Source organism: Erpetoichthys calabaricus, chromosome 3, assembly GCF_900747795.2.
Source record: "Erpetoichthys calabaricus chromosome 3, fErpCal1.3, whole genome shotgun sequence".
NCBI classification, from domain to species: Eukaryota; Metazoa; Chordata; class Cladistia; order Polypteriformes; family Polypteridae; genus Erpetoichthys; species Erpetoichthys calabaricus.
Window position 1 is genome coordinate 19,242,650 of NC_041396.2, and position 144,179 is coordinate 19,386,828.

Sequence of the window (144,179 nt, forward strand, 5' to 3'; positions counted from 1 at the left end):
TCAGAGTAGAAATAACCTTTAACCTTTTTTTTTAAAAAATTATTTCCTTTGCAGATGCATGCTGATGAAACGCTTCATTATATCCATCGGACTGCTTTAACAAATATCACTGCCATGTCCCAAACATTATGGTGTCCTGAAAGAAGGGGGTGGGTTCTATGTATAAAAAGAGTTGTAATTTCTACATGGTCAAAAAAGTGCACTTTAATCGTACGTGAATTGTTCGATTACAAAATTAAAACTGAAGCACAGGCACAAATCAAGGAAAAAAATCTATTTTTATCCTGAACATTATGGAGGGCGCTATAAAACCATTGCCCAGAAATTAAATTCTGTACTTCAGTCTCTTTCTCATCCTGTCACATCAAATACATATTATATGAATATATAACCAAAAATAAGCCACATTACCTCATTGTCCTAGTATTTATGCTTCTTACTGTGTATTCTCATCTCAGCTTCTTCACATCTTGTCACCACCTTTTATCAGATGTATGTTAACAAAAAATTACATGACAATTTACATCTTACATTTCTAATCCAAGAGAAAGAAGCAAAGCACAATGTAAGACGTTTAAGACAAAGAAAAGACAGATTGCCATTAACTGAACAAAAGGGTTTTATTTCACAATATAAACTGCAACATTTGTAACAAGCTACCAAAGAAAGGGAAAGGGGGAAAAAGAAAAAAAAAAAAAAAAAAAAAAAAAAAAAAAGGAAAGCCAAAATACAGCGGGATAGGGGTGGGTGGCAGTTTACAGATTTCTTCCTCTCCGCTACACGAAAAAGTCCATCAGAGGGACGGTCCTACAGCCTAACAGGAAGCATCCAACGCTACAGCACCAACACACCGTCCAGAAGAGTTTTCAAAGCCACTGAACTCAGACACAGACCAGTTATTGCTCAGATAAATAAAACTAGAACTACAAAAAAAAAAAAAAAGAAAAAAAAACAAACAAAACAATAAAAGGAACCTATTTTATATTATCCGGCTGCTATTATTAAAGCGGTGGGCTTCCCAGAAAATTAACAAAAAGAAAAAAAAAAAGGAAAAAACCCAAAACAATCTCTCTCTCTGAATTCTTTTTTTTTTTTTTGGTGAAATATACTCCCTTATAAACCTGAGCAGTCAATTCTAACAGATGAACGCAACCATTTTTGACTCTCCAAATAAGAATCTAGGGATTAGGGTGGGGGGGGCGGGTTTACATAAAAGAAGGAAACATCTGCAGCCAGGAGGGGGAAACAAATAAATAAAACAGACCTTTTTCAAAAAATTGTGTTTTTTTTTTTTCCTGCTGTGTCTCCAAACAATAACAATCAATTTATAGAAGAGAAAAAAGGGACACAATTTTTCAAAATACAAAAAAGTGAACAAGGAGTCAAAAAACATTCCCAATGTGATAATAAGGGAAGGTATGGGGCAGGACATAGCACCGTTTAGGGGCAAGGTGGGGAAGAAGGGTGAAGGGGGGGCTTAATTGCACACCCAGCCCTGTGGCTCAAAACTATAAACAAAACCTGTCCCAACGCAGGACAGAAAGAGAGAGAGAGAGAGAGACAGAGACAGACGGACAGAAAGAAAGGAGGGGCTGAGGTGTGGGGGGCCATTACTTCCTGCCTTGGCCTTCCCTTACAGTACAGTTGATGCAAATATAGTCCTCCTTTTCAGCCCGTTCAGCTGACACTCCTACACAGACCTGGTGAAACCACTGGTTGCAGCTCCCATCGCACTGGACCCAGTCTACCTGCAAATGAAAGTAAGCAAAGAAAGCCAGTTAGTGCGCCAGGCAGACCCAAAAAGAAAGAACTTTCATAAATAGAGCAGCAAAAGGCAATGTGAACAACAAGGCAGCAAGAAGTGAACTCAATGACCCAGTAGGCCATTGATAACCTCTTGCAGACAAGGACACTGGGTAAAGGATTCTTTGCACCGCCACACTTAAGCTCTCCTTTGTCATGTTGTGAATCAGATGCACAACATAAAATTGTTTGTTTTTTGGGGTAAATGCAGCTACTAGTGGGGAAAGTGAACACAAAAAAAAAAAAGTTAAAAAATGTTACATATGATCAGGGCAGTTAGTGGCTGAACATCACCTAGTCTGTGCTACATGTAGGGTCTATTACAACTATTCACCCCTTGAAAGTTTTCTCTTTTTATTGTTATAAAACATCACAGAGGATTTAGTTTGGCTTTTTTGACAGCCATCAACAGGAAACGACTCTTTAAGGTCTAAGTGAAGGAAAATCTATGCAAAAGTTGTTTAGATTAACTACAAACAGAAAACACAACACAGCTGATCTCACAAGTATTCAACCCCCTTTAACATGACACCCCTAAATCATTACTGGATTCAGAAGTCATACAAATAGTTCAATGGAGATCACTTGTCTGGCGTTTCAGTTCATGTAGTATAAATAAATTAGGGGAAGGGCCACCTTGTTGGAGGGGCGATATGGTGACCTAACCTACACAACGAAGACAAAAGCACACTCAGAGCAACTCTGTGAAACGGTGATTGAAAAGCACAAGACAGGGGATGGAGACAAGGTAATATCCAAGTCGCTGACTAGCCAGCTAAATCATTCATTAAGAAACGAAGAGTACGGCACAGCTGAAAATCTGCCAGAGCAGGCCGTCCACAAAAATGGATGACGGGAAGGGAGGCGGGCCACCCAAAAGCACTATGAGAACTCTGAAGAGGTGAGATTGGGGAGACAACAACTGCTGCCCGGGTGCTTCACTAGATCCAGCTTTATGGGACAGTGGCAAAGAAAAACACACACACACACACACACACACACACAAAAAAAACATGCACATGACATCTTAGCTAGAGTTTACTAGAACGTACGAGGAAGGTGGTTCTATGGTCTAGTACAGGAGTGGGCAATGTCGGTCCTGGAGAGCCGCAGTGGCTGCAGGTTTTTGTTCCAACCCAGTTTCTTAATGAGAAGTCAATTATTGCTAATGAAGCACTTATTGCTCAAGTGACATTTTGATGCTTTATTTTAGTGGTCTCGCTTGTTAAGGTTCCCCACCCTTAATTGCTTATTTCAATCTTAAACAGCTGCATTCACTGTTTTAATGTTATTTAATGTTAATAAGATGTAAATGACAAAGCAGCCAATAGTTTTCCATGTAGCTTGTTTCCATTTATATCTGTGTGTGTTCATCATACACTATCTGATTTAATAAAACACTTAACAGAAAATGCGACAGACTGAAAATGATCCTTTTTTAGCCTTCAAATTATTTGGATGATATCCTACGATACAAGACCTTACATTGCAGAGCAACAAGCCATAAGATTAAAAGACGGTCCGAGATTGACAAGGATTGGTTTCTAATTACACAACTGGGTTGGAATAAAAACCTGTAGCCACTATGGCTCTTCAGGACTGACATTCCCCACCCCTGGTCTAGTAACACCAAAACTGAGCATTTTGGCCTTCAGACTAAATGCCATGTTTTGCCTAAGTCAAACACAGTATGCTGTCAAAAACACGCTGTTCCAACCATGAAGCATGGAAGTGGCAGTGTCAGGGTGCAGGGATGCTTCCCTGCAGCATGCCCTTCGAGGCTTATGACAGTAAAATGAATACTCCAAAATACAGGGAAATCCTTAACAATAAACATGGTACAGTCAGTAAGCTGCATCTTTTGAAAAAGTTTGTTTTGAAGCGAGACAACAACAAAAGCATAATGCCAAAGCTACACAGAAATGTCTCCAAAACAACATGTTAATGTGCAGGACTAGCTAAGTCAGAGTTCAGGTCTCAATCTTGAACCTGAAAAAGACTGTTCACTCGCAATTAGCATGTAAGGATGAGCAGTTTTATAAAGACATTAGGGAAAAATGTCAGTCCAGATGTGCAAACCTGATAGACCTTAAAACACAGTCTGAAGGCTTTAATGACTGCCATTTGCCAAAAACAGACCTGAAGGGGGTGAATATTTAAGCAATTAATTTTCATATTTTAGATTTGTAATTAATTTTAACCACTTTGCATAGATTTGTTTTCACTTTGACATTAAAGAGTCTTTATGTTAATCAGTGTCAAAAAAGCCAAATTGTATCGTGTGTATGGGGTGAGTGTGTGTGTGTGTGTTTGAATACTTTTATAGACATTGCACATAAAGGTGCCTTAAACCTAACAAGAGATGAAGAGATTAATGCACATCACAACTGCGGTTCAATGCCTTGACCAGTTAAACAGAAGCCTGAATATTTTTATCCAGATCAAAATGTTCCTTCTTGATAGTGAATACCAATTCAGATCTGATTCAGCAGCATTTGATTAGTCTTGGATAACAAGGAATATGCTCTGTTGAGTCATGAGACTGCAGACTGGCAGGAAATAAACAAAAGGCTACAGCAGTCCTCATAATTTTCCTCAGTGTAAACATGGCCTAATTAGTTTGCAAAGAGCTGACATTTAAAGCGAAATGACAGATGCTATTTGCTTGACAAACAGAACATTTATACCTATTATTCAGTTATTGCTGTTTGTGACACCAGAGATTATTCCTGTGAAATGCTGTTTTCCTTTCTTTACTAATGGCTTTGAAAGCAAGAACAGACCACTGGGGACAGAGCTAAATCTGCATTGGCATACTAGAGGACTGCCAATTTTAAGCAGGAATGGCAGGTGGTCAAAATGAACTAATGACACTTATGAGCAATGATCAAGATGTTTTGAGCCTTAACCTGAAATGAGTATCCTAACAGGGCTGACTTTATATGGGGTGAAAAAGGGCAAATACTAAAACATGTAAAGTTCAGGATTTGTGGTTTATAGTGCATGGCTTTTGTTTGATAGCCAAGTCAGCGTGGATACTAGACACTGCAAAGTCAAGTATTGTGTTATCACTGACCATCTAACTCTGGCAAAACAATATGCCTTCAGCAAGGCATTCTAATTTCGCCAGGAGCAGTCCATGTCATATGTTACATTCAAGAGATGGGCTGCAGAATTTCACTGAATAGAAGAAAATGTTGCAGCAAACTGTAATGGAGAAATTAAATGTAATGGTGCTTGAGATAACAAACACTATAGACATTTTTTAAGGAACAGCTGAATCAGTTGTTCATGAACAATTTAACATCAGCAAGGTATGTGCACATTGCATGTCCAGAAATAAAATATTGTACTCAATGTTCCAAAGAGAATCCTTAATGAATAAATTTAGAGTGAAAGAAACTTCAAAAATGTTTTATATACGGTGATGTAAAGTAGATGCATCATTATGATGGAGAGTCCAAACAAATGATATAATTTAAGCATGGTGTTTCTTGAACAGCACTGAAAGTCAGAAAGACCATGTACACATTTTTATGATGCCAAGTGTGTAGTGCTTATTGATTACATGCCTCAAAAGGTCCTTAGAACTTGGTCAATACAATGCTGTGCTACTGACATCTTCTGTTTTGTGACAATGGCTCCAACTCACAATGTACAGCTTTAAAAATGCTGCTCTTCAACACTGCAAATTCAGAGATGCCATAGCCATCCTATTCTGCAAACCTGGCATCATAGAGCTACCATCTGTTCCTCAAACTAAGGGATTACCTTAAAGAAATATGTTAACACAGCTACACATGGAGTGGTTACATATGACAGACAAAATGTTTTATGCAAGAATAAGAAATCTTTAAGAACTTGTATATTATTGTTCACTGATAAAAACAAATGGTTTAGTTTTACTAAACTAGTCAACTATCATACATGCACACATGTTAGAAATTCAGGAATTTCAGTTTACTAGGATGGTATTGAGTCAGACTTTTATATTTGGAATTCTCCAACTAATTCCTGATGTTAAACACAAGAATTTGAAAATTAAACTCCAATTAGCACTGCCCTCTGTAGCGTTCTTGAACAGTAAAATGATTCCAGAATTTGTACAACTGGAGTATGCAAAGCAATCAATAAATGGTGCAGTATGGGTTATCGCATAAGCACATTTTTATAATGTTGCAACATTAGAATGATTATGGCAAATTTGTTGACTCCAATTAATGTACTGAATACCATTGTTTCTTCCGTACCACTACTGCAATGATGATGATTTATGATGCACACCAGGAAACCCCCAGACAACCCATAATACTGCTTCAGGTAATACTACCAACAACAGTACAGTATCATTTTACAGAATATTAATATATCATACAGTGCATGACAGTATTTACAAAAAAAAAGTCCCATTTACTCACCTGCAAAGAAGTTTCTTCTAGCTCGGATGAACCTTGCATCAGGGGTACTTCCTGGATCTCAGACAGCTGGCAGGAGATTTAAAATACGAGCATGTGTCTCAAGGTTTTTCTTGGGTGTCATGTGTTACCCTACTAAATATACACACCCCTCACTTTAACAAAATCAAATAAGAGTGGGGGGGTATGACAGTGGGAGGTGTAATGAGAGGTTTATCCAAGCTGGAAGAAACTTGTGAGTATAGATGAGTAAACCTGCATTTCTGAAATACTTGAGCTCAAGTTTGCATCAAGTTTATAGCATGCTGAATTATTTTTATAAAGTTAAAGTCCATTTGTTGATGCTAGGGGGACAATCCCTCAGAAGAAGGAAAGTGGCATGGTCACAAATGTCTACAAAGAGACCATGCTGTGGCATACTGTGCACTTAACCAAGACATGCACTGTAACCATGAATGTGTTTCTTGCACAGCTCTATGGGAATTTTGGACCATTCTTCTGCCATCTGCTCCAGGTCTCGCACATTTGAAGGGTGCCTTCTTCCAACTGCTTTTCTGAGATCTCTCAAAGTTAGTGTGAGCTGACACTGTTGTATCTTGTGTCGACAGGTCAGCCTGAATTTGTTTATAAGTTGACTGTGGTTCTTTATCCACCAAACAAACAACCCTTCATTGCAATCTTCCACCCTCTCTTCCGTCCATGTCCGGGGAGGTCAGCTACAGTGCCATGGGCTATAAACTTAATGATGCTGCTCACAGTGGACAAGGAGACATCAAGGTCTCTGGAGATGGACTTGTGGCCTTGATATTGTCTATACTTTTCCACATTTTTAATCCTCAAATTCTTGGACAATTTTTGCTCTTCATTCTTTTCTCAATGCATAGTGTGGTACACACAAATACAGAGATCGAGTCACACTTTTTCCACTTAAACTGGCTACATGTGGGATTTCAGTATTGCCAGCAACTGTTACCTGCCAGAGACAGGTTTAAATACAAATTACACATTATTAAAATCCAATTATTTTTGGTACAATTTTGAAAAGGTGCCAATAATTGTATCCAGTCCATTTCTGGAGTTCTGTGTGGAATGAGATCAGATTTGACATTATTTCTTTGCATTTGTAATTGCAAGAACATTCTGGAGAAGTGGTGCATTTTCTGAAAGAAGAAGTGCAATGGTGCCAATAGTTTTAGCCATGACTGTTTTTGGAAAGAGCATACATACTGTCCTGGAGCTTTGAGGTATCAGTGCTACCCAGTATACCACAATGTTAATTCTGGGTGCTAAAAAGTATTTTCTTGTTCTAAGAAATGTTGACAGATGCATATTAGGGTCAATATTCAAAACCAACTGGACTTATCATCATCTTTGATGTTTCTTCTTTGCTGTTACATAAATTACTTCTTTGTCATGCAATGAAAGCTGATGCAAGACTTGCCCTCAGCTAAAAGAAACATTGGTTTACTCAGCTGTAAACAAGATTCATGTTTGATGACGTTTCCATCACATTTTCCCCCATCTACCCACTCCACATAAAGTTTCCAAAATGGTTGGGAACTTGCATGACAGACAATAAATAGTGGATAGACAAAGCCACGAACAAAGGAATATGAAAAACTATGAAGACGCAAGCTGGTGTTCTTTCTCCTGCCAGCTGACTCAGGAAGTGCAACCAATGCAAAGTTCACCATGAGCTGAATAGAAATGAGGAACAGAGCATCACCAACGACAATGTCAAAAGTGGACTGTTTCAACTTCCACTCATTTCAAACAATGATGGTTGTATGATGACAATGAAGAGTAAAATCTGTTTTTAAACCTCTGTGCCCCAAGATGAGGATAATGAAAGACAACAATGAAAGCATATGTAAGGTATATGACAACATGCATGACACATACCTCCTCTCCTTCAGGCTGTTGGCACTCTTCGGCAGGACAGATTGCAATATCCTCCTCAGAGTCATCGGAATACGACAGGTCAGAGAGCATAGTAGGGGAGTCAGTTTGCTGGCGTGGCTCTCCTGCTGGTTTACTGAAATCCCTCAATGTCTCCTTCTGGAGCTTCATCTTCTTCTTCTGTGGCATGAAGGGTTTTTTGAGCCTCTCTTTTTTCTCAATTATGAAACCGTCCTTGTCTAAACGTCTCTTCTGCTTCCGGTCTGCTGAGTTTAGAGGGTCTTTCTTCAGATTACAGGAGCCAAGCTAAAATAGATGAGAGAGAGTAAGGAATGTTAATAGACAAGAAAAGCATACACATCATGATTATGCCATTGTCAACTCATCAATTGAGGAGGATGAATGACAGCCTCAAAACAGAGAGGCCTCTGTATTCACAATGGCAGCGTTTCTAACCAAGTATGCAATCTCAATAGTTTCTTAGGTTTTCCAATGAGCACAGCAAGGGGTTCCTCATTTCCATCCAAGATGAATGAAGACAGGTTTTTTTTAAATGGCACTAGCACTACAAAATGTCATGTGGACTTGACAAACAAGTCATCATTGTCCACATTGTAGGCTTTTTGAAAAGAAAAAAAAATAATTAAAAAAATAAATCTCTATAGAACAAATAGAAACAAGTGTGGCTGGACAATACCATATTTAAGCCCATTTGTTTTAAATGCTTTACTATGTAGCAGGTGGAGACCACTATATGGAAGAAAACGCAGAATATACTATGCAAGTAATTCTACAAACACAAAATTGTATTCCCTCATGTGCCAGCAAGAACTAACAGAAGATATACAGTACATGCAATATCAGGATTGAAAGAAATTAGAGCGTGGCTAGAAAGGTTAAAGGATTCACTTTTTCTGCATTTTATTGTAAGTGGTTTGTACTGTTGTGATTTTGTTCAGTTTTGACATTTTTAATGTTGTATAGATTTACTATAGCCAAGATAGTTGACTGTAGAAGCACAACATGCGATATAGGCTTCACCTAATGAAGGGAAAGAAAAGCAGCACACTTGAATACCTAATTTGACTCAACAGTGCCCAAAGACATCACTGTCTTATTATAAGGTTTGGTGGGATCACGCCTTGCAAAGCTAAACTTTTATAAATATTAATAAAACAACAGGTTCAGAGGGAAGGAATAAAAAATCAGAACAAAACAAGTGCAATCAATGAATCTCACAATACATTATATACAGTAAATAATCTTCTACTGCCACCTGCTGGATTTTACTTCCAGCATATAACACAGTAATGATAAAAGCACTTATACCAGCATGGCCTTCCATGGATCCAACTCGTTTGGAAGACTCAGAGTGAGGTACAATTTCCTGCTAAATATTTTGCTTTGGCCTTAGCCTCATGTCAAAAAAAAAGCCAATACTTCAGTTGTGAATGATGCCTTAGGTGAAAAACATGTTAAAGCGCTGTTTAAGACTGGTGGTCAGCAAACATTTAAGAATGCTCAAATCAGCAAAGTAAATGGAAAGTTAGACAATAGGCACATTTAAATGTGCCTCAATAAACCAGTCGTTCACAGAAACCTGGTTAGAGAAACGGTTGTTGGCCTCTGAGAAACCTGGCTAACAGATTTCTCTGGAGGAAAAAAAAAAAAAAAACCTGTTACAAGTCCAAGTACACACTTAACTGGGCTACTGTTATGGATTTTGTAGTCTGTGCATGTCCACTGCACTCTGTCAGGATCCGTACTTGTTTGCTTTGCACATGCTTTCAGCAGCCAAAGGCAGAAGCATCCACAAAATAAATCTTCAGAGGCAAAATTTGGGCAATTCCATTATTCTTTCTCCTGGCTAATAATCTGTATCAACATTTCATAAATCGCTACATTTATGATGATGAGCTAAACATACAGTGCTCAACTCAGCAACAATCTCGAGAGCAGTGGGGTAATGTGTTAAAAGTAACATGCATTACATAAACCAACTGCTTTTTAAAGTAACAAGTAACATAACACAATACTCATCTTAATGATGTAAAAAAAATACCTGAATTACTATTACCATATATACACTCAAGTATAAAAATCAATCATAAAATCAAACTTAATTTATACACCCGAACGCTTAAATTTTTTTTGTACATCTTCTTGCCTCCTACAATCTCGCATCAGTTCCTCAGGCGCATCGAAGTTTGTTGCAGCAGCGCAGTTACCAATTTCTTTTGCTACTTCAATGACGTTTAATTTAAAACCAGTTTCATATTTTCTTCTGATCGAACACTCCATCGGAGATGAGGGATAGTCTTATGATAAAGGTGTATGAGGGTGCAAGATACAAAAAACACAAATCAGTGCAAACGTTGCTTACAGAATAGTTCGGGTATTACCGTGTGGTCAGGCAGGCAAAATACATAAGAGAAAAAAAAAAGGCAGTGTGCTCCATGGTGACTCTCTCAGGTAGGCGTTAGCATATCATAATCTCATGGACCAATAGCGTGAGTTTTCCGCATTCGACTTATACGACCGACATGATAAAATAGCAGAAAGTATCTGTTAAAATCAACTCCCGACTTATCTGCGAGTATATATGGTAATTCTATCGGCACTGGGTAGAAGGCAAGGAACATTTATCAGGTCCTTTGCAGTGCTCAGTCATACAGCTATGCAAAAGAGAGAGTGCGCAGTGTGGAATTCGGTAACAGAAACCTATAACTAAAGCATCACATTTAAACACATTTATAAAACACAAGACAATTACCATAGGCATCACGCTCATTTTCAGATTCATGGTGGCCGAAGATGCATTTTGACAAAGAAGGAACTCCAGAAGATTACTTGGCCATGTAAACAGATTATTAACAAACCAAATTTCTGACTTAACCGGGTTATTCACTTTAACCCAGTTATGTGTGTATGTATAAGTCCTGACTGAAATAAACTAAGCTTTATAGTCATCTTCTCCAGGCAGAAACTACTTCATTGCATGCAGTACTATTAAATGTTTAGTCTATTAGCTAAAGGTGAGATGAGCCATTTTACCTTGTTGTTACAACCTTTCTTGATAATAAAGAAAACATGTCATAATTTATTCAAACACAAGTTGAAGACTTTGAAAGCACATCTGTGCTACATTACTGAGATCTTTTAAAGGAGAAATCTACACAGCATGCACTGGTACTTCACATACATACAAGGACTCCCTGCAGACCACACAGGAAGAAATTGATATGCACAGCAACTGCTTCTTTAAACAGTTTTTCAATATAATAGCTCTTGGTTTTTACACTACAAATTAGATATTCATACCATTTTTTTCACTATAAAGCATATTTCCTCCAATGTGCCTCTGAAAAAATTTTGAAAGTCAGTCAGTAGTATGTCTGCTCAGCCTTGTGATGTTATGACTGCCTATGCAACAGTTCTTGTGCCTTATATATCTTATATAGGGCCACTATTGTCACATGTGCAGAGTGACACTCTTACTTGCATGTGCTGATCAACTTGCATGTGCTGATCAACATGCAGCAGCTCACCACTCTCCACTGCCATGATTAGTATGTATGACTACCTGTGATCTCCCGTACAATGGAACCTTTGCACTGACATGGACTCCAGGCATATGGAGTCATAACCAAACAGATCAGCAGGTTAGAGAACTGAGACAGAAGACAAAAATTTTGTGAAAACAGCACTTTTGTTCTATTACAATAGTGCAGGCAAAAATAACAGATCAATGTCATGGAATTGTTAAAACATAGTGCACTGCAATGAATAAAAAAAAAAAAAACACAAATGCACACAACTTGGTACAGTATTTATATAGAGGCTCCAAAACAAAACAGTAAAGAAAAAAAAATACAACGCAATGACCTCCTTTCTCCTTCAATAAATCCAGTTCAGGAAGATGCATAGAAAGATTGTATCAAAAAATGAAAGTAAGGGTACACCATCACAGGTCTGCGTGGGTACCAGCCGACGTACGCATATGCAAATAATTCCTGCTCTCAGGTAAGCATTCCTGAACTTCTCTCTGACCTTCAACTAACATATAGTTCCATACTCAACCAGCATTTGTGCTCTCTATGTGCTGTTAACTATGTGAACTAAGTGGACATGCGTTCTCTTGCTGCAATGGAATAATGCCAGGGTGTTGCCCCTTTAATACACTGGGTGTGCACGGCTCAGTAAGCCTCTCAAACCAGCGTGAATCTAAGAGTAAATCTCCACCCAAAGAGTGACCTCATACAGCTGCCCAGTGGTTTCTTCCTGGAGCACCTCTTACACAGCTCAATATGCTACCATAGGCAAGTGCCAAAACTACAGGTAAACAACCCCACCACAAATTTGGTGTGGCATGTCAAGAGTGGGATATTTTGGTGGTTTAATTTACTTTTCTTTTTTTGACTATAAAAAAAAAAACCCTTAGCACGCTGGTTTAGCGGTACCAATACACATTTGCACTTGCCTTAATGAGTTGATTGCCGTTTAGCAGAGTGACGAATACACAGCAGCACCAGGGGTTGGCTGCATGGATAAAAGGAGATGAGCAGGTAAGAAAAGAGAAAAAGAAATTGAGAGAAAGGAAACTGAGAAGCGATATACTTGCCAATGTAAAACACAGATTTTTAAGGAGCCAGGTTTCTCCTTAACGGGGTTATTCTCCTTAACCCGGTTATGCATGTGCATGTAAACGCCCTGAATGTCAAATTTGTAGTCTGGCCATTCACATCCAGCCAGAAGGGAGGCAAAGTGAGAGGTGACGGACGCACTTATCAAAAGAATACAAACTCAAAAAAATTGAACAGTAATTACTAATTACAGTATCTATATAGCGAGGCCTACAATATATTTATAATTCAAAGATTATACAAATAAATAATTCTATATAAAATCTGAAAGATGGAACAGGAACAAGAACTTGGGGCTACAGCTAAAAGTGTATCAATGTTCAAGTCCCTCACACTAATTAGATTTGACAAACAGTTGTATGTAGACTCAAAATCTTAAAATGCTACGAGAGACTTGACTATTTAAACATACCCAACTACCTGATAATGACTTTTGCCAATTGCTACTGAAACCATCATTTGAGAATAAATATGAATTGAAACAGAAACAAATGGAGCAAAATACTAAAAACTAACACAAATCTGGAGTCAATGAGATTACTTGATTCTTCACTCCATGTCTCCAGACAACATTCTTTGAAACTGGAGTTAGTTGTTTGAACATCACTGTTCCTTAGCCATACTTGAATGAAGAAAAAAAAAAATGAAGTGCTCATTTACAAGTTCCAGAACCCTTCACAAAAATAAACTCCTCAAGTGCTACTCCATGCTCCAATCGCGTAGTTTAAATTAACAGCCATCAAAAATCTCAACCATTAGGATGCCAGCTTCCTTGCTCATCAATGAGGTTCCAAAACATTTTGATATCCATTACTATACCATCTTGATGGCCAAGGCATTTAAACTCAAAAATCCCAGATAGTCAAAAGAAGTTTATATTATTTTATGCCTTCTTGTAAAAGTCCAAAATAAAAAGACAATTACAAATACTGCATGCAATCATATAGGCTACCTTGTTTTCTGTGATACCTAATGATCATTACAGAAAGCAAGAAGCAACACAACAGTTGTTGAACTGGATAAAGGACATATTAATACAACCTTAAAGACACACAATATCTAAAAATCATTATAGAGAAAAAAAATACTACTAAAAAGAATACACATTTTTTACTAATATGATAAGCAAGGATGTATAAACCCTATGTATTCTCAACAAAGAAATACGAGAAAATACTTCTTTACATTAAACTCAAGATGTAAAATAATGCTGCATTACTTCTTTTACCTCATTTCTTGGTGGGCTTCTTCCCTGAGAGTTGGGCGACCTGCTCCCTGGCCGATCACAATTGTGCAGTGCCTCTGAGGTATGTTCACTCAAGCATGGAGATGTTAGCCCTGTTTGCAAGATTTGATACAACTCATGGATTTCAGGCAAAGACACCTGCAGCAGAAGTGCCTCCACCATGAGCTCTTCCAAATCAGAGCTTAAGCCTGCAGCAAGAAAACACATGCATGATAAACATAATACCAGGTATTAAGAAATGCTGCGATATTCCACAGAAAAACAGAATTTAAGATTTGTTTTAGTAGATTTGACATTTTGAAAAGTGTATTTATCACTATTAAATATTATACATTTTAAAAATGATTTGCAGCCTTCTGAGCCGAAGAAAGAAGCTGTTAAAAACAATACAATCAATAATAAATCAGAATAAAAGATGAGAATAGAATCTTAAAAAAATATGAGTAACAAATATACTATATAAGAAGAAATCTGAAAAAAAGATTTTATTACACACCTGAAATCTAGAAGTCCCTTTCAATAAAAAATTAATTATGTAATTATTATTATTCAAATTCCAACAAGTATCCATTCCAATTTTAAGATGCTACATTTTGAGATTAAGGTTCATTTTTTCGTTTACTTCATTGTAGTAATATGATGGCTGGGCTGCAGTGAGTAATTGAAGGCCTTAGATTTTTAAGTTTTATTACCGATTACCCAATGACATAAAAGTCCAACAGGACCATAAACAAAAAAAAAAAAAAAAGTACACCACATTGTAATTTATTACTGTTTTTCCCACAGAAAGCTTTACTGAAAGCCAAAAGATTTTTATTTATGTACTATATTCATATAAACATTTTTTTTTTCCTCAAAAATTCCATTATGGAATACAATTAATGAAACTACTACAATTAAAACTGCTTACCTTGAAGAGAAATTGATTTTTGTTCAATGCAATAAGCTGCCGGTAGTTCATTGGTTTTGACACTCTCCTGTGTTAACGACCCAGTAAGATTGGCCTAATGAGAAAACAGATAGCACGGAGGCATGATGCATTGCTTTGTTTTTAAGCACAATAGCTAATAAAATAAGGTCAGCTTTATTATTAAGAATAATAGAATAAGAATGCCTTTATTGTCACTGTATTTGGATACAACAAAATTGGAAAATTAAGATAATTCCAACATGTAAAAAAAAAAAAAAAAAAAACCCAAACCAAATATTTCTTAGATTCAAGTACATCAGATGCATTTATTTACTACAGTACTAAACTTGCAATGGTTAGGTACGCTCACCACGCAAACAAAAGCAATTACACTGCCTTCAGACATTGATACTGAAGAGTATCACTAGCTGATCAAAGGGAAGTACGCAACTTGTCCGAGGACAAATGCACCCTTTTGAGAAAATTTTCACTTAAAAAATTACAAATGAATACACTTTGATTACGTTAACCTAGAGTTAGATTTTTTGCCACATGGATACAGGTCAAAAAAAATAATTCAAAAGTGTACACTTTCCACTAGATTATTTGGATTTGCTAACATGATGTACTGTATTATAGACCCAAATTTTGGCTACTCTGACTGAAAAAACATAATGGGGCTTGCACCAGCAGCTAGTCACCAAAGGACAAACACAGCCAAAAGGTTAAAACTAGATTTGAACCAAACATATGGGAACTTGTGAATCTAAAAAATTATTATTATTTTTAACCAAAAAATGTAATCGAGCATTTCTGTCGGTAACAGATTTAGCTGTGGTTTCCTCAAGTGCCGACTGCTCTTTTGAATCTATAACCATTACTTGCATTGTACACGTTGGCTGTAATTATCACCGTTAAATCCATACAGCTAGAACGTACATGTTTGTGTTGATGCTGTGAGGGTGTTTAAACTGTATAATTTGTGTAAAAATAACCAGAATGAGAAAAATTATTTTGTTAGTATAATATAAGTATATACACTGCTGATTCTGGAATAGTGCAATAACTATTATTCACTTTACATGTTACATTTGACCTTTTTTGGATTTTAATGATGTATCTGCAGTGCTGCTTTGCAAGACAAGAACACAAATTATTGTTTAATTAGATCTTAATCACAAAGAGAAAACTGATCAATAAAAGAACAATACCAATTCATTTAATATAGGATTTCTTTATTGGTAGAATCCAGCATAAGCATGAGACTCAACAATTGGACCATTAATTGAATGAACAAAGCTAGAATTGTCAATGTTTTACTAAATGTATTTGTTTACAAGCTACCCTTCTAGCATATGCTGAAACACAATGTTGTGTTCCATTTAATGTAAATCTGCTGAACTGATCTGATCTATTAAAGAGTCCACAAATCATTTTTTGAAAATAATTAACACTGTCCAAAGGCAGTAAATTGAAAAATCAAACATCGGCCCTATGGTGTATGGTCATTTGAGGAGGTCCTCTATCACAACTTTTGCTATGAAAAGGGCCTAACCAGTACCATTCTAAACACACAATATCTGTCAGCTGGAGTAAAGGAAATCTATTTAAAACAAACCAGTAACATTTGAACAGATGAATTAGCATGAAAGGGTTAAAATGAGTGTGAAGTATATAAAAGAATCTTTAAAAAGGGATGGGCAGCAAGGATTCACAAAGGTAAGAAATTAACCTTTCAAATTTAAAGTGGATATAATGGACTGATGTACTGCTAATTCTTAGGGTGTTTTTACACCTATTTCATTTGGACCAGTTTTTTTTTTCCAAACTCTGGTGCAATTTTCCTGAAAGTTTGGTTTGTTTAGGTAAATAGCAATATGGCACTCTCACTCTGGTGTGGACCAAAGCAACTGAACCAAGACCCTTTGAAAATGGTGGTCCTGGTGCAGTACCAAGCAAGCCTTGGAGCAGTTTGCATGCGGTTTTAATGTGATCCAGCATGAGACCACTTCAACTACATGAAATACTGTATATTACGTGTGACATATTGTGTACTATGGCAGTGAGGCCAAGCGTCTGCTGTCGGTAATTGGGGAATCTCTTTCACAACATAATGAGTTGAGGATTAACATGAAGTATTAAAAACAAGATTAAAAAAACAGAGGTACATATATAACACAATTTATATAAAACTCATAAAATTACTTCATCAATCAGAGCTGCATCTAATTTAGTCTCAGAACCTACAGTAGTTGAGCACTTTATTTTTTTTAAATAAAAATGATTGGTGTAAATGTACTTGTAACTGGGTCGATCAGAACATATACAGAGTTAGCAAAAAACAAGCAGTAGTGCCATCTAAGACCACAAATGAACATCCTAACCTTACACCATGAAAACATCAAGCATGCAAAGGAGGCATCCTCTCAAGCAGCACACTAACATTGAGATATCAATCAAGCATTTCAAAATAAATATTTATATAACTAATATGTAATAGAGTAAAGACAGTAGATGTCATTTGAAAGGAAAAAGAAACAAAATTGAGGTTACATTAGTATTGTGGCTACTCGAGAGTAAACACACAACATCATACATTTAAAGGAAAATGATGGGATTACTCTACTGTCATAAAAAAGAAGCATGTGCCATCAGTAGAGCTTATCTTCTGTTGCACACTCAGCTATTTGAAACATGTTCTTCAGCATGTAAACTTAGCAGCACATAACTTTCAAGTAGTCTTTTGTTAATTATAGGAAATACAGTGATTTGAAAATACCCACCATGATATTTTCTACCAGGGGCAAAAAAAAAAGTCTGCCCAATGAAAGAATTCCACCACATGCCCACAGTATATTTAGTGACATGTTTAGTTCAGTTCAAAGTTTACAGCGTGAAACACAACCAAACTAATTGGAAATTGAAAGTACAAAAACATCCAGATTCAGAACAAAGCAAATTGGGACTATGAGTGTGAAAACACCTTTAATAAACGTAAAGTACTACAAATTTTAAAATATAAAACACGGAACACATCAGGTATCCAGGAGTGGTTTGAAAAGAAAAAGGGCTGGTTTTATTAATGTTATTAATTTCTTTATACCTTGGTTCTTAGATGAATATTTGTGCGAGTCCCCAAGTACAATACATATAATAATTTCACTGCATCAGCTCATTACTCAGTTTATGTTAAATAATTAAATTTTTATTCTACATATAGTTAAAGTAAAAAAGTATGTGAACCCCTAGGAATTATCTATATTTATGTCTAATTCCCATATAAAACATGGTTGTATCTTCATGTCAGTCACAATAATGAACACACACAGTTTCCTATAACTAAAGATACAGATTTTCAGAGAATTTTTGACCATATTGAATAAGTCATTCAAACTGTGAAACTGAAGGTTGGAAAAAGTAAGTGAACCCTAAGCTAATGACTTTTTGAAAGCTCCTTGCAGACAGAATTTCGCACACCTGGAGTCCATTTAATGAAACAAGTTCAGAGGTGTGGCCTAGAATTACTTTGATTGATCACAAACACTATAAAGTTTTTTGACAAGGAGCATATCCAGATGGGACTCATGCCTCGCACAAAAGAGCTGTCTGAAGAGCTACAATTGAGAATTGTTAATCTACATAAGGCTGGAAAGGGTTACAAAGTCACCTCAAAGATTTTAGATATTCATCAGTCTACTATTTGGCAAGTTGTCTATAAATGGAGACAATTTGGTATTGTGGCTACTCTGCCTAGAAGTGGGCAACCTACCAAGATGACCCCAAGAGCACAACGCAAAGTCAGCAATGAGGTAAAGAACCCTAGAGTGACAGCAAAGGACTTAAAGAAGTCATTAGAACTGGCTAACATCTCTGTTCATGAGTTAACTATACGTAAAACATTGAACAAGAAAGGAGTCCATGGCAGGACACCAAGAAGGAAGCCACTGCTATCAAAAAAGAACATTGCTGAACACCTGAAGTTTGAGAAAGAGCACTTGGACACTCCACAACGGTACTGGGAAAATGTTTTGCGGAGTGATGAAACCAAAAATTTAACTATTTGGGAGGAACAAGCAGAACTTCATTTGGCGCAAAAAGGGCACTGCATATCAACATCAAAACATCATCCCTACAGTAAAGTATGGTGGAGGGAACATCATGATTTGGGCCTGCTTTGCTACATCAGGGCCTGGGCAGCTAGCCATCATTGAGGAGAAAATGAATTCACAAGTTTATCAACAAATTCTCCTGAACAATGTGAGGGAGTCTGTCCATCAACTTAAGCTCAGAAGAGGCTGGGTGATGCAACAGGACAATGACCCCAAACATCGCAGCAAATCCACAACAAAATTGTTTCAGAAGAACAAAGTCCACCTTTTGGAGTGGCCCAGTCAAAGCCCAGATCCCAATCCTATTGAGATGCTGTGGAATGACTTGAAGAGAGCCATACACAGAAGACAACCAAAGAATAGGGAAGAGTTAAGGCAGTTCTGCAGGGAAGAATGGGCTCCAATTCCCTCCACACGATGTGCAGGTCTGATCTGCAGTTACAGGAAGCACCTGGCTGAGGTCATTGCTGCCAAAGGAGGGTCAACCAGTTATTAAATCCCAAGGTTCACTTACTTTTTCCACTACCACTGTGAATGTTGCATGCGTTTGTAAAATAAAATAAAGACATGAAAGAGTAGAATTTTTTGTGTGTCATTGTGTACATCAGTACCTGTGACTTGGATGAAGATCAAATCACTTTTTATGACCAATTCATGCAGTAAACCAGATCATTCCAAAGGGTTCACATACTTTTTTACTTTGACTGTAACTTGAATTGGGAGGTGGTGTCAAAATGCAAGAATGAAGGGAATAGGCAAGCATTTCATGAATGGGTTAATTTGAATGTATTAGTCACTTGTTATTTACAAGTTAGAGGGGGAGACACAGTTTTCTTGTTTACATATACTGCTTTATCTATTGACAGTGTACAAGAAGAGGTGCATGACAAGTTTCTTCCACTTTTTATTCACCTGTGTAGTGAAATGTATTTAAAGTAACTTCTTGTTTAAATTATTTCCCTTTGTAAACGGGACAAGCTGGCACAAAATCGTAAAAAAATATTGCATTCTCCAATTTGTTCCAAAATGGTGGCAAGAAGGACCGACACAGAAGTCAAATGTAGTTGCTCTGAATTTAACCGTACTTGTGTGAGCAGGTCTGCTCTCATCAACAAACGTGAAAGATTTAGTCTTCCTGTAAGCAATTTCCTGAATTGATGGAAACTTCAGAGAAAGGTTTAAGCAGCAGACTTACCTTTCCATTATTTTCTGATGGAGTCAATGCACCTTGATGATTGCTTGGGGAGGACCCAGCTCTCTCATGTAAGGAAGGTAAATTACGAGAGGAAAACACCTGCTGGAACCTGTGTTGCCAGCTCACAGTTCTTTCAATCATATATCGTAGAGCATCACCTTCTGGGAGCCGCACTCTGATGCGCTGCAGGGAAGCTAAGAGAGGCAGAATCTTCTCTAGGGGAGGCTTTTCAGAATGATGGCACAGTGGGCACAGCCAGGCCTGGGAGCTCTGCTGGACAGCAGAGTTAGGAACAGGAACACAGCCACTGTGAAACAAATCTCTGCACAGTTCACACTGAAACATGCTACCAGAGGGTGGCTTCTGACACAAGCAAACTTTAATGGATGCATTATCTGTGAATGGGAGCAACTTGGCTTCGTTAAAAGCTCGAAGGGCATTGAGGATTTCCAGTTCCTTTAATCGGACCTCACCCAGAGTCGCCATCTGTGAAAAAGTGAAGAGAGGGCCAGTTTTTAATAAGCAGAATTTCACCAACCTGGAATTACTAGGCACTACACAGTTATCAAAAATAACCATTTTCAGAACCTAGTAATTCAAGAAAATTATCTCAAGAGGTTATCAGCACTCACAGCAGAGGCTGAATCCTTGCTTTCTGATAAAGCTCTCTCCACATCTCCAACACTCTCCAACTTGGTAACTTTCTTTTTACCACATGGCGGAGCATCTTTTGCCTTTTTTGGTTTCCTCTTCAGTCCCACCACTCCAAATTCACATCGAGGACACAACACCTAAGAAAAACAGAAGAAAAATTCCTCTAGCAAAAATTAACAGTACTTCTGAAATATCATGATGCACATACTCTACACTTTTATCAGTCTTACTGTGCAAAATGTTGAGCGAGCTTAGAATCTGAAAGCGAGATCTGAAAAATTATCAGGACTGAGATTCGCCCATCTTGTGTTTTCAAAATTAGTTTACCATACTCAAGTGTAACCCTTTCCATCTGAGGATTACTCCAGGTAGTCCAAGACATAAGCATTCATGCCGTTTCTCAAAGCTGGGACTGCATATCTCAAGCAATTTGCACAAAAATTATATTTGGATCTTTATTACACAGTATGTGTGTAATGTATGCATTTTCAAATATAATTAAGTGGGTTTTGAAGAAAAAAAAAAAAAAAATTATGGGCATTTTTTTTTAACCCCAATATCAATGGGACTCACTAATGCAGCATCCAGTGAAGGGAGAGCAGAGAACCTATTATTAGTTGTCTAATCCATCAAGTCATTATTCAATGACTATACAGTTTGAATCTTTACAAACATTGTGTGTATATTGCAAAATTAACTAATATATCTCTACTGCAGTATTACAAAAAAGAAACAAGTGCACGTAAATGGAAATGGGGCAAGTTATATACGGTAATAAACGAACTGAAAGAATGTGTGCATCATCTATACAGTAAGATCTAATCAAAATAAACACTGGGAAAAAAACAAAAGATCTTATTTATCAGTTGGAATGTTGATAAAAATTAAAACTTTTATTAAATATTTGTTAGATAAACTAGGTACTCTAACATGTTAGCATGCACTCAAATCTATGGCAAGTTAGTGTTTGTGCTTATTGTTGAATAGCGAACACTCACCCACAAATACACATACATATATAACGCATTCCTGAAAAAATGACCAACCAATTTACCTCTAACAGTGTGAAGGGAGAGTTTTTTCCTAGGAATGTTTTAGATGCACACTCCTTCCAAGCCTGGACCTCAGAGACAAGAGACTCCAGTCTTGCCAGTGGAACAAGCTGAACTGGGATCAACCGGCCCCTTGTTACAAGATCGGCCAGAGTGTCCAAAACAGCCACTCGGCCACCAAGCTGTCAAATAAAGGTAAAATGTATTTTTTATATTACCACAAAGTTGACACTGTGATGACAAATAACTATTAAAATAAAAACAGTCCATTGTAAATGCTTGTGATGAAGAGTTCAAGCTCAATTCAGAAATGTTACGTCATCAGCTAGGCACTACTGTAAACAGTACATATAAATGGAAAAAGAGGTCAACAATAAATCCATTTAAAGTAAAACAATAGAAACAACAGTGTTCCAGAATGAATAAATGTTTAAGATGTTTAGAAGTCAACAGTTACTTTAAAATCTTGAGATTTATTTTCACTCAAAGGAAGATATTAACTAACATTATATGAAAAAATGCTCTGAATATAAACAGTAAGGCCTCCTAAGATTATTAGAGCAATTCTAGAAAGTCTTGATATTAAAGAAGCTGTAGTTTTCTTATTAGCTTTTTTCCAGTCCCACTGCAACAAAACGTTTACTGAAAATTTTACAAGATATCTGTATGGCATTTATACCTTCTAACCAGTCTGCATTTCCTTTGTCCATTTAATAAGTACCATGTCTCATACATGTATTAGTTGTGTTAACTAGCAACTCTAAACTGAACTGAAAGAGTGTAGGTATGTTCATGTCTGAGTAACAATGGACTGGTGTTCTACAAACAAATAATCCCATGCACCTGATGATAAAATAAGTCCTGGATCCCAGGAATTTGTGAAATTGAAAATACAAGTTCAGAAACGCATGATAAGCCAAGATAAGGATAGCACAGTTATTCCAATTATTATTTTATTATTTTTAATTATAAAGGATAGCATGCCTTAGCTCGATGCAACTTTTGGTTTCTCTTTGTGAAGTGCTGTTTTGGGGGGGGAGGGGGTTGGGGGGGGGGGGGGAGAGGGGGGGAATGGGTCCATGTAGCTTCCCTTAAATCTTACAAGATAAGCAAGCAATTTTCTTCTCTACAGGTGCTGGCCCTTCATTCAACACTAGATTTCAAAGACGACAGGTAAGTATGATTGGAGCTTTTACATTTTGTTTGGTAAAATCATGGAAAGTGAGAGCATTGATGCAGTGTTTGAGAAACATTTGCTGAACGAAGACTTGTATAACTTTTGAATCAGCTGTACTAGACTTCAATCAATGGTGTTAAGAATGTTAGACATCTAAAAGAACGCTTCTAAACTTCTCACTAGCACAGTGGTTTTCAAATTAGGCCAAAAAACATGACAAAACAGAATGCTATCCATATTACTAACCGAGAATGCTAAACCGGATGATGGACGCAGGCACATCCGGCAATGGGCCGTAGCTGCAAAAAGACGTACTGCGCAGGCGCACAAAGAGTCCGCGAGAGTCGGCTGAGGAGCCGAGAAAAGCGGACAAAAGAGGGCGAGAGAGGCGGACAAGACCACAGAAAAAAGGAGTGAGCACAGGAAAAATGGAGAAATGAGGAAACGCAGGCAAAGCACGAAACTAGACCCAAAAAAAAAAAAAGAGGCTCACGCACAACAGCAAGGCACCCCCCCCCCCCCCCCCCCTCAGGCACCGGACGGGACACACACCAAGCGGGGGATTCAACAAGCCCATGGAACACAAAAAAAAGAACACAAAACCACCCCACAGACCCTACAAGCAAGGGACGGGACACACACAGAGGGGGATTCAAACAAGACACAGGAACACAAAAAGAAAGAAGACGCTCGCGCAACAACAATCCTCACCCCCCCAAACCCCCCCCCCCACACACACACATCCATAAGAAGTGACACCCAAAGCCACATATTCTAAAGTGAACATCAACACCTTCACACTAGACAGCATAGGTGTATCTCCTTACAATAAAGCACTATTAACCGTTCAACTGCAGAAAAGGAAACATATTAACAGTGACTACGATCCTCCTTATTACTTATCCATATTTCGCATGCTGAGAAAGAAACAAGTCATGAATACACGGTCACGGGTACAAAACGAAAAGGAAAGGATAACAGGAACAAACACACGAACACGAAAGAAACAACAAAATAGACGGCTATGCAGCATAGGTGGATCTCATTACAATAAGGCACTATTAACCGTTCAACCGCAGAAAAGGCTCCAAATTAACAGTGAGTGCAATACTCCTTATTACTTATCCATATTTCTAAAAGAAAAAATGTCTCGACTCCAAAAACGCAAAGCTCAACTAAAGCTTCTAACTAACGATGTACCTAAAAGTAAAAACTTTATGAACTGCATTAGATCCTACAATAGTTCATTTAATATGCACAAATCTACATCCTAGATCCACATGACGCAAACTATCAATCAAAGTGCTGCATCGCAACAGGCACGGATTCAAAACGAAACACCTCCCGTCTCAGACATACGTTAATGGCAGCGAAAGGTTACAACGGGCTTCTCACACAGCACAGGCAAATCGATTACAGCTCCAAAACAACACGTCCCAAATACTACACATGCAACAACGCGCCTCTCAAACTACACAAGTAAAACATACACCAGAAAGATTCATTCGGATTAATGAATGTCATTTGCAATCATTGTCATTCAGTTCACTTCCCTGAAGAAACAACTGGTAATACAAGTTATACATTTACACGTTGTTGTCAAAAGGGTCAAATTAGACTGCCTTCTTTACATTCATATACTGAATATCTACAGAAGCTTATAACTGACGATGTACCTGAAAGTGAAATCTTTATCAACTACATTAGATCCTACAAATCAAAATCCACTACGAACATGAACAGTAGCACTGCACGTGACATCCGTCTTGAAAAAATGTTTATTGATGAATGTTCAATGGCATGAACAAACGTTTATGAATAATAATATTCGATTTGGAGGAAAGGTACTTTTATGAGGAGGAGATTTTAGACAGTGCTTAGCTATTCTTCCAGATGCCATGCACTCAGCTATTGTTCATGTGCACCTTAAAATACGCAGACAATTGGCATTGCTTTCAAAAGATACAGTTAGTAAAAAAGATACGATGTCCAGAACCAGATCATAACAATTGTTTATTACAACTGAGAGATGGTACACTCACCAATACAGATGGACTTCAGCCACATATTATTACAATTCCTCAAGCCTTTATCTGCGACGACTTAGTTACAGAGAGATTTGGAACAGCAATCTCATTAGACCAAATGCCCCTTTTAACACAACGCACTATATTATGTCCAAAAAATATTAATGTGGAAAACATAAATACCCAAGTCATTCCATTACTTCCTGGAAAGACACAACTCTTTCTAAGCTCTGACAAACTTGACTCTGATCACAACAATAACCATCTTAAATGACCTTACAAGTTCTGAGCTTTGTCATTCCCAACACCAGGGGTTGGCGAGCGAAGCGAGCAGGGGGCGGAGCCCCCTAGTTACAGTATAAACAATTCTGCACATTCTCTAATGAAACACTGTCATTAAGAACTCAACCAAAGCATGCTACTGGGGTTCTTTGATATCTATGGAAACTAGGTGTTTATAATGACTCACTGTAACTACTCTCTTATCTTTGCAATAATAATAATACATTTTATTTATATAGCGCCTTTCCCATGCGCAAGGCACTTCGCAGAGTTTAAGATAGAATGGCAGGGTATACAGTATATAGCATTGTACAAACCAGATAAATAAATGAAGATTAAAACAGTGAATTCAGAGAAAAAGCCTAACAAACAACATAATTGGTGGTCTAGCACACACCATAGGTTACTTGACATAGAGGTAAACTGAGAGAAGGGTAATAAAGTCAAGTAGAGCTAAAAGCCTTCCTGAACAGATGAGTTTTGAGTTGTTTTTTTTAAAAGAGTTCATGGAGTCAGCTGACCTGATTAATTTCGGCATGTCATTCCAGAGTCTGGGCGCTATACAGCTGAAGGCCCTGCTGTCACCCATGGAGTGTAGATTAGTGTGGGGCACAACAAGATTGTCAGAATCAGAGGACCTTAGTGGGCAGACAGGCACAAAGTGATGGAGAAGGTCACTGAAGTAGTTTGGCGCAAGGTCATTTAAGGCTTTGTAGGTTATTAGTAGGATTTTATATTCGATTCTGTAAGACACAGGAAGTCAGTGAAGGCGGAGCAGGATGGGTGTGATGTGCTCGCTGCTGCTGGTTCGAGTAAGGACTCTTGCAGCCGAATTTTGAACAAGCTGGAGCTGTGATATAAGATTAGAAGGGGCACCTACCAATAGGGAATTACAATAATCAATGCGGGATGTGATAAAAGCATGGCCAAGTTTCTCAACATTAGAAAAGGAGAGGAAGGAGCGAACACAGGATATGTTATGGAGGTGAAAGTAAAAAAGTTTTTTAATGTGGTTTATGTGGGCGGAATAAGAAAGGGAGGAATCAAAAATGACACCAAGATTCTTTGCAGTAGAGGCAGGTCTGATGAGATCACTACCAAGATGGAGTGGGAAAGAGCTCATTTTATTAAGTTGCACTTTAGTCCCAATTTGCAGGAGGTCAGTTTTGTTGCAATTTAATTTTAAAGACTTCTGCTCCATCCAGGTTTTAATTTCACTGAGGCAGGTTGTGAGCCGAGAAAGCTCTGATGAAGTTCCACTTTTAATATTTAAATAAAGTTGGGTATCGTCTGCATAAAAAGGATAACCCAGTCCAAAGCTACGAATGATATGGCCAAGGGGAAGCATATAAATACAGGAGAGAAGAGGGCCGAGGACAGAGCCCTGAGGAGCTCCTTGCGTGACTGGCGCCGAGCTGGATCTGCTGTTGCCAAGGCTAACAAACTCTTGCCTGCAGATAGGACTTGAACCACTGGAGAGCAGTGCCAGAGATACCCAGCATGTTCTTCATTCTGGACAGTAGAATGTCATGTCTGACCCGAGTGCCAAATGCTGCACTGAGGTCTAATATGCTTGTTTGTCCAGAGTCTGCTGCCATAAGCAAATCATTGGTTACCCGTAGAAGAGCAGTTTTCACAGCTGAGCTGTGCCCTGAAACCAGACTGAAAGGGTTCCATCAAATTATCAGAAGTTAGTTAGTGAGTTGGGAAGCTACAACAAGCTCAAGAGCTTTTGACAGAAAAGGTAAGTGGGAAATAGGCCAAAAATTGTTAAGATTGTCAGCATCAAGACCAGACTTTAACATTGGGGTTACAGAAGCGATTTTAAAAGTGATTGGCACAGAGCCAGTGTCAAGGGATGAGTTTATCATTGCTGTAACAGTCGGGATTATGGCATGAAGGCAGGATTTAAGTAGTGTGCTGGGGAAGGGGTCCAGTACACAAGTAGTCGGTCTCATCTTACAAAGCAGGTTAACAACAAACGCAGATGTGACCGATGAGAACTTGGAGAAGGAGCTGGATGGAGTGGGTAAACAGGAAGAGAGATAAACAGATGACGTATTTATGTTAGTTGAATTATTTAGATCTTAATTTTTGTTACGGAAAAAGTGGAGGAATTCCTCACAGACTTCAGTAGAAGAAAGTCTTTATCAAAGACTTTTCTTCTTTTTTGTAACTGTTTGAGCAGGGTTGTTATATTTCTTCTTCTGTAAAAAGCTAAAATTTCTCCTTTGGACAAATAAAGTACTCTCAATCTAACATCCTCAAATAAATTTAAAATGAGTAAACTCTACATATAGCATATTCTGTATAAGGACTGTTTATTTTGTAAATAAACACTTGCTACAAAGATGTGTAGTCTTGATTGTTTTAAAGATTGATGCCACCCAAGTATTATCTAAAATTCAGCTGGTTTTGCACAGTTGTCGAAACCTGGTGTATACTCTTATATTACATTGTTTTACTTTTATATGTGTTGAAAATCAAAGTGCTGAAATCCTCTGTTGATCCTCTGCTTTTGCAATTGTGGTCACAGTGCTGTGGGTACTATTTGTGCAACTGTTACACAGGACTACAAGGGTACGAGAAAGAGAATAACCGAGGGTGAAATGGGTTAGGCGACCTCTGCTCTCGGCAAATCCTCCCCAGGGTGTACACTAGGCAAAGTCTGCCTGTTGATTCAAAGCATGAAAGATGTCCTGAAATAATGATCAGAGTTAAATTATTTATAAAAGTTCACACTTAGGTTCTAAACCCTTTGTAAAAGCCCCTGAAAGTTTGGGACTGAAGACAAGATATTCAAAGCTATCATTCATAGTTCTATCCCTAAGATCCAACAGAAAGTTGAAGCACACCAAATTCCTAATTTCACACAACCCATCAAATGATTGTTTTGATTCTATGTTCATACTGAGAAAGGTTACATTTGCCAATTGATCAGCTTCACAAATTTTCCATTCAGTAGGTTTGGTTTTCAAGGCAACAACATGCATCCAAAGGGAATGAAGCTCTTTTGTGAAATTCAACATGGGATTTAATGTACCAAACACTACAGTTAAACCAGATTAAGTCTTGCAGGTGTACCTGCACAATCATTACCCCCAATAAGTATTTTACTTGTATAAAAAGGGACAACTGCTAGGTATCAGTTGTCAGACTAACAGACAATGGCGCCTCCTGCTGAGAAGCTGCAAAAATTAGATCACCCGCTGCAATCCAAGTATGCTTCAGTATCTTGACAAGCCATGCCCAGGATATAAATCAAGTACTTTGGTTTAGAGAATGGTTTGAAGAACAGCAATGTGTCAAATGAGAACTTTTTCATTTACAGACAGAAAAGCTGCTTTATCTTCGATGTCCATTTATTTAAAGACAAGGAGAGACCAACTGGTCTACATGGCAACTCGCCTGTAATGCCTCAACCTCCTGGAGCCACTGCTTGGCCTTCTGAACAGATTCTTTCAGCAGCAAACAGTTAGGTAAGAATGCAGGAATGTTGTCCACCTCTTCAACAGCTGCAGCCAGAGTTTCAACAGAGTGATGTGTTCTAGGATAAAAAAAAGGGAGGGAACTTCATTTGTAAATGTACACAAAAAATGTAGCAATGACCATATTGCAAAAAACACACCAAGATCAGCAACAACAATTTATTTCTTCTATAGCACAAAAATCACACAAGGGATGCCTCAATGGGCTTTAACAAGCCATGTTTGACAGCAATAACCTGTAATGCAGCATATTAGTACCCAATTTAATGAGCTTAAATATTGTACAGTATTCAACATTTTTTTTACCACTCTAACAGTTCATTTATTAACTTTTAGTTTTATGAATAGATTGTAAGCAGACTCTTTCACACTTAAATAATTTTACTATTTTAATGCTAAGTACATAACTGTGATGTGATGCATTACATCAAGCTTAATTTTGTCCTCAACAAAAATATATTTTGCAAAACAATTTTCTTTAGGGACATTCGCAGGTAAACATACTTGTGTGTATTTTGCAGAAAAACTGACCATGTTTGTAGTTACAGCACACACTTACATAAGGGCAGGGGTAAGATTGCTTACATCTGGACATAAAGAAATGAGAGATGTAACCATGAGACATCAAGCAAGAGAATGAATGAACAAGGTGTGGCTTTCTTTCAACTGCCTCTATAACGATGCCAATGAACATTAAAAAGACAGAAAAATGACCAGAAATCCATGAAAGTGATTTCGCTGTATCTTTTTAAATTACCTGTAAATTGAAACTGCCAACATTCCCTCTGCATACTCGTACGTCATCGTCAAAACATGATAAATAAAAAAAAGAAAGTTTTGAAGGGTAGATCAGTATGCACAAGTAGTGCCACTGAGGGCATGAAGTGGTTTAAAGGGGCTATATAAGTTCAAAGTAATTAAATAATACCGCTATTGTAAGCAGAACAACAATACTGACCAACAAGATTTTCAGAATTTAAATTAATGAGAGTCTGAACAGTGTTCCCACCATGCAATTGAATCAATGATGTCCTAAAATATTGTGCACATAAAACCGCAGAGGATTTTCAGTTGGATTCACCTAATTGACTATACAAATTGCCTAAAAGAAAACAAAACTCGTATGATATTAGTTTTTGACATATGTCACAAATGATAGAAATGCATGGCTAAAATGGTAGCGGTCAAAAGGTAAAACATATGTCTTATTCTGCCAATGCACATCAAAGTGGAAAGTAAACCAAACAAAGTCTTTCAGGCAAGCCGGTTCTGTAGCAGTCCAAGAAATCTCTCTGTTCTAACTGGCTCATCAAGGACAGGGTCACAGGTGCGAAAAGAAAGCTAACCCTAATCAGGATGCCAGTACATCATAGAGCATAACCACACTCCTTTAGAAGAAGCCAATTCAGATCTTCTGATTATTAAAATAGGCACATCAAAGAGCAATAAACACAAAATAGCACAAATGATAGACAAATGGTTTTGTATTCCAAGTACTGAATCTTCAAGGACTAGTCTGGATCCACCTACCTTTACTAGTATTAAACAGTTTTGAATAAATCAAAATTTAAAAAATAGGCAGATGAAGGGGGGAAAAAAAACCCCACAAATTTTTAATAAGAAATATTAACAGTCACTTCTCTGATATATGGAGTTCAAAATCTACGGAAGAAAAACCTGCCTTTAGCAAGAGGATAAAGGCAGTAGGGGTTGGAGTTAGAAATCACAATGCTAGCTTGGCATAATCAAAATCAGAAGTGTAACCATTCACTGGAAGCAAACACATCTCACTTTAGACATATATTCTCAGCAAACAGAAGGGCACAAAGAATGGGTGCTTGCAGACTAAACATGTTTAAAATGCTTTCAGAGGCTTGCATCACTTTATCCACATAATCTCTCAGGAAGTGGCTTTCTTTTTATTCTAAGCGCTGCCGCTGCACATTTCTAAACCACGTTCTACTGTATATTAATCCCCTGCCTTGTCTGTCCCTCCAGCAGTATGAGATTCTCATTGTCAGTAAATAAAAAAGGGAATGTTTCATTTATATTTTCAAGCATGACAAGTATAGTGGCACTATGGTCACAGTGTGAAAAATGAGGAAATGTGAACATAAAGTGTCTTGTCCTTTTTTCAGACTTGGCCCTTAATTAGGCCATATACTTATTTTCCTTTATGTCTTTGTTCTCCTTACTAATGTTCACTTTACTTCACCTACCCACCAGACAGGCATGTCCAAACAAAATGGCTTATTCAGGAACATGCAGGAATGCTATCATTATCTCTCGTTTAAAATGATCTGAAAGGTGCATCTGTAAACTGACAGATGTACAAAATATCAAAATGGTTTAAAGGTTAAGAGTCCTGTTTTCTGCATAGGATATTTAATGTATTTAAGGTCAATAACTACAATGGTCAATGTTTCATTGACTAGAAGGCTCAGAAAGAGTATCTGGAAAGAGCAAGTGGGGAGGTATGGCTTACTGCAAGACATTTTTGATGCATCTGTATAAATAAACCCTTTCAAATATTTTGGCCTACCAATTTCGTTCAGGCAAGTCCTTGATTCAGTGCCCAAAAGGGGGAGGTTTAATGTGTGTAGCAATGTGCTTTGGTGTAAAAGTAAACCTAACCTCTAGTATCTGGGTGTGTCAGCTGAAAGTTTTTAGAAATGTTCAGTAAAAAGCAGATTTGTATAACAGTCAGAAATTGAACAGGGAAGGTACACAAAAAGTGGTATAAGGTAATAGGAACAGAAATGACTCAAAAAACATATTATATACTGTATATATGACAATGTCCCAGAGGGAAATGTCCATTGCTAAACCTAAATTATATACACTTAATTAGGAAATTATTAGGAACACTACACTTATAATGGGTAGGGCCTCCTTTTGCGCTCAAAACAGCCCAAGTTCTCGGTGACAGGGATTCCACGCGATGTTGAAAACATTCCATTGAGATTCAGATCCATCACACAATTTCTGCAGATTTGTCAGCTGCACATGATTGCTGTGAATCTCCCGTCCTACAATATCTCCAAAGTGTTCTACTGGATTCTGATCTGCTGACAGGGAAAGCTACTGAAGAACACTGAACTCAGTGTCATGTTCATGACCAATAGAATTTTCTAGCAGAATTCTTTCAGCTAAATGGTGAATCATATACTCAAGAACATCAGAGGAAATTAAGGGGCAGTGCATTTAAGACTGAAACCAGGAAGCACTTCTTTTCACAAAGAATTCTGGGAATCTAGAACAAACGACCGAGACATGGAATTGAAGCAGAAACCTTGACCACCTTTAAGAAGAACGTGAGTGAGATATTGGGACACCTATTAGCTAAACAAAGGAGCTGGATTGACTGAATGGTCATGCTTGTCACATTCATGTTTTTATGAAACCATATGACTTTTGAATGTGACACGATGCATTTATATCATTCTGGAAGTAGCCATTACAAGATGGGTAAATTGCGGCTATGAAGGGATTCACATGGTTAGCAACAATACTCAAATAGGCTGTGACATTGAAGCAATGATTGACTGGTAGTAACAGTCCCAAAATGTGCCAAGGAAACATCCCACACCATTACACCACCATCACCAGCCTGGATTTTTGACACAAGGCAGGTTGGATACATGGATTCATGCTGCTGCCACCAAATTCTAACCCCATCATCTCTGTGCATAAACATAAGCAGAGATTCATCATACCAACTCCAGATGTCCACCTTTGGTGAATCTGTGCCTCAGCCTTCTGTTCTTGGCAGGCAGGATTGAACACAACATAGTCTTCTGCTGTTGTAGCCCATCCACTTCAAGGTTCAATGTGTTGTGCATTCTGAGGTGCTTTTCTGCTCACCACAGTTATACAGAGCGGTTACCAGAGTTACTGTAGCCTTACTGTCAGCCTGAACCAGTCAGACCACTCTCCTCTGATCTTTCTCATCAACAAGGTGTCTAAGCCCATTCAGCACCAGCAATCATACCAACACCAAAATCACTAAGATGACATCATTCCCAGTTCTGGTGTTTAATGAGAACATTAAAGTGAAGCTCCTGACTTGTATCTGCATGATTTGATGCATTGCACCGCTACCACATGATTGGCTAATTAGATAATTGCATGATAAAGCAGGTATATGGTGTTCCAAATAATTTTATCAGTAAATGTATATATTCATAAACAAATAATGTTATCAGTAAATGTATATATTTATAAACACTTCATATACAAAGTGTGTGTGTGGCAAAAACAAAACTGCAACAAAAAAGGCATGATCCAATTTACATGAGGGAAAAAAATGTCACAGAAGATCATACTGGCCAAGATGACAACAATTAGGTTTGCATGTCCTCTCTGCTTAAGATGACCCACTAGGGCGCTATGTATCAGGCTTGCCTGGCCAGAATTGCAACAGTGCCCTCAGGGCACACACCAAAACCCACAAAAAAAAAAAAAACATTTTATCAGTTGAACACATGCTTATCACTATAAATCAAGATGTGACAATGTGAGAGGATGCAAATAGCAGTGGCTGCAAAGTGGTTTATTCCCACTTCAAAAATGACTGCAGAAGAGTAAAGGAAAAGACTGGCATACTAAGTGACAGATCATCACAGGCTTTAGTTTTATTACCATCTACAAAGATACGGCACCTTCCAGGATTGCTGGGATGACACCTTAAAATATGAAACTCCACCTACTGTGCTCTTCACTCCTCATCTAACCACCACTGGCTGTGTTTGGACTAAAGTCTGATCAAGCTATCAAGACTATGTTGCCATCCCCAAAGATGAATTCCATGATGAATAGTCACCTCTGCTGCTTATTATTAGCCGTTTGATCAGGAAGCAATTGGCCAATGAGTTTCTGTCACTACAGGTATAGTTCATGTGTTCGGAGCCAAATTGGTTACTCAAGACTTGTAGTATGCGAACTACAGTTGACCTAACTGTGCAGTTTAAAGTAAACACAACTGAAATGGGATTTAGGCACAGGGATGTTTTTAAGGCAATAATCTTCTGTCTTTCTTTTTAAAGATCAGTAATTTTCTTTGTACTTTTTAGTAACGTTTCTTGAGCTGTTTAAAATCGCAGCCTATACAAACTAGACATCTTAATTAAAAGGTGCTAGGATAATACACTACTGGATTGAACAAAAAGCTCACCAAAAATATTTTACTTCCATTTACATCATCTGAGAAAGGAGAGATGCAGGTGGCACACCAAGCTGATGCAACTCAATGACACACACACACAAGCAAAATCTTCTTTTCAAAAATAAACAGCACTGTGTCTGAACCCCAGCATGGTTGCTATTCGTGCAAGGTTTGTACGCTTTTCAGATATGGGTGGGTTTTTCTCTGATGAATTTATTTTTCATTATACATCCCAAATATGTGCAATTCTAAAAATGGACTGATTAAGTAAATGTGAATGTGTACCTAAGTGCTCTCCACGCAGTGCTTATTTCTGCTTTTTAACTTCAAGGCATAGGCTCCTGCTCTCTGAAATTGAGTTGGAATAAGTAGTTTCAAATATGGATGCATGAATACCGTAGTTTTATTCCAGTTGCATCAGGAGTGGAAAACGCAGTGTGCCAGGCATAAGCTTGTCTTTGCAAATACCCATCTATGGGATTTGGCTTTTCAAACAATCTTCCCTGGAACATGCTTCAGGACTCTGAACTGTTATCTCAATAAAACAAAACATGAAAAGTATGCATATATTGTCAAAATCCAGTAGCCCTATTATCTTCATGTCTATTCTTGTATAATGGTAAATCTGCAAATTTCCATACCAATTCTTACAGTTGTTTCTTGGAAGATATTCTTGCAAATGGGAGCAGTAAGAAGCTTACCTAATATCAATTAACAAAAAATTCTGTTGTACGGATTTAAGAATGTCACATCTGCTAACTGAAAATCATTATTTAGGTGTCGATGTGAGTGGCAGCCTAACCAGTAGTTCCGTCTACAATACGTTTTTCTTTCTTTACTTATAGTGTATAGTTTCTTCACGAATGTTTGTCTACTATGTGTGCAGTGCTTTTGTTTAAGTTTCTTAAATTACCCTTGGGAGCAATTAAATTTTTTTTTTTTTTAATTGTTTTCAGTTGTGATGGATAGCATACATGGGCTGGCATACGGTCTGAGATGGAACAGGGACTCCTACCCTGCCAGGAGGACAGAACAATGGATGGACTGAGGGACGCAACAGCACCTGAATATTTACTCTCCCGATACGGCAGATGGCCACGTCCCTGGGCTTCAAATCTTATTTTGGATACCCACAGGGCCTGCTGAAAACTGTAGCACAGGTACGTAGCCCTGTTGGATTTCGAAGGTGCCACAGGGATGGACAACCCACTCTATTGGACTTCCAAAGGACCTGAAGGTGCTTCAGATGGACCATGTCCTAGTGCCGGAAGCATTACCTGGTATGAGATTAAAGGATTCACTCTGCCTCGCCCAGACGAGTTAGAGTTGGGTGTAAACAGTACAAAGCTCACCTGGGAGGAGGAGAAGCAAGAGGAGAAATTATTCAAAAAAACAAGAATTTGATGCATAAATTTGAAATTATTTTGGATTTTCTCTGTCTACAGTCAAGCGAGTATATGTAAGCTTCTCACCACAAATGTATTTGATATGGGCACAGTATGTTTAAAGAGACATTTCTTTTCCAAAGTTTACTCCTGTAAAAAGAATAAAGTGATTTCTGAACAAAGTCTGAACAAGCACTACACCTACTATGAAATAATATTTTAAGATAGATTGCAGGAAGGAGTCTTGGAATCAGTGCAAGGCCTCCAATGCAGTTCCTTGATCATACAATCTCAACAAAGTTAATGTTAAGTTAGCGAAATTGCTAAGAAATGATACCGTTAGGCCAGAGATTATTTTCTTATGGAAATTTTTTTTTGTTTTAAAAGTCTATCAACTCTGTATCCAGATATTACTAAGACTTTGAATATTTCCAACAGTTTGAAATTAGTTGGCAAACATAGCTTGCCTGTGGTGGATTAACAAGAAGGAAGCCACTGCTGAATAAAATTAGACTAAAGGGGGCTAGTAGCAGTACTGCTGCCATGTAACAAACAATAAATGTTTGTAGGACATGTGGGTAAACAGGCTTGTGAAAACAAGGTAAAGACAGCTGATAAGAAGTGGACTTTGATCGCAGTGAAACCCCACTGTGGTCTGTCAAAGATACACGTCTGTGGATAAGGTCTGAATTCAGAATAAGATATGAATTCTGCAAGACAATAAATTTGCAAAAATGTAGAAGTAGCAAAAGAAAAGTTCAAAAATGTCTCAAACTCCTAGACAAGAGTTATGTTTTCATTATATTGCACCACAACTTGCAAATGGCTGGTTTAATACAAGTGTTAGGTTTGTAAAATTTCAGAACTGCTCAGCTGCACATAGCAAGCCAGTAAGGTGACTTTTATCTGGTAGGGCACACTGCATATCCAAGACTTGGCTTATTGAGCAACTACTATGAAACACCCAAGGTTACCAGAATGCAGTCTTACAGAATTGGTCACTGGGCCCATCTTAGTGTGTACCACGTGCAGGAATTTAAATATCTGAAAGTGTCAAAAACAAAAAACTTTTCAGCCTTAATTTATTAAGTATGTAACTCTTATTAGATAAAACTAAAGACATTTCTGTATCCACCTAAAAACAAGGTATTTTTGTGTGTGCATGTGTGTGTGCCTCTTAATTTTTAATTTATGAACAACATTGGCAGCTTAGTTGCAAAGTGGTACCAGTGTGGCTTTGCAGTAAGGAGACCAGGGTTCACTTCCTGAGTCCTCTCTGTTTAGAGTTTGCATGTTGTCCTTGAGTCTGCGTGGGTTTCCTCTTGGTGCTCCAGTTTCCTCTAACTGTCCAAACACATGCAGGTTAAATGAATTGTGAACACTAAAACACTAAATTGGCCTTTGTTTGTGTGTCCATTGATGGACTGGCACACTGTCCAGGGTTTGTTCCTACCTTGAACAATATGCAAGCTGGGTTAGGCTCCACCACTCCCTTTGACCCTGATCTGGATTAAGCAGGTTAGAAAAACGACATTACACCCAACTGACGGGTCAACAACAAATGAGGGGCATTTTATTGTCTTTGGGGGATTTCAGCACAGGGTTTATAAATAATATTATCCTGGACTACCCAATGTATCTTGCCATGTACAAATGCTAATTTTATTTATTAAAATTTTTTTTTGAATGAACAGAAAATACTTCTTAAACGCAATACAAAAAAATTCAGGTGTGAGCATAACTAAGCTTTGTGCTCCAGGAACCAAGTTCCCAAACTATTCTACATTTCAGTAATTATTAAACACACTGATGCTGATCTTTCTGATCATAAAATAGGTCATTATTTATAGCAATTGATGAGAAGAACTGATAATTGCAGAATTATGGTATTTGAGGGTTCTTCAAACGTGCCTCTTTCTCTTGCACGAATTGGCTCAAGAACTAATCAGCACATTGTCATCTCATAACAGGTTTAAGTTTCGAGTTTGGTATTTTTCCGTCCGGCCATTTTAGCTCTACACCGTCCTCAAGAAACTGTGACACACAAACACACCCATCATTTACATATCAATGTTTTCGGTATCAGGGGACCCTAAAAACATCGAGATCCATCAAAAACCAGATATAGATATTTTTGACGAATCTAAAGCTTTCGCTAATCCCCCATAGATGATAGGTTATGGTGGGGGAGAGTGCAAAGCAAAAATTAAAACATTATGACATTGCTACTGGAACAAGTAAATATCAAAATAATTCAGATTTTAAATTTGTAAGACTGCACTGGAAGCTCATCAAACAGTCACTAAATTTGACATACCCAGAGATTTTCAGTTGTGTAAAACTGACACAGCCTGGCGATGACATAAGCAACTACAGTCGGCAAGCCTACCATATCCAATGACTTGAAGTCGCGTAATGTGATACCAGCTTGAGTTAAACCATGTGGGGTATTTAAATAACAGGCAGAATTACCTGCAATCCCACACTGAATGTCACCCTCTGGAAATGCTTCTTGATGAGTAACTGCAACTATGACAGCTTCTCTCTATTTCTTTCTCTTGCACAGCTGTGTTATCACGCTGTTTATCTTCATGCTTGCTGCTCCTGAATTTTTTTTTTTAGGTAATCTGTCATGTATCACCCAGTAATTATTTGGGTACTGCAAGTTGGGAGCTACTGTTATAGACATTTATCCAAAGTGAACCCAAGTTATTATTACCATAATAGGAGCTCCTACCAAGTAATGACGCAAGAACAACAGGATTCCTCCATCAAGACTTTACTTTTTTATTTAACAACTTTTTCAATATTTAATTGTTTCTGTTGAGGTCTAAGATGTGTAGAAAGTTGTGACTTTCATTGAACACAAAAATAAAATGGGAAAAAAATATACATGAGTAAGGATTTTCACATGGTGTTTGCATATGGGGAGAAACAAAACAGGAGAATGTGATGAGCATTTGCATTCAACATATATGATTAACAAAAGTATTCCTTACATAAGAGCAGGGAGTTCTTGACCATCACATATACAAGAAAGCTATGGCTGGCATATTTAAGTGAACAAAAGAATGATGCATCCAATTAGAGAAACTATTTAAAAAGAGAGAAATAAAAAAGTAACTCATCCAAAGATACGAAAACTATGTTAACAGTGAAGCTATTGTAAGAAGCCAGCCAGAAAACAGAATAGCTCTTTCAATCCTAATAATAAGACAAAGTTGTGCCAAACCAAAAACACAGCATACCACAAAGAATGAATACAGTATGGACACTTTGTACAGATACTTTAAGAAGAACTTGATAGTAGATAAGAGTATGTCTAAATAAGTTAATGAGAGAAAGCATTTGAAGACAGTTCACACATGAAAGATAAAAGCAGCATACAATGTAATGGAACAAATTTTGGTTAGAAAGGGATGCAATGGCAAATGATAAGGAAATTAACTGGAAGAGTAACTATGAACATTTTTTTTTTGTTAACTAAATCCATCTTCAGGCTAAAGCTGCTTACCTTGATTTCAGGAGGCTTTTAGCCTTGTCTTCCCAAAGTTCAGAGATGGTCAAAAGCTCTTGAAGGCGGGCCATTGCCTTTTCAACAGATGGGTGTGCACTCAAGCCTACTCCAAGGTCTATAAGTCGTCTCATGTCATCAAGAGTCAGGACAGAAGGCTCAGCAGAGGCCTGATGCACCTCCTCTAGCCATCGACCCTGCTCAAGCCTCTCTCGCAACACAGGTAGCTGAGGCAGGTCAACATCAAAGTCCACACTCACTTCCAACAGTTCCTGGACTTCTGACACACAGGGTACTTCCTCCAACAGTATTTTTTTACTGCGCTGCTGGAAATCTTCAATACGGCTTAACAGGTCCTGTAAAAGTTCCCATGGACACAAAGTAAATACAGAGATCACCTAAATTAAGTTTACAAAAGTGGACACTGGCAATAAAAGCCCATTGAGTCACTGATGCAATACTAATACAATAGATAAATGCAGAATCATTTTCACTTTTAACAATACAAGACACATATAGTAAAGAAAAAATCTTAAAAATTTTACCTTTAACAAAGATGCTTGACTAATGCTGCAGGGCAGAGTATAGAGCTGCTTAATGAAGGCACGGAGTTCTTCCACTGTAAGCTGATTTGGGGATTTTCCTCCACCAGCACGGTACCTGAAAGAAAGCCATGGCTGAAGCACATCTTTACACCAAGGCCTTTTGCACAGTAGTGTTGAAACACATATTAGTGTAACTAAAACACGTAAATTACATGGTTGCAAGATCAATTTCTACTACAGGCAACACTTTAAGACCCGGTTCCAGTTACTATATGTAAAGAAAGTACACTAGACACCTGTGCTTTGAAAGCTGCTTTGGGAAAAGTTGTCAGATTACTTCTTCAATTATACGTTAAAATTCACTTTCAATGTATGATTAGGCAAAGTGAACATGGTAGAAAAATTCTGTTTAACACAAGCTGTACTTATTTCTGATCTGTGTACAATTCAGATGTGCAAACAGATGCAGATGATGATGGCAGGTAGCTGGTGGTTGTTGGAGCGTATTGTGTGCCAGAATAGTTTGGCATTATTAATTAGCTGCATATAGAAACGACTGAATAAATACTTCACTTTCATTCTGAAAGCACCTACATAACAGTTGTGGCAGACGGCCGGGACCCATGCCCGGCCAGGACGCCCCTTCAACACTGGATCCAGGGGAGCAGCCATGTGATGCACACAACGTCACCCGGAACACTTGGTGGCAGCCCCCCTGGGCTGCATCGGGGCCTGTTTTATGGAACACCGGAGCTCATCCTGGTTGGGCTCCGTGGCCAGCGCCAGGGAGAGCTGCAAGGCTTCCTGAGCCCGTGTGGGCGGCAATGCAGTCACACCCGGAAGTGCAGTCTAGTTTAGGTTAATTACCACCTGAAGCACTTCCGGGTGGGCTATAAAGGGAGCCTGCAGCCACTACTCAGGGCTGCCTGAGTCGAGAGGAGGACGACAAAGCTGCCTTGGAGGAGTGGAGGAGAAAAAAAGAGTGTTTTGTGGTGTGGTTTTTCTTTATCTTTGGTGTTTTGGGGACTGTGTTGTGCCTGTGGGACACGGGGAAGACGTGCCCCACAGGTGAAGAAAATAAATCTTTTGTCTCCATTGTCAGTCTGTGTTGGGTTGACACCTATATAGGGCCTTTTGCCACACAGTTTACAAAGAAAAATTATACTATTCATATATTAATCAAAAAATATGGTATATTATTAATCTTAACATTGAAAAATTCACCCCTCTCTTTCCAGGTTACAGGGAACAAGAAAACTCCATAGAAGTGGCATTCCATTTGGGAATTTAGTCGTCATAACAATTGGTTGGCAAAGCCTCTTGCAAAAGTGAAATAAAATGATTGAAGTGATTATGGAAAACAGAGAGGTTTGTAAACAAAGAAAATACAAAGGAATACTGTCATTAAACACCAGCCAGGTGATTTCTACATGCAACTTGTTAGAAAACTCTGGGAGAATCCAAATAGCCAGATGGACTACGAGATCTTACATTATTGAAGGAAAAAAAGACATATCCCTAGTGATCTTTGTGTGTTCAAATTTTAGCTTCAGGCTAAAGTTTGTCACTCCTACTTTAAAATGAACTCTGTAGTTTTCAAGTTTGTAATTTTATGATTTTTTTTTACACAGGTTGATACAATCATATGTGGTTGTGAGTGTGAAAACTATATATAACATGAAAATAAAACAAATTTGTATGAGTAAAAACAAGAACAACTGATGAATTAAAACCAATACTGAGCAGCAAGGGCAATAAATACAAAACAGTTCTGGGTATATATGAACATATAAATATTTATGTACCCATGGCAGAATTTATACAATGTTAGCCATTCTTTTATTCGGAATAGTAGTCAGGTGAAGCTATTTATCATCACAGAATTGTGTGTTCTTTAGTAATCATAATAACTGCAATCACATAAATGTTTGACCTGATAATATACACTATGAAGATGACTATGAAGGATTAGTAACCACACCTGTGCCTTTTCTGATTATAATTACCACCTGTTTATAAACGGTCAATGACTTTCTTAGCTTTTGAGAAACTCTTGTGTATTTCATCCAGGGTTGCACTGACTACACTAGTTATTGAAGCATGAGGAAACCAAAAGAACTGTCAAGGAGTCTGTGAGAAAAAATGTTCAGCTTAATAAATCAGGAAAAGGATATAAAGAGACATCCAAAGATTTCACAATGCCAATCACTAGTATTCAAACTCTGATCAACAAATGGAAAATTAGGGGTTCTGCTATATCAGGCCACAGGTGCCATAACAATTGCTCAAAATGCAATGAAAACCCCACAAGCAACTTCAATTGAAATGCACACACCTCTGAAACAAAGTTGTGTGGCTATTTCAGCAGGCATAATAAGGAAATACTTGAACAAAAACGGGCTGCATAGGAGAGTTTCCAGAAAAAAAAGCTATTGCTGAGCCAACACCACAAAACGGCCCACTTACAGTAAACAAAACAAGCACCAAGAGAAGATCCGAAACTTCTGCTTCAAAACAAATTATTTGGAGAGGAGTCAACAAGACCTATGAAGAGAGCAACATGGTGGAGGATCTTTGCTTATTTAGGGGTGTAGGAGCTACACTGGCATCGGGATCTAAGTCAAAATTGATGGCAAGGTGAATGAAACATGTTATAAGAAAATATTGGAAGAAAATTTGCATTCACCAGCTAAGAAGCTATGCACAGGGTGCACTTGGACTTTCCAATGTGACGATGACCAGAATATAAAGCAGAGTTGCCCCTTCAGTGGTCTACAGCAGAAAAATAATGAAGGTTATATTAGTCTCCTGACCTAAACATCAATGAGCCACTTTTTATGGAGATGTTAAAAAATGCAGCTCATGCAAGAAAACTAAAGAATTTACAGGACATGGAGGCTTTCTGCCAACACGGCCTCATTCACAACTATCACAAAAGACTGCAAGCCACCATTGATGTTAAAAAAGACCAATATACAATATTAAAGGTATGCAAACTTTTGAACAGGACCATCTTATTATTTCCTTTATTGCTATGGTTTGTAAATCTCATTAAAAATGGGTTTTGTCTGATCACTTATATTTGGCATACATCTAACAAATTCTGCCAGGGAAATGTAAACTTAGGAGCACACCTGCATATTTAATTTATATACACCACTCCAGATGAAGGGAATACTTAATCATCACAGTAAAATACCAAGTCAATTAAGGTTCAGGGATATCAATCTGTCCAGTAAGGAAGCACAAGCAATTATGAAACAACTTCATTTCCTTTGGTGCGAATGAATGTGACAACAGATGAACAGGAGAGGCAACAGCAAGACAACCCCTAAAAAGGGAATGGGGGCCACAGACAATTGCTCTTTCCTTATCAGTTGGTTCAGTTGGTCCAGCTCCTCCTGGATGATATACATGCTTACATGCCATTGCAAGAAGGTTTGCTGTGTCTCCCAATACAGTTTCAAGTAGTCTCATGGAAGAGATACCAGGACATAGGCTATTAAATAATAGAGGAGAGCTGGATAGGGCTGTAGAAGGGCATCAACCCAACAGCAGAACTGGTATCTGCTCCTTTGTGCAAGAGAGAACAGGAGAATAACTGCCAGAGCCCTACAACATGACCTCCGGCTAGCTACTGGTGTGCATGTTTCTGACCACACTGTCAGAAAATACTCTATGAGGGTAGCATGAGGGTCCAACATCCTTAACAGGGATCTGTACTCACAGTCTTATCACTTGACTGGCATTCACCAGAGAATACCACAATTGGCAGCTCTGCCATTAGTGCCCCACTCTCTTCACAAATGAGAGCTCACACTGAGCACATGTGGCAGACATGAGAGTCTGGAGATGCTTAGGTGAAAGTTATGCAGCCTGCAACATCATCCAGCATGATCAGTTTAGCAGTGGGTCAGTGGAGGTATACCTTGGCGGATCACACACACTTCCTGGTTTAAAGGTATGGTACTCCGACTGGTATGATAATGCCTCTGAGTCACTGTCAGACCCAAAACTGGTGCAGTGAACCCTGGGATCCTCCTGGTGCAGGACTCGCGTGGCCGGAGTGTGTAGGCAGTTCCTGCATGACAAAAGCATTAATGCTGGCCCATACACTCCATGCTGAAATTCACGCAAGTTAGATCACCCTGCAATTTCAATATTTGAGTTTGATTTTCAGTGTGATGTTGAATCCAGTCCTAAATGGGTTGGTGACTTTGGTTTCCATTCTCCATTGCGAGGAGGACCAAAGATCAAACATGCAACCACTTGATTATGAGCCAGCAGTTCTTACCTCTGCACCAGCCAAGCAGACAGGTCTATTTCATATCGGTTGATATTTGGGCTTCGGTTTTTACACACTGGCAGCAACAATTTAAATTGAATTTTTTTTTTCTTCATGTTATATTCTTGAATAAAAGCACACTTGGTTTTGTTATACCTTTTGAGAAACTGTTTATTTGATATTTGGACTTCAGTCTTCAAACATTATACACTTCACGTCAACATTTTGTCATTATCACTATAACATAAAAAAAGCTTCCGTTTTAGTTGTGTTCAACATTTCTTGCCTCGTATTTTCTGCCATCCTAGATTTAGACAGATCATTGTAGACATGGAATACACATGAAATTTATGAATTATTATTTACCTTATACAATTTAAGAAACCTAACACCCAGATAAAGAGACTTCAGCTCCAAGAATTTTATGTCTGACTTTAGCTGCTTTGATGGGCATTTGTCCCTTCTGCCAGTGCTGATTAACACATTTGCAAAACAAAAGTGCTGATGAGGAGGTGCGAGGGAATTTAGGGTGGTCGGGTATTACGAATATTTGTGCAGGCTTCAGGGATTATAGTGTTAAGAGTGAATGGGACAGTATCAGATACAAAATGACACTTTTACACCAAAGAAGTATTTAGAAAAACTTTTGGAAAAACTACTCTGTAGATCAAGCTGTAGAACAGTGAGACAGAGATAAAAAAAAAGGCTACGTTGTGAAGGGGTCTGGCTGTAAGTTGTACTAATGAAGATAACAAGCTAACCATTCAGTAATATGAAGATATGGAAGATCGTGGAAGCGCAAAGACAGATCTGTAAAATACTGCAGCTTGGTAGAGAGCGTCTGGAATAACCGGATGCCATAATTAGTGCAAGTAAAAACAAACAATTGAATATCAGCTTTTGCTTTTAAATAAGTCTTTTTAAAATGAATTTGAATTACATTTGAATAACAACGCTCAATCTGATATATTTATTTTACCCAAGTCAAGGGGGAAAATAATAACCTCCTTTAATTCTGTGATTTTATTAATCAGGGTCTAAATTGTATATGTGTTGTCATCACAAACTTCTATAAACGGAGAAATCCAACCTCAAGTGAAAAATAAGACAGATTTCAATGTGTTCTTTTTCTCCCAATACACGCAAGGACACATACATACATATATTTACATTTATTCAGTTATTAGATGTTTTAATTCTAAGCGATTTATGAATCAGGTCAACATAAGCAAATATAAAATATATCACCACGCACTATTCAAGAATAATATGATATTCAAATAAGAAATGCAACGTGGCCCAGGAGTTACGCTCCAAATTACACAGGACAAACTTGCTGGCTTGATTTGAAGCTATGATTCATTGTATAACCATATGCCACTGCACCAAGAACTAAGAAGAAAACTGTACTCTGCACTTCTGATTTAAAGGTTGCTTTCAATAAACATGCCATCTAAACAAGTAAATGTAATATAACATTAAATAGATGCCTGGCTTCTCTTTTGTGGCACATGTTCAAACTGGATAAAAATGAGGTTACACCCTGTGCTTCTTTCCTGTTAGGTTGTGATTACCTGGTTTGCCGTTTTCCATTTAGCAGCTGCTGAGCGACAGTGGAACACTTCTCTGCATCCTGTGTCACTAGGTGTAGATGTCGTAGCAGGTCATTGTCAGGAAAGTTTCTTCGCTCAGATTCTTTTATAAGAGACTGGAATTCCTCTAAACCTGTTACAAAAATAAGAAAAACATTATTCCAGGGAGTACATGACAGTGTGGAACTTTCAGTAACGAAATCAAACTTTCACTTCTGCACGACAAAGCTTTAGGACCAAACTTACTTCTTTTTTGATCCAATTTAGCCTCCAGAATTTCAGTTACATTTGAAGCCCACTCATCATATGATTCTGCCCGTCGTTTTAAAGCATTCATCATGGGGTAAAGATCATCCAGTGTATAACTATACCTAAAAGGTGTTAGGGAAAGGAAGAACAGAAAATTATCAACCAAGTCAACTCAAAAAAGGGTAAGAAAGGGGAAGAAAATAAAAGGGACAAAATACAGCACTCATTCTTTGAGACTACACTGAGCTATAAAAAGGAACAGATAAACGACGACCTACTTGAGGGTATAATTGCGTACAGAACATGGACACAGGTCTCCAGCATGAAAGAGACACACCAAAACTCCAGGACTGCAGGGGCACGTCAGGGCTGACAGGAAACAGGTGGTTCGGCACCTGGCACACTGGCGCTCATCATCTGGCAGCAAGTCAAATTCCTCAGTATCAGAATGAATAACCCCCTGGGACAGAAAAAAAGCATACTTCCTTATTCTTTTACACTGTTATCAGACTATTAGCCAAGGAACAGCTTAATACCTATAAATCATTGTTTGAGCAGATTCCTCATTCTTATATTCAAGCACCAAAGATCTGTTTAAGCCTTGTTAGATACAATTCTATATTTATCAGATATAATCCATGCAGCTCTCTTAGGATATTCAAAGAAGGGTATTATACTAAAATGTTCTTAACACGCATGTTTTTGTACTGTAGGTGCGAAAACCTAAAGATGTTTCTGTTCTTAATTCATTTATTGACTATTTTGACTACTCTTTTCACCAAAATGTTTGCTTACTGTTTTAGCTACTGCATGCTGAACTCAAAATTTATATTTTTTTGTAAAATGAAGGAGACCATTTGTTGAAAGATCAATCACACACAAAACAAGGAGCAGTTAACTCATTTTGACTTGATTTAAAAAAGGACTCCAGAAAATTAGATAATCCAAACAGATAAAAGTCACACAAAAGCAAAAAGCCACTTAGGTGAGAAATGCTATTAACAGCAGATTTATTCATTAAAACATCACCCTACACTAGGCTCCAAATGTGCCCAAGAATGGTGCATTTCATCGATTTATATGAACAAGTATTGACCTCCTTTAAGATTTACTGATGTTTTAAATATTAAAGATTTAAGAAGTATAGATGGTCAGAGTGAACATTACTTGATGTGAAAATTTAACCTAAATACAATGTCAAAACAATCCTATGATCAATCACTCTGAAGTACTGTAATGCCCTCAACCCATAGCTAGAGTCATAAGAACGCAAAAGTATCCTCAGCATCCAGCAACTTGTAGGCATCATCTCCTAGAATAAAGCTGGGGGTATTGAAACTTCAAAATGGTGCTAATACGAGATTAACAATAATTGCTGACTAACAAGCTATTTATTTCAGCTCAAGTTTGCTAAATAAATAAATAAATAAAAACACACAATCTGGATGGTTCAAGCAAAAAAACCTGTGGGGATAATATTCTACATGAAGGAGTCAAGAGTGAAAGTATTTTAGTTATGCAGACTTTATTATGTTTGGCAAAATAAACCCCTCATACCACATTAAGAACTTGTAGAAACTGGTGAACATTGAGATGGCAATGCCAAATATTGGCACACATGGAAGACGAGGAAAAAATTTTCAATAAATAAAATGGCACAAACTTTTTTTTTTTTTTTTTTTAAGAGAGACACCTCTATTAAAAAAAAAAAAAAAAAATACAATTTAAAAAAATAATAAGCAGAGTTAATGTACACTTGCCATTTTTCTAACTTTATCCCGCAGCATCTTTTCCTCAGCAATCATGATTGCCATATCTTTCTGAATAGTTGACGCCAGAACTACATCTAGAGAATCTGCCTTTGAAGCCATCCTACAGATCATCTCATCATGGGAAAACACGCAGTAGCGATGAAGGAGACGGTAATGATCCACACACTGGCGGCCCAGTGGAATCTGAAACAAGAACAGAAAACCAAACTAATCAGCACAGAAGAGCAATATCCTGAATTTCAATATTTCAGAGCCTTGCTAAGACAGAACAACATTTGCATGGCTGCTTTAAGTACAAAGACAACATGTGGCAACTACAGCTTTCTTGTACATTTTCCAGTTAGGTGTTGTGAATATGAAGTAGCAATTACTTCATTCTACAAAATAACTCATTACATCACCTTTAGCACTGTTAACTGCTACCATCACTTCCTGTAGTTAAGATTGGTCCCTCAAAAGAGCAGTAGATGCAGAGCAGGCATGTCTCCATCTCATCTAAAGTATTTTGAGCTTTAAATAATATTGCAACATGTACAGTGGTGTGCAAAAGAATTCAATCCCCTTGAACATCATAATTTTCTGCACGTCAAAAGGTATGTGCACATATTTATCCACTCGGTATTTTTAATGTGAACTCTTATGCTGTAACAATACATTTCCAAAGTCAGAAACTATTGAAAGTATAACTAATGTGCACAGATCTTTTGACATGAAGACAATGATGAGACTTTCAAGGGGATTGAATACTTTTCCACACCACTTTAAATGATATTTAGGCCTAAACTTTGACTCTGTTATTCCAAACATCTACTGTACATTTTTTTTTTACTATTCACAATCTCATGTAGACTTGCATGCGCCTTTAGATCACTGCCTTGCTGCAAAACCAGAGATCTGCTTTGGCTTCAGCTCACTAATATTCTCCTAAAAAATCCATGGATACTTATTATTGTTGACCAATCTCTCAAACTATATATACTCCACTTCACTTTGTAAATATCTAAAATAAATAGAAAGTGGTAAATGCTATTCATTATCACGGTTTTAGCATACATCCATCTGTTTTCCACACCCACCTATCCACAGAAGAGTCACGGGCACCTAGAGCCTATCCCAGCAAGCATCGGGAACAAAGCAGGAAAAATTCCTACATGAGGCAAACAGGCCCATCACAGGGTGAAATAAGACATAATTGTACCAATGTTTTTAAAGAAAATACCAAGATTTAAGTGTTGTACAATTTCATACTTTATGCTGTTTTGCCCAAAATCAAGGCATCCAATTCAATTTAAAATATAATTAATTTTTTCCATTATCTGTTAAAGGAGAGCTGGAGCCCATTATACAATATCTGAGTGCAAGTCAGGAACCAGCTCTGGACAGAAGCTAAATGTGTAGGGCACTCTCACCCATAACAGGCCAATCTAGTGTGACCATATGAACTAGCATGATCTTATTTATGTTGTGGGAGGAAATGGGGTACCTGGAAAATACCACATCAAACAGCAATATTAATAACTGCAACACTATCCTACCCTGATTTCTCAAAACCTTTAATACTTTTACAAAACATGAATACCACCATTCTAATGGACTTTATGTATGGATTACTTATAGCAGAAACATGTGTATGTTAATATATTAGATTAGATAAACATATTAACATATTGAGCACCCTGAATATCCATTCAGGTGAGGTAGAATGCTTTATATTGTACTAATGCTGAAATAAGGTTAAAAAAAAAAAAAAAGTGAAAATGAAGGAGTGCAGGTACAACTTCCTTCACTCAGAGAGAATTTCTCAGAAAACTGTAAGCAAGGCAGGAGTTCTTGTTTCTGATTGATAGTACTACAGCAATGACCGCTTCCTCATTTTGCTTTGTTTTTATTGTGCAGCCAGCTGGTTGACATCAATCATTAACTCAAACTTATGTAGTTTCCAAAAGGCTGGTTATTGTGATTATGATTGCACCTGCACTGCTCACATTTTAAATACCTGAATGTTGCGAAACAAGTTGTGTATAAATAATACCATATAAATGCTTTAAGCATGCAGTCACGTGTATGTCTACTTCAGCCATCTTACCCTTTCCCGTTTAAAATCAACTGCCCGTTGCTTATAGAGATGCCTTTCACTCCACTTCTACATTGAGTGGTTTCATTTACTAAACCCCTGGCATCAGATTCAGCTCAGGCCAGTTGTTGACAGCTCACCCAGTCCATGGTGCAGAAATTGACAGCCTCTGCAAAGTTGAAGCCCTGATTGAAGCCACTGTGGTATGCTCTAGGGAATGTGATCACAAACTCCCCAGCACACTGATTTGTCCGGTAAATCTGCAGGGGTGGGGGGGAAAAAAAAAAAATGATTCTCACAAGCTTTATATTTATGCTTTTAAAATAAACTGCTACCAAATGTTGCCTTGTTCTTTCCTTTATTATACACTCCTTTTTACTTTCTCCATATGTAGCACTGAGCAAAGAACTACAATGGGGTCAAAAATTGCAAATGTTAATAAATGTATTCATGTTAGATATCCCTGAAGTCTGTGGAAAGTGTGAAGTCTATGGTAAGTGTAACTTGTAAATGGGTCAATTGATCTGAATCATATCTGCACTATTATAATCATGCAACGGAGTTGAACAAAACAAACGTCTAGTAAAAGACTAACATGTACATTTTTTCATATTGCATTATTGCTTCAAAGTTTGAAAGTTTTTAAGAATTAAAGAATCTAGAAACTTATTTGTATATTTTTAATGTTTTCTGGTCTGCCATCTTTGTATATCAGTGAAGTGACTCAATTGGAAGAGGTAAGGAAAAGTCGAGCAAAATGACACGTTTTATTGGCTAACTAAAAAGATTACAATATGCAAGCTGTAATCATCTTGTAATCTTGCCTGAAGAAGGGGCCTGAGTTGCCTCGAAAGCTTGCATATTGTAATCTTTTTAGTTAGCCAATAAAACGTGTCATTTTGCTTGACTTCTCACTACATTCATAATGGTTAAAAAAGGTACAACACCCTAGTACTAATGAGGTAGGAAACAAATTTAACTGTAATATTTATTTGAAATGTCGCTGACTTATTTGAAATCAAGTGTTTTTTCAGCAATGGAAGAAATCAAGAAAGTACATGAGAAAAGAACTCTTGTGGTGGTTAGATGATGAGAATATGGATCAAATAAAAAGAAGATACTGTAGTGATTTGTGCCTTCTAAGCCAAAAACATATATTCAATCAAATATATCCAGATTTACAATTTGATAGTCCTAACTTCTTGCAGTCAGTTCACATAAACATTGACATTTCCAAAGCAATGCTACTCACCGGTACTCCATGAGCCATCAAAGTGTTTGGATTCATGATGGTGACAAGCTGGTGCAAGAGGTCAGGCTGGGACTCAAAAAGCTCTGGAGCCAGTTTTTTCATGACATCTTCAAGCTGCTCTGCAGCATATCCTGGAGCTCCATACCATGTCTTTGGCTCTCCCCTGCAAAAATAATGAAAATATAAGAACGTAAGTGTTGGTAACTGAGTAACTGGATGCAGTATAATTCTAGTTAATTTGTTATTTTATCATCCTTAAAAACAGACTTTCACATGCACAAACAAACACACACCATTCACTCTAGTAACAACATTTATTAAAAAAAAAATATGTGGCCATATATGTGAGAGCATGAGTGCTGGTATGTTTGTCAGGGAGCTTTGTAATGGGATGGCTCCCCATCCTGGCCTGTTTCCTGCCTGGTACCCGGTGACATGCTTGGAATGGCTCTCCGACCGTGTGTACCTTGATTGAATGATGCAAGTTTGGCAGTATTATGTTAGGGATGGGTATAATAATAGCCATTCCAAGCATCACCAGGCACATCTGGCCACGTAACCCAACCTAGATGTCCCTGGGATGTGGCAGTAAAACCCATGAAGACGACATAGGGAGACATGGGTAGAATGTACAAATTTTACACACATATCTCCAGACAGAATTCCATCTCAGGATAACGGATCCGTGAGGCAAAATCGTTAAACATTTTGCAAAGGTGTTTTCACCATTTAAAAAATATCTTGAAATATCATCGAAAACCTATGCAGTTATCACTGCAATTCTCCATTACAATTGCCCAGACCATGGAACATCTGTTACATAGTTGTAGTTACATACCCTGATGATTTTATTACACTTTGAAAGTACAGATATAATGTAACTATGTAAGTACACTTTTTTTGGATCAGTGATACATTGTAATTATATAAAACTGTGGAATAACTATGACAACTGAGTAATTAACTACAGTGTTACTTTGTATTACACATAAGTACGGAGTAATAACTCGTAGTTACACTGTACTTATACAGGTAATTACATAGTAGTTACAGTGTAATTATGGACACTTAATTAAGTGTTATCGGCAACTCTATAGATGGCTGAAGCTAAATGGAATACACTACAGTATTTGTTCCATGGGTATATCTCTGTTTCTAAAATCCTTGCCCTATGGGAGCAAAAAATTAATTTATTTTCCCTTTTCTAAGTTAAAACAAAAACTAAACAGATTCTGTAAAAATAAAAAATTAAAAAAAAGAAATGGCAAAAACTTCATAAAATTAAACTGATTGTGACTTAAAAGGTGGAAATTTTATAGAAGTACAAGCTAATGCAAAAGAAGCTGAAGTAAAATAACATTGCTGTTTAGAAACATTTAATGCCTGTAAAAATATTTACATTCATTATGCAAGAGAATAAAACCTATACATGCCAGGGTTCCGTTTCTGTACGCATTTCAGGCTCCAGTGTAAAGCACTCTCAAGACAAACATGGCACTAAATGCTCATGGGAGCTTGCATATATTAGACAAGCAAATTTAATGATTTGACATGCATGTAATTTACCAGGAGTCAACATAAAGCTGCATTGTCTACGAGAAAATGTGTGATGGTCAAGAAAACAGTACAACTATATTTTTAATCTTTGATATTACATGTTTCTCATTGAACTCCGCACAATCAATATCACATAACACCCTATACATTGGCTAACATTGCATTTTAACAGGCTAGCCTTGTGACCAATGAATGGGAGGGAAATGGGGTTTTTGGGGGAGAGAGATCTTCAGTTCAAATGCTTAGGTGAGTCTGTGTGAGTTTAGTTCATACGAAGTTCATAGAAGTGTTTTCCAAAAGTCAATAATATCACAATATTTTAGTAAAAATGTGTTTGGGACATTGTGAGCATACGACAGGAGGACTTTACTTCTGTTGCATAATCCACATGTAATTTGAGGTTTTTTAAATAGACATTTTCATATTGTTTGATCTTGCCCAATGTTAGTCACCATAGACTTATATTGTATCAGAAGCATAATCTCCATTCAACAAGAGATCGATTTTCTTGGCCATCATTGCAAACTGCACAGCAAAGTAACATATTAAAAAATATATAATTTTTGGGTGGAGTATTCCTTTAAATCAATTTGGAATTCTAAATTGGTCCTGTCTGCCTCTGTGTGTGTGTGTGTGTGTGTGTGTGTGTGTGTGCTGTGATGGGCTAATGTCCTTTCCAGGACTGGTTCCTGCCTTTTATTCAATGTTCTAGCCTATCATGGCCCTGAATTGGATTAACTGTTTTTGAAAACATGAACATTTTCTTAGGCAGACAAACAATAGTTGCTCAATAAAAGAATAAATAAAAAAGTGACATAATGGAACATAAACAATCTAAAAGCAAAATGTTTGAACCCATTGCAACAGTACCAATGCAGATAGTTGATAGAGTAGCTCCAGTGGTCCTCAATATGCCAGCAGAATGAAGAGAAGCACATGCCAACATACAGCCAGGGCAACTTCATCCCACAGATATCCGCAGTGATATGGGTAAGGACAGAAGGATCCATTACTGGCATGTTGTTCAAGTTCCAACCACAGTCCAGATAATTCTGAAAACAAAACATTCATATTCTTTAAGTTTGCAAACTAATGAAGACTTCCAGATAAAAAACCTGAATACAGGCAATTTTCTAATGTAACCACATTTAAAATAAGGAAAGAGGCCGTTTAAAACTAAACCATAAATACTATTTCTGTTTTAAATTGGCAAATTGAAGTAACAAACAACATCCATTTTTAAACCAATTACAAATGGCAATATTTTAAGTAATGTAATAACACACCTCCTCTTCGGGAGCCAATTTAAATCGACCACCCCTAACAGGAAACCCACTCCCAAACTCCTTAGATGCAATATCAGCTCCATACTCCACTGTAACATCTTCTTCAATGGTGCTGACTAAACGCCAGAATTCTTTCTCTACTAATTCTGTAGGTACCATCTGTGGGATAAAAAAAAAAAAATTTTAATACAGTACTGAAGTATCGCTTTTTATTTGTATAACACTTGCATGGAATGGAAAAAGGGTAGATTTAAAAATATAGCAAAGATCAGTGTTGGACTGGCACTAAAATTTTGACTTTGGTATTGATACCACCTTTCAGACCTCAGTACCAATACCAAAAGGGTTCTGAAGTAAATAATGAATAACTCCAAACCTCCTGAGTCATACACCAACCTCACTGGTGTGCCGCACTATCACGGCACTCTTTGCACCTCTTCCCTCTCAAAGCTGTGAAGTTCTGATCGCGTCAAAGCAAGCACAGTTGGAATCCCCTTGAAGTCTGAGAAGCATTGAAGTAATTTCCCCCCCATAAAGTCCCAATCATGTCAAGGTAGTCGAAGAGTGTCGTTGAAGACTACGAAACAAATATTTTTCCACAACTGCAAAAGAGAGTGCTGCATTGTGGGGAGGCAGGGTATTCAGAGGAAAGTAAATGTTTACTTCTGGTACCGAAAATCCAGAAATGCTGGTACCATCCGGTTATAAAATTTGGGTCTTTCAGCACAACCCTCACCAAGACATTACTAATATTGCATATGGCAAATGGTTAACACCACATGAAAAATGACTCATTTATAATTTCTTATTCACAAATGATTGCAAAGATCCATTTCTGGCAGCCATTATTTCAGAATCTTACTGGTAAACTTTCTAAACGTATCCATTATTATTCATGTTTAATCCCTAATTGGTTATTAGAAAAAGCTTTGTAATTGTGTTAAGAACAGCTGAAACATGTTGTTCAATAAACCAAGTATATTTTAACTCCTTGAGTTGCAAGGTATCTGCATTCCTAAAGTTCAATTCAGGCCTCAAACATGGCCAAAACAAAACGAGAAGGAAAAAGTCTATTGTTGCTTAGAGAAATGAAGGTTACTCCATATAACAGACTACCAAGAAAGTTTAAAATGGGCAAAAAGAACATAGACATTGGACAGCAGATTTCTGGGAGATGCCTAAGAATCCAGTATCGATTGCAAAGACTAGCCTACTGTAGGCTACCTACCCGACAGCAAGACACCTTCTTCCACCAAAGAATTTAGATACAGGTTCCCCTTTCAAGATTTTGTCCTGGATGTACACTCACCGGCCACTTTATTAGATAAACCTGTTCAACAACTTGTTAATGCAAATATCTAAATCAACCAATCACATTACAGCAACTCAATGCATTGAGGCATGTAGACATTGTCTAGACGACCTGCTAAAGTTCAAACCAAGCATCAGAATGGGGAAGAAAGGTGACTGAAGTGACTTTGAACCCGGCATAGTTGTTGGGGCCAGACAGGCTGGTCCAAGTGTTTCAGAAATTGCTGATCTACTGGGATTTTTATGCACAACCATCTCTAGGGTTTACAGAGAATGGTCCTCAAAAGGGAAAATATTCAGTCTGCAGCAGTTCTATGGGTGAAAATGCCTTTTTGATGCCAGAGGTCAGAGGAGAATAGCCACAGACTGGTTCAAGCCAATAGAAAGGCAACAGTAACTAAAACAACCACTAGATACAACCGAGGTATGCAGAAGAGCATCTCTGAATGCACAAAACATCGAACCTTGAAGCAGATGGGCTACAGCAGCAGGAGACCACACTGGGTGCCACTCCTGTCAGTTAAGAACAGGCAACTGAGGCAACAATTACCACAGGCGAACCAAATTGGACACTAGAAGATTGGAAAAACATTGCCTTTTCTGATTAGTCTCACTTTCAGCTGAGATATTCGGATGGTAGGGTTAGAATCTGGCATCTACAACATGAAAACATGGATCTATCCTGCCCTGTATCAATGGTTCAGGCTGGTGATGATGGTGGTGGTGGTGTAATAGTGTGGAGGATATTTTCTTGACACATTTTGGACCCCTTAGTACCAATTGAGCATCTTTAAACAACTCAGCCTGAGTATTTTTGCTGACTAAGTCCATCCCTTTATGGCTGTATTGTACCCATCTTCTGATGGCTATTTCCAGGATAACACGCCATGTCACAAACCTCAGATCATCTCAGATTGGTTTCTCTAACTTGGAAATGAGTTCACTACACTCAAAGGGCCTCCACAGTCACTAAATCTCAATCCAATAGAGCACATTTGGAATTTGGTGGGATGGGACAGTCACATCATGGATGTCTAGACGACAAATCTGCAGGAACCGCGTGATGCTGTCATGTCAATATGGACGAAAATCATAGAGGAATATTTCCAGCACCTTGATGAATCTATGACATGAAGAATTACGGCAGTTCTGAAGGTAAAATGGGTCCAACCCAGTACTAGCAAGGTGTACCTAATAAAGTGGCCAGTCAGTGTATATACATTTGTCTTTGTAACACCAGCAATGTAAGTACATCCATCTAACAACCTGGAATTGGAGAGAGTCAGAGCCAGAGATATTTTGTGCGTTTTTTTAACCATCCATTCCACATCAATACGTCTTTTTAAGTCTAGCTGCAATCAATTCTGCTCTCTCCCATTTCAAAATGAAGATGTTCAATTAGAGAATACACTGTAGTAGCATTTTCACAGCTGCATATGCTAGCTATCGTATTTCATACTCACATGAACTGGCATATTAAAATAATCCGACTTGAAAGCATCTGCCATTTCTCCAAAAGCTCGCAGTGTATAATCTCTGTATGCCTGCTCAAAGCCAAAGGCCTCCTGCGGCTTGCTGCACTCCTAAATAAATAAATCATAAAAGTCTGTTACAAGTGACCACAGAGTTTCCTAGATCCCCACCTAACACTTGGCGTATCTGTAACTGACACTATAGCTATTATAGAATATACTATAAATGCTACATCATGTATTATATGATAAGATAGAACTGCACAGTGCTAAGAAAATTTACTTTTTAAAAAAAAATATGGCATGTAGTAAACTATAAAATAAGCATGGAGGTAGAATAAAAGACATTCAAAATACACCCCGGATCAAAACTTTTCTCCAAAAACAAAAAGGTCAAGAATAATGATTTCTGAGTTACCTGTGCCAGACACTTTGGGCACCTCCAATCTCCTTTAGGCACATCATGCAGAGGAGGGATTAGACAGAATGTGTGGTAACTGTCATCACAGCCATCACACAAGAGTAGGCGGTCCTCATCACTTCCACTCCCACATACCAGACAGACATACAGGTCAACCTGAAACAAGTAAACAGAAAATGTGACTAACGATCCAGAAATTCTAAAAATGTATATCAAGATTTTTATCTTATAAAAGACAAAACATAATGTAGATTCTGTGAGCATCAAATTATAATCTGCAAACTACATTACTCATTCCCTGGCCAATGGCCTCCATCGACAGAAAGCAGTGTGTCAAGTGTTTCTGCAGAGGCTTTTCACCATTTTAATGTTCCACCTTGATTTCAACAGATTCATCTTTTGGAAAGCTTCAAGTGTGGGCGAATACACAGGCATGAAAATGAGAAAGCACATTCGTAACTAGCTGAAAAAGCAAAATAAACACATTTTCTTAAATAGCTAGCTTTCCATTTTGAGAGGAGCTTATTTTTCACTCTAAAATGACACCTCGCAGATCATGCCAACCATATCTGAAATAGAAACAAGTCATACTAACAAAATATATATTAAGAGGATTGTGTTCAAAATGTCGACACAACTAACATTCCAGCATGATAAAATGCCTCAAGTACAGTAATTCTTATATTCCTAATGTAAAATGCCATTATACAAGAAGTGCCAGGTAACGAATAAAATGGAAGGCTTTGAAAATAGTGAAAAGTAAAATGAAGAAAATAATGAAATCACTGCAAAGTAAATGTATTATGGGTATCACTTTATCTATCATTAAAAAAAAATTCTGCAGACTGCATTTTAAGATGCCATAACCATAAATGTTTCCTAAGATACCCTTAAGGGCAGCTATCTCCAGGGTGCCAAGACCAAACAGTGTTGTAAAAGTAACTGATACATAATTAGATCATCAGCGCAAACATGATTTTAAAAAGGGTTAAAAAAAAAAAAAAACAGTTCCAGTTGCTGCTTATTCTAATTTTTTCGTGGGCTTACCCTTTTGCATGAACAGACTTCAATTTCTCATGCCAACAATTGGCAGCATCAACTGTGTAGTGGATTGGAAAGTTATACATTTAAATCTAACTATAAAATTTTGCTTTAAATATAGCTTTGAAAAACCACTGTGGGATTTACATGGAAGCACAAGTGCAGAAATACACTAGGCTATGATGCACTTGAACTTCTACTTTATTTGGTATACTGTGTTAATCCCAGAGGGAAAATTATGTATAAAACTTAACACTTCCCACTCATTCCATGCACCTATCAAGCTTGTCAAGGAAGGAAAGAAGCATACCAATTGGTTTTTCTGAGAATGTACATTTTCCTTTTAGTTAACAACAAAATAAATTATTGTATTTACTAAAAAAAAGGAATAATTTACCAGAACAAGATTTTCTAAGTGGTGTATAACAAATAACTATACAAATGTTTTCTGTTTCAGCCTGCAACTACAAGTACGTTTAAGTATGTTTTTCTTTTTTTTGCCTATCCCAGTTCATGAGGGCAAAGCAAAAAATCTTAAATACAAAAGCGCTTAATTAAGCAATGTACTTTGTGTGCAGCACACCAGAAGACAATACATGTACAATAGGTCTAGAAAAACAATTTTTCAAGCATTAGGCAAAAATATTTGCATTTATAAGGCCTAGTTTATATTTGACATGCCAATGTAGTACGCAAGGGCTGCACATCAAAAATGGTGTCAGATTTGGAGATACAGAAGATTTTCTAAACACGCGGTGCAGCAGACATGTATCTAAAATGGTGAATTTCTGAATTTCAACTAGTTATGTGGGTGCCAGAATCATGAACGAAGGGGTTGAATATTTAACAGGTCATTAAAACTCAAAAATGACATGCAAAAACATTTGAAATGCACCTGCTCATCATGTAGGTCCCCCCACTCATGAGATTACACTCGCCCTTCCTTCACTGCATTTACTCAATAGGTGTGACACTCCACCTATTCCTTTTCTTTAACAGCTGGCACAACTTTTCCTTCTATCAGCAAGGGGCACATCCTCTGCTGTGACATTATTAGCTATGCGACACTGAGCAAACATCGTTACTAACCGACAAGAACAATACTAACATTCCTATTGAACTGGCCACAACAAGTACAAATGTGTTTTGTTCACTCACTATGCACACATTTGCATGCTGGCTTCATGTGGCAAGTATAAATATGGCTTAACATATTGTGAACTTTACAGTGTACTATAGAAAATTAAGTTATGCTGTGGGCTGGCACCCTGCCCGGGATTGGTTCCCTGCCTTGTGCCCTGTGTTGGCTGGGATTGGCTCCAGCAGACCCCCGTGACCCTGTGTTCGGATTCAGCGGGTTGGAAAATGGATGGATGGATGGATGATTGTTATACGTCACCTTTCCAATTTTGTTTTTGTTAACTGTATACAAGATAAAATGTAAAACAGTTAAGAAAAAAACAAGATTTATAATGTCCAGTCGGTAAACAGAAGGTCATACTAATTACAGCTATAAATAATATAGTGCTTACTTTTCCCACAGTTGTATCTTTTTTTGGACATGGGCTGCCCAATGATAAACCGTTGTTTTCCCCCAAAATTGACAAGTGCTTTTACTACTTCCTTTAATGGGGGTTTGGGGAGAGTGAGCTTTGGATTTCGAAAGGAGCACAAAGTCAGCTAACATCTACATAGCAACTATGCAATGAGCTTGCAAAATGTAGCAAAGAATTATGTTCCAAAACAAAAAGCGACTAAACGATACTCATGAATGCTGCTGACTATGTGGCCAGTGAATTAAATCTGAAACAACCAATTGGGAATGCTTGTTTATGAGGACCAGTAAGGTATATGATGCAGTCAACAGTCAACTGGTTGCTTAAATTCTAAGCAGTCATTGGTACTTAACTTATCTATTACAGGCTTTAAGCATCCTTCATTCTAGGACAATCTCATTTTGTAAGCAAAGTGTAAAATTACTTTTTTTTATTAAATTTTCAAGAGTATATAAATTAGTCTTATAACATTTATATTTAAATTTCCCACTGTCTGAATAAGCCACCCTTTTTCTTGTCTATTTAATCCAATTGTGAAATTTATTTTGCCATACTTTTTTGGTCAAACACCAACCTAGGTTAGTATTGGGGTTTGGAAATAAATGTAAATTCCACACACAGATACTCTCATATATTTACAATGTTAAAGCCTACTAAGACAACTGACTTTGAATCAAGAGAAAAAATGATGAGAAAAAACATGCAACCAACCATAACCTCTAACTCACCCGTGTCTTGAACCAATAAGGGCCGGTTTATACTTCATGCTCAGAACGCGTATGTGCACGCATCATGGCTGCCACACGTTCCCAGTGTTCATTTGGCACATCCCAAGAAATTAACACAATGCGTGCACATGTTGCAGTACCAGCAAAAAGTCAGGGGGCAACACAGTGTAATCAAGTTTGAACATGACATCAGAGTCTGCGTTTACGATCTACATGTGACAGAAACCTACTTTGTGGATCCCACAGGATCAATGTGCGTGCATCAATATTTGATTAATGGTTCGATGTGGTGAAGCAAAATGCCAACACACAAAAGTATTCATGGTGCTTTTATAATCAGGCGTCACATATTCCCCAAAATAAAGACACAATACATTTTAAAAGTCTCATATACCATCTTCTGTGCCGTCTTTTTTTTTTTTTTTTTTTTTGTTTGTTTGCACCTTCACAACAGCATCAGAATGTACGGCAGCGTATTTGAGCCACAGAGAAAAAAAAAAATGAAGAAGGACACAATGAAAAGGTCTATTTTTTGATTAAAGTGGAAATTTGGGCTTTAATCTCGAAATGTCCACTTTAATCTCATAGTTTATTTTATCATTAAAGTAGACCATTGTAAACGTCGTCTTAAAACCAACCCCAGGTGTTAATCGTTACGTGCTTCTGTGGCTTCCTCCTGAACTGACAGCAGCGGCAAGCAGCAATCGCCATACAGAACACATTAAATTTATGATATTAAAGCTCTGTGCACATTTAAAATCCTTGGATTTATACTTGATATCACTTTCATGGTGACATGCATTAATTAAAGTCAGTAAAGATAAGTCATTAACTTTATTTAAATAATGAATACTGTTAATAATTACACATGTGGGGGCGGCATGGTGGTGGAGCGGTAGTGCTGCTGCCTCGCAGAGAGACACGTCCATGGTGTTCCCTGCCTGGAGTCTGCATGTTTTCCTGGTGGGTTTCCACAGTGTACTCCAGTTTTCTTCCAAAGACAAGAAGGTTTGGGGATTTGGTGATGCTAAAATGACGCTAGTGTATGTGTATGCATGTGTTCACCTTGCGATGAGCTGATGTCCCATCCAGGGATTGTTTCTGTCTTGTGCCTGATGCTTGCTGGAATGGGCACATCCCTGGATTGATGGATGTAATCATTAAACATTCTATTTAGAGATATTGTGGCAAGGTGTCCTCGGAATTTAATGTATGTTTCAGGCAATTCACAACACAGCAAAGCCAAAAGTTCCCACTGTGATGATATCTCGCACTGCCACCTGGTGGAATCTTCCAGATTTACGTACTGTTTATACTTGCGCACGTACTTTACAACGCTTGTGTAGCAGTAGCATCAGCTGGAGCATGCGTCGTGTAGCATGAAGTATAAGTCCAGCCTAAGCCTATGGCCACAACACCATTTCTTACAAGATATCATTTTGTATGATTGTGTTTTCAGTGTTCCACTTTCCATTACAAAGTATGGTCAAACTGTACCTACTTGCACTCCGTAAAAGTGGATCAATGTCAACACACTTACTATACTCACTGCTGGGGGAGGCTTCTTGTTTCGTGCCTTAGGTTTTTCATGGTGATCAACTGCACTCTCAATGGGCTCTTGCTTCACAAGAAGGAAGTAATCCTTTTCTGTTGACAGTGAGAAGACAGTCCTATTTAATAAACACTAGACACATTGTCACTTAGCATGACAGTACAGTATTCGTTAAGGGATGCACATAATTGGCTAAGTGGGATAATTAAAAGGCTATGTTACAACATTGGCTACACTTTAAAAAGACCTTCCATAAGGAATAAAAGAACAATGTACATCAAATAGTGCTCCTATGTTTTTACAGGAAGAGCATACACATTTTTAAAAAAGTTAACATTGGCATTTCCCACAAATCTACACTACATCTTTTGCCTCATTTCATACCTGAAAAAAGTGTGATCCTTCCAAGTTTTATACACTGCAATTTGCAATACAGATTAAAAATTTAACAGGTGCAACTTTAACATTTGCCAGTTCACCTTTTCTTAGTACAGAGTAGTTGGTTACACTACTTCAGATTTCACATGTTCTAAATCTATAAATATTCAATTCCCTTAATGGCATTAGGAGGAGGAATTTTGAATTGCAGCTTACCAAACTCGTTCTTTGTAATGACTGAGCCCATTCTTCTGCGCAGGTTGGGCCGGTTATCACAGACCTCTCCTGGCTCCAACTTCACACACCCTGCCTGAAAGAAAAAAAAAAAAAATAAGGTCTGTTTGTAGCTCTTATACTCTTTATTTAAGAATGATCTGTAGTAACTACAAAGGGACAAAAATTGATGAGCCACAGCATGAAGTTATGGGAAAGAGTAGTGGAAGCTACGTTAAGAAGGGAAGTGATGATTAGTGAGCAGCAGTACGCTTTCATGCCAGAAAAAAACAGCACTAAAGATGGAATGTTTGTTCTGAGGGTGGTGTTGAAGAAGAATGGAGGAGTTGCATTGCATCTTTGTGGACTTAGAGAAAGCATATACCAGGGTGCCTAGAGAGGAGTTGTAGTATTGTCTGAGGAAGTCGTTGAGTAGCAGAAAAGTACGTAACCATGGTACAGAATATGTACCAAGGAAGTGTGACAGTGGTGAGGACTGCGGTAGAAGTTACAGATACATTCAAGGTAGAGGTGGAATTACATTAGGGATCAGTCCTTTCTTATTTGCAATGATGATGGACAGGTTTACAGACGAGAGTAAACAGGAGTTCCCATGTACTATAATACCTTAGGTGCACGGCAGGAAACAACCCCTGACAGGGCACACATATATACCTAAAATATACCTAAACCATCCACATAGTGACCAATCAATCTAAACAGAACATATTTGGCATGCAAATCGAAAACTGGCGTACTTAGAAACAGTGGAGTGAAACAGTGACATTTGATTCAAGTAATTTACCCCACATGAAACAGCGAGCTGTGGCAACATGGCATGAGGTAATGTGATTCAGTGGCATTTGATCAAAGAGCGTCCCCTATAAAAGTTCCCACACTGTGTCTCAGTGAACTTTAATCGAGGGTGATGGGGAGGTCCCAAGCGAAGGTATGAGCTGCAGCGTGCCAAGATACAAGCGGATTTGACTGAAGAGCAGTTCCCCGTGAAAGTTCTTATGTGAACCTTCAAGCAGGTACAGCGTAATAGTACTTCACTGGTACACTAAGAAGCAGAAACTGGAAGAGCAATGCTCAGAACACTAGCATAAGAAGAACGTAGAGCAGACAGTGTCAGAATATGGTAAATGAACCCATAATGCTTTACCTGTAAAACTGAATGCCACAACGCATCAAGCTATCCTAAGCAGTGCTTACAAATCAAGCATAGCATTGAGTACTTTAACAAACAAATCATTCTCAAGAGTCAAAACTGTGTCTCAAGGTCTTCATATTCCATATCACTAGCATTCTGTAACTTTTCTAGGATTTCCTCAACCGTATGTTCTCTTTTTTTGAAGAAGAAATTTCTCTAGTACAAACTAAGTCTTATCGCACATCAGCCAAACATGTTGTGTATGCGTAAGTTTTATTCTTCTTATTTCCCACCTTTTATGTACAGCTGTGACATGTATAACAATTGACCAATCAAATAGCTACATATCACTGGAAAGGTCTGAAGTTCGGCTATCCAATGATAACAAGTCTCACCAAATATGGCTTGATGTTCGTGAAAACTTTGATAAAAGTAAACTTATTCAGCTGTGACACTCTGTTTGCATCGCCATATATGTGTGAAAAATAGCATATTAATGAAAGAAAGAAGACAACATGGAAACGTATGCTTTGTTTGAAAGCAAACACCTTTGGGTGTGTAAAATATCATTATTGCTTTTGAGTGACTTGTGGCTTAATTGCAGCATACACAGACCACTCTATGGCAGGACACCTTGTGCATAAGTGGTTACACCTTATACAGAATTTAAAAAAAAAAAAAAATCAGGAAGAATCCTCACTAGTGATTCACAGACTGGGAAATACACAAAGAAAATAATCCCCCCCACCATATTCCTGTTTCATTTGCAATGACAGAGAAAGTATATTTCAATTTTAGAAGGTTCTTATCTATAAAGTCTTACAGATGAAAAACAAGAAATAATCTTTAATATTATCATGTGTACAGTATAACTCTAAGATGATTGGTGTATTTTACAAGGGCAAAGCAAGTTAAAGCATCAAGACATGTGATTCACAGTTGTTTAAGTACCTAATATAAGACAATGTACAGCAGGTTCTTAACACTACCTGGCCAACAAACAATCCACATGGCAACCAAAAAGGTATTACACATAAAATTGGCAGGCACATTACAGTATGGTAGTGAATAGGAAAGTTCATATTTTATCTCTCTATCTATATTTTATATATTTATTATATTATATATTTATTATATTATATATATTTCTATTTGACTTACTACCTACTTCAGCTATAGTACTGTTAATTTTGAGTGCTTATTGGGGGTAAACTAACACAATTAACACATTTGAGTTGGTCGGATTAGGTGATTGGGTTTGGAGAACAAACAATAAAAGAATATTTAAACTCACTTCAGCTCTCATGCGTTTAGCCCGACGGGCAGAAGTGGTGCTGTCACTTGGCTGTACAGACTGACGCTGGGCAATATCATGAGGCTTGTATTCCTTGTCTTTAACATCATTTGTTAAGGTAGGTTTCTGGACACACTGTCAAAAGAAAAAAGTTTCAGTAAATACAACAAACCCTCAACTATCTTGTTGTATGCGCATACTTGAATTTCTTAATTGTCTACATCCTTTAAAACTGTAGGTGGGTTTAAAACGGGTATGAGTGAAGGTCTAAGAGTGGAACAGAGTCAGCAAGATTTCAGTTCAGCCATGCTTTAAGTAAATGCACTTAGACAATTAGTTGAAGCGCTTATTTAATCAGGTCTCTCACTTTTTCCCCACTTCAAAATATCAGTATTAATCTTGATTTGACTATCTTCCATCAGTAGCGTGCAATATCACAAAGTGCCTTTTAGATCTCTTTTTAAATACAAAAAAAAAATAAAAATAAAAAAAAAAAAGTACAAGAAAAACATAGCAATTATAGAAAATGCAACATAACAGTTACCAAAACAACCAGTTTACACATATATAAGGCAGATTTCATAGAGCAAAAGGTGGACTACAAAATTAATCCTAGTTGCAAGAAGGTTAGAAGCCCTTTTTGAAAAGAATTTCCAGTTGGTTTCATAAAAAGGGTAGATATTATGAACGTCCCAACAGTGCTGTGAAATATTCAAGGTTTCTTTCACTTCCTAATGATTCCAGACTTTATATCTGTTCTAAAATTATTCCAAATCATTAGCCAAATCATGAAATCCAAATGCAGTGGTCATATGAACCTGCGCTTGTAAATCCAAAATCTGCTACACTACAAGAGCAGTAGTTAAAGAAGAAAAAGAAGAAAACCTGTTTAAACCCACATACAGAATTCAGAAACTGGTGCAAATTGAACAATTCACTCACAAGGTCATTCTCTATCTTCTTATCATACACAAAATTTCTACCACTGATTTCACATGATGGTCCTCTTCCTATTTCTTCTCTTCATTCACACCTTCCAGCCTTGCATATTTTTTCATACATGGTGAAGTTAAAGATTCACAATACATTTTAAGCAATTATGGGAGATCAAGTGCTTTTTTTGTTTTGTTTTCATCTGTGTCTTGTACACATCAGGAGTTAAAGGCAGTCAATGGTAGTGATTCTCCAAATAGTCTATCAATTTTGACCATGTAGATTCAATCCAACTCCATGTTAGAATTGTGTAGCAGCAAATCACAGACATTCTCTATAACTTACTCAGTCAAGAAAACACATTTTTATTACACACTAAATTCATATAAAATAAAAATTAAGAATTTGAGCTTTCTAGCTACAAGAAAATGGGTCAAATGTCAGCCTAGTCACTATTTGTGCAGAGATTGCATGTTCTCTCCATGTCTGCAAGCAGTGTGGTATAGTGATTAAGACTTTGGACTTCAAACCCTAAGGTTGGGGGGTTCAAATCCCACTACTGACACTGTGTGGCCATGAGCAAGTTACTTGACCTGCCTGTGCTCCAATTGAAAAACCAAAAGAAATGTAACCAATTGTATCATAAATGTTATAAGTCACATTGGATAAGGGAGTCACCCAAGTAAGTAAATATAAATGCCTTGAGTGTTGCTAGGGTATTCCACTTTTCTACACATTTCCCAAAAACATGGACCTTAGGTTACTTGCCAACACAGAAAATGCCTCAGTGTGGGTATATCCATGAATATGCCCAGTAATAGGCCAGTACTCCTTCCCTGTTTGGTTCCTGCCTTGCAGTGTAATACCTGAAAGAAACTAACTCCTAAGGGAATAATAGATGTTTGGAAACTAATGAATGTTTATTAAACGTTACTAAACGTCACATATGCAATCCACTGGTGTACGTGTCCACCTGCAAAGATTTTAATACTGAAAATAATAACTGATCTTTCAAAACAGATTAAGAGCTGTCAGATGCCACCTTTGATAAATTTACATGAAAATGCTTATGTGAATATCATAGCGGCGGCAATTAGTTATCAGATAATGTATTTGCAGTCAGCAAATAAACAATCTCTCACACTGTCAAATGTTGCATTGTTTGAATTTTGGCCACAGGCAGCTAATTAAGACAACCTGCCCCCGAGTCTGTCTTCATCAATTACTGCAAGGCTCATAATCTATAGGCCAGACTTTGCAACCACTGCAGCATTGTGCAACCCTGAAATACAATTTAATGTAAAAATGTCTGAATGCTATATGCACCATTATAAAGGTGTTTTTTTTTTATTTTAAATTTCTGATTATAAGAATAATTGAGGACACGTGTAGTCATGTAGTAGTTTTGAAAAGTAGTAGTGAAAACTGCACACCTTCTGGTAGCCTCTTTTGTGTTGTAAACTGGTATCCTTAACCTTAATCTGCTAGCCTCCTACCTTGTCATAACAACAGTATGAAATGTTTGTTACTAGATGTACCAATAAAAACAGACTTGACACCATTTATAGGATGGTATCACTAGTACTACTGAATTTTAAGGTGAGCATTGTCCACACTGTATATTTGTGACAAATCATATTGGTATCACTTTTACAGCCATACCAATTCGATGAAGTGGTTCTTGAATCCGTGTAATTGGGCAAAGGTCATCCTTTCAAATTTCTGCTATAAACATGACAGCCTGATATGTCACTACACTCTAAAACAGCTAAAGACTTGAATTAAATTAGCATGCACAACATACACTTTTGCTTTCTTAGCACAATCCTTCATATATACATTTTTATAAATAATGTAACAGAATACTTTGATTCCAGGTCAGTGGAAGAAAGCAAGCTGATCTATTTCATCATGACCAGTCAAAGAACTGTTGCATTTTGGCTCTATGTCCAAAAGGTGAAGGTACAGGCTTTGTTTTAAGGTATGATCACTGTAATTTTGTCTGACATTAGTAAAAACTCAATTTGGCCCCTGGAAGGACAAACAAAAGCTATCCATCCGACACACCTTCACTCTTGTTCTCCCCTTGGTAAGACTACTTGTATACTTTGCTTGCGGTGTACACATACACACACACAATTCAAATTTTCTTCTAGCTATAGATTACCATTTTCATTATATTGCAAATTTACAACACACCTGATACAAGGGTAGGCTGGGGGAAGGAATAAGGTACTGCTCAGTTTGTATGTGTTTTTCCTTTATACAGAATCTTTTGCTTGAATAATCATGAAATAAACCTACCTTGTCCAGTGTTTTTTCAGCCCCCAAAGACATCAGTTTGGTGGGAGGCTCAGGAGCCTAGTGTAAGAGAGAGCTAGGAAAGTTAGCTGAAAATTGGTGATTTCACTCACCAATCATAAAATATCAAACAGAAATGACTGGTTTAGTTCAGCCATTACTGGCTGTTGTCCCAGTCTTCAAAATGGGATTTAAAGAGTGATGGGATCAAATGTGGCATAACTAAGCTAGCCTCTGAGTGGAATTCATTTTTGGACTGGTTATATTTGCAAACAACTGAAACTTATGTAAGATTGTCCAGAGGAAAAAGAAACAGTTAAAAGGTAGACTAGTTTCAGGATGTACATGTGTACATGCCAGGCAAGCAGATAAAAGGCAGCCAAAAAACCTAACTCAGAAATACTGTAGATAATGACCTGTGTCATTTTTTTATCACTCACCCTGCCAACAACTACAACCCTTAGATCTTAAAGGGTGAGAAACTTTGCTTCTTTAAAAAATGTAAATCGAGTCTACACAGAAAAACACTGAAACTGTAGCTCCACTCACATTAGACAAAAATGATAAAAAGAAAAATTGGCAAGGTGGAACTAACAATCTTAAAAAAACAAAAAAATTACAACGTTGGCAGGCCTAATATGCAACAAACACGCATCTCAAATGTATACCAAGATTACTAAATAAGACTATGGACTAGATAATAAAAATTATGCCCACTAGCAAGATTTGCTTTAGTAGAAACCAACAGTACTTTTTACAAATAAATTAAAAGTGGCAAATAATTCAGGAATAGTTCTGGTCTTATATGCCATACTTTTATAGTAGTTTTTGGCAACCCCAATGTTACACCAACCAAAAGCAAATTTTAACAGAACACCACCACAGTGTGTTTCAATTTTTGTTTTGTCTCATCACTATTAAAAAAGTCTCTGCTATTCTCCAGTTCAGATGTCACCCTTCAATGTGAAAGGCAGACATTTGCTCATTTAAGACCACCTGATTAGGTCAAGTGGGCAATTTAAAATGGACAGATTAACTGTATAAGAGGAGTTAGTCCTACTGTTAAAGAGCAATGCTTTCTAGGAAATCAAAATAGCATTTGGGGGGGTCTGTAACAGTTTACAGATGAAGCTTCCTTAGGAGAGCACTGCATATCAACAATTGAGACAAGTTTGGAGACTAAGCCTATTTCAACTTTTAGCATTAGTAGATCTTAGGTTAAATGGGCTATCCCAAACACAAAACCTACAAACCGGATGGGCACAAAACTAAAAGTTCACCTTGAGCAGGATACCAACTGATTACACATCAACACACCATTACACATATATAGCTACTGGCAAGAAAAAGTATGTGAACCCTTTGGAATGACCCTAGTTTTCTGCATTAATTCATCCTGAAATGTTATCTGATCTTCATCTAAGTCACAAGTAGAGACAAACACAAAATGCTTATGCTAATAAAACAAACAATTTATCAGATCTTTAGTGAACGCACCCATCAAACATTTACAGTGTGTTGTGGAAAATTTAAGTGCACCCTTGGATTTAATAAATGGTTGCACTCTCTTTGGCAGCAATAACCTCAAACAAGTGCTTTCAGTAGCTGCAGATCAGGCCTACAAACTGGTCAGGAGATATTTTGGACATTTCTTCCTTACACAAGTGCTTTAGCTCAGCCATATTTTTAAGATTTCTGGAGTTAATGGCTCTTCTGAGGCCATTCAACATCATCTCTGTTCGATTAAGGTCTGGGCTCTGACTTGGCCACTCCAAAACGTGGATTTTTGTTTTTTTTTTTTGAATCCACTCTGTAGATTTACTTTGATGGGGAAGAGAAGCCACGGGCTAAATTTTCTTTGTGTATGCAAGTGGATGAATGTAGAACTACTGTTTGAAATTACATTTTAACCCTTTCTCGCTTTATACAAATCAGTAATGCTTGATCATATATCTGCTTAGATTTTTTTTTTTTTTTTTTTAACACAAGGCAGTATTTGGTTCTTGTGAAAAGCAAACTCAATGTCGGAGACCTTTTTATATAACAAAAGAGCTCTAAACCACACCTCTAATATTGTTTCATTGAGTGGACGTCAAGCAAATCCTGACTCCAGTCACATTTGTTGAAGTTATCAGTCTCATCATCCATGTTCCTTTTCATCTATCCTACCTACATATATACTGTACCTGTAAATGTTTGAATGATGTATTTAATATGTACCAAAACAATACAATAATTGATATGTTGTTGGTTAACTATGACTTTGTTTTTTTCATTACTGTAACTTAAAATATGGTCTGATCTTTATCTAAGATAAATTTATAAATAAAAGTAAATTTCCAAAAGGTTTACATACTTTTTCCCATTACAGTTCCACTAAGGAGAGGAGCTTGATTTGTGTCAAGTGGCTATTCTTTCAAGTGACATAACAAAGCAATTATAAATGAAGTTTGGTATGCAATAACTTCTATGTCAGATTGTGACACTAATATTGAATGAAGCTGTACCATCAATTTAAGGCACAGATAGGCAGAGTAAGATGATAAAAGGTCATATACTTTTCAGTTGTATGACATTCAGTGCACAGGAGCAACCAAACCTAACACAGATATGAAAAACTATTTCATGGTTAAATACATTAATCCACCCAGGCCCCAACAGTAATATAAAAAAACACCATTTATGGATTTGTACACTTATAGATGAGAATTCTTTAGTGTATATTATATAAAAAAAAGTGAAAGAGGAGGGAGAAACAAGAACAGAAGTGTAATTTCCTAATTAGTCCTTGCACTGAAAGCTTTTAAAAAAAACAGCAGTTTGAGTGTCACAAATGTGTTCCAGTGCAGACTCTCTTGGGGAATGAGGTTACTTGTTTTGGCTGACAAATACTAACAAGCTGCTCCTCAAGGACTCGTTCTAACAAGACAAGACATCCTCCCCATCTCATCCCACCACACAAAGGCAGAGATAAAGACTCTCCACCACCCTAACTCCCCTTTGAGATTTGTACTCTTACCAGAAGGCTAGCTCCAGACTGGAAAAGGTTGTATGGATAAAGAATCCTTTCATAGTGGGCTCGAATATGGGAACCAACTGCCTTTCCAGGAGCAAATCCCATTTTTAGTGCTATTTTGGTCCACTTCCTGTCTTTGCAGACTGCATCAAATCCTCCTTCATCCACCACTAACTAAAAAATAAAGACAAAGAAAACTTATTATTGTCTTAAATTATCATAAGAGCAGACCTGCCATTGTGATATAGATCCACAAGAGGTCAAAAGGGAGCCGTGTGAAAAATTTACCTTGTTTAAAAGATACAAGTCCAAAATCTTCCTTTCCACATGTGGAATTTTTAACGTGCATCCCTGCAGCTCCCAGAACTTGGCAATTTGATCAAGGAAGTTTAGCTTCACTCTTGTCTGGGCCTGGTAGAAATTTTAAGATTTTATAATGTAAACATTCACAATACCACCTGCCACAAATGATTACAACATCTGACACTTTGCAGTACTACTTTAAAAAATATGTTGCTCAAGTCCAAAGACAGCACACAGTAATACCACACATGCTTTTCTTCTTGATTCTAAAGTTTTCTTCCTTTTTAATCACTCTGGTGTATATCTGAAAGCAGCTTGATGTTTGTCGCAATATAATAATTTTATTTATCATTGAGCTTCTGTAAAAAGCCAAACATCCTCTTGGGGACAAATAAAACACCATCTATTTAAAGAAGGTATATGACAAATCAGGATTAATGGCAAGTTGCACTCTAGCATTTTCTGGTAACAAATCAGTCATCTGAATAGCGAATACAAGAACTCAAGCCAGAAATATATGCGACAAACTGTACTTTTATTTTTAAATGATGCCAATCTGTTTAACTAAATATTTAAAATTTTACTCAAAAAGCACAAAGTCTCAAACCAAGATTGTAGTCGCTGTCTTGACAGCTGTTACTCAGGAGAATATAGTGTAATTTTGCAATTCCCCAGCACCAGTAAAAATGCTTATAACGTGTACCTTTGATCCTCAAAAGGTTCCTGTAACTACCTGTGAAATTTCATGGCTTACTACCTACCTTGTATGTGAAATGTGTGTCAATAGGAAATGCTTTTAAAAAATGCTGTTGTGTGGTGGCTGACTGGTTGGAGTTTAGTGCTTATAGACACTCATTTTAAAAGTTGATACTGTCTTTGTATTAAGCAATACAAGCTTTTGATTCAAAATGTTATATATGCACTGTAACCACAGATGAAGCACAAACACTGCAGTTCGGGCTGATGACATTATTGCATCATTACTTGGAAAGTTCAATACATAATGAACAACAACAAAAAAAAATGGTCAAATATCCATGAAGCAGGAAAATGGAGGGGTGGACATGCATAGTGTAAAACCAGGTTGGTGGGGAGGTTAGTGGTAGAACTACACTAAGACTATAAAAAGATGTGGATGAGATTGATTAGTTCATTGTGCAATAATTTTCCCCACATCTTTAGCATGGGTTAGGGCACAAATTACTTAGATCTGATGCAATCAATTTAGTGTTCATATTTCTAACAGAAAAAACACACAGTAAGTAAAAACGTCTACAATAGATCACACTAGTTAAATGGAACGGTAGGATGTCCAGAATATACAGACTTTATCAAACAGAATTAGTACTGTACCCCCTTTAAGATATGTTATAGCTTTGTTAACTATTTCATTGTGTGACTAATGCTAATTGCACTGTATACTGCACTCTTAACTACAGCTCACAGAATTTATCACAAATTAATAAGCCAAAAGTAGAGAATGGCATGAACTGCACAACGAACTTCTGGAAATCAGGACCTTAACAGATATTTTGAATATTATTCAGTTAAGATTTGTTTTAAGTTGTATGAACTCAAAAGACTGAAAAAATTCAAAGAACATTTGCAGGATGTTACTGTATAAATTCCTACATGGCTGAACATAGCTACATATTTACTTGTACAGTGAACTATATTTACTGTACTGATACCTTGATCTACCCATGCATGTACTAGACCTACTTCTTCTAATCACAGTGTTTTATAGGGTTAAAGTCTGAAGGCAGCATTTACCTAATGGCCAGAACCCACCTTGGATGGGATACCAGTCCATCTTATGGCAAATTCCCACAAACTGGACCGGTTTTTAAATCTTCAATTAACCCAATAATCAGGACTGTAAAATCTGAGTGGAAAACTATAGTACTTTGAAAAAAAAATATTGTGAGCAATATAAAGTAATGCACCAATGGTCTCTAATTTTGCCATCATCCTCATTTCTGCAATGCAGGTAGCTGTTCCCTAGTACAGCACAGCACAGAAGGGAACAACATCCCCTCTAGCTTATCATACAAAGGAAAGAAACAAGAATTTCTTTAGAAAGAACCATTTCTAGCCCATTTTGTACAACCCCTTTTATACTCAACATGGTCTACTATTTAAATATTATCGCTAGGTTTTTGTAAGTCTTCACCACTGACCATCTCCCTCCTTGATTCCCAGATCTAAGCAGTTTTTAATAGTATGGGGTTTGGATGACATGGTATTGTATCAGGGCTTCGTGAGCAGTAACTGAATCTAGTTGGAAGAAAGGACTCATGTTTGGAAGTAGTAAAACAAGATGCAGGGAACAAAGCAGAAATAGCTAAAAACCTGTATCTGTACTAATGAAAATGGGTATTTTCAACTATCTGCAGAGGTAGGAAAGTTGTACATCTAAAGTCTTCCCAAGCACGTGCCTATCTAGAAACAAATGAACTCGACACTTTAGTGCTGGTTGCTGATGCTTTAGCATCTGAATAATGGCCACACTGTAATGCATAAGAAAAAGAATGCCACACAAATTTTTAATGCCTCCAGACGTTGCTTTGTTTAGATAGCAGAGTTGGCAGGAGACAATGAAGTGGCTTTTGTAAATCTCCCAAGGTTACTCATTATATCTGAACCCATGGTATTAATGTAAATTAGAAAAATCTTAACAATCCTGGTGCAGAACCCCGAAGGACTGCCACTGATGACTTCACTCCAGGAGGAACACTCTTCTCTCACTTGTGCAGTCTCCTGCTCAAGGATAAACTCCCAAGAAAATTAACACTGAACACCCTCCCACTCCCCCACCCGGACAAAAAAACAAAACAAAGGGCAGTATTGTGACTCACCTCCAATTCATTCAGCCTCTGAATCCGTGGGGTGAAGTGCAGTTTGTCGACATCACAAGCAAATGGGGGCTGCCAATCCTAGTTTAAAAAAAAATAAAAAAATTCATGTTTCTCAATCAAAAAATCATTTTTTTCATCCTTTAAACCTCTCCTACGCTACCTCTCAAGGACTTTCACGGATGCTTCATATTTTACATATTTTTACAAATCAATGCTCTCAACAGTGTCCAGACACAGGTCAGCTGTTCAAAAATGATAGCCAAACATCTATTACATAAGAATATCTTCCACCAGTGAAAAAAAAAATCAGTTATTTTTTATATTGCAGATCAAGCTGAAAAATATTCCACTTTGGCACAAAAAGACTTTAAGAAACCTTCTGAGAACTGCTGATAGATTCTCTTGTGACCTTAACTGAACCAGGTGTTTACTGCAGTCTAACTCCATCTAGCAACACCCACAAATCTCAGAGGTGAATCTCTTCAACCTGACCCCACCTGAAATACTTAATGAGGCACTTGGATTACTGTGAAAATGACAATTGATCAGCTTTCATCCTGTTATTAAAATGGGCAGATACAAAAGTAGATGATGCACCACTCTCAATACACGGACAGTCTGGCAATTAAGAGTATTTAACCCATTTGTATCTATGGTGGACAAGATCAACATAAATAAGCAGACACTGCATTTAAATGTTTATCATAGGGAACAAAAAAAAATTTCATACCACTATTACACCTTTAAACCTTCCACTGGGGGGGACCAATAATTTGCATTTTTTTTTAAAAAAAGAACATTAACAAAAAACAACAGCATAAGCAAAATGGTTTTGCTAAGCTACTGACCTCCAGAGGAAACTGTCCCTTTGAAGCTGACCACAAACATCTTGTTTAAGGGATCGGATTGGGGAGGGGGTATGTTGAATTTGACAGAGACTGTGTGTATGTGGCAGTTTAAGAGGTTGGGTGGCGGGGTGTAACTAAATACACTACAAACCACTAATTGTGAAACATTCATTTAAGACAGTACATGGGGCCTAGGGTTAAGGCTTCTAATTAAAACCAATATACTCAAGCCTGCTGTCTACAGTACAAAGTGGCACGCTGCTTGCATAGAACAAAGGACAAACCCAACAGCTTTCAGTACTCAGGGGAAAATGTCTGCATTTTTAGGTGTTGCTCGTTTTGTTAGGTGCCTCTGGACAGCCTTGTTCAACATCCACCGGAAACCAATGTGCTCCTTGGTGTGGTCTCAAGTGCAACTAAATTCTGTATTCCATTTTCTTTGTGACCCAACCCACCCTCTCCCCTTAGAATTAGAGGATAGTGTTTTTAAAATACATAAAGCACATAAAAGCATCCACATAATATATACAAATTACATAATTAAACACATCTATATATCTGGACTTCTCTCACTCTCTCTGCTTCTAAATATCTATAGATATTTTTCTCTATATCCACATACATACATACTGTACACACACAAACACACATCTTCAAACATAAAATAGCAAAACAGAACCACTGAGGGGGGAAAAAAAAGATAGAAGCATAACTGCATAGAATAATCTACTAAATAAAATAGAATGTTTTGCAAGTTCTGTTTAATAATATTCATCCCCCCCCCCCCCCCCCAATCCAAAATGTGTAACTAACTGGAGAAAAATTAGTTCACAATCTGGGAATTTGTGCAAGACATCATATACAACACACACAAAGACAAATCAAAAGCTTGTAGTTATTGATTAGTCAATATCCACACAATTTTCCCATCAAAACTGGTTTAAGGTCATTCAGGGTTTGGTAGTCTTGAACACTTTGCAACAAAAGACAGTGGTACAGGCAAAGGCGGCAATGAGTGACGATGTATACAAAACCACTCCTTTTCACAAGACACTTGATGGCTCCAATTACTCAATTTTGTATTTAGAAAAATAAAAAAAAATATCAAAGTACTTAAGTAGTCGCTATAGTGTTCCAGAACACCAGCACTTGAGATGAGTATGGTCAAGTATGTAGGTTATTATTTCTTCTTCTACATTTCCATTATACATACAATCTCAGAACAAGTAAAAACAAAACAAAATGTACATTCATTAGTTGTCTATCACACATAACGTGATACACATAATATGAAGTGCCCTCCATTTAAGGGTATTGACATATATTTTGGTCACACCAAGTAGAAATAACACTTTTTATACGTGCTCCCCCATTTCGTTTGGGCCACAGCCAATGGCAGGCCTATTAAAGCCGTCATACTTAGGACTTTGTCACATATACCTTGCATGCAATGACTTCTTGAATTCTGGGATTTGTAGACATCACCAGGTGCATCTGTCTACAATAACCTTTGTTCATAATTCTGTAGGTTCTTTAAAGTACTTGTATGCAAACTGTAACCTGACCATACTGTTTTTGTGGCTAACTAGTGGTTTGCATCTTGCAGTGTGGCCTCTGTTTTTCTGTTCATGAAGCCTTCTGTGGATAGTCATCTCTGACACATCCATATCTGCCTCCTGAAGACTATTTCTGATCTGCCAGACATTTGGGGCTTTTTCTTTACCATAGTAAAGATTCTTCTTTTAGCAGTGGAATTCTTCCTTGGCCTACCAATCCTCTTTGCAATTACTGAGCTCACCAGTGCCTTCTTAATTCTTAATGATATTCCAGACTGTTGATTTCGGTAACCCAAAGGTTTTACTGATGCCTCTGTGTTATATTCTTGTTTTTTCAACCTTATAATGGCTTATTTGACTTTCACTTGCACAGCACTTGTCCTCATGTTGAACAATGGCAACTACAGACTCCAAAGGCTAGTAGCAAGCCTGGGTACCTTATGACTGCACTAATGAAATAATGAAACAGATCGGAGACAAACACCTTTTTCCCAAAACATTATGATGCCCTGAAATGAGGGGGACCATGTATAAAAAGTGTCGTCATTTCTACATATAGTGACCAAAATTAATGCAAATCCACTTAAGTCAAAGTCTGCAATGTGCACTTTAATCAGGTCCAAATTGTTCGATTTGTAATTTTAAACTGTGGAACAGCGGAGTAAAATGAAGGAAAAATGTGTCTTTGTCTCATACATTATGGAGGGCACCGACAATGATGACAAATGTAGCACAGTGTGTGTGTTCAGGGGAAAAAGAAATATTGTAAACACAGCAGATCATGTGAGAGCCCACCACAACTACTATTCCAAGACTTGCTGAGAGTTCATGGATAATTGGGAAACATTATTGTCCATGGACTGACAAACTACTAAGTCAAGACTCCATTCTTGAAGAGTTCTTCCATTTGAGTATTTTTACCTGCTGAATAGGGCTGGGCTGATGTAATCAACTTGTATGCCACACAGGGGCGGATACGATTAGATCTGGTCATGAAGACAAAGTGGATAACATTCTCAGAACTGTACAATGAAACAAAAGGCTAATATCATAGTGTGGAAAGCCATTGCATAAAATTGTGTGTAGTCTTCTACTGCCTGTTGTGGGCAATATGACTGAGCAAAAGGATGAGGAGGATATTCTGTCAGCCATTGTATGACCTTTTGTGGTGGGCCTGATAGGGAAGTTTCTTGATAATACCAGCATGAGGAGAACACCATTACCTCATTAGGCATGTCCATAAAACTCGATAAAGAATGAGTAGGACATTCTGGAGTAGTAGCTACAGGCCATTCCCATACCCTCTATGAACCTTTGCTTCACTAAAGGAGAATTTCTATAATACTTGGTTAGACATCTCACAGGACACTATATGTATATGACTCTGCCATAATACATAGCTGCTGTATCACCAAGTCAATTGTAAAACCAAAAAACAAGAAGGTCTGCTCTGAATCTAACTGATCCTTTGCTGCAAAACTATGCCATTATCAAACAAATCAGAATATGGTTTTTTGAATGTTGTGGACCACCAGGGGGCATACCAGCCACCTTACCCGACACAGACCGGCATAGACAAAAGTGCAGGTGCAACACAACTTTATCTTTTGGTGTGGGAACAGCTTCCCCTTGTTTCCCACCCTTACAACACAGCTCTTCAGTAAAGAACCCCAAGTTCTTGTCTTCCTTTCCCCTTTACATGCCGCCATTCCTCCTCAACCACCCGACTCTGGCTTCTGTAGTGGCAGCTGCCGACTCCTTTAATAAGGCACCCGGAAGTGCTCCAGAAGATCACTGACTGGCTTTCGGCAGCACTTCCGGGTGTGACAGAAGTGCTGCAACACAGGGCTCCAACAAAGTCCAAGTGCCCTCTGGCGGTGGACATGGGCCCCAGCAGGGCAGAGCTTCAAAGCTCCAAACCTGTGGCCATACAGCAAGCCAGTGCGGCTGCCATCTAGTGCCCCAGGGAAGGTAATGCCCAGAATGCAGTCTCTCCTCTGGTCATTCTGATACTGGGGCAACCTAGTCGGGCAAGAGTGCCTGCAGTCTGTCAAAATGAATATGCAAAAAAATTTTTTCAGATACACATATTTGTCAAATTAGCAGCGTAAATTATAATTCCACTAAAAATGGTGGTCATGTTAGGACGGAAAAAAAAATTAAATCCTACAACTGAAAAATTAACATCTACGAGTACCAACTTTATAACACTACCTACAGTATCTATGTCTATATAGCTCTATCCATCAATACATTTTTGGGGGGGGTATTTGGTGCACTGTTTTAATCCCCAAAGGGAGCTTGTCCTTTCGCATGACCATTAAACACCTACCTATATACGTACAGAAACACAGAATAAGCCAGAACATTAAAGCCACCTGCCCAATACGGCATTGTTCCCCTTTGTGCTGTCAAAACACCTCTGACCTGTCAAGGTATGGACTCCACAAGACCTCTGAAGGTGTCCTATGGTATCTGGCACCAAGACATTAAGCAGATGCTTTAAGTTCTGCATGTTGAGATGGAGACTCCATGGATTGGCCTTGTTTTTCCAACACATCCCGTAGATGCTCAATCAGATTGAGATCAGGGGAATTTGGGGACAGATCAATACCTTGTACTCTTCACCATGTTTCTCAAACAACTTTTGCAGTGTGGCAGGGAACATTATCCTGCTGAAAGAGAACACTGCCATCAGGTAATACGGTTGCCATGAAAGGGTATAACAATCTTTAGGTATGTGGTACTTGTCAAAGTAGCATCCATATGAATTCCAGAACCCACAGTTTCCCAGCAGAACATTGCCCAACACATCACACTGCCTCCACTGGCTTGCCATCTTCCCAGAGTGCATCTTTCTGCCATCTATTCCTCAGGTAAACAACGAACACGAACCTTGCCATTTTGAATTAAAAGAAAACATGATTCATCAGACTAGACCATCTTCTTCTATGGTTTCGTGGTCCAGTTGTGATGCTCACATGCCCATTATCACTGCTGCCTGCGATAGATAGGGGTCAGCCTGGACACTCTGAATGGTCCGGAGTTACGCAGGCCCACACGCAGCAAGCTGCGGTACCACGTCTTATGATTCCTTTCTCTCATGGCCAGCATTAGGTTTTTCAGCAATTTGTGCTACAATAGCTCTTCTACGGGATTGGACAAAAGAGGTTAGCCTTCGCTCCCCACGTGCATCAATTAGCCTTGGGTACGCCCAAAACCCTTCCACCGATTCACTGGAAGTCCATCCTTGGACCACTTTTGGCAGGTATAAGCCACTGCAAACTGAGAACACCCCACAAGACAGGTTGTTTTGGAGATGCTCTGACCCAATTGTCTGCCTATCACAATCTAGCACTTGTGAAAGTTACCCAGAGCCTTATGCTTCCCAATTTTTCCCGCTTCCAACACATCACCTTCAAAAAAACGACTGTTCACTTACTGCAGATCATATTCTACCCCATGACAGGTGCCACTGGTACAAGATAATCAATACATGTATTTACGTGCGCATTATCAATAACCCAATTATTCACAGAAACATGGTTTCTAAATTGCCATTCAAGCCCATATCTCTATTAGGGAAATTGGGTGATAGGCCTCTGAAGAACCTTGTAAACCTGATCATGTGACCATGTAAACCCTTAAGCAGGTAACTATTAAAAATTTTGTAGCTTGCAAATGTTTGTTGTGTTAGCTTCTCACGGGTAGAAGCATCCACAAAAAAAAAAAAATTTCCAGAGGCAAACTTTCAAGTGATCATATTACTCCTTTTCCTGGCTGAAATAATCTGTTCAAGATTTCAAATTTACATGTTCCAAATGTCATGGAGAAATGTGTCAAGTATTGCTTCTGTTTCTGGTGCATTTTTTTTTTTTTTTAAATTGTGGTTGCCAGGATTGTTTACATAAATTGCCAAAACAGGCATTGTGCTACTAGAACAAACACAGTATGCGTCTTATATGACTCCTGTGATTTTCTAACACTAGAAAAAAAAAACTAAACACTAAATGACCGCCAGATGCATGTTGAATTAATACATGAATGTTTCAAAGTTTGTGAAGCAAAACTAATTTCCAGAGGCAAACGTTCAGGTGATCATATTATTCCTTTTCCTGGCTGAAATAATCTGTTCTCAATATTTCAAATTCCCTGAATTTTTTTTTTTTTTATATAATTTTATTGATTTTATTAAAATCAAAAAAATTCCATATAAATAACTCAAGTTTTACAAAGAAAAAAAGGTTTGAAACAAATCAACCCCCACCCCTGAAAAAGAGAGCTAAGCTAGTACAGTAAAACTTTAAGCCAGTAAAAATAAGTAAATAGATACATTAATAAATGAATAAAGATAAATGGAGTAAAAGATGGGAGAGAACCTGCTTCCTCAATTTAAAAGCTTATTCTAAAATGTTATTGATTAGATCCTGCCAGGTTTTGAAAACGTTTTCTACAGATCCTCTAAGTGAGAATTTGATTTTTTCCAGTTTCAAATAGTACATAACATCAATTACCCACTGACTTAGAATAGGAGAGTTAGGATTCTTCCAGATGAGCAAGATAAGTCTACGTGCCAACAGTGTAGTAAAAGCAATTACAATTTGTTTGTCTTTCTCCACTTTAAGACCATCTGGAAGTACCTCAAACACAGCTGTTAGTGGATTAGGAGAGATTGTGACACCAAGGCTGTCCAAGAGGCATTTAAAGATTTTGGTCCAAAATGATGTTAATTTGGTGCACGCCCAAAACATGTGGCCCAGTGAGGCGGGAACTTGACTGCAATGTTCACAGGTTGGATCTTGCCCTGGAAACATTTTGAACAATTTTAAATGAGAGAGATGCTCTCAATATATAATTTTGAGTTGAATAATCCCTGAATTTGTTGATGAGATGAATGTACAGTACAAAACTCAGCAACACAATCCCAAGAGCAGTACGGTAACACACTAAACGTGACATGCGTTATGTAGTCCAATTACTTTCTACAGTAATGAGCAACCTAACACTGTAATAACCATACTCTGTAATTTAAAAGGATTACTTTACTAATCACTCTCATCAGTTCACATATCTGATTTACTCCTACATAATTCTATCACTGGTCATTTCAAACTATCTTTCCAGTTCATATGTACATCATTAGTATTCTATACATTTTTCTGTTCCAATATATACACAAACATATATAGAAATATATCCATAATAAATGCATACAGACATGTTAGATACATACAGGTATCTATCTACCCATCAATTTAAGCTTGATTTGTCCAATTTACATCTAGGCTGCACTAAACACAAGGCAACTAGAAACCACAGACAGTTACTGTTCTAGCACAGGGCACACTCGCATACATAAGGGGCAACTTAGAGCTATAAAATAATAACTTCGGGATGTAGGGTTTAAAGGAGTATCCAAAGAGCAGGCCACATATACATGCAAAGAAAATGCAAATGTCAGATGAAAAATAACCAGGCTGGGATTCAAACACAGCCTTGTGGAGGCATACAGGAGCCGAATTTCCTGATAAAGCATGTGTCATTCAATTTCAGACTGAAGTACCACAACCCATGGTAATATTTAAATAGTAACAAATAAACATAATCAGTATACTTCAGTCTGGCACCCTAAATGTATTAAGCAAAGTATAATGCTGGCTTCATTATGTCATATGTGAAGATTCTGGTCACCAGTATAATACTGCATCATAAATTCCAGATCGTGAAAGGCTCTACCTAATCATTATCTAATATTTGCTCAGGTTATAATGCAGAAGGAGTGGTAAAGGGAGTGGTGTGGGTGGTTGTTGTCATTTTCGATCAAGCCAAAACTATTACACTGGAAGAATGGCCTTCAGGTTATTTGACATTGAATACTAATCACAGAAATAACCCCGAGAACAGTTTTTTTGGAAGATTCTGAGATGTTCATGCAAAACACTAGACAAATAACAGGATGTTGTTGAGGCCTTTCTTAGCAAGGGCACGGGAATGTTAACCTTGACTGGGGTGCTAAACAAATGCATGGAGGACCATTTCACAGATCACCTAAAACACTGCTGACATAAGCACAGGTTTATTCTTTGAATATGGTCAATCTAGTGGTCAGATACCCAAAGAGTATTAGATAAATAAAGCTGTGTACAAATATCAGAATGTGCCAGAGAGTATCTGTTGAAAGTGTGCATGAAAAATACCTCTTGGCATTGTTAAAAGAAAGTTTAAGAAAGAAAGAAAGTTTAAGAAAAAAAAAAAAAAAAAAGAATCTGCCCCACAACTGAAGCTTAGTTCCAATAAGACCAAAGCACACACCATCTTGGCTATCCAGTTGTAGTCCTGATCAGTTTTTTTTTTTTTGGCAAAGAAAATGTCTGATGGGTCCCAGTGCCCTTGAATTATTTTGAGGATGAATTAAGTATAGGGCTGGTAAACAGTGTCAGAAGTCCAGGTGTGTTCCATTTGGACACTGAATGAAGTGTGAAAGATGTCTCTATTTTAGGCACTGCATCAAATTTATTCAAGGGCAACATTAACTTCAGCTTGTCGTACACTTGATTAAAATTATTACAGACAAAAATAATGCCTAGTCAAGGCTTGTAACGTATCCCATCCGTTCGGTTTGTGAATGCTATTATTTCCTTATTTACAGCATCAACTGTACGTACTTTAAAAATGTTCCAGATGCTTCCTGGAAAATCACCTTGCCATTCTGAATATTGCTCAGGTCAGGGGTTATGTCACTATTTTTCATTACTCCTGACAGCAATGGAGACAACAAAGGCCAAGTTCTCAGACAAGACAGTCAGCAGGACATGCCAGTGAGAATTTCTCTTGCACATAGTACAGTGAAAATACTATTTTAAGATGACATTTTACAACTAGCCTGTATGGAGACCTCCAGTTCTTAAATAAAGGTGGTTCACATGCAGCATTTCCATTTCAAGATGTGCATTTCTACTTTGGTCACACATTCGGTCTTCAGTGTGAAAAGATACTGCCCACAATGAGCAGCACACTGTTGATCTAACTTCCAAAAATAGTCCTGCTCAACCAAACATTCATGTAAGGATGTAAAAGCAAGGTCTGCAATTGGGCAAAGGTTGTAGATATTTGAAAATCTCTTCGTTTGTCAGCATACATTTCTCTGTAGTTGTCGTTCTTGCATTTTGTATCATGGACTGTGTGACATGTCAATGAGCCAAAGTATTAGCCAGCCACTCACAGGTCAGTTTGTGCAGGCACTTGTCTGTATTTGTCACATGTGCATTCTGTTTCCCATACTTGACTCTCAGCAGCTGGCACTGCTCTTCTTGCTATGAGCAGCAGCAACAATAATCTTGACGGTCAGCAGATGTCACAGCTGTTTTTTTTCCTTTCTGCCATGTTGCTCTCTCAAGCCGTTTGCCTTAAGAAAGACAAACTCTTGATAATTTTGCAGAGGTTGCTGCAATCCTAATTCTTAACTTTTTGCTTTATCAGTGCATAGCATGTCATAAGCTTTTGATTAAGACCAAGATCAAGGTTCTAGACCAGGAGATTCACAAGCAAATTGTGTGACAGGCACCCAGTTCTTGCCTGTAACCATGGTAAAAAGAATTACTAAAGTATAAACTGATAAACTAAATTTAACCCACATGACTTACTCTCCATGATCCATGATGTTAAGTAATCCGAGAGGCTCTGCGGAGTAAAGCTACAGCCACAGAGGTTTCAAAGATGCAAATGGAGGTGTTCTAAGGATCCAACGTGGAGGATTCTTGGGTGTCTTCTGATGCGAGTATACTGAACAGACACTGCCAAGAAAATGCTGGCAGGATTATATTTCACAGTTGGCTTAAGACTCCCACTCTGCCCAGTAACAGAAGAAAGAAGCCTGGGCTACCTCAATCAACTTTCTGCCACAACACCTACAAGAAAAAGTGGTCCGAACAATAGTACAATAGAACAAGTACAAATAAAGAACCAAGGACAATACGAAGCAGGGTGCCGATAAAGACTCACAGAAAGCACTGAATCAAAGATAAATCAAAATATAATTTAGTTTTGAGGAGGTTAATTTAACTAGCACAATATTCAATAATTTGGAGGTACAATTTCCGTCAGATTTCCCTTGTGACTTTAAGGAGTTTGCAGAAACAACAAGCATCCCAGATACAATAATAAAGAAATAGAAATGATCAAAAAAATCATTTATTGGTGATTTTCAACAGAAAAGTAACATTATTAGATGATCTAAAGGTTGAAAGCAGTCTGTGATTTGATCTTAAAATTATTTGGGATGCCCTGATGTATTGCCCATTTCAGAAGATTTTCTTAATTATTTGGGAAGACACTCCATAGCTATACCAATGCACAAAACAGACAAGCAACATATTTAAGCCATACTGGTAAGGTGATCAATATGAAAGATGTTAAACAAAAATATTTGTACTGTTACGTGAACCTTTGTGGGACTAGTATTAAATTTTCACATTTGCTTGATCCAGTTCAGAATCATGGAAGCTGGAGTCCATACTGCCATTAGCAGCTCCAAGGTAGGATTCAGCACTTGGTAGAAAATCACCGAATCACAGGGCTCACTCTCACAAAAATACGAACTTATACTTGAACTAATTTAGAGTGTCCAAGGAATCTAACGTGTACGACTTTGGGAATAAGGGAGCAAATTCTACACAGCCTTACTGAGAACATGTAAATTCCACACATACAATGACTGGGCATAGGAACTGAACATGGGACATGGGATTTGAAAACAGGGCACTGGTTTCTTGGGTTAGAAGCGTTTATCACTGTGGCACCCGGTTTGAGATGCTACATAAAATAAATGCATTGTATGTAAAATATTTCAAGTTGATTCTATTTAAAGAACATTATTTACAATGTAAAACTTTTCCAGCCTAACTTGTCACACGCAGACAGAATATCACGTGTTCAATTGCAGTAGACAGTGAAGCGGACAGGAATGGGGAAGGACAACACTGCTGTTCTAAACTGACAAGGATCGCCTCTGCTGAGACAGCTGCATTTTAGTGTTATGACATCTGCTGTCAGTCTGACAGAGCAAATTTCATTGCCAAAATCTTTTCTATGAAGTACAGGTTTCCAATTTTTCAGCTTATAATTTAGCTGTGTGGCTAACTCTGACCTTGTGAAAATGTGACAATTGCTCTTATAAATGTCTCTCTTACAAAATCAGTTTTAAGATTTCCTGGTCTTCCTGCTTAAACATCCTTTTGTTGTTTAAGCCTTTGAGGAAAGTCTACCTAACCGTGAGGGGAAAAATCAATGGGTCATAATCAATGCATATGCAGTTGACGGCTTCTCTCAAAGACACATGAAAAAATAAAATGCTTATATAAAGAGGCACTGAATGTGTTTAACGGAACATATATAGGTTTTTTTCTACCTTGATAGCTAATCAAGAGGATATAGCTGGAATTTTATTGAAGCATGTGTTTATTTTAACCCTGAAGATTGTGTTACTTTATTTTTCAGAAGTCTTCATATGGCCTATAAAACAGATTATTCAATGTATTGATCCCATTTAATCTAGTTATAGGATCATTAGAAGGCAGAACCTCAACAGCATTGGCACAAGGCAGAATGTGGTTAGAGACTACTAGAGGACCTGTACTTGTATATACTCAGCAAAAAATCTCAACCCACTTGATATTTGGGGTGGTGTAGCTGGAAATCTAGATCTGAAGAACTAAAGCAAACAAAATTGGGAAAAAATACAAGCTCTACACAGTGACTCACCCTGGGTTTGAACTCAGCATTTTTGAACTGTGAAGCAACTGCTATAACAATAGTTTCACCATCCTACTTACATGTACATTTAAGTAAACATGCTTTTGCAAATTTCTTAATCAAGTAGGAAGTATTTATTCTAGGAGAGACTTGTAAGGATGCATGTACAACAAAACAGGCTGTGTGTCCAAACAGCCAAACCATAGACTTTAAAATCCCAAGAGGAATCCATTTCAGTGCTTATCATCAATGAACTCTCTCGGTGAGGGGAATAACTTGGCATGCCAGTGGCCAAATTTTAGGGAAATGGAAATAGAAATAATTATATTTGTTTGAAACATGTAATCAAAATGAATACTTAAACAGCTATTGTATTTGTCTCATCATACTTGCACGATATTTATTCCACCTCTGCTTTGCTCATTTCCCACCTTCATATGGAGTACATTAAGACTGCACCTTCAGAAACTGGCTAATTCATTGTCAAAATTAAAGTTCAAAAGGCTGACAAGGCCACAAAAGCCCAGCATCCTTCAACCACCCAATGACATGCAATATCCATCGATTCATCATCCATAACCACTTTTATTCATTTTAGATTTGTTAGGGAATGAAGCCTCTTCACCAAAACAGAGGTTTAAGATTTTCTGAATTTTCTTTACTTAATGGGACAGACAAGGATGGCTTAGTGGATAATGTGGCTGCCACAAGGATCAAGAGGGTTGGGATCCAAACCTGCTCCAAGTCACTGTCCATATGGAGTTTACACATTCTCTTTGGGACTACCTCTCACATGCCCAAATACTGGTTAGGCTGTGTGAATGTGGGTGTGCCCGTGAAAAGGCCCCACAATTTTTTTCTTTTTTTAATTCCAGGATAGGCCCTGACCCCCTTCATGAACCTGAACTGGATTAGGTAGGCATCAGAATGTAATGGCATGAATATTTTTTGTGTTACCAATATATATGTTGACAAAAATAAAGCAAAAAAAAAAAAAAAAACCCTTACATTTATGAAGAACACGTTTATTTAAGGTAAATTACAAATAAATTCAAAATGATTTTCCGAGGAAAAATAATATTTATAGGAAATAAAATAAAAAAAACACCATTTATACTGGGACAATGACTTTTCAAGAAAAGACCTTCTTGAACAATAGAAACTCAGAGAAAACCAGCCATGTGGATCCATACACCCAGAACACTAAAGCCTTGTATCCTGAAGCTCCACTATGCAACACACAAGAAAACACACTTGCTTTACAGGCTCCTGTGTTAATGGAACTCTCACTGTAAGTTTGCTTATGAGAAGGCACTAACTGCAGTGTCCTAATCATCCACCACCTTTTCTCTCATTTAGATAAAGTTGGTGTTTAACGGTTAAAAGCCATTTCTCTGTACCAACCATATAGATGTAGTTTCTGCTATGCAGTCTAGCACTTTTTAGGACTAGAAAAGTAAATATGCAGTCTCTGCTAATAAATTCTAAACCTCCAGTACTGTCTTTGAAATGTCCACCAAACCTTGTGCATAATAAACATTCTCAAACCTGCTTAATCTAATTTAGGACTATGGTGGGGGTGAGCCTTTCATAAGAAGTAAGGGCACCAGGCCTCACTGCTTCTTTATAAAAAATCTTGCCCATCCACCTATCGGTTTTCATAAATTGCTTTTCCAGGAGAGTCACAAGGCAGCTGCAGCCTATGCCAGCAATCACCAGGCACAAGGCAGGAACAACACATGGAGACGTGCCAGTGACAAGGCGAGCACACACTAAAATAATGGGCCAATTTAGTGACGCCAATTCATTCAATATGCATGTCTTTGAATTATTGTAATGCACGCTGTAATAGTGTGAATTGTCAAATTATTTTTTAAAAAAAGAAAGTGGCATACATTTTATCACAATCTTTTTATCAAAATGGAGGGCTACAACATCTGGAAGCTAGGCCAGGCTCCAAGTATTCTAAAGTGAAAAGCTGCTGGTTCAATAGAGAACATTTGAAAAGTACCATGGGAAGGTTATAGATTTATATTCCACATTTCAATATTGCAGAAACACTGAGATGCAGTGGTTACTGGTGCTGCATAATGGATCCCAGGTCCAGAATTCAAATTCAGTTATTGTCAAAGTGCATTCTACTTTAGATACCCTAGTGTTCCTCTAATATCTCAAAGATATACAAGTTAGTCTGTGTGAGTTTGGGTATGTGAGCCCTATGCTGGAATCTCGACCCACTCGGGGATGGTCCCTTGTTTTGAGCTTTGACGCTGGGTAGATAAGAGTCTGTCTAGCCTCCAATGACCCTGAATTGTATTCCACAAGTTTGAAAATGGAAGAACACTCCACAGTCCAAAGACATGCAGGTTACTAAATTGGCACTAGCGTGTGTTTACACAAGTGTGTTCATCTTGCAATAGACTTTTCAGGGATTGCTCCCGTCTTGTGCCCGATGCTTGCTGGAATAGGCTCAGGTTTTACCTATGTCCCTGTTTAGGATAAGCATGTTTGGAGGATATTCATAACAACAACAACAATAACTCTTTACATTTATACAGTGCTTTTCTCACTACTCAAAGCCTTCTACACATAGAGTCTTAACTACTGCCAATGTGTAGCATCCACCTGAATGATGCACCAGTATGCTCACCACATTAACTGTAGGGTGAGAAAGATGGAAAATTAGGGACAGGAGATGAATATGGGGCCTGAATTACCTACCACAGAGTGTCAGGACCTTGGTTTTACATCTCATCCAAAACATTTTACAACACAGTGTCTCTGGTGTTGCAGACCACTCCAACAATCCTTCCAGCACCAACCCAAGCTTTTCCTAGATGGTGTCCCATCCAACTACTGGCCAGGGCTGAACAAGCTTAGGCTTAAGTAAGATTGCCTGTGCTGCAGTGCATGTGGTATGGCCACTGGAAGTCTAGAATTTTTTATTTTGGTATTTTGCAGATTGTACAGCCCTCTGGTGGCTAAAAAATCATCAACTACAAGCCACATATTTTACGCCATAATCCTGTGCCTCCCTGTACCATGCAGACAGTCACTTCAACTATGCCCTTAATTTGCAAAAATGCTTTGGAAAGGAAAAAAATTTTTTAACTAAGTAACCATAAGTGCTGTGACTCCACTTCAATTGACTTAATTATTATTAAGGTGGTAACACAACACATTACTGTTTGAAAATACAACATACTATTAACATTCTCAAGCCTACTGTAATCCAAATCAGAATCATGGGCACCAGAGGCTATCCCAGCCACACAAGATACAAAAACCCAACTTGGAGGCACAGCCCACCCACATACATTTCCATTGTTATCATTAGAAAATGCCAATGAACCAGAGTGGGCACTGGGAGACCTTTGATAATCCAAAGACATAGACATGAACCACATGTGTGATTCAAACCAAGCATGTTGGGTAAGTGATACATCAGCACTAAACACTGCACCATTTTGATATCCACTATTTGGACAATGTAGTATCACTAAAAATGCTAATTTAGTCCAAAATGTACAACAATGATGACTTTATTTTGTATGTTTCAAAAGGTTAGGTTCCTGGGAAATAATTATGAATTTTTGGCTCATATTGGCTATGAAATTAACCACTTACTTATTCATCTTGTTTCATTCACTGCTTAATCTAAACCTACCTTCATTAGGAGTCTATCCACTGGGCACAACAAAGGAACCAATAATAGATAGGGCACACTCATTACAAGCAAACAAAACGAAAAACCACCAACCACCCCTAGGCTCTAAATTTGAGAAAAAAGTGTGGTTAAAGGTGTGTAATTATGCATTATTGTCTAGCGTTTACAAATGAACATGAGTAATAAGTGCAATACAGATTTTTGTTCCAAGTACTAGGGAGTAAACCCTATGCCTCCTTCCCTAAGAGAGAGACACCCTGGGGAATCATACACTTAATAACTCTACAATATTGCGGCAATTTCTTCTTGATAAAGCATTTTAAAAATGACACTTCTGTGGCTGTGGGGGGAGGTAGGGTTATAAAAGCATTTTAACCGGCACTAATCAAATTGGTATGAACAGTCTACTATATAATAGAAAGCAATCATTGCATTTTTATTGGACTGCATCAAATAAAGTATACAGATAATCCATACAAAGTGTCAAATGCACGTTTTAAAAAAAATAAAAAATAAAAAAGCGATGTTAACTGCAAACTTGAGTTTAAAAAAAATAAATACAATTTACATATAAAGGATGCAACAAGGAAAATAAAATCCATCTGTACCCTACCTAAGCACAAGATGTCCATTTCTTTGTTATACACAACGGCACCACTATGGAAACAGTCACTGCCCACACGCTTTAAAACAACCACCCATCAACCCTCGCAAAGTGTGTCAATGCTCACCGACTTGTGTGATTATTTATGTAAATACTACAAATGTGTGATTGCAGGCACAATAGTTCCAAAAGGACCAAAGGACTGGAAATGCAAGGAAACAAATGATGCAGCAACCTCACCAGTTTAGGTCATCTTTGACCCAACTGCTAGTTTCATTAATGCATGGGCTTACAGTGGGGTTAACACTGTGGGTCAGTCAACCACGTATTTTTTATGATTTCATGTTCAATTAAATTTTTAATAGCATTCTTCAGTACAGGCTTACACATATTTGCAACTGTAATACAAGGACTATAAAGTGCTAAACTATACAACATATGGCAGCCACTAGAGGACTACACTGTGTACATACTCCATCTGCAGCCAGCTTCAGTCTTAACTAAGGTGTAAGCGCTCTCATTATGAAATTTGTAGGTAACACTACTTTTGATATTTGTGTCATCACCTCCATTGGGGTTCATGCATCTACCGAAGCACGTTTCACTTTTGCCTGTCTGAAGAATGCAGCTCAAGTGCCACATTTACATCATCTGATTTGCTAATTGAAGTAACAAGAGACACCATGTCTAAATAATTCAATATTTTTCAGCAATGCCTTTCAGATTATACACAACCCTGTACTAAAAAACAAAAAAAAAATACTGAATGCTTCTTCCTCATTAATAATGCTGTTTCATATTGTTAGTAAGCTTAAAGACAGCATAAAAGTAGAAGCTAAAATTTGACAAGTTGGCTAAATGCATCAGCTTAAAATTTCTGCTTTGTTATAATTCTCAAGAGTCTTGGAACACTGTCACAAAGCATTGACTGAGACCACATTAACAGAAAAAAAAAAAAATCACAAATGAATTGGGCATGAGAGAATACCTAATGTAAATACCCATGTGTGGAGTAGCTGGGGTAAGATAATGGCAGACGCCACAGGGGATAGAAGACGAAAAATGTGACTTTGGAAGATGGATGGAATGCCATACAGAGACAGGTGCTTATCGCACTGGGAGAATCATACTTCATAACAGACGTGAATATGAAAAGGTAATGAAAAGAAATATACACAGACTGACAGGCACTTTAATATTAAAGTCATCATAACATTCTCAAAACTTGCAATCCAGTTCAAGATTGTTAGGGTGCCACAGCCTATTTCCATGGGGCATAAATAAGCTCAAAAAGTGAAATTAGTCCATCACAGGCAAATGTACATCATAACACACACACACCATTCATTTTCCAACCCCACTTTATTTTGAACAGGTTCATGGGGAAGCTTAAGTCTAGCTCCGCAAGCATCAGACAATGCGGGAGCAATCCCTGCACAGAGTGCCAGTCCATCATAGGTGAACACAGATACATGGCACAATTAGGCATTACCAATCCATCTAAAATACATGCCTTTGGTCAGCAGGAGAAAACCAGAAGGCCAGGAGGAAACCCATGTAGAAACGGGGAGAAAATACAAACTCCACGCAGGGGTTTACTGCAAGGCAGCAGCACCACCACTCTGCCACCATGCTGCCTAAAAGGACATACATACTCACAGCAATAATCCATTTTAGAATGACAATGGCTACAGGGTAGGAATCAAGCCTTGTTGGGCCACCAGACTATCAAAAGGGCAACTTAGGCACCCACCCACATTACAGTATATATAAAAATAGCTGATAGACAAAAAAACAAATACAGGGCAAGATCAAAGGTTATACAATACAAACAAAAAATCTGCACCACAGACTTCGAAAAGCAAAAAAAAAAAAAAAAAAATTAAGTAAAAATAAAACACAGACTGATCCAGTCAGACTACCAGAGCCCTTGCTCCTAATCAGCTCTGCGGAGTTCCACATACACACACACACACATCAAACAGACAACCATAATCACTCCAAAGCACACTTCTACTATTGCACTAAATGAAGTAAATAATTGAACAACTTCAACTAACATATGAAATAAAATTCAACCCCTAGGTACTACACTGGCAGCAGTCCAATCTTGTCCTTTACCCCTGCTCAAAAAGCACAATGCGAGTGAACAGGGAGTGTAGAAGGTTCTCAGGAGACACATGCCAGCCCAGCTCCAACCCAGAAGCTATCAGTATGCTATGAACTTCTTCATAAACTAAAAGCAGATTGGAATTCAGGACACCATTAAACAAAATTATCTACTGGACCCCACAAAAAAGCTGGGATGAACACTTCCTGATTTCTCCGCTCTGCTTATGAATCCCAGCTGTCAAGTATTTTTAGTTTTTTTTTTTCCTTCTTCTTCTGTCCCTCTTACCCCCCAACTAAGTGGACATCTTTAGACACACACACACAATACTGAAATTTACACCCTTCAGGGTTTTTATCAGTCCCATCTGTAAACCTAGACCATCTCTGAGGTAAACCATCTCAACCCTCCCCTTTCTTTTTTTCCCCCCTTATTCTCTCATTAATCCCAGTATAGCCTCACAAAATGGCCAGATGGAGCTCACTGCATGCAGACTGCCACTGCAGCTCCTTTTTTCTACAAAGCCAACATGGAGGAAGACACCCAGGGCTGGGCTAAGCCGAGAGGGGTGCTTATCAGAGATGGCCCTGGCAGAGTCCTAACTGCCTACGTGCCTAAACCACCTCAAAGTAAGTAAAAGCGCACGCACACACACACACACACCCCAGCGAGCTAAACACACTTCAACAGCCCCAGGTCACCCACTGCAAAGGCACCATCGATGAAGAGCAAATGAAATGGGAGAAACCCTCGCTTAGCAGTAAATGTTAAAAAGAGGAGAAAAACCAAAAAAAAAAAAAACTGAAGCTTTTTAAGGTGTCCCAGGCAGATTATTTTAATAAAAGCTAAAAGACCCTTAAGGTTTTTGGATTTATTTGATGTCAGATGAAGAACATATAATATTGTTCACATTTTAACATAATAGTAAAAGGCTTCAATTTTAAGGCAACTTCCTTGTATGCAAATGAACAACTGCCAGCTTACTGTTCAAGCAATTTACAGACACATTTTTTTTAATGTTGTGTATATCCAAACTCTATATACACACACACATTATATTTATATTATATATATATATATATATATATATATATATATATATATATATATACACATACACATATTTATATGTGTATGTTTATTATGAATTTATATGTACAGATTGACACACACAGATACCCAAACAGTCACATGCACAGTACATGTATATGACCAGTTGGGTGCATTTAACATATTACACACAGATTTACAATGATATATTTTAATCTGAATTTTTGAATAATTTTTCTTCATTTTGAATGTAAAAAGTATTAAGGCATAAAGACACGCAAACAAACAACCTTACACACACAGATATCTCGAATGATGCATTTTAATCTGAATTTTTTTTAATAGTTTTCAATTTTGAAAATAAAAAGCATTAATCAACGCACAAGGAATAAAGACACGCAAATAAACAATCTTACACACACAGAGAACATGTCCAACTGGATGCATTTTACTTATTACACACACACGCAGATTTCGAATGTTACATTTTAATCTGAATTTTTAAATAATTTTTAATTGAAAAAGCATCAAGGTACAATGATACACAGTCTCACACACAGAGTGCATGCATATGCCCAATTGGTTGCACTGCACACATCACACACACACACACACAAGATTTAGAATGATACATTTTAATCTAAATTGTTATTTTTTTTTTTTAATTTAGAAAGCACTAATCAATGCACAAAGCATTACAAATTAAGAATCCACATCTCAACAACATGTAAAGTGCTTCAAAATGTGGAACTAATACAATGAATACACTACTATATTTATCACCATTTAGAAATAACTAGGCTGGCTTTGAAAAATAAAAATGAACAAACAGCAATCATCTCCATAATAGGATAATAGATGCAAGCAATCTTAATCCCCCCCCCCCACCAAATCTGTATACACTTTGAATATATACTTTATTAGCACTTGCCAAATATCTGTGTGAATGTTATATAGGTAGTCTCTTTGTTCACACACTTTTAGAAAAATAAGCCACCACACATTTTGCATTCCAAGATGGCGCACAGGAATATCAACTAAAAGCAAAAGAGCTAATCTCACAGCTGACAAAGCTAACAAACAGGTTCACTCACTAAAGCAGACTAGATAATTGGTATGTTAATAGCAAATTAAAAAAAAAATCTTAAAAATCCAAAAAGTAATAAAAAAGTATAGCAAATTGGGTGGTGGTGTAATTGTGGCATTGCGTGTATCTCTCTCAAGAGGCAATATGGCTTACGTAAAAGTGTAATTCGCACACTAATTATAAAGTCACTGGCTATCAATATTTGGAAAAAGAGGCTCAATTTATACATCATATTCACAAATAATAAAACACCGAAATTAACTGTTCTGAATTACGTGTTCAGCCTCAGGCTGGAGAAGGGGAAAAGGATATCTCCAGGTGGAAACAAGCTTTTACTGTTTTCAGTGTGAAGCTGGTATTCATAGCCCCCATTTTCACAGCACAGTCAATGCTCTTATTTTTTCCTTTCGAATCACTATGAAAATGTTTGCTTAAAGCACAATTTTGCCCATTTATTTTCTAAAAAAAAAAAAAATAAACTGTGGAAGCACTATACTATGTGACTTTTTTTTAACCTTTAAAATTGTCTACATGGGTTTAACAGCAATTTCCTTACATTTCTTATATAGAAAACAGCTTTCAATTTTATGTAATGCAAAGAATAAAGCATCTAGTATGCCCCTCCCCCCACTGTTAATGGTTTCCAAAGCTCTCTGGACTCCTTTGTAAGCAAAAGAGCATCGGGTAACTCACAAACACACACTTTGATCTTGGTGCACGGCTAATAAGATTTTAAATTTAAAAGGTGGAACTATTTTGGGTTTACTATTACTATGTACACATACAGATCTAGATGGATGAATATTCATTTCAGAGCTTTGAAAAGTGCATACATACAATTTAAAGCCATGCCCATTTATGGCACGTAGCACTTTACTTTATTGTTTAGGATTCAGGGCACTTTGTAAAAGATCTATCAGCTGTAATAAAAAAAAAATAACAACTGAAAGCCACATTTTTGTATACACATGTACAGCTGTGTATTGTTTTTTCTAATGTATAAAGCACATTTTTGTCATTTCTAATCCATATAGCACAATTCAGTGGAAAATAAAAATACACTTCAAAACATTAAGACTGCCTGAAAAACACATTCATTGAAATTACACACACTACAGCCTGCAAACTGTTCATATACCTCAAAATATGATGTACATAAACACATTTCTAGATGCACACAATCATTGAGCTTCTGTAAAAAGCCAAATTTCCTCCTGGGGACAGAAAGTTCTGTCCATTTATGTTGCATTCATAATTGCATGTATATTTAGATACACATGTGTGTGGGTGTCTGAAAACACACATCAGATATATAAAGATTAAGACCGATCTGTTATTTTTAGAAGTTCTTGGAGGACACAACTTTTAATGCTGCCCCCTCCTCCCCATAACCTCACCTCAATAAACAAATTCAATAAAAAGAATTGTGAAAAGTCATCTCAACTCAAGGTGTTTTGAAGACACCCCCCCCCCCCTTTCTTCTCTTAGGGGGGGTTATGATCAATCATTCCATCTTTCCATTTATGCCATCAGCATTCAAAACGTTTCAGTATATTTAAAAAATAAAAACCTAACAAAGACCTTCATATATGGAAGCCCCGCTCCACCCCCATTCTTACTCAACACGGAGATCTTTTTTAACGACAATTTTAAAGCCCACTTCAGGTGGTCTCGGTATGTCCACGTCGAGGACGGGAGCACGGACAAGTGTGAGAGGCAGATGGACGCGAATCGCGTTACCATTCCGGTCCGGATTGAACCAGAAGATTGATAAAAGACCCCAACCCGGCCTGGTATGGCCTGTTGATGAGGGTCGCGTGCCGGTGGGGGGGGGGGGTGTGGGCAGGGTGCTCACACCAACTCGAAGCACATAACGCTGAGTGTGCGGTGTTCATTTCTCTTCCGATTTAAGCTCCCCCCCACCACCACCATGTTCCGTTTTCAACGCGTTTTCACGACCGGCTGGTTCCCCCAATGGAGGTGGGAAGCGAGTAAAGGTCGCAAGTAGCAGTAGCATTAGCGGTAGCAGCCCCGGCCCTGCTCGCAGGTACAGTCGTCTTCACCCTCACACACAAAGGAGAGGCTCCCCCGTTTAAAAGCCCGGAGCCGCCATATTGAAAAGTTTTCTTTTGACAGACAAATAAATAAATAAATAAATGTGTGGAAACACGCACACACATACACACAAAAAAAAAAAAAAAAATGGTGAGGGTCCCCCACATCGTTCTCGATATGGCTTTGTTGCCCGTCCGCTTCTGTCGACACTCACCGGCGGCGGGCGGATCTTACAGATGCCCGTCTTCTCAGCGATGGGCCGGATCTTGTTGATGAAAGCAAACGGGTCAGCAAATTCCTCCCAGCTGGGTTCGAAGACCGGGCACTCCGGTGGTGGGATGAACTCGTCCGGCCGGGGCCGAGGCCTGGCTTGGCTCATCCTGACGAGGGGGAAAAAAATCCCAGACAGAATGGACAAGAAAATCGGAGTTCAAGCAGAGCAGGTAATCCGAACCCAGCGCTACACCAGCTTCCTTTCAATACACAAACAATCGGCATCAACTCTCTCTCTCTCTCTCACCCTCGCGCTCTCGCGCGCGCGCACACGCAGTCACACGGGGGGGGGGGGGGGGGTATTGCTGTTGCAGCTTATGCGTCCGCCTTGACATCTAGTCCCCCGTCGAGTTGCTTCTCAAGAAATAAAAATCATTGAATAAGAATAATAAAAACATGAAGGTTTTACTCTCACAATCGCGGCAGAAAATGGATAATGTTGTACTGTGTTGGAATTTACCGTCACCACCCCCAAAATAAAAGGTGGCCTCGTCGGTGCTCTAGGTCAAAGGGCACAAATGCTGTTATTGTAAAAACGGAAACTGGAGAGCACTCGGATCGATAATCCCGTTTAAGGGCTCATTTCTGTTGGCCTCATTTTTGCGCTTTTTAAATAAATCGAAGCTTAACCTAGTCGCGCTGAAGTCGAGCTCTACCGTCTGGGAAGATCTTAACACAAGGGGGCCGCCCCACCCCCTTCTCAATATGTGTAATTTGACAAATATTTAAGTTCATACACCTTTCAACCATCTACTGCCTAACTTTTTCCTCTTCATCTTTTCCCACTTCTGTGTGGAGCCAATGTACCTTTACAACCTTCCCTATACAGCCCTGTCCTGCACTTCCTCCTCCCCCCAGTCAGGCCCTTTTTCTTCAGATCTTCTTTTCCTTTATCCATCCACCTCTGCCATCCCTCTTTTTCCCACACATTCATTGTCTCTCATCATCCCATATCCATACCACTTCAGCCTACTTTCCTGTACTTTTCTTAGATATCTCTCCCTCTTTTGTTGTACTTCTGGTGGTATTGTTTCTTATTCAAAGGCGAAGTGGTGGCTCTGAGGCTAGGGATCTGCACTGGCAATCAGAAGGGGTTGAATTCCATAAACACCAGAAGTGACTCTACTCCATTGAACCCTTGAGCAAGGCCCTTAAACTGCAATTGCTTCATCCTGGGTATGACATTGATCTGCATCCAGCCCTGCAAGTCCTGGGGATCGGTGGCAGGATTGGCACTCCATCCACCATAAAAAATCCTCACACTGTTCCAGTGTGGTAATGAGGTGTCACCCGTTGCACGGCTGCACTCTGAACCCAATCCAGGTGGTACATCGTGTGGTGGGTGCGGAAATGTGCTGTATCAGCTTGTGCTTTCAACATTCTCATTTCTGCCATATCCAACTTCTTCTCCTGCACTCCCTTTACTGCCCATGTCTCAGCTCCATACATCATTGCTTTACATCATTTATTTGGGCTTTCAAAAAGCCTTTGATGTGGTCCTACACTGAAGATTCATTCTAAAACTTGAAGCTGTAGACATCAGAGGTAACCTTCAAAACTGGAACTCGAACTGGCTAACCAGCAGTAGACAAAGAGTTCAGATAAGAGGCGAATGTGCGACATGTAGTGAGGTCATCAGTGGAGTCCCTCAGGGGTCTGTCCTTGGAATGTTACTTTTTAAATTTATATTAATGACATTAATTACAATGAGATAGATAGATAGATAGGTATGAAAGGCACTATATAAAAGATTGATAGATTATATAGTGCCTTTCATACCTATCTATCTATCTATCTATCTATCTATCTATCTATCTATCTATCTATCATATAGTGCCTTTCAATCTATCTATCTATCTATCTACATTGTAATTAATGTCATTAATATAAATTTAAAAAGTAACATTTCTATCAATCTATCTATCTATCTATCTATCTATCTATCTATCTATCTATCTATCTATCTACATTGTAATTAATGTCATTAATATAAATTTAAAAAGTAACATTTCTATCAATATGAAAGGCACTATATAATAGATAGATATGAAAGGCACTATATAAAAGATTGATAGATATCAAATCTTTAATATAGTGCCTTTCATATCTATCTATCTATCTATCTATCTATCTATCTATCTATCTATCTATCTATCTATCATTTAGTGCCTTTCAATCTATCTATCTATTATATAGTGCATTTCAATCTATCTATCTATCTATCTATCTATCTATCTATCTATCTATCTATTATATAGTGCCTTTCATATTCAATGACTTTGTTAAATGGTGTGACTCAAACCACCTACAACTGAACACCAGCAAAACCAAGGAGCTGGTGGTGGATTTTAGGAGGGCTAGACCCCTCAAAGACCCCGTGATCATCAAAGGTGACTGTGTACAGATGGTGCAGACCTATAAATATCTTGGAGTGCAGCTGGATGATAAATTAGACTGGACTGCCAATACTGATGCGCTGTGCAAGAAAGGACAGAGCCGACTATACTTCCTTAGAAGGCTGGCGTCCTTCAACATCTGCAATAAGATGCTGCAGATGTTCTATCAGACAGTTGTGGCGAGCGCTTTCTTCTATGCAGTGGTGTGCTGGGGAGGCAGCATTAAGAGGAAAGACGCCTCACGCCTGGACAAACTGGTGAGGAAGGCAGGCTCTATTGTTGGCATGGAGCTGGACAGTTTAACATCTGTGGCAGAGCGAAGGGCGCTCAGCAGGCTCCTATCAATTATGGAGAATCCACTGCATCCACTGAACAGGATCATCTCCAGACAGAAGAGCAGCTTCAGCGACAGACTGCTGTCACTGTCCTGCTCCACTGACAGACTGAGAAGATCGTTCCTCCCCCAAACTATGCGACTCTTCAATTCCAACCAGGGGGGTAAACGTTAACATTTAACATTATACAAAGTTATTGTCTGTTTTTCACCTGCATTATTATCTTTCTTTAATTTAATATTATTTATTGTATCAGTATGCTGCTGCTGGAGAATGTGAATTTCCCATTGGGATTAATAAAGTTATCTATCTATCTATCTATCTATCTATCTATCTATCTATCTATCTATCTATCTATCTATCTATCTATCTATCTATCTATCTATCTATCTATATGAAAGGCACTACATAAAAGATAGATATCAAAAGATAGATATCTATCTATCTTTTATATAGTGCTTTTCATATCTATCTATCTATCTATCTATCTATCTATCTATCTATCTATCTATCTATCTATCTATCTATCTGTCTATATGTAGATAGATACTATTTTCTAGAACTATATTTTTAAAATGAATTATTTAGCTGTTCTCCCCGTGTCTGCGTGGGTTTTCTCCGGGCGCTCCGGTTTCCTCCCACAGACCAAAGACATGCAGGTTAGGTGGATCGGCGATTCTAATTTGACCCTAGTGTGTGCTTGGTGTGTGGGTGTGTTTGTGTGTGTCCTGTGGTGGGTTGGCACCCTGCCCGGGATTGGTTCCTGCCTTGTGCCCTGTGTTGGCTGGGATTGGCTCCAGCAGACCCCCGTGACCCTGTTCGGATTCAGCAGGTTGGATAATGGATGGATGGATGGAATTATTTAGTCTTTAAAAAATGATAACTTGCACATATATAATTGTTTTAAATATAATTATTACTTACAAAAAGTAGTCACTGGATGTTTTTTTTCCCTCTTTTAATCCTCTAAAGGTGTTTCACAGTGGAAAGGCCACCAGCAGGGTCATCTTAACGGCATTATAGGCCCCCAGGCAAAGCAGTGTGCTGGGTCCCCTGTTTTGATAACAAAACAGAAATATACATAGGCATCAGAAACATCGTGGGTCCCTATGTACCTGGGGGTCCTGGACAGTGCCAGTGGTGCCCGTAAGTTAAGACGTCCCTGATTATGCTGCTTTCTCTCTTACACTCAACGCTGCTGGTGTGAGTTTAGCCCTACACAAAAAAAAAAAAAAAAATCCCGATTGGAAAAATCGCATGGGGCGCAAAGTGCAGGACGCAGCCCCAAAGGGCATGCCTCCATTTTCGTACATGGCGAACACAATCTCTAACACGGTGTAAAAGCGATCGAGAGCCTTTCCTAGCAAGTCTCGGGGGCCGTGGGAGGATGCATTTTATATCCGTTTCACTGTTTGAAATTCCCCTTTTTGCGAAGGTTGCTCGCGAAGAGCGAAAACAGCAAACATAATAATGAAAGCTGTGATTTTTTAACAATATGTTAATCAGCCACCCCACTTTAAAAAAAACGCATTCTTTCCATTACAATGTCGCGAGACTCCAGACTGTCTGTAGCAATGCTAACAGGATGCCAGTCCATCGCTGGGCACACCCACACAACGCAGTTAGGCAAACACGCACTTTTTGAAAAGATGTGAAAGGAAACTTGCGTTTGCCACGCATGCAGACGTTTACCGGACCCGGCCACCGAGAACTTGGGCGGAGATGCGTCGATTTTTCCTTCCAACTCCCGAATACTCGCGCTGTTAGGTTTGTTGGTTTTTCAGAATTTGGTCCCGCATAAGTGAGTGACTCGACCTGGCGGGCATGTTTAATGGCTGGATTCACAGAAGAACAGACGATCTACACACATAAAAATAAACGTACCAAAGCGGGTCTTCAAAGCGATGCAATAGGGGCGGGTAGTATTTTTAAACAGCGCCGTGAGAGTTACACAATAATAGTGTGGCGTACCTGGGTGTGAACCTGAGAGGGACAAGCTCCGCAGGTGGTCGAGATCTGAGACCCGAGGCGGACAGGTCTACCTGGAGAAGCTGACGATAAAAGTGTTCGCTATATTGGCAGCCACAGCGCTTAGAGCTCTTCAGAAGAGTCTCCAGGCTGCTAGAGTCCAACTGCCTGGATGCGTGGTCACCAGAGTAGCGGGCATACAAGTCGCTTCTGAGGCAAAGAGCAATGGGACGAAGCAGCTGGGAGATGCCAGTGGAAGTGGGCACTAAATGCCAGGTCAATAAACGCTGATCTTGGAGCTCTTTTTTACTGGCATCTCCAGTAGTCCAAACAGTTGAGCACACCATGAGATATACAGTGGGTACGGAAAGTATTCAGACCCCCTTCAATTTTTCACTCTTTGTCATATTGCAGCCATTTGCTAAAATCATTTAAATTAATTTTTTCCCTCATTAATGTACACACAGCACCCCATATTGACAGACAAAAAAAAGAATTTTTGAAATTGTTGCAGATTTATTAAAAAAGAAAAACTGAAATATCACATGGTCCTAAGTATTCAGACCCTTTGCTCAGTATTTAGTAGAAGCACCCTTTTGAGCTAATACAGCCATGAGTCTTCTTGGGAAAGATGCAACAAGTTGTTCACACCTGGATTTGGGGATCCTCTGCCATTCCTCCTTGCAGATCCTCTCCAGTTCTGTCAGGTTGGATGGTAAACGTTGGTGGACAGCCATTTTTAGGTCTCTCCAGAGATGCTCAATTGGGTTTAAGTCAGGGCTCTGGCTGGGCCATTCAAGAACAGTCACAGAGTTGTTGTGAAGCCACTCCTTCGTTATTTTAGCTGTGTGCTTAGGGTCATTGTCTTGTTGGAAGGTAAACCTTCGGCCCAGTCTGAGGTCCTTAGCACTCTGGAGAAGGTTTTTGTCCAGGATATCCCTGTACTTGGCCGCATTCATCTTTCCCTCGATTGCAACCAGTCGTCCTGTCCCTGCAGCTGAAAAACACCCCTACAGCATGATGCTGCCACCGCCATGCTTCACTGTGGGGACTGTATTGGACAAGTGATGAGCAGTGCCTGGTTGTCTCCACACATACCTCAGTGCAAGACACATGACAGCCCGCATGGAGTTTGCTAAAAGACACCTGAAGGACTCTGAGATGGTGAGAAATAAGATTCTCTGGTCTGATGAGATCAAGATAGAACTTTTTGGCCTTAATTCTAAGCGGTACATGTGATATTTCAGTTTTTCTTTTTTAATAAATCTGCAACAATTTCAAAAATTCTTTTTTTTTGTCTGTCAATATGGGGTGCTGTGTGTACATTAATGAGGGAAAAAATTAATTTAAATGATTTTAGCAAATGGCTGCAATATGACAAAGAGTGAAAAATTGAAGGGGGTCTGAATACTTTCCGTACCCACTGTATTTTGTTTGTGGTTAGTAAAATCGTGGTGTGCATTGGAATATTTTTGGTTACAAAAAGTGTGCCACCAAAGAAGAAAGGTTGGGAAACACTGCCATGGGAGAATCGCTTTTGATTCCTAGAAAAAAACGCCAAGATAAAGGATGCAGAAAGAACCTTCAGTGGCGCTTTAACATGTTCCATAAATAATCATTAATAGACAATAACAGGTTTGTAAAATACCAAAGGATTCATGATTTCACAAGGACTCTACCTGCACAGGTTAAGTTACTTGATCTTCGGTATCCTTCCTGCTAGAAATTTTACCATATGACCCCAAATCAGAAAAACCTGGGACAGTATGGAAAACACACAAAAAAAACAGTGATTCTTAAATGTACTTTGACATTTATTTAATTGTAGACAGTATCACCCCAAGATATTTCATGATTTGTCTTGTCAGCTTCATTTCATTTCTTAATATACATCCATTCCGGCATTTTAGGCCTGCATCTGATTCCAAAAAGAACTGGGCCGCTGACGCATTCAGCACTTTGTAATGTCGCCATTCCTTCTCACAACACTTCAAAGCTGTTTTGGCACCGAGGATAACAAGCGATGAAGCGTTTCACTTGTTATTTTGTTTCATTCTTCCTGCAAACACGTCTTAAGGTGTGGAACAGTACGGGGTCGTCGTCCTCACATTTTTCATTTCCAAATCCTCCACACATTCTCTGTTGGGGAACAGGTGAAGACTGCAGGCAGGCCAGTCCAGTACCTGGACCCTCTTCTTCCACAGCCATGCCTTTGTAACGTGTGCATAATGTGGTTTTGTATTGTCCCGTTGAAAAATGCATGGACGTCCTTGGAAAAGATGTCATCTTGAAGGCAGCATATATTACTCTGAAATCTCATTGTCCTTTTCTGCATTGTGGCTGCCATCTCAGAAGTATAAATGCCCTTTTCCCAAGGGCACTAACACAACCCCATACCATGACAGATCCTGCAGGCTTTTGGACTTGCTGATCACAGTCTGGATTGTCCTTGTCATCTTTGGTCATTTCTTCTGATAAAGATTTGGAATCCTGACTCATCTGACCACAATACACGTTTGTTTCCACTGTGTGATAGTCCATCCCAGATGCCTCAGAGACCAGAGAAGTCGATGCCACTTCTGAATGTGGTTAACATAAGGCTTCTTTTTGCATAGTAAAGTTTAAAGTGGCACTTGTGAATTTAACTCCATATTGTAGTACAACTTAACAAAGATTGCCAAAGTAATCGGGCCTTGGCCATGTGGTCATATCAGCCATTAATAAGTGACACTTGTTGACGTAGTGCCGTCTGAGGGATCGGAGATCACGGCTGTTCAATTTGCGCTCTTGACCTTTACGCTCTGAAATTCCTCCAGATTCCTTGAATCGTTTAATGATATTATGCACTGTAGAGGGAGAAATATGCAAATACCTTTCCAATCTTTCTCTGAGGAACATTATTTTCAAATATTTAAATCATTTTCTCACGCATTTGTTGACAAACTGGAGATCCTCTGTCCACCTCTGCTCCTCAAAGACTCAGCCTTTCATGGATACCAAGTTATGATTGCAATCACCTGTTGGAAATCATATCATTATTTCATTATTTCAGCTCATGACTGGCCCTAATTTGCCACCCATGCCAACTTTTATTTGCAGTGTCTTGCAGGAATTGATGCATATTAACAAATGAAATGAAGTTGACCCGACAAAACATGAAACATCTTGGGTTCATACTGTCTGCAATGAAATAAAAGTCAAAGTACATTTAAGAATCTCTGTTTTTATTTTATATTTTTTTTTATAGGGCGGCACGGTGGCGCAGTGGGTAGCGCTGCTGCCTCGCAGTTGGGAGACCTGGGGACCTGGGTTTGCTTCCCGGGTCCTCCCTGCGTGGAGTTTGCATGTTAGGTGGATTGGTGATTCTAAATTGGCCTTAGTGTGTGCTTGGGGTGTGGGTGTGTTTGTGTGTGTCCTGCGGTGGGTTGGCACCCTGCCCGGGATTGGTTCCTGCCTTGTGCCCTGTGTTGGCTGGGATTGGCTCCAGCAGACCCCCGTGACCCTGTATTCGGATTCAGCAGGTTGGAAAATGGATGGATGGATGGATATTATTTATATTTGCATTTTCCATACCATCTCAACTTTTTCTGATTTGGGGTTGTACATTAAAGATTTCTGTTTTGTTGACATATTGTGAAACTTTTCCAAGCCCTAAGGACCAATGTCTAATGCAAAGAACCCTTCCCAGAATGAAATGGTTCTTCGTCAAATCATGGCTCCACAATGAACCCCACAAACTAGTGATAGGCCATTAAGGATCCATTACTTTTAAGAGTGTACTGGGTTGTGTGTTTCTTTTGTAGAATTGTTGCCTTTTCATTGTCAATTTTGTGTAATTTGGTTCTTTGTGTTGGTTCCCAATGTATTGACAAAACAGAAACCTCTAAGTAGGTGACCTAGCAGGATACTGAAGATCAAGAACACCTGAACTTGGCCTGCGTTGTTGTATGCAGTCCTTTTAAAATCACAAAGCCATTGATATTTTACAAATCTGTTATGGTTCATTGATAATTATTTATGAAACATGTTAGAGTTCTACTAAAGGTTCTTCCTGGAATCTTCATGTACAGTAGATGGTGTCATTTATTGAAATGTAATGTTAGCATACAAGCTCTGGCATTGGGACTGTGCTGAAGGACAAACTGGCGTCTTGTCTGTTGAGTTCATTTCACAATGTTAAGTTGGGGCAAGGCAAAGGACTGAGCAGATGGTTCTTTTGGGAACCAAAAATGGTTCCACTATGGCAGTGGTGATCATTGTCGGTCCTGGAGGGCCACAATCACACTTGCTTAATGAGAAGTCATTTATTGCTGATGATGTACTTATTGCTCAGTGACATGGTACTGCTTCATTTTAGTCTACTTGCTTTTTTAATACTTCCCACCATTAATTGCTTATCTTAGTCTGTATGTTATGGGTTGGAGACGGTGGCACTGACCAGAAAGCAGGAGACAGAGCTGGAGGTGGCAGAGTTAAAGATGCTAAGATTTGCAATGGGTGTGATGAGGACAGGGTTAGAAATGAGGACATTAGAGGGTCAGCTCAGGTGGGACGGTTGGGAGACAAAGTCAGAGAGGTGAGATTGCGTTGGTTTGGACATGTGCAGAGGACAGATGCTGGGTATATTGGGAGAAGGGTACTAAGGATAGAGCTGCCAGGCAAGAGGAGCAGAGGAAGGCCTAAGAGAAGGTTTATGGATGTGGAGAGAGAGGACATGCAGGTGATGGGTGTAACAGAGCAAGATGCAAAGTACAGAAAGATATGGAAGAAGATGATCCGCTGTGGTGGCCCCTAATGGGAGCAGCTTATCTTAGTGTCAGCAAAGTAATCTAAGAGTGTCGTCACTGAATTATTAAATTCTCCCCTTATCTCCACATTGATTGGAGATCTCCATGGAACAAGTGAATGTTAATGAGCCTTGCGATGAATTGGCATCCCGTACAGGGTTGGTCCCACTACTTTACCAAATGCAACAAAGATAGCCATGCCCATTCATCAGTCGTCAATCTGGCAGTGTCTGTTTGGGATGTCGAGGAAAGCCAGAAGAGTCCTGATGAGACTTAGGTCAACCCTGACAGAACACGTGCTGACAAAAAGGCACCACTGCCCCCCCAAAAAAATGAATGAATGAATGCAGTAGTAGCCATTGTTTTACTCCACTGTGGATCAAACATGTATGGGTGCAGCATCCTTGGTTTGGATCACATGTGGACATTGCACAACCCCCCAAACCCCACCCCCACCCAAAGTCCTCTGTTCCTATTCCCAAGTGGACATTGCATGCCTCTTCCTATACCCAGTGTCAGTATTAGGTTATTTTGTACCCTAGACCAGGGGTGGGCAGATTCAGTCCTGGAGGGCCGCAGTGGCTGCAGGTTTTTGCTCCAACCCAATTGCTTAATAAGAAGCACTTATTCCTCAAGTAACACTTCAGCTTCACTTTAGTTGTCTCGCTCGTTAAGATTTTGAACCCTTATTGCTTATTTTAGTCTTAAACAGCTGTATTCTTGGTTTTAATTGCTCCTAATTAGCAATAAGAGGCAAATGACAAAAGAGACCAGCATTTCTCCATTTAGCTTGTTTTCATTTACACCTGTGTGTATTTATCACGCACTATTTAATTAAATACTTGGAAGGAAAGTGAAGAGAAAAAAGTGAAGCACTGAGAATTACTCATCTGTTTTAGACTTCAAATCATTTGGATGATATCCTTAGAAAAGAAAATAAATCTAGGATATGAGAATGACCTGAGATGGCAGAGTTAAAGCACTAGCAAGCCATGCAATTAAATAATTGACAAGGACTGGTTTTTAATTAAGCAACTGGGTTGGAACAAAAACCTGCAGCCACTGCGGCCCTCCAGGACTGAATCTGCCCACCCCTGCCCTAGACCAAGCTTAGTGCACCAACTGACTGTTCTGTGCCCCCCCCCCCACACTTATGATCTGCACCCTAGGTCAATGACTAATTTGCGTTAATGGTGGTGCGGGCACTGCCCACCCCCTCCATCTCCCATCACCCTCCCATCCAACATTCTCTATTCAAATCTCTTATGGCCATCGCATGCCCCCCCAAGGCAAATTCCCAACCCCCATCCAACATCCTCTACTCACATCTTATGTAGACACTGCATGCCCCCCCACGGCAAACCCCCAAGCCCCATGATCCAACATACTCATCCAATATCCTCTGTTCGAATCCCATGTGGACATTGTACGTCCCCCCTGTGGTTTTTTTTACCTCCTGAGGAGAAGGTTAGAATCTTTAGAACATCCAGAATGTGCCATACATCCGACGCTGCCAGGATATTCTGGTCCTTCGTGAAGCCAGCTTGGGTTAAAATGTCATCAAAATGTCATGCTATATGCTCTTCTGTGCAACAAAATGTGGAAACTGAATTCAGAAAAAAGGACAGATATCCGTAGCTGTTCATTGTTTTCTCCAGTCCCACTTTTTTCACTGTTGTTACAGTTTTTGGGTGGAGGACTCCAATCACTGTCCCCCCCCCATTATACCTCACCGCCTCTCAGATCTCTGCATGAGGTTAATTAGTGACTCAAAACTGGGCTTTCACGCCTCATTTGGGCCTTTATGTTTGTATGGACCAGTGCCCAGTAAACGTTGGTTCCCCCACGACCTTGAATTGAAGCAGCAGAATCAAAAGAAAATATGGATGGTGGCAGGACAGATGATGTGCATGCTTTATATATATATATATATATATATATATATATATATATATATATATATATATATATATATATATATACAGTGTGTATATAATATATTTAATTAGAGTACAACATATGCGATCTCTAAACACATGTCATTAAAAATAAACAGCCTAGTTACTGAGGTGCAGTTCCCTCTATTAATGTCTTTTCTTCGAATATTTGACTTCTCTGCCAAACGATTTTGTAGTGTTTACATGAGCTTCCGTGGCGGAGTAATACTGTTCAGCTGACCAAGTGTGGTCCACGCTTGCCGGCACTCCTTCTTTAAATAGACTCAGGGCGACTACTGATTGGCTAAAGCGCCGCGAGTCTGACGGGGTGGGGCGAGAGGGAGGTGCTATGGGTGAAGTTCATTGTTAACGATAAACCAGGCAGGCAGGCGAGCTGGTATGGGGAAGCGAAAAAAAAAAGGGGGTGGCGATTATACTTAACTGGACAAAGTGTGCAAAGGCTAGTGGGAATAGGCAGTGCCAGAAGAAGTGGGCATCGTATCAAAGGGCAGGTGAGCCGGCACTTGACTCTCAGCGTTAAAAGGCTGTTACGAGTGCGTGGAGAGTCACGGCACCACGTCACAAATGTCACCGTTCCAGGTGCTTTAGGGCACGACGTGCTCCGCAGCTTCCGTGTGCGCAACATTTCCAAGAATCACGAAGTCCTTAGGGAAATCTATTATCGACCAACAAGAAAACAAAGTATATCTTGTAAATAAAGTAAGCCAGGGTGTTTATTAAAAACGTTATGATGAGAAAGAAGTGCATAATAAATAAGCTACGTCACATATTTGAAAAATTAAAATGTATGTTGCAGTTTAAATGTTTAAAGACTAAGCATTCTGGATTGTAATAAGAATTTGACATTTTCCACCCCCTGATAGAGGTCCATAGAGGGCTAGGTCCCCTGTAAAGGATTAAACACTAAAAATAACATCAAATTCCTAATCCTTGACCTAGTCTAAATCGATACCCTACATGCCTATGTCTGAAATTTGTCATTTTTTAAACCTTCTGGGAGTGGCTCTTAGTGAGATAGGACCACCGTACAGGATTATACACTTAAAATAACATCAGATTTCTAATCCTTAACCTTGAAATAGTCTAAATCGATACCCCACATGCCTATGTTTGAAATATGTATTTTTTTAAACCTTCTGGGAGTGACCCTTAGTAAGCTAGGACCACCAGTAAAGAATCAAATATTAAAAATCAGGTCATACTCATGATCACCAACTTCGAAATAGCATTAAAGGACCCTCTACATGCCTGTTATTACGAATCCCCATTTCTTTGAAGTTGTGTATAAAGGGGTAACTTTGACCCCTCGCATCCCATTTGGGGGTTTGGTTGATGTGGCCTACACAACTTCAAGTCCTTCTGATCATTTTTGCTGGAGACACCTATTGCTTTATTCTTTATCATAAGGGTATACATGTCTGCACAAGATATGGTCCAAAAATGGCCTAAAAATCAGGGCCAAAAAATTTGACGTCCTGCATAAGCAGGCATCAAGACGTGTCAAATGGTATGTCATATGTGGGGGTTTCCCCCAACCAATGAGTCAGGAGGCACTGGGCCAAAAAAATAAAAAAAATTAAAAAACAGAAGTAATTCTTATGAATTCAAAAATGATTATTGGGTGGGACGGCACAGTGGCGCAGTGGGTAGCGCTGCTGCCTCGCAGTTAGGAGACCCGGGTTCGCTCCCCGGGTCCTCCCTGCGTGGAGTTTGCATGTTCTTCCTGTGTCAGCGTGGGTTTCCTCCCACAGTCCAAAGACATGCAGGTTGGGTGCATTGGCGATCCTAAAATTGTCCTTGGGTGGGTGGGTGTGTGTGTGCCCTGCGGTGGGCTGGTGCCCTGCCCGGGCTTTGTTTCCTGCCTTGTGCCCTGTTCTGGCTGGGATTGGCTCCATTGGTTCGGATATAGCGGGTTGGATAATGGATGGATGGATGGATTATTGGGTGGCAGAAAAAAACAGAAGCAAAGGCAGTCAATGCTGATAAATCAGGGTGGAACAAGATAAGGGAGTGAGTGTTTTACTAATTGTTAGTTTTTCAGCTTTGGCTAATAATAATGATAAAAAAAGACACAGGCATGTTTCATAGGTTTAAAGTTGCAATGAGTCAGTAAGAATCTGTAAGAACCAGATAAGGGAGGTTTTAAAAATCTCCATTTTTGTCTCCTTTTGTTAAGCCAGCGGGACCATGTGGATCGCCCTTCTTCTTTAGGTGTTCATTTTTCCTTATTTGCTGACCTAATGAACAATCAAGTTCTAGATAGCTCTGAAGCATATTGAACTATTGCTTATTTTAGCATATGACTTTTTTTTTTCTATTATCATGTCCTTTATTTTTGCTACAGTTAATTCAGACCCCATAACTTTCTGCACATTTTATTGTTGTAGATTTCATTTTAAATGGATAAATGTGCCATTTTTGTCCATCAAACCACACTCGATACCCCATAATGACAAAGTGAAAATGTTTTCAGAATGGCTTAATTTATTAAAAATCAAAAACTGAAATCACTCATCCAGACCCCTTAATTCTCCACTTTTTTTGGGCCCCCCTTTGGCAGCAGTTCCAGCTGGGGAGTCTTCTTGGGTAAGTCTCTACAAGCTTTGCACACCTGGATGTGAACTGTTTATCCCGTTCTTCTTGGCAGATCCTCTCTAGATTTAATGGGAAGCACCACACTAGTCTGGTCATTGCCCCTGGGGGGTTTTTCTCCCACTTCATCCAAAAGGTGACTGGGATTCGTTACACTGGTCTCCTGTAAAATCCTTCCAGATAGATAGATAGATAGATAGATAGATAGATAGATAGATACTTTATTAATTCCAAGGGGAAATTCACATACTCCAGCAGCAGCATACTGATAAAAAACAATTTTAAATTAAAGAGTGATACAAAATGCAGGTATAAAAAAAAATAATTTTGTATAATGTTAACGTTTACCCCCCGGGTGGAATTGAAGAGTCACATAGTGTGGTGGAGGAACGATCTCCTCAGTCTGTCAGTGGAGCAGGACGGTGACAGCAGTCTGTCGCTGAAGCTGCTCCTTTGTCTGGAGATGATCCTGTTTAGTGGATGCAGTGGATTCTCCATGATTGACAGGAGTCTGCTGAGCGTCCTTCGCTCTGCCACAGATGTCAAACTGTCCAGCTCCATGCCTACAATAGAGCCTGCCTTCCTCACCAGTTTGTCCAGGCGTGAGGCGTCCTTCTTCTTTATGCTGCCTCCCCAGCACACCACCGCGTAGAAGAGGGCACTCGTCACAACCGTCTGATAGAACATCTGCAGCATCTTATTGCAGATGTTGAAGGACGCCAGCCTTCTAAGGAAGTATAACCGGCTCTGTCCTCTCTTGCACAGAGCATCAGTATTGGCAGTCCAGTCCAATTTATCGTCCAGCTGCACTCCCAGGTATTTATAGGTCTGCACCCTCTGCACACAGTCACCTCTGATGATCACAGGGTCTATGAGGGGTCTGGTCCTCCTAAAATCCACCACCAGTTCCTTGGTTTTGGTGGTGTTCAGTTGTAGGTGGTTTAAGTCGCACCATTTAACAAAGTCCTTGATGAGGTTTCTATACTCCTCCTCCTGCCCACTCCTGATGCAGCCCACGATAGCAGTGTCATCAGCGAACTTTTGCACGTGGCAGGACTCCGAGTTATATTGGAAGTCTGATGTATATAGGCTGAACAGGACTGGAGAAAGTACAGTCCCCTGTGGCGCTCCTATGTTGCTGACCACAATGTCAGACCTGCAGTTCCCAAGATGCACATACTGAGGTCTGTCTGTAAGATAGTCCACGATCCATGCCACCAGGTATGAATCTGCTCCCATCTCTGTCAGCTTGTCCCTAAGGAGCAGAGGTTGGATGGGGTTGAAGGTGCTAGAGAAGTCCAGAAAAATAATTCTTACAGCACCACTGCCTCTGTCCTTGCAAAAAATTTGGTGTACGTTACAGATCTAGGTGTGCTGAAATTGGAATTTCTCTACCACTAACTGTTTTCATGAGATACTGGATTTAGAGAAAAATGCTGTTCTAAAAAAAATGGTTGATTTTTTAAAATGCCAGTTCAAATCCCGTAAATGCCAGAAGTGACTCTACTCTGTTGGTCCCTTGAGTAAGGCCCTTAACCTGCAATTGCTCCATCCTGGGTATGACATTAATCCGCATCCAGCCCTGTAAGCGGGTCCTCTAATTTACAGGGTAAACTTGGGGATTGGAGGCAGGATTGGCACTCCAGCCACCGTCAATAACCTGCCACTGTCCCAGTGTGTTGCTGAAGTATCACCTGCTGCACTTCGGTCCCAATCCAGGTGGCTTGTCATGTGGTGGGTGCAGCAACGTGGTACCAGCACATGCTCCCAATCTTATGTTTGTTCTATGGCATAAACGTCTGAAATGCTCAGAATACTATTTGAAGTATATTTTGAGCTGAGAAATGGCAGTCTTCCTTGTTCGTAACATTAGTCGAGAGGGGAAACAATCCAAAAGCAAGCATTTGCTACGCATTCTTTGATCTCAAGCTCTTCGTCCTTCAAAATAGCCAACATGTTGTGTTTAGAAGGTCAGAAGGATGCCTTTTTATTGTCCGAAAGAAAGAGAAAGTTGTTGTTTAAATGGTTTTGACAGAAATGAACAAGGTAGGGTTGATCCATCCAAAGTATTGACCATAACAGCTGTGACAGGCGGATGCCCCTTCTGTATATGTTCCGGGGGAGCAGCTATGGACATCTCACTACCTCCCCCGAGACGCTTGGTGGCAGCCTTCCTGGCTGACGATGGTGCCTCAGTTTCCCGCAGGGTTTCCTGGGAGATGGAGTTGTCCACAACCCTGTGGGGATCTGGGGTGGCCGCCAGGGGGTGCTGCAAGGAGCCAGGAACCCACCTGGACATCTCTGCAGCCCCACCCGGAAGTGCAATTAGCCACAGGTGATCAAGCACCTGGAGACACTTCCGGGTGGGCTATAAAAAGGGCCAGCATCCACCACTCAGGAGCCAGAGTCGGGAGGAGGAGGACTAAGCCTGAGGAGGAGTGGTGGTGCCAGAAGGATTGTTGTGGTTATTGTGAGTGTTTTTGGGACTATGTTGGGCCTGTGGGACACGGGGAAGGCGTGCCCCACGGCTGAAGAAAAATAAAAGAGTGTTTTATTTAAGTACGTGCCTCTGCCTCAGACTGTGCCGGGTTTGGCGTTATATAGCGCCTTTGACACAGCTAAGCAAACATTAAAAAAATATATATACTTTTCCTCAATTGAAAGAAAAATTAAAAAGCTTGTGCTGAAATTTTCTTGGGAGTACAAAGAGGGTCACCTAGGATGAACTAGTTGAGGTAGTGTAGCCTTTGGATCGAACATGTCTTTAAAAGTACATTTCCTACACTCTTCCCCAACATATGGGAGCGGCCTCTGATGAAGATGGCGAGAGGTTCCACCAGGACTTTGCTGAGCTCAAATGTCACGTCATGTCATTTTTTAACCCTCTTAATCCAGACCAGGGTTGTGAGGGGGATCGCTGGAGTCAGTTCCAGCTAGCTCAGGGCACAAGGCAGGAATAAACCCTGGATAGGGTGCCAGTCCATCACAGGGCAAACATACACATACTGGGGCCACTTTAACGTCACAGCTTCACCTAACATTCATGCCTTTGGACAGTGGGAGGACATCAGAACACCAGGGGGGAAACGCACACGGACACAGGGAGAACATGTAAACTGTGCACAGGGAGGACCTGGGACCTGAACTCTGGTCTCCTTACTGTGAAGCAGTAGCACTACCACTATGCCACAATGCGACCCATCACTCAAATGGAGAGACGTTATGGTGGAGAGTGTCATGAGTCTGTGTTAGCAGACATGGGGTGGCCATGTTGGGGGGCGTCTTAACGTATGGGCACTGGCTAGGGGCCCATGCAGCACAGGGGCCCACGATGTTTCTGATGCCTCTGTATAATTTCTGTTTTGCTATCAAAACAGGGGCCCCAGCACACTACTTTGCCCGGGGGCCTATGATACTGTTAAGACGCCCCTGAGATAAGGTTCTGATCTTGCGGATGTCGCACAGTGTAAACCTGCACGAACGAGAAACAGTAGAAATATAGTCAGAAAAAGATAGCTGCTCATCGGGTGTACTAACTTGGCAGGCATTAGCAACGGTGAGGCAAGCTGTACAGAAATGAAGAGTTAAACAGACTGGCTGGCCAGGATTACATTTAATTGGGCTTTCTCAAGCCCACACTGCCCATGGTTTGCCCTCCGGGGGCCACTGTGTACATATTTCTGGGTATTGTCCCTGTCTTGCGCCCGATGCTTTCTGGGATAGGCTCCCTATTACCCTGCTCTGGTTAAGTGGGTTTTAATAGATGGATGGATGGATGGCAGCTCATCTTTGGACATTGCCCATGATCTTCAATTCTAAAGTTGCACAGTGTTCTCGAGTGTGCACACTACTTTGCCCGATTTAGATGGCCCTACAGGTGGCCTTTCCACTGTGAAACACCTTCAGAGGATTTAAAGAGGAAAACAAAAACATCAAGTGACAACTTTTTGCAAGTAATAACTATATTTAAAACAATTATATATATGTAAGTTATCATTTTTTCAAGACTAAATAATTGACTTCAAAAATATGTCTCTAATATAAAAGAAAATCTTGAGACGAGCCGAGACTATTGCCAAGAGATTTTTTTTAAGTCCTGCCCTCCTCTCAACCAGTTCCTGTTAACGGCCCGCGCCCGCGGTCCTCTCACCTCTCATTCGCGTGAATGCTTTTGTCAGACACAGTTCCTGCGCTCTCAGCTCTTATGAATTTTTACATTTTCCTCACTTTAAGTTCCCGACTAAAGAAGACTTATTATGTCCAAATCTTATTGAAGAATTTCATCCCGAAGGGTTATCAATGGAACAAATGAGTACACGGGCAATCCTAGCACCGAGAAACGATGAAGTCAAATGAATTAACATGAAAATTGTCGATCGGTTACACGGCAAATTGGTTAAATGCGTATCAATAGGCTATGCTGAACAGATGGTGGTGATGTTGTGGAAGATGAAAACATCAACTTACAATATCACGAAGAATATGTAACACTGTACGGTCTTCCACCACACAAATTACTGTTGAAAGAAGGATGTATCGTGATGTAATTGCGTAATTGATGTCTGAGTGATGGGCTATGCAATAGGATAAGATTAGTTGTATTAAAAATTGGTCAAACAATTCTGACATGTAAAACTTTAACAGGCGACAAGAACGGTAACATTAGACGCCAAAGGAGATTTTGATATGCCATTCGTATTAAAACATTTACAGTTTCCCGTTATAGAATAGCTTTTGCTATGACAATTAACAAATCACAGGGACAAACGTTTGAAAAAGTCAGTTTATTTATTAGAGAGAAAGAAACGAAATTCACTCACAGGCAGTTATATGTTATGTTGTCACGATGTAACTCCAAAAACAGAGAATCAAAATTCAAAGCGATTTTGACGAAAAGTTAATTCCAAATATTGTTTTTACTGAAATTTTACAGTAAAAGTTTAAGTTTAAAAAGTATTTGTGTGTTAATTTCAAAGCCAAGCAGAACGAAAACATATAACGCAATGAATACCTCTAACACAATATGAAACATAATTTTCTTTCAATTTATTATGATTTACTTTTTTTAATATGGTTAATTACTCACTGTAATGTAAAATAGTTAGTTCTATTATGCATATGTAATAATTCCCATGAAAATAATAATCTGTTTAAATTGTACATCCACTTCAACATATGCGAGCGGCAGAGCCGCAAAGTGGCTTGCACGTAGTGCCCGCCCAGGGGTTGGCAAGCGAAATGAGCAGGGGGCAGAGCCCCCTAGTAGTTCTCTAAAATAGTGTTTTATTTCCAATTTAAAACTCTGTCCCTCAAAAACTGGGTGTCACAGAGCAATTCTGTTGCCAGGTTTGCATTCAGCACCCAGAAAACAAAAAACTTTGACAGACTTGGAAAAAAAGAAAATTTTCAGACCAGGGTTATTTCACATGACCTGCATTGTGAGGGAGCGTCAGTTACGGCACTATGGCCATGTGTTGCGATTCCCAGAGGGTGACCTGACTCACACAATCCTCATTGTTGAGGACCTGAGTGGCTGGACCACGCCAAAGGGATGCCCACATAACACTTGGCTGCGGCAGATAGAAGGTCATTTCCAGGGGGTTGGAACTGGAGGGGGGTAGGGATTTGCCAACCAGGGTCCCAGGCTGTTTCATCATGTGGTTGGTGTGGCAATGTGCTGCAGCAGTCCATGCTCCCCAACCTGACCTGACCTGTTATTTCACAAGTCTCCATTGGCTGGCACAATGTGAGTGAATGTATGTGTGGGAATGAAATTGGCATCCCATCCAGGGTTGGTTCTTGTCTTGTGCCCAAAGCTGCTGGGACAGGCTCTCGCTCAGGCTTGTGAGTGTCATTTGGATAAGTGGGTCACAAGCCTGGCGGGTGGTACTATTGCAGAGTTTAGTGATGATGTAACTGCTGACATCATTATTTATCCTGAAAAGCAGTGACAGCAGTTTCCTTGGCAACATAGGAAAGGTCAGTGAGCTCAGCCAATCAATCTTGCTGATAATAACTAAGCTGTGGACCTGGAATGACTGGCACATTGTCGGAAATTTTCAATCCGGGAAAGGACCAACCCTAACATCTACTCACTGGGTCAAAGGAAATACAGACTTGAATAAATTTGTTGGAACGCCTCCATGAAAAAAGCAGAAACCACAATTGTCTCTGAAATAACTTGAAAGTGACAAAAGTCATTGGACTTTGCTTTAGAGTTTCAATTCAACTGAATATTTCACGAAATAACACAAATGACAATGTATGGACAAAAATGATGGGACCGTTAATCTAGTATTTTCTTGCACAACCTTTAGAGTTTGCAATCACTGCACATAAGAGATTCCTGGAGCTCCCCATGAGACTTCTGTGCCTGTCCACTTGTCGTTTGGCCCACTCGTCCTAACCAAATTGCTCCAGCTGTGTCAGATCTGAAGGGGTCTTCTCCAGACTGCACGTTTCAGGTCTTTCCATTGATGTTCAATGGGATTCAAATCAGGGCACACAGAAGGCCACTTCAGAACAGTCCAATGACATTTTTGTGTGTTTCCAGCTGTGTGTTTGGTCTCCTTATCCTGTTGGAGGGTCCATGACCTGCGGTTGAGACAGAGCTTTCTGACACTGGGCAGGACGTTTCACTCCAGAATTTCTTGATGATCTTGAGATTTCATTGTTCCCTGCCTAAGATGCAGCAAAGCAGCCCCAAAACATAACTGAGCCTCCTCCATGTTTCACAGTAGATATGATGCTTCTTTTCTTTGAAGGCTTTGTTTTTACATCTGTGGACACAGAGCTGATGTGACTTGCCAAAAAGCTCCAGTTTTGTCTCATCTGTCCAAAGGACATTCTCCCAGAGTTTTAATGGCTTGTCAATTTGCATTTTAGCAAATTCCCATCTGGCTTTTTTTATATTTTTCTTTCAACAGTGGAGTCCTCCTGGGTCTTCTTCCATTGATCCCACTGTCACTCAAATGGTGCTGTCAGACACTGATGGCCTTGGAGTTCAGCTAGTATCTCTTTGGAAGTTGTTCTTGGCTTTTTGCCTACCATTCTCACTCTCCTTCTGCCCATTCTGGGATCAATTTTCCTCTTGTGGTTGCTTCCAGGAAGGTTGCCTACAGCCCTATGGACCTTCAACTTCTTCATAATATTTGCAAATGTTGTCACTGGAACATCAAGCTGCCTGGAGATGATGGTCTTCTAGCCTTTGTCTGTGACATGCTGGTCTGTCATTATATTTCTGATCTCCTCACACAACTCTCTCCTTTGCTTTTTTTGGTCCGTGTCCAGTGTGAGACACACGATGACACCAAACAACCAAGTGATGACTTGTTTCCATTTAAATCAACTGATTGACTGATTGCACGATTAAGAGTCATGTGTGATATGAATTCAAGAAGACAGCTAGGCTAGGTTAAAAATCCTTCTAATCCAATTATTTACGATTTTTTCTAGGGGTTCCAACAAATGTGTCCAGGCCATTTTAGAATATCTTTGTAGAATAAGTGACAGCTAATCTCTTGTCATACTTGCTTTGCTTTACTCGATGACATATCAAAGGCATGCAGGCACACAGGGGACAATTCCTTTTCATTTCATCACTTTTCAGGAGCACTTTTTCAAAGAGCTTACCATCAAATTTCTTCCCATCTGCACAGTTTTCCAATAATGTTTTTTATATCTGACCATAATCCACCTTAATTAAAGAATACTGTGTTGGGGTATCTGTGTGTCCATCTGGTTGCTGGGTCTCAGTCACTGCAACAGATGTGGAATCAGAAACATTTGTGGTAATAAAATCCATTGCATTTGTCTTTCCAACAGATTGCGAATCACAAACATTTGTTAAGGGTCGTGTGGTTCAAGTCAAGTCAAGTTGAGGAGCATTCACTGGTACAGCGTGTTCCCGCACCCACCACATGACAAAACAGCTCGGGATCCTGGTTGGCAACCCCCCAGGCAGACACGCAGTCCAGTTCCACCCTCTGGAAATGACCCTCTATCTGCCGCAGCCAAGTGTTACATGGGCAACCCCTTGGCCTGGTCCAGCCACTCAAGTCCACAACAATGAGGATCTTATGAGCTGGATCACCCTCGGGGAAACGTGCCATATGGCCGTAAGTGTTGTAACTGACGCTCCCTCACAATGCAGGTCCATGTGCCTCATTCGGGACTCCATGAGCAACACAAAGTCAAACCAACGGTACCCGAGGATTTTCAGAGAGACACTGAAGGAGTCCAGTCTTCATCTCAGGTCACTGGATAGCGTCCATGCCTCGCAACCATATAGCAAGACAGGAAGCACCAGGACTCTAAAGACTTGGACCGTCATCCTTTTGCACAGATATCAGGAGTGTCACACACCCCTTTCCAGTGACCTCATGACCCCCCCATGCTCTCCCAATCCGTCTACTGACATCATAGGAAGAGTCACCAGAGACATGAATGTCACTGCCGAGGTAAGTAAACCTCTCAATGAGGTCGACACTCTCACCGCAGACAGACACACTGCTGATGGCCATGCCCAAGAGGTCATTAACGGCTTGGCTGTTGGTTTTTATCAGGACACTCACAAGCCCAGACACTCAGACTCCTCACTCAGTCCCTTGAGTGCCCCAATCAGCATTGACTCTGCAAAGAGTCAATCCCATAAAGATTTCTGAAGAGTTGCTGGTATTCACTGGTTTTGTAGGAAAACATGCTGGTACATTGATGCGTCATTATGATATAATGAGTACCTGCGACAAAATATCTGACAAAGTGCAGGCCATGTGGTGTGGTGGTTAAGGCTTAGGACCTCAAACTCTGAGGTTGTGGGTTCAAATCCCACTACTGACACTGTCACTTGACCTGCCTGTGCTCCAATTGGAAAATCAAAAAAGAAATGTAACCAGTTCTATCATAAATGTTGTTAAGTCACCTTGGATAAAGGACATCAGCCAAATAACTGAGTTTAAAACCGTGTGGGATAATCTGGCCTTGCCAGGGCTGCATATATGCCTATATACATATCATGTATACATATCAGCCTATATACATCGGACTTCCAATACAACTCGGAGTCCTGCCACGTGCAAAAGTTCGCTGACGACTATTGTGGGCTGCATCAGGAGTGGGCAGGAGGAGGAGTATAGGGACCTAATCAAGGACTTTGTTAAATGGTGCGACTCAAACCACCTACAACTGAACACCAGCAAAACCAAGGAGCTAGGGGTGGATTTTAGGAGGCCCAGACCCCTCATGGACCCCGTGATCATCAGAGGTGACTAGGTGCAGACCTATAAATACCTGGGAGTGCAGCTGGATGATAAATTAGACTGGACTGCCAATACTGATGCTCTGTGCAAGAAAGGACAGAGCCGGTTATACTTCCTTAGAAGGCTGGCGTCCTTCAACATCTGCAATAAGATGCTGCAGATGTTCTATCAGACAGTTGTGACGAGCGCCGTCTTCTACGCGGTGGTGTGCTGGGGAGGCAGCATTAAGAAGAAAGACGCTTCACGCCTGGACAAACTGGTGAGGAAGGCAGGCTCTATTGTAGGCATGGAGCTGGACAGTTTAACATCTGTGGCAGAGCGAAGGGCGCTCAGCAGGCTCCTATCAATTATGGAGAATCCACTGCATCCACTGAACAGGATCATCTCCAGACAGAGGAGCAGCTTCAGTGACAGACTGCTGTCACCGTCCTGGTCCACTGACAGACTGAGGAGATCGTTCCTCCCCTAAACTATGCGACTCTTCAATTCCACCCGGGGGGGTAAACATTAACATTTAACATTATACAAAGTTATTGTCTGTTTTTCACCTGCATTATTATTATTATCAATCTTTAATTTACTGCGGTGGGTTGGCACCCTGCCCAGGATTGTTTCCTGCCTTGTGCCCTGTGTTGGCTGGGATTGGCTCCAGCAGACCCCCGTGACCCTGTGTTCGGATTCAGCGGGTTGGAAAATGGATGGAACTTTAATTTAACATTATTTATTGTATCAGTATACTGCTGCTGGATAATGTGAATTTCCCATTGGGATTAATAAAGTATCTATCTATCTATAAAGGGGTTAATGGGTTACCCCAAGAACACATATGCTGCATCTTTTGATTCCTATGAATTATTTTGCTTTATAAAATGCATGGGGGCCCAAAACAAATCTTGTACAGCCCTTGCAAAAGAGCTTGTTGCTCTCCTCTGTTTGTGTCATAGTGAGTCTTCAGGTTATTTTTAATTGATTTACGAGTATTTCTACAAAATAATTCTGTTTCCGCTTTGTCATTCTGGTGTATTGAGTTTTGCCTGAAGGGGGGGAAAAAATGATTTAAATGATTTTAGCGCAAGGTTGCTACATAACAAAATGTGTGGAAAAAAAAGCGAGGAGGTCCGAATACTTGGTGAAGGCGCTATATATCCACAAACTCATCCGGGTCAGTTTACCCCAATTCGGCCTCATGTGCGTGGAGATGCGCTCGTTAGAAGCCCCCTCGAAAAGTCCAGGGATGGCTCCGGCGTTGCGATGTTTGCTGCCGAAATAGGCGCCCTAACTCGAGAAGGGGATCGCAGATGGAATGAATTCAAATGTGACCCAAAAGGCAACACGTAACAGACATCTTTTAAGTTCTTCTGAAAACGCGTCACTTTCTGCCACGCCAGTTCGATGCAAGCGCCTGAAACATAACCCCGATCCGACACGGGGAGCTTTAGTGCTGACATCACCTCGGGGCCAAACATCGCTCTCGGATCGTGACAGGTGGAGGGAGGGTGGTGGTGGTAGTAGTAGTGGTGGGAGGCGCCCATGGAGCAACAATGACGGTCGAACATCGAAGCTGCGAACACACCCGCCTGTCCCACCCGGCCAGCCTGCGACACTCATACCGTGTCGCGGATTCGCAGCAGACCGCCCCATGAACTGAGATCATCGTCGACTCCAAACGATCTGCCATAATGATCAAGTGTAATCCCCACCCCAAAAAAAGCAATCAAGACCATTTCTTTTTTTTTCAGTTAGCCCCTCATTAGACTGTTATTATTTATAGAGGCCCCTCCTCCACGCCAGCAGTTGTCATCCACTGAGGGACGGATGTGTTCTTAGTGACGCCAGGATCCCCCCCCCCCCCACCACCACAAGTGGTCTGAAGTAGTGTAACCATCTGCTACTTTTGGGTCTGTTTACTCTACCGACCAAAAGACGTAAATGACACAAATCACTCCGTTATGATTTAAAGCAGACAAACACGGGGGTACACACCTGCTTCTGCCGAGGTGTACGTGTCGAAACGGCGTCACTGCGGTTTAATAGGCTCACTTAGGTGCTGAGCCAATGAAAACCCATCGGGGGTTACGCCCCTCTAAGAAGGAGCATCAAGAAAATAAAAGTGTGAGCGCTCCTGTTGTGGGGACAAATAATCAGATTATTTCCATCCACCCACCCATCCAGTTGGGAGGCAGTGCGGTCAATCAATTCGAATGGCGGCGGGGGTGGGGGCATGGTGGGGAATGGGTAGAGGTTGTCTAAGACACTGCATTAAAACCATCGTGAAGTTCAGCCCCAGCACGTACCGCACGTGTGCAGCACAAGAAAAAAAAAAAAAAAAGTACTTGTGACCGGTCTGTATTTTTTCATACAGCCAACAGGGGGCGCGCCTGGTGCTGATCTCTGCCCAGTGAATCTCCGGACCTCTGCAAGGCTACGCCAGCGGAGGAGAGGCGTATAGACGTTTACACCGTCGCATCGTCCTCGCGCTTAACTACTGTACAACAAAAAATGTACTTATTTTTAGCAAATAAATCTGAGCTGGCTTATTTCTCTACATGATGTATAATTCTTAGCTAACCATAGATATCCATGGATTTTGGGAAGATCGCAATGAATGATTTAGAGGCTGAACAGCCGCCGCGTTAAAGCACCGTAATCCTTCTAATAGCAGAGGTGCGCTCTTCTAAGTCATTCTGTCCGCCGGCCACAGCAGCGCTCGTACATAATACGAGGTAATTGTGTCTCCGCAATGCTAAACTGGTGCTAGTGTGTATGTGTGTGTGTGTTGGTGTGGGTGGGTGGGTGTGCGTGTGTGTGTGGTATCACCCTGCGACTGACTGGCATTCTGTCAAGGGTTTGTTTCTGACATACACTTGATACTTGTTGGGATAGGCGCCAAAATCCCCACTACCCTGCTCAGGGTAAGCGGGCTTAAAATTAATTGATGGATTTACGTCCACCCAGGATCGTTTCTAGGATCTGCATGATGTATCAGGGTCTTAATAAATTTAAATTATGAGGATAATATTGAATTTAAGTGTCGTGTGGGTGGCTTTAGGGGCTTAAGACCCCGCTCTCCCCTCCCCACTGCCACTCCCACTCTTTAACTACTTGAGTGAAACCCCAAGGGGACAACGCACTTCCATTTTAAATTAGTGGCGGGGCTACAACCCTCATGCAAATCCTAACAACACCCCTGGGTCCCCTTGGGGTTTCTCACGTGTTCTTACACTTACTGTATATAAAATCACAGAGCAGCTAGTGGTCTCCCTTGGGACATGGGCGTTGTAGTGGAGACCACTATAGGATAAACGGCCTTGAAATTAATTGATGGATTTACACCACCACCCAGGGTCGTTTCTAGGATCAGCATGTATCTGGGTCTTAATAAATTTAAATTATGAGGGTAATATTGAATTTAAGCATCGTGTGGGAGGCTCTAACGGTCAGACCCTGATCTTTCACTCCCCCCCCCACTCTTTAACTGTTTGAATGAAACCCCAAGGGGGCAACGTACTTAAGCGCTTTGAGTAGTGAGAAAAAGCGCTATGGGCGGCACGGTGGCGCAGTGGGTAGCGCTGCTGCCTCGCAGTTGGGAGACCTGGGGACCTGGGTTCGCTTCCCGGGTCCTCCCTGCATGGAGTTTGCATGTTCTCCCTGTGTCTGCGTGGGTTTCCTCCGGGCGCTCCGGTTTCCTCCCACAGTCCAAAGACATGCAGGTTAGGTGGACTGGTGATTCTAAATTGGCCCTAGTGTGTGCTTGGTGTGTGGGTGTGTTTGTGTGTGTCCTGCGGTGGGTTGGCACCCTGCCCGGGATTGGTTCCTGCCTTGTGCCCTGTGTTGGCTGGGATTGGCTCCAGCAGACCCCTGTGTTCGGATTCAGTGGGTTGGACAATGGATGGATGGATGGAAAAAGCGCTATATAAATGCAAAGAATTATTATTACTTCCATTTTAAATTAGAGGCGGGGCTACACTCCTCATATATGCAAATCCTAACAACACCCCTGGGTCCCCTTGGGGTTTCTCACATGTTCTTACACTTATATAAAATCAAAGAGCATCTGATGGTCTCCTTTGGGGCATGGGCGTTGTAGTAGAGGTCACCCTGCGATAGACTGGCATTCTATCAAGGGGTTGTTCCTGACTTGCACTTTATACTTGTTGGGATAGCCGGCAAAATCCCCACTACCTTGCTTAGGATAAGCGGGCTTGAAAAAGCACTGATGGGTATACGTCCATCCAGGAGCATTTCTAGGATTTGCATGTGTCAGGGTCTTATTAAATTTAAATTATTAGGGAAATATTACATTTAAGGGGTTGATATTAAAATTAGGGGGTTGAAAAAGGGTAATGATTACTCAGGGTCCATTGGTGGGGTTGTGGGGGCCTCGAGGCCTGAAAGAAAAAGAGTATGTGACAGACATGGATTGAGAGGAAGGGGCTCACAGGAACTGCTTATATATGGGGCCCAGAGTGGTGTGCTGCTCCCATGCCTAGGGAGTCTTGCACGTTCATACATTGGTATAAAATATGAACCTGGACTAGACAGATTAAATTACATATACATATATATATATATATAAAAACTGCTCAAAAAATTTGAAGGAACACTTTGAAAACACCTCAGATCTCAATGGGAAAAAAAATCTTGCTGGATATCTATACTGATTCAGACTGATATGATAATGTGTTAGGAACAAAAGGATGCCACATCGTTTGATGGAAATGAAAATGATAAACCTACAGAGGGCTGAATTCAAAGACACCCTAAAAATCAAAGTGAAAAAGTGATGCGGCAGACAGGTTCGTCCATTTTGCCAAAATTTCATTGCAGCAACTCCAAATCGTACTCGATAGTCTGTATGCCCCTAACGTGCTTGTATGCATGCCTGACAACGTCCTAATGAGACCACTGATGGTGTCCTGGGGGATCACCTCCCAGATCTGGACCAGGACATCACTGAGCTCCTGGACAGTCTGAGGCATCGTATGGTGGACCCAAACATAATGTCCCACCCAGAGGTGTTCTACTGGATTGAGGTCAGGTGAGTGACCGTGGTGTGGGGGGGCAGTCAATGGGATCAATTCCTTCATCATCTCGTCACATGAGGCCGGGCATTGTCGGGCACCAGGAGGAACCTAGGAGCCACTGCACCAGCATAGGGTCTGACAGTGGGTCTAAGGATTTCATCCCGATACCTAATAGCAGTCAAGGTGCCGTTGTCTAGCCTGTAGAGGTCTGTGCATCCCTCCATGGATATGCCTCTCCAGACCATCACTGACCCCCCACCAAAACGGTCATACTGAACGATGTCACAGGCAGCATAACATTCTCCACGGCTTCTCCAGACCCTTTCACGTCTGTCACATGTGCTCAGGGTGAACCTGCTCTCCTCTGTGAAAAGCACAGGGCGTAAGTGGTGGACCCGCCAATTCTGGTATTCTATGGCAAATGGCAATCAAGCTCCACGGTGCTGGGCAGTGAGCACAGGGCCGACTAGAGGACATCAGGCCCTCAGGCCACCCTCATGAAGTTTGTTTGTGATTGTTTGTTCAGAGACATTCATACCAGTGGCCTGCCTGTTGGAAGTCATTTTGTAGGCTCTGCCAGTGCTCATCCTGTTCCCCTTTGCCCAAAGGAGATGATGCCGGTGGGTCCTGCTGATCGGTTAAGGACCTTCTATGAGGGGCCCTGTCCGGCTCTCCTTGAGTAACTGCCTGTCTGTCTCCTGGAATCTCCTCCATGCCATTAAGACTGTGCTGGGAGACGCAGCAAACCTTCTGGCAATGCCACTTATTGATGTGCCTGCCATCCTGGAGAAGTTGGACTACCTGTGCCACCAAACTCTGTAGGGTCCAGATATGGCCTCATGGTACCAGTAGTGACACTGACCGTAGCCAAATGCAAAATAAGTGACAGAACAAATGAGGTGGGAGAAATGTCAGTGGCCTCCCTCCACCTGCTAAACCATTTATTCCTGTTTTGGGGGTCGTCTCATTGTTGCCCCTCTAGTGCCCCTGCTGTTCATTTCATTAAACTGATTAACAACCCCCTCTGCTACTTAACTGACCAGATCAACAGCCCACAAGTGTCACTGAGTTGATGCGATACTCTCATTCAAAAGTGCTCCTTTCATTTTTTTAAATAGTATATAATAGCCAAAAAGATCGGGGCTTTAGCATTCAAAGGCGCCTCTACATGACACCTCTACGTCCAAAATGAGACTTTATGACATCGCACATAAAAAATGATGACATTTCAATTGCATATCCCATAACAGACTGCCAACCCCTCCAAGTTTCCTGCCCATTTCTTCCCAGGTGGACTCCCCGTGACCCAGAAAGAGATAACTGGCAGTAAGAATTACACTCACTGAACAAACTGTTAGGATCGCTCCACTAGTACTGTGTAGGGCTTTCCTTTCGTTCAAAACACAGCCTTAGATCTTCAAGGCACAGATTCCACAAGATGCTGGAAGCACACATTTTGAGATTCTGATTCCATGATGATAATGACATTTCAGCACATTCATGTTGCGAATCTCCTGTTCCACCACATCCCAAAGGTGTTCTTACTGGATACGGATCAAGTGAATGGGAAGGCCACTGAAGAACACTGAACTCGTAAAACCAGTTGGCTTTGTGACAATGGTGCATTGTCATGCTGACCTGGCAGGAACCATCAGAAGTTGGCTAAACTGGAGCAATGAAGGGATTGCACATGGTCATCAACAACACTCAAAAAAGGCCATGGCATTCAAGTGTTGACTAATTGTTATTAATTGGCCCAAAGTGTGCCAAGAAACCATTCCAACCACCATTACACCTCCTCCAGCCTGGACTTGGCATGTTGGCTGCATGGATGCCTACTGTTGATGTCTACCATCCATGTTGTCTCATCAGAAATTGAGATTCATCAGACCAGCCTTCGTCTTTCCAGTCTTCTGCTGTCCAATTTTGGTGAGCCTGTGCTCACTGCAGCCTCAGCTTTCAGTTCTTGGTCAACAGGAGAGAAACATGACGTGAATGTCTGCTCTTATAGCCCTTCTGCCTCAAGGCTTGACATGCTGAGTTCTCTGAGATGCTTTTCAGCTCACCACAGTTGGTTATCTCAGTTACCAGTCAGCTTAAACAGCCTGATCACTTTCAACAACAAGGTGTCTCCTTCCACAGGACTGCCACTCACTGAAAGTTTTTTAGTTTTTGTTTTGCACCCTTCTGAGTAAATTCTGGAGCGTGTTGTGTGTTGTAATCTGAGGAGATCAAGATTTACAGAAATCCTCAAACCAGCCTTTCTGGCATCAACAATCACCCCACAGATCACAGAGATCACATTTTGTCCCCATGCTGATGTTTGATGTTAGCATGAACTGAAGCGCCTGACCTCTGTCTGCAGCACTTTATGCATTCCGCTGCTGCCACGTGATTGGCTAATTATTTAATTGCATGGGTAAGCTGCTGTGCAGGTGGTCCTAATATACTGTATATAGTCCTAAGCTCACTGTGGCACAGCACATACTAATTGGTGATGCTGTGGTGGCTTGATGACCAACAAATAATACCACTTGTACCGAACATCCCTAAGGGGATCTTAATGGCAAAAACGAACACACACACTCACTCCGGGGTACTTTGACTTAAATCGTATCAGACATTTAAGAGGGTATGTCGCTAATCTACACAAATTCAGGTAACGTCTAGCCATGTTTTAAGGGGTAAATAATCAAGCAAACTATGAGTCATGAAAAGACATGACAGCTCCTTCCTTAACGTTGTTATTTTACTATTTGTTGTTTGGTGTCTCTGTCCATCCATTCATCCATTTTCTAAACCCGCTTTATGAAGAACAGGGTTGTGGGTCAGCTGGGGCCTATCTCAGCAAACGTTGGGAACAATGCAGGAACAGTCGCAGGATGGGGTGCCAGACTACACACACACACACATGGACCTATATAGCATCACCAATCCACCTAACCCTACAGGTCTTTGCAAAGGCACACACCTGTCATAAAGAAGACCCCACAGCTGAGCCCAAATCAGCTGTTGTAGGAATTACCTGCAGGGCTTCGATATGGGATAGTGTCATGGCAGAGATCTGGGGAAGACTACATAAAACATCTGCAGCACTGAAGGTTCCCAAAAGCACATTCAGGTCAGGTCAGGTTGGGGAGCATGCACTGGTACAGCGCATTCCCAGACCCCCCACATGACAAAACAGCTCGGGATCCTGGTTGGCAACCCCCAGAAGGAAGACATGCAGTCCAGTCCCACCTTCCAGAAGTGACCGCAGCCAAGTGTTATATGGGTGTCCCCTTGGCCTGGTCCAGCCACTCGGGTCCCCAACAATGAGGATCTTACGAGCTGGACCATAGTGCCGTAACTGATGCTCCCTCACAATGCAGGTCATGTGCTTCACTCGGGACTCCATGAGCAACGCAAACTCAAACCAGCAGTATTTAAGGATTCTCCAAAATAGTAATCACACAAGAAGTCAAAGATCTAAATCGGGTTTTTATCTGGAGAAAGCTCAGAGCACAAGGCTGATCTTTTATCCCTTCTGCTCATTAATTCAAAGTCACGATCCCAGAGACCACACCCCTAGAAATGTGGGACGTGACCCTGACAACAGGTCAGGTCAGGTTGGAGAGCATACACTGGTACAGCACGTTGCCGTACCCACCATATGACCAAACAGCTTGGTTGGCAACCCCCCAGACAGACACACAGTTCAGTCCCACCCTCCAGAAATGACCCTCTATCTGCAGCAGCCAGGTATTATGTGGGTGTTCCCTTGGCCTGGACCAGCCGCTTGGGTCCTCAATAATGTAAGCTGGATCACCCTCGGGTAATGATGCCACTTGGCCGTAGTGTCATAACTGACGCTCCCTGACAATGCAGGTCATGTGCCTCATTCGGGATTCTGTGAGCAACACAAAGTCAAACCAGCGGTACCCAAGGATTCTTCGAAGAGACACAGAACGGAAGGAGTCCAGTCTTCATCTCAGGTCACTGGACAGCGTCCATGTCTCACAACCATATAACAAAACAGAGATCACCAGGACTGTAAAGACTTGGACCTTCCTTTTGCTCTGATATCGGGAGCACCACACACCCCTTTCCAGTGACCTCATGACCACCCATGCTCTCCCAATCCACCTACTGACTTCATAGGAATAAATGTCACTGCTGAGATCAGTAAACCTCTCGACGAGGTCGACACTCTCAAAGTAGACAGACACACTGTTGATGGCCGTGCCCAAGAGGTCATTAAAGACCTGGCTGTTGGTTTTTATCAGGACACTCGCAAGCCCAGACACTCAGACCCCTCACTCAGTCTCTCGAGAGCCCCGATCAGAGCCTCCATTGACTCCGCACACTGGCCTCCATAATTCTTAAATGGAAGAATTTTGGAGCAGCCATGATTCTTCATAGAGCTGGCCACCCAGCCAAACTGTACAGTCAGCAAAGAAGAGCATTGGTAAGAGAGGTGGACCAAGAACCCAAAAAGTTGACTCTGGCTGAGACTGTGTGAAGATGAGAGAAATTTTCAGAAGGAGACAACATGCGTCTGGCTTTGGGACAACTGGGTGGCATGTCTTTGAGTGGCCCAACCAGAGCCCTGGCTTGAACATCTCCGGAGAGACCTCAAAATAGCTGTCCTCTGACGGTCTCCAGCCAACCTGACAGAGCTCGAGAGGATCTGAGGGGAAGAAGAGAATACCATCCCAAAACCCTGGTGTGCAATGTGTTGTTTATGGTTGAGCAGCCAGAAGGAAGCTTCTCCTCTGTAAAAAGACACACAGAAGCCCACTTGGAGTTTGCAAGAAGACACCTAAAGGACTCTCAGACTGAAAAAAAACCAAGGTTCTCTGGTCTGATAAAACCAACATTAGCATCACGTCTGGAGGAAACCAGAAACCACTTATCCTCTGCACAATAGTAGACCGGGGAAGCTGCATGGAGCAACATACATTTACATATCTGGCTGACACCATTATCCAAGGTGACTTACAGCATTTATGATACAACTGGTTACATTTCTTTTGGTTTTTTAATTGGAGCACGGGCAGGTCATGTGACCTGCTTGTGGTCACACTGGTGTCAGTAGTGAGATCTGAAACCACGACTTCAGGGTTTGAAGTCCAAATCCTTAACCACTACGCCACACTGCCAGCATTTTATCAGATACATTGTCACAGTTACTCACTATATCATAAAGCTGCACTGATGTCCCAGCATGTTTTCTTACAGAACCAGTGAATACCAGCATCCTCTTCAGAAATCTTCATGGGGGAGAACCCCCCCCCCCCCTGCATTTTAATGGATTAATATTGAATTGCAACGATCTACGTTTCACTGTATCATCACCTCATCTTAGCATACCAGTGACTACCACCACTTCAGAATTCTTTACAGGGAGCCACACAACCCATAACAAATGTTTGTGGTTCGCCATCTGTTGGAATGACAAATGCAATGCATTTTATTACCACAAATGTTTCTGATTCCGCATCTGTTGCAGTGACGTGCGGTGAGGTTCATGGCTGCTGAAGCACTGACTCATTTACAAATATATGAACCCAAAAGAGTAGTGTGGTGTAGCGGGTCCACAGCTCCTGTGAATAGGGCCGGTTTTAAATAAATAATCGCCGCGCTTGCAGCTTAGCGAGGGGAGCGTGGTGGTTGTGTGGCTGAAGCGGTTCCAGGGGAATTCGTGATGTGGGCGTCTCTCACCTAAGTGCACAGGTGAGAAATTGTCCGCATCCGTAATTGTTCCTGTGGGCTGCTGATTGCCACAGCTGCCACGTCCTCTTCATTAAAAGAAGTGTGAGGCGGCTAGAGGGAAAAAAAAAAGTAAGTAAAAGAAAAGAAAGATGGAGGTTGCGGAGGAAGAAGGCAGGAAGCTGGAGGAGAAAAAGGGAGAGGGAGAGAGAGCGTGATTGAAGAGTCCCTCACGAGCAGTGTATGGCCGACACTAGAGGAGGGGCAGTTGGAAGTGGTCGCTCCAGCTGAACGATTGCTAGTAGCTGGAGTGATCAGTAGTATGGATGACTCCCCACGGAAGGCAATGGGAGTCGTGGAGTGTTGGGAAGGTGAGCCTCAGCATGAGCGACCTGGCCGTTGAGGAACCCAAGTCTCAGTCTGGTAAGGTAGCCGTACGGAGCCAGGGAACGGAAGGCAACCGGACAGTAGTAAGGTCAGCTGCAGGAAGGGTGACTCCCCTGTTGAGAATCCCGTATGGGAGAAGCAGGGGAGCCGCCAGATATGACACCGGGCTTTGGATTTTAAAGGGACTGCTCCCAGCATTGTTTTCACCTCGTTTTAAAGGATTGTTTTTTTTTTTCTATGGTTTTTTTAACCTCCACTTCATTTCTGTTTTTATGGATTATTTATTTAACTAGGGGGCTCTGCCCCCTGCTCGCTTCGCTCGCCAACCCCTGGTCTTGGGTAACCCGAAATAGATCTCAAAGAGATTATTGTCGGCGTAACCCGAAATACATTGATGAATGTATGCGATATGTGCCTGCATTGCTTGTGGCATTTCAGACGCGCGCTGTAGGCGCCTGCGTTCATTGATTATATCCAGGCGGGCTCGTGTTTGTATCTCCATCAGTTGTGGTCTTTCGTTTTGAACCCGTGCCTGCTTTGCTTCCGCAGTTTCTGACGCGCGTTGTAGGCATCTATGTACATTGTATTTGTTCATGCGGAGCTGTTTGGTTTTGGAGCTGAGACAATTTTGCTTCCGCGGTTTCAGACGTGCGTTGTAGGCGCCTACGTCTATTGTTTTTATCCATGCGGGCTCGCTTTTGTAGCTCCGTTAGTTGAGCTGGATCGTTTTGGAGCCGTGACTGTGACTCCATTAGTTATCCGTTGTCTACCGTTAGTAATATGGATAATTGCACTTACTGTTAATACGGAGCGTTTTCTGTGGTTGTACCGTTAATAATGCATCACTGTAATGTGATTCACATATGCTATATGGTTTGGACGTGTGAGGATGCCGTACGTTTAATACGGAGAGTTTGTGGCGCGTTGTTGCTTCATGTCATTTTCAGAAGCGCGTTTTGGACGCCTGCGCTTTTTGTACTTTCCCGCGCCTTCCATACTGAGCTTGTTCGTTTTGGAGCCGTGCCCGCTTTGCCCACGGCATTTCAGACGCGCGCTGTAGGCGCCTGCGTTCATTGATTTTATCCAGGCGGGCTCGTGTTTGTATATCCGTCAGTCGAGGTCGTTTGTTTTGAACCCGTGCCTGCTTTGCTTCTGCAGTGTCAGACGCATGTTGTAGGTGCCTGCGTTCATTGATCTTATCCAGGCGGCTCGTGTTTGTATCGTTGAGCTGTATTGTGTTTGAATTTGGTGTAAAGCGTTCAGCGGTTTGTACAATCCCAAGCAGCACATTATTCCTAACTTCACTCTGCAGTAGTGCCACTCACAATATGGCGGTGACGCCTGCGCCTTTCGTACTATCTTTGTGGACCTGTGGGGCCTCCGTAGCCTCTCACGTTTGACTCAGGGGTGCAGTGCAGAATCCTCTTTTCTGTGTGGTTGTGTCGTTAGTTGTTAGCTATGGGCGCGTTGTTGCTTCATTTCTCATTCACGTTAGTTGAGCTCTTTCATTCTTGGGCCGTGACTCCTTTGTTCGCGGTGGATAAGACTTCGCTTGCGGTGTATGAGACGCGTGCCTGCGCAGTACGTCTCATGGTCCCATCGCCGTGTACCTGCGTCCATATCCAGTTTATTCTCGGTCAGTAATATGGATGACTTTTGGAAGACACTGCACTATTTATTTGGACACTGTTTTGATTTGATTTTAATAAAATCACTTGGCACTTTTCTTCACCATCCTCTTGCTCCATTTGTTGTGCCTCACATTACTGACAGTGTTGGGTTCAAGTGCTCCCAGCATGGAGTAGAACCTGCATCGTCACAAGTAGCTTATTCACTATTCAATTGGCAGCTTGCACATTGACTACTGGTTATGTTTCATATGTCGTCAGCATTCTTTACACACACATAGACAGGTAAGGCGCATATTTGACTAAGAAAGAACGTTACACTTATAGTGGCGACAGAGAGCGGAGAGAGCGCATTTACTCAGCACCCTCCATGTATTCTAAATTTGCAGTTGCAATTCCACAATTCACGTTCATTCAATACAAATGAAAGTATGGAGTGGTGTACAAAAAACGGATTTCATGTTTGACCTTAATTGAAATATTTATCCATCCAGCCATCCATTTTCCAACCCGCTGAATCCAAACACAGGGTCACGGGTGAAATATTTAGTTGTTTTTAAAAGCTTTTAATTCTGATAATTAAATCAATTTTAGTGCAGACTGTTCAACGAAAGGATAACAAGAAAGAATATTTTCTTTAAGGTCAACGTTTAGTTTTTAAATATTGGATTGCTTTTCTTTTTCTTAGTCTGATCCCATTTTTTTATAAAACTGAAAACCGTTTATGGTCTTACTATTATTTGTAAATGAAGTCCACGCGCCTATCCTTCACAAAAATCTCGGTCACTTTCTTGTAAAGGTCCTCCTTATTTTACTTTATTTTTTGATTACAACTTGCCTGAAGAAGGGGCCTGAGTTGCCTCAAAAGCTTGCATATTGTAATCTTCTTAGTTAGCCAATAAAAGGTGTCATTTTGCTTGGCTTTCTCTACATTCATAATGGCTAACATGGTACAACACCCTAGTACTACTTTATTTTTAAAAGTCTTAATCTTCCATTTTGGCAGTCAGTTAGAACAAAAAATTAAAATAAATGGAGCGCTGCAGCGCACTTGACTTTCTGATGTCGCTAAGTTAACGGCGCCTCTGCGTAGAAGAACAGCAGCAACGAGCACCTGTTGTGCTCACATGCGCCCCCTTCAGGGCGGCACGGTACTGTCTGCCTCACTTTACACCTTTTCACTGCAGTTTTATGTCCGATTAGCAACACTAAATATGTCACACATATTAATTAAAGATATTAGCCAGACTGTGGAAAGTCAGGGTGTATAATAAACGTGTCTGCAAACATTATATTAGCGACATACAGAGGGACCGCAACAGGCAGCGCCGATTGCATACATCAGCCCCGTGTGTGAGGGAGAGCGCAGTCCGAGGGGAGAAGAGGCTCGTCGCTGCCGCACCTCAGTTTTTCCCCCTGTATTTGAACAGGAAATGCACAAATTTAGTAATTTTTACTATAAAAGTAATCAAAATTATCAATCATACAGAAAACAAATTTATAGCACAGACCAATGGACACATTTATTTTATGTTATCATTATTAGTTTTTTTACTGTTCATAATCTGCGGTGGGCTGGCGCCCTGCCCGGAATTTGTTTCCTGCCTTGCGCCCTGTGTTGGCTGGGATTGGCTCCAGCAGACCCCCGTGACCCTGTAGTTAGGATATAGCGGGTTGGAAAATGACTGACTGACTTTTCATAATGACAGGTGAGGCTCTGCCACACCTGCCTCCCCTGGCTGCACGTCCCTGATCTGTTGGAATGACAGAGACACAGCAGCCAGATGGACACGCAGATACCCCAACACACAGACACTTGTTCTTTAATTAAGGTGGATTATGGTCGGACGTTTGGAAAACTGTGCAGATGTGGACAAATTTCTTGTTAAGCTCATTGAAAAAGTGCTGTATGTGCCTCTTGAAGAGTGATGACACTCTTCAAAGTGACTTTGAACATTTATGACATTTCTTTTGTTTTTTTCCAATTGGAGCACAGGCAGGTCATGTGACTTGCTCATGGTCACATAGTGTCACTAGCAGGATTTGAACCTACAACTGCAGGATTTGAAGTCCAAAGCCTTAACCACTTCACCATACTTGCTACAGAGGTATCTTTGGAAATCTGCTTCAGAGTGCTCTGGTCCTCAGCCTGGACTGAAGGTTCACAAAGCAAAGACAACACAGGACTGCCATAGGGACTCAAATGTCTTCAAATGGTCCTGCCAGAGGCATTTTAAGGACTGGAGCATCCCATGCGCTGAGGCTGTTCCCTGCCTTGCACTTGGTGCTGCTCAAATGTGTTCCTTCATCCCATACCCTTTATAATGAAAGAAGTACGTTCACAAATTGTAAGTCATGTAATTCGCATCTTTTAATTTGGAATGTGCCATATTTCAAAACTTAAGTGGGTGCAGCAAGAATGTTACATCATCTGTCCATTTTCTTAACCAGCTTATCCAGTGCTGGGGGCAACTGATACCAATCCCAGCAATCATAGGGTGCAAGCAGTGCTGGTGCTAGGTTATTTTGTGCCCAAAGCCAAGCATGTTAGTATGCCAACTGACTGTTTGGTGGCTAACCCATGGGGCTGGATCCCCCACTCCTGCCCTCATGATCTGCACCCTAGGTGAATACCTGATTTGCCTTAATGGTGATGCAATGAACAAGACCTGAACAGGGCACCAAGTTGAAAGAGCACACACAAAGGGACCAATTTACCTAAAACATAGCGGGTCTTTGTTGTTAGACAGTGGGAGGAAACCCACTTGCACACAGCTTCTCCTTGTTGTGAGACAAGAACAGTACAATGGCGTCATCAAACTTGTCTACCATTTGTACTAACTATAATTTGAATCGATCTATTTATAAATTCGATTGTCTAATTCATTGCTTGCCGAGAAGCGGGTGCGAGGCGGCAGTGCAACCACTGCGCCACCGTGCCGTCCATGTTTTGTCACGTCCTTTTGTTCAGTTCAAAACCCGCCAAAATTGCATTAGCCCATCGCTTAGAACTTGAATAAAACAATGTGACACGTCCGATGATCCCCAATTTTGTTTTCTCACGGGTGTTGGAGGACTGGATGGGCTTCTTTTTTAAGGTCACGGCTGAGATCGCTCTGGCCATTCGATTTCTGTTTAAACTTCTGCTGACCTTCTAACTGGCACTTCTTTTATGAAATCGGGGTCACCCGATCAAGTCGGTGTCTGCCTGGCGTTTTGGATAATAACGACGTTCTGGCTGACAAAACGAAACAAAAAAAGTTTTGCTCCATAAAGAGTTTTTCCTAACTCCCTATTTATCTCCGCGATGTGGATGATGAGCAGCCACATTATTGCTGCTAGAGCCGGGGCCCCGGGTGGTGTTAAGGCGCTTCTTCTGTTGTCTGATGACGGCGAAGTCGCCCCCAGTGAGAATCTGTTTCACAAAATGACGCCATGCCGATTAGCAGACCAACGCAAACGGTGCTTTACCGCCACCTACTGAGCTGGAGTATGGAGCAGAGGCTCGGGAAGCCCCAATAACTAGAAGTATCCAGTGGCAGTCAAGGCAGTTTTAGGCCTCCGACAGATCTGAGCACTTCAGACATCATGTGGTCGGAAAACTCCTTGTATTCATGTGAGAAACACGAAGACGTTTATTTTTACCTCTTGTATAACTGTACAATTAAAGAATTTACTAACTGGATTCAGTTGACACTTTTAATGCGATGTGTTGCTTTACCTAGAAAACTGATTCATTTTATTTTTTCACACAAAAAATGTTATGATGACTTTCTCTCTCTCTCTCAAAACCAATAACAAAAGACACATCCATTCTGTAGTTTTGCTTCGGATGCAGAACTGAGAGACCTCGATCGTTTTAGAAGTTTAATAAATGCCGAATATACACAGGTCTCAGAACTATCGAGTCCACAGGTTTGAGAGCAGGAACCAAACGGAATTGAAATCGACACGAGGGGCGTGTAATGCAGGCGTCAGTACACCGGCGAAACAAAGGAGTGGCTCCTGGGAAGTGGGCGGAGTAAAGGAGACGGCGTGGAAAGGGGCGTCAGCTTACGGGCCTCAGAATGTCTCAGGTCGCTGAGTCTTCGGACTGCCTCGCCTACACCTGGACTCTATTGGCCAAAAACATCCCATATACGCTAGCAGTTACAGGCATAGACATATATACAGTAGATAGACGCCGAGCAGTGGTAGTGCTGCAGCTTTGCAGTAAGGAGACTGTGGAAGATTGGGTTCGCTTCCCGGTTCCTCCCTGCGTGGATAGCGCTTTGAGTACTGAGAAGAGCACTATATAAAAGTAATGAATTATTATTATTCACTGTGTTCCTGCGGTGGGTTGGCACCCTGCCCGGGATTGGTTCCTACCTTGTGCCCTGTGTTGGCTGCGATTGGCCCCAGCAGACCCCCGTGACCCTGTGTTCGGATTCAGCGGGTTGGAAAATGGAAGGGCGGCACGGTGGCGCAGTGGGTAGCGCTGCTGCCTCGCAGTTGGGAGACCTGGGTTCGCTTCCCGGGTCCTCCCTGCATGGAGTTTGCATGTTCTCCCCGTGTCTGCGTGGGTTTCCTCCGGGCGCTCCGGTTTCCTCCCACAGTCCAAAGATTGGCGATTCTAAATTGGCCCTACTGTGTGCTTGGTGTGTGGGTGTGTTTGTGTGTGTCCTGCGGTGGGTTGGCACCCTGCCCAGGATTGGTTCCCTGCCTTGTGCCCTGTGTTGGCTGGGATTGGCTCCAGCAGAACCCTGTGACCCTGTGTTCGGATTCAGCGGGTTGGAAAATGGATGGATGGATGGATGGATGAATTATTATTATTCACTGTATTCCTGCGGTGGGTTGGCACCCTGCCCGGGATTGGTTCCTACCTTGTGCCCTGTGTTGGCTGCGATTGGCCCCAGCAGACCCCCATGACCCTGTGTTCGGATTCAGCGGGTTGGAAAATGGAAGGGCGGCACGGTGGCGCAGTGGGTAGCGCTGCTGCCTCGCAGTTGGGAGACCTGGGTTCGCTTCCCGGGTCCTCCCTGCATGGAGTTTGCATGTTCTCCCCGTGTCTGCGTGGGTTTCCTCCGGGCGCTCCGGTTTCCTCCCACAGTCCAAAGATTGGCGATTCTAAATTGGCCCTAGTGTGTGCTTGGTGTGTGGGTGTGTTTGTGTGTGTCCTGCGGTGGGTTGGCACCCTGCCCAGGATTGGTTCCCTGCCTTGTGCCCTGTGTTGGCTGGGATTGGCTCCAGCAGAACCCTGTGACCCTGTGTTCGGATTCAGCGGGTTGGAAAATGGATGGATGGATGGATGGATGAATTATTATTATTCACTGTATTCCTGCAGTGGGTTGGCACCCTGCCCGGGATTGGTTCCTACCTTGTGCCCTGTGTTGGCTGCGATTGGCCCCAGCAGACCCCCGTGACCCTGTGTTCGGATTTAGCGCGTTGGAAAATGGATGGATGGATATTCACCGTGTTTCCCAGCCTTATTGCGAGTGGCAACAGTGCCATTTAAGCTACGGTAATACAGGTGGACGTGGAAACCGGGTTTTCTGATGAAAAAACAATAAAGTTTAAAACAGTATCGTTTACATACAGATTTTGGCGAATCGTTTAAATGCAATTATTTATATCCATTTATACACTAATAATGGCAATATAATTATAATAATTATTATTAAATAATTCCTCCCATATAAGTAACATTTCTCGGACTGCCTTCTTCCATCTCCGAAACATTTCTAGACTTCGTCCTGTTCTTACGCAATACAGTACTGAAGTATTGGTTAATGCCCGAGTCACCTCACGTATAGATTACTGTAATGCTATTCTATCTGGCATCCCACAAAAACATATCCATCGCTTACAACTTCTTCAAAATTCTGCTGCCAGGATAATAACCTGCTGTTGTAAATCCACTGAACATATTACACCTATTCTCTCTCAACTTCACTGGCTCCCTGTTAACTACAGAATACAATACACAATACCGCTCTTAACATTTAACGCTCCCCCCTACCTCACTGATCTCCACCAGACTTACACTCCTCTCGCTCACTCAGATCCTGTAATTTGAGAGTACAGTCGACCCTTGATATACGACCGGCTTGACATGCGAACAACTTGATTTACGACCAAAATTTTTATTTTGATTTACGACCAACATCTTGCGTTACGACCTGAATGCGGTCACGTGTATCCGCTTGCGCGATTGTAAACAAACAGAAACATTCCTATTAATGCGGCACTCATTCAATAAAATGTCAGGTTTGTAAACTCTCTTGGGACCTCCCTCAACTAGAAGACATGCCAAAGTCCAAACTCCGTATGGAAGACTGTTTTTCTGTTGCTGGGGCAACAGCCGGCTTAAACCTGTGCTGAGTCTCTCAGCCAAAGCAAACAGAAAAGATATCGATGGGTGATATGCATGTGATATCCCTACCCGGCAATGGACAAGCAAGCTTCCACAGTCGCGGCAATCGCGCTTCAGGACGCACTTCAGCATGTCGTTCCCATTGAGTGGGGAGTGGGGGTCTCAGAAGAGTTCAGAAACAGTTCCTTGTATCATCAAATGCATCCGGCGCCGCCGTGAGTGGCAGCCTTTTCAGCAGCTCCGTGTATGACTGTATATGTATGTGTACTTTTCTACTTTTATTTTTATTTTTCTATTTTTATTTATTGATCACTCCTACCACTTTATTGTGAATTTCCCATTGGGATTAATAAAGTATCTATCTATCTATCTATTTATCTATCTATCTATCTATCTAAATGCTGAGAAAAATTCTCGTCAGAATAACTTGTAGGCAGGAGGAGATTAAAATTAACGCAAAAGAAGCTATTGAAATGATTCCAAATGCCTGAGCGCAAGTTAAAGAAAGCCTTTAAAAAGCCTTCAGTTTCATTCTCCTCCTCCTCCCTTCCTGCAGCCCAAAGATGTCAAATTAAATGGTGAGTACAGTATGAAATTGTTGTTTCTGGTAGGCTAGGCACTTTTTATTACTTTTTGGTTAGTACATTAGAAAAATTATTGGTGTTTTGGTAAATTATGCACATTATACAACCCTTTTTTTACTATGAAAAGGTTAAGTAAGTGTTGCAGTGGGAGGTTCGGAACGCATTATGGGTATTTCCATTATTTCTTATGGGAAAAATAGTCTTGACTTACAACCAACTTGAGTTACAACCAGCCCTCGCGAACGAATTGAGTTCGTAAGTCAAGGGTCCACTCAGTCTGGCAATATGGTGCAGCCATAGTTTGTGAAAGACAGACACGACTAAAGACATGAGCATAAAATGATGGTTGTCAATTTCAAACTGTGTTTCCTCAATGTGCTCCTTGAGAAAAAACACATCATCAAGTTTGAGAAATGTTAACAGCTAACAACAATCTACATAGGTAGATTTAGCCAAAACTGCCCATAAGGGCTCAGGAGTCCCAGCTACTGCACCCCCTGGTGGCGCCTGTGGGACCCAACAGGGCTCCACCCAACTCCAATTCCCATGGACCCCTGCGGGAAACCGAGGCACCACTCCAACCCAGGGGGGGCGGCCATCTAGCGACCAGGGGGAGGTACTGCACAGTCCATGGCTGCACTCCCTGAACATCTAACAAAGGGGCGTCCGCCACAACACTCACATATTTTGCGACAGATACAACCTGTAACCAACCAGTAGCTTTAAAGCTGTAGCTTTACGTCCATTCTACGGACAATTCGGCTTGTGCTTCGCTGTTAATTCACCAGTCGGTACTAGAGCCCACCCTTTAAACTTTTCACAGGTCATTGTGTATTTCATGTTGTGTGTGATGTCCAATCCCTTAGGTGACATCAAGCGATTGATTGTGGGGGGGGGGGGGGGGGGGTACGTTTTATCCCCTCAGGTCCTCTCAGGTGGTGCAGTGGTAGTGCTGCTGTGGAAGATTGTGGGTTTTGGTTCCTCCCTGTGTGGATAGCACTTTGAGTACTGAGAAAAGCGCTATATAAATGTAATGAATTATTATTATTATCAAAGTTAAGGTGCACGTGCTCCAGACACCAAGGGGCCGTTTATGTAACTCAAGTGTCGCGTGCACTGGAATACCTTCACCATTCCTCCCCACACAAAGGACACCCGAGTCGGAACCCACAATCCCGGTCCTCGAGGTCTAATAATTCTGAATGTGTACAATGGACACGGAGGGCACCATATACAGTTAGGCCCACAAATATTTGGACAGAGACAACGTTTTCCTAATTTTGGTTCTGTACATTACCACAATGAATTTTAAATTAAACAACTCAGATGCAGTTGAAGTGCAGACTTTCAGCTTTAATTCAGTGGGGTGAGCAAAACGATTGCATAAAAATGTGAGGCAACTAAAGCGTTTTTTGAACACAATCCCTTCATTTCAGGGGCTCAAAAGTAATTGGACAATTGACTCAAAGGCTATTTCATGGTCAGGTGTGGTCAAGTCCGTTGTTATGTCATTATCAATTAAGCAGATAAAAGGCCTGGAGTTGATTTGAGGTGTGGTGCTTGCATGTGGAAGATTTTGCTGTGAACAGACAACATGCGGTCAAAGGAGCTCTCCATGCAGGTGAAAGAAGCTATCCTTAAGCTGCGAAAACAGAAAAAAGCCATCTGAGAAATTGCTCCAATATTACGAGTGGAAAAATCTTCAGTTTGGTACATCCTGAGAAAGAAAGCAAGCACTGGAGAACTCAGCAACGCAAAAAGACCTGGACGTCCACGGAAGACAACAGTGGTGGATGATCGCAGAATCATTTCCATGGTGAAGAGAAACCCCTTCACAACAGCCAACCAAGTGAACAACACTCTCCAGGGGGTAGGCGTATCGATATCCAAGTCTACCATAAAGAGAAGACTGCATGAAAGTAAATACAGAGGGTGCACTGCAAGGTGCAAGCCACTCACAAGACTCAAGAATAGAAAGGCTAGACTGGACTTTGCTAAAGAACATCTAAAAAAGCCAGCACAGTTCTGGAAAAACATTCTTTGGACAGATGAAACCAAGATCAACCTCTACCAGAATGATGGCAAGAAAAAAGTATGGAGAAGGCGTGGAACAGCTCATTATCCAAAGCATACCGCATCATCTGTAAAACACGGTGGAGGGAGGCAGTGTGATGGCTTGGGCGTGCATGGCTGCCAGTGGCACTGGGACACTAGTGTTTATTGATGATGTGACACAGGACAGAAGCAGCCGAATGAATTCTGAGGTGTTCAGAGACATACTGTCTGCTCAAATCCAGCTAAATACAGTCACATTGATTGGACGGCGTTTCATGATACAGATGGACAATGACCCAAAACATACAGCCAAAGCAACCCAGGAGTTTATTAAAGCAAAGAAGTGGAAAATTCTTGAATGGCCAAGTCAGTCACCTGATCTTAACCCAACTGAGCAGGCATTTCACTTGTTGAAGACTAAACTTCAGACAGAAAGGCCCACAAACAAACAGCAACTGAAAGCCGCTGCAGTAAAGGCCTGGCAGAGCATTAAAAAGGAGGAAACCCAACATCTGGTGATGTCCAGGAGTTCAAGACTTCAGGCTGTCATTGCCAGCAAAGGGTTTTCAACCAAGTATTAGAAATGAACATTTGATTTCCAGTTATTTCATTTGTCCAATTACTTTTGAGCCCCTGAAATGAAGGGATTGTGTTATAAAAATGCTTTAGTTGCCTCACATTTTTATGCAATCGTTTTGTTCACCCCACTGAATTAAAGCTGAAAGTCTGCACTTCAACTGCATCTGAGTTGTTTCATTTAAAATTCATTGTGGTAATGTACAGAACCAAAATTAGAAACAAGTTGTCTCTGTCCAAATATTTATGGACCTAACTGTATGTAACTCAAGCGGTGTATGTTCTGGAATGACCCAAACACACACACACACTTCCTTTACATAACTGAAATGGCATGTGCCATGAATTTAGGTATCTACCCCAGATGGACTTATCAAGAGGTCATCAGGCTCTCTTGGGCACTGTAATACCAGTTGGACTGGGTCACTGGGTATGTCAAACTAGACAACCGGTAGTCTTGGGAGTGTGCCATGTCTACCCAGGCCCTCAGATCATCTAAATGGGGCTGTAACTGAAGATAAGGTAACATGACTTTAAGTGATGTGCTCACCTTCAGTTATTTGGATGATGCCTGAAGAGCGTATCTGCCCCAGATGGACTTGTCAAGAGGTCATTGGGCTCTCTTGGGCACTGTAATGCTGTCGATGCTCCCACAAGTTTCACCCTTACTGTATCTCTTATGTTGCAGACACCAACACGACCAACCCTTGTAGTGCTGACCCAGAGCGAAGAGGATTCAGAATGGGAGGGCAACGAAATGTTTGAGTTCTTCTGAGCCCACTGTTGGCAAAGGAAACCTGCTGTGCTGTGGTGTAGCTGTCGTCTTCCTGTCTTCTCCCAAGCGGAGCCTCAACTATTGAAGCCATTTCCCCAGCCCTCAGGTGAACTCAGTGTAGATGAAAGACTGCCAGCTGATATTTCCTGTTCAGTTTAGGCCAAGGATGTTGATGAAACATTTGATTTTCCAGTTGTACATGATGTGTGAGTTGATGTTCAACACAGATTTCAGTTCTAATGGATGTCAAGACTTTTTCTTTGTGCATAAACTCTCATTTTTATGCTGTGTGGACCACCAGGGGGCATACAGCTCCCCAAACTCCAAACACAACAGACGCAGAGCCCAGTCTTGCCACACAGCATGCCTTTATTTTAAGTGGGGAAGCCCTTTTCTTTTGTTCCCCGCTAAACAGCACAATACAAGCAGCAAATGATCAAATAAACACAATCCTTTCTTCTTCCTTGTCTCTCTCTCTCTGTCTCTTTCTCTGTCTCCACTCCTCCAGCAGTAAGGAGACTGTGGAAGATTGTGGGTTCGTTTCCCAGTTCCTCCCTGTGTGGATAGCGTTTTGAGTACTAAGAAGAGCGCTATATAAAAGTAATGAATTATTATTATTCACTGTGTTCTTGCGGTGGGTTGGCACCCTGCCCGGGATTGGTTCCTACCTTGTGCCCTGTGTTGGCTGCGATTGGCTCCAGCAGACCCC

At 40.1% G+C, this 144,179-nt stretch overlaps 1 protein-coding gene across 3 annotated transcripts; it reads right to left on the bottom strand.

Annotated features, from left to right (window-relative positions):
• Nucleotides 1-601: 601 nt before the first annotated feature.
• kdm5ba (lysine (K)-specific demethylase 5Ba) lies at nt 602-97,378 on the bottom strand. Of its 3 annotated transcripts, none has more exons than XM_051924398.1 (29): nt 97,047-97,378; nt 74,106-74,183; nt 71,233-71,355; nt 70,948-71,118; nt 67,932-67,988; nt 64,695-64,829; nt 62,251-62,344; nt 61,645-61,751; nt 56,777-56,935; nt 56,350-56,469; nt 53,576-53,734; nt 53,160-53,341; nt 50,733-50,895; nt 49,621-49,740; nt 47,395-47,589; nt 45,913-46,094; nt 45,632-45,756; nt 45,368-45,518; nt 39,509-39,623; nt 38,964-39,319; nt 28,821-28,959; nt 21,929-22,108; nt 20,853-21,011; nt 20,221-20,706; nt 14,917-15,010; nt 13,989-14,194; nt 8,121-8,423; nt 6,222-6,287; nt 602-1,748 (listed from the first exon to the last, which is right to left on the bottom strand). In XM_051924398.1, the coding sequence occupies exons 1-29, from the start codon at nt 97,209-97,211 to the stop codon at nt 1,611-1,613; spliced, it is 4,728 nt and encodes a 1,575-aa protein (XP_051780358.1). In that variant the 5' UTR covers nt 97,212-97,378; the 3' UTR covers nt 602-1,610. The 3 variants fall into 3 exon arrangements, with proteins under 3 accessions (XP_051780358.1, XP_051780359.1, XP_028652248.1); XM_051924399.1 differs by having other exon boundaries at nt 61,654-61,751; nt 97,047-97,377; XM_028796415.2 differs by lacking the exon at nt 6,222-6,287 and having other exon boundaries at nt 97,047-97,375.
• Between the last annotated feature and the right edge of the window lie 46,801 nt (nt 97,379-144,179).

What these genes read in the sequence shown, in the direction of transcription:
- kdm5ba (XM_051924398.1), bottom strand. Translation starts at nt 97,211, where the DNA reads ATGAGCCAAGCCAGGCCTCGGCCCCGGCCGGACGAGTTCATCCCACCA. An exon ending in AATTGGCTCCCGAAGAGGAG is followed by an intron (nt 53,342 to 53,575) that starts GTGTGTTATTAC and finishes TTTTGTTTTCAG; the next exon opens with AATTATCTGGACTGTGGTTG. An exon ending in GGGATAAAGTTAGAAAAATG is followed by an intron (nt 46,095 to 47,394) that starts GCAAGTGTACAT and finishes TTTCTGTCCCAG; the next exon opens with GGGGTTATTCATTCTGATAC.